General features: G+C 39.4%; 7 protein-coding genes and 3 non-coding genes across 10 annotated transcripts; 5 read left to right on the top strand and 5 right to left on the bottom strand.

Moving 5' to 3' along the window:
- Positions 1 to 13,934: 13,934 nt before the first annotated feature.
- Positions 13,935 to 28,898, bottom strand: nfkbiz (nuclear factor of kappa light polypeptide gene enhancer in B-cells inhibitor, zeta). Its single transcript, XM_063010904.1, has 12 exons — positions 28,660 to 28,898; positions 27,424 to 27,533; positions 27,152 to 27,185; positions 26,956 to 27,053; positions 25,539 to 25,918; positions 23,508 to 23,613; positions 23,129 to 23,275; positions 19,904 to 19,967; positions 18,318 to 18,487; positions 18,122 to 18,232; positions 16,471 to 16,638; positions 13,935 to 15,748 (listed from the first exon to the last, which is right to left on the bottom strand). Exons 1-12 carry the CDS (start codon positions 28,868 to 28,870, stop codon positions 15,692 to 15,694), a joined length of 1,656 nt encoding a protein of 551 aa, XP_062866974.1. The 5' UTR covers positions 28,871 to 28,898; the 3' UTR covers positions 13,935 to 15,691.
- A 3,022-nt stretch (positions 28,899 to 31,920) lies between these two features.
- On the bottom strand, positions 31,921 to 49,447 carry cep97 (centrosomal protein 97). The gene is made up of 11 exons (XM_063010901.1): positions 49,373 to 49,447; positions 48,001 to 48,146; positions 40,075 to 40,233; positions 39,887 to 39,988; positions 39,686 to 39,799; positions 39,432 to 39,598; positions 38,943 to 39,107; positions 38,702 to 38,853; positions 36,423 to 36,954; positions 36,237 to 36,312; positions 31,921 to 33,532 (listed from the first exon to the last, which is right to left on the bottom strand). Exons 1-11 carry the CDS (start codon positions 49,431 to 49,433, stop codon positions 33,062 to 33,064), a joined length of 2,145 nt encoding a protein of 714 aa, XP_062866971.1. The 5' UTR covers positions 49,434 to 49,447; the 3' UTR covers positions 31,921 to 33,061.
- Positions 49,448 to 50,834: 1,387 nt separating this feature from the next.
- On the top strand, positions 50,835 to 57,208 carry rpl24 (ribosomal protein L24). Its single transcript, XM_063010903.1, has 6 exons — positions 50,835 to 50,873; positions 51,000 to 51,075; positions 53,146 to 53,256; positions 53,909 to 54,045; positions 56,054 to 56,117; positions 57,087 to 57,208. Exons 1-6 carry the CDS (start codon positions 50,869 to 50,871, stop codon positions 57,165 to 57,167), a joined length of 474 nt encoding a protein of 157 aa, XP_062866973.1. The 5' UTR covers positions 50,835 to 50,868; the 3' UTR covers positions 57,168 to 57,208.
- On the top strand, positions 52,392 to 52,517 carry LOC134329728 (small nucleolar RNA SNORA17). Its single transcript, XR_010014949.1, has one exon. It is a non-coding gene; the product is annotated as a small nucleolar RNA SNORA17 (small nucleolar RNA).
- Positions 54,281 to 54,406, top strand: LOC134329729 (small nucleolar RNA SNORA17). Its single transcript, XR_010014950.1, has one exon. It is a non-coding gene; the product is annotated as a small nucleolar RNA SNORA17 (small nucleolar RNA).
- Positions 56,275 to 56,407, top strand: LOC134329727 (small nucleolar RNA SNORA17). The gene has a single exon (XR_010014948.1). It is a non-coding gene; the product is annotated as a small nucleolar RNA SNORA17 (small nucleolar RNA).
- Positions 57,209 to 57,322: 114 nt separating the features above from the next.
- On the bottom strand, positions 57,323 to 68,731 carry LOC134329406 (interferon-induced GTP-binding protein Mx3-like). The gene is made up of 12 exons (XM_063010661.1): positions 68,542 to 68,731; positions 64,790 to 64,927; positions 64,240 to 64,394; positions 64,018 to 64,156; positions 63,625 to 63,823; positions 63,457 to 63,535; positions 61,641 to 61,763; positions 61,423 to 61,555; positions 60,941 to 61,099; positions 60,250 to 60,326; positions 58,583 to 58,738; positions 57,323 to 57,732 (listed from the first exon to the last, which is right to left on the bottom strand). The coding sequence occupies exons 1-12, from the start codon at positions 68,729 to 68,731 to the stop codon at positions 57,487 to 57,489; spliced, it is 1,794 nt and encodes a 597-aa protein (XP_062866731.1). The 3' UTR covers positions 57,323 to 57,486.
- Positions 68,732 to 71,225: 2,494 nt separating this feature from the next.
- Positions 71,226 to 81,813, bottom strand: LOC134329546 (interferon-induced GTP-binding protein Mx-like). Its single transcript, XM_063010830.1, has 12 exons — positions 81,761 to 81,813; positions 81,466 to 81,662; positions 79,675 to 79,812; positions 78,634 to 78,788; positions 78,412 to 78,550; positions 77,151 to 77,349; positions 76,981 to 77,059; positions 76,807 to 76,894; positions 74,425 to 74,583; positions 73,493 to 73,569; positions 71,562 to 71,771; positions 71,226 to 71,450 (listed from the first exon to the last, which is right to left on the bottom strand). Exons 1-12 carry the CDS (start codon positions 81,811 to 81,813, stop codon positions 71,226 to 71,228), a joined length of 1,719 nt encoding a protein of 572 aa, XP_062866900.1.
- Positions 81,814 to 91,976: 10,163 nt separating this feature from the next.
- LOC134329208 (interferon-induced GTP-binding protein Mx-like) lies at positions 91,977 to 101,410 on the bottom strand. Its single transcript, XM_063010400.1, has 13 exons — positions 101,361 to 101,410; positions 100,895 to 101,109; positions 100,508 to 100,645; positions 99,201 to 99,355; positions 98,981 to 99,119; positions 97,821 to 98,019; positions 97,364 to 97,442; positions 97,154 to 97,276; positions 95,882 to 96,014; positions 95,512 to 95,667; positions 95,225 to 95,301; positions 93,868 to 94,125; positions 91,977 to 92,707 (listed from the first exon to the last, which is right to left on the bottom strand). The coding sequence occupies exons 1-13, from the start codon at positions 101,408 to 101,410 to the stop codon at positions 92,483 to 92,485; spliced, it is 1,947 nt and encodes a 648-aa protein (XP_062866470.1). The 3' UTR covers positions 91,977 to 92,482.
- Positions 101,411 to 103,612: 2,202 nt separating this feature from the next.
- fdx1 (ferredoxin 1) lies at positions 103,613 to 111,268 on the top strand. Its single transcript, XM_063010401.1, has 4 exons — positions 103,613 to 104,081; positions 106,793 to 106,917; positions 107,353 to 107,482; positions 110,445 to 111,268. Exons 1-4 carry the CDS (start codon positions 103,906 to 103,908, stop codon positions 110,548 to 110,550), a joined length of 537 nt encoding a protein of 178 aa, XP_062866471.1. The 5' UTR covers positions 103,613 to 103,905; the 3' UTR covers positions 110,551 to 111,268.
- Positions 111,269 to 115,075: the final 3,807 nt, after the last annotated feature.

Raw genomic sequence — 115,075 nt, forward strand, 5'->3', positions numbered from 1 at the left:
AACCAGTGATATTTTGATCAATAGGCCAGTTTGTTAGGAATTTATAGTTCTGTACATGCACATACTGTATGTATATCATGTTTCTGTGCTATGAAATATAAATTTAGGTCATGCAAGTTCAGTCGAACCAGTGAATCCAGGTTGGTACGTTACACAATCTCTCGGAGTGATCTCGGTTTGGTTTTTCATACAGGACTATAGAAAGCTTTCCCAGAGAACTGACAGCTATTATCACTTACACAATCAGGGATTCATTCTAGTTCACTTCTTCTTTTGTAAGATATCATTCAAATAAATCCAGCTGTGTAGAGTTTGTGGCATTTTTTAAAGTAGTAAAATCTGCTTAATGTACACTTTTTATTTCTTCTTTTGGTTTTGTTAGGTTCCTGTTGACAAGATTAGAGTAGATTTTTGTACAGTGACAAAAAGTATTTCCCCTCTCCTAAATTCTTAGTTTTTTGCATTTGCTACTCTTAATCATTTTAGATATTCAACAATTTATAAATTTATTATAAGACATTCAAACACTGCAGTTTTTAAATCAATTTATTTATCAATACCACAGTTTGATTTGGCACAGTTTTTACTCTGGATGCCTTTCCTGATGCAGTGCTCTTATTTATCCGGGCTTTGGACCGGCACTAAGGGTGCACTGATATGTGGTTACACAATGGCTAGGTTTACATAATGCTATGCCCTCTGTATTTGTGATCACAGCCCAGGATTCAAACCCCAGGAACTCAGGCATGACTGTTACCAACAGTTTGACTCTCCCCATTATCATTATAAACCAAATATAATAAAGTTTAATTAAATTATACCCTGTTGGGTGGCACTGTCGTTAAGTGGGTAGCACTGTTGCCTCACAGCAAGAAGGTCCTGGGTTCGATCCCCAGGTGGAGCGGTCCGGGTCCTTTCTGTGCAGAGTTTGCATGTTCTCCCCATGTCTGTGTGGGTTTGCTCCCGGTGCTCAGGTTTCCTCCCACAGTCCAAAAACATGCAGCTAGGCTAATTGGAGACATTGAATTGTCCTATTGTTACCGAGCCACTAGGATGCACAAACCAGTGCATTGTAGTGCCGGTCCCAAGCCCAAATAAATAGGGAGGGTCGTGTCAGAAAGGGCATCCGGCGTAAAAACTGTGTCAAATCAATAATGCAGATCATGATCCGCCCGGCGACCCCTATCGGGAGCAGCCGAGGAAATTGATTGACTTAAATTATTTACTTCCAGTATAGTAGGTTTAAAGGACTCAACAGCCAGCACACAATGCCAGAGTCAACACAAATTCTAAAAGAAATGAGAAATACATTAGTTATTGAAATATATTACACTGCGGCACGGTGAGTAGCGCTGTCACTTTAGGGCAAAAAGGGTCTGGGTTTGATTCTGCAGCCAGGGATCTCTCTTTGTGGTGTCTAAATGTGCCTGTCTGCATTGAGATTGACTGGCAACCTGTCTGTCTTTTGCCCAGTGAATCAGGCCCACTATGCAGCGATCATGTTTATGAGTTTAAGTGGTTAACAGCACCATTAAGTGATGCCAGTAACGGCTACGTATACTTCCTTTAACCATATTTGGGCATAAGGAACTGATCCAGTTAAACTGGTTTATACAAATCTCTTCTCATCTTTCGAAATGATGTCAAGTTTTCCACACAGGTCTCAACAACTCTACACCTCCAAGTTTTTAAATCTGGGATCTTGTTGAAATCCTGGTGAAAACTTAAAGCCGTTTTCTCGTTTATTCAACAACTTCCAGGACCAAGTTCATGAATACACATGCAACATGTGTGGGTGGTTAAGTGAGAATGAACCTAATTATATGTCTATCAAAGTACTAAACGTTTCTATTAAACATTGAGACACATTTTCCATTGATTTACACTTTTTGTGTAGTAATGTCACAATTATTATTATTATTGGGTGCCTCAAGAGACCATGTGGATGGTGTTTCTTCAGAACATTTTGTCCTCTGTTTGGGTCTCCAAGCTTCTTAATGGCTAGTTTATTGTTCCAGTAAATGTAACGATCCACCTTGTCCAGTTTTTTTGTGATCTTTTACTTTGTAAACTTTGACGAAGAAAAACCTTTGAACAATTTGCTGAATCACATATACAGTACTGGCAGTGTAAGAGGCCAAAGGTGTTTCAAAGGTGTTTTTTTTTTTTTTTTAATAAAATTCATATGAACAAAGTTTGATAAAGAGTTTTTTGTTTGTATTGGTATTTAAAATTTTTTTAGTATTTAAGTGTGAAAATGACCAGATGTTTTTATACAGATTGACTGAAGTGTTTCCTTAGTAAATATTCCCTACTGTAGTACAAATAGACAACAATCTAAGAACAAATCTACTGAAATAATGTTGAGAAAAAAAAATAAAAAATAAATAAATAAATATATATATCAGCCATAACATTAAAACCACCTCCTTGTTTCCACCTCCTTTGTTTCTGCTATTTTATCTGCTCCACTTACCATATAGAAGCACTTTGTAGTTCTACAATCACTGACTGTAGTCCATCTATTTCTCTGCATGCTTTGTTAGCCCCCTTTCATGCTGTTCTTCAATGGTCAGGACTCTCCCAGGACCCCCACAGATCAGGTATTATTTGGGTGGTGGATCATTCTCAGCACTGCAGTGACACTGACATGGTGATGGTGTGTTAGTGTGTGTTGTGCTGGTATGAGTGGATCAGACACAGCAATGCTGCTGGAGTTTTTAAACACCTCACTGTCACTGATGGACTGAGAATAGTCCACCAACCAAAAATATCCAGCCAACAGCGCCATGTGGGTAGCGTCCTGTGACCACTGATGAAGGTCTAGAAGATGACCGACTCAAACAGCAGCAATAGATGAGCGATTGTCTCTGACTTTACATCTACAAGGTGGACCAGCTAGGTAGGAGTGTCTAATAGAGTGGACAGTGAGTGGACACTGTATTTAAAAACTCCAACAGCACTGCTGTGTCTGATCCACTCATACCAGCACAACACACACTAACACACCACCACCATGTCAGTGTCACTGCAGTGCTGAGAATGATCCACCACCTAAATAATACCTGCTCTGTAGTGGTCCTGTGGGGGTCCTGACCATTGAAGAACAGGGTGAAAGCAGGTTTAAAAAGTATGTAAAGAAATAGATGGACTACAGTAAGTAATTGTAGAACTACAAAGTGCTTCTATATGGTAAGTGGAGATGATAAAATAGCAGAAAAGTGCTTCTATATGGTATATATTGAGACGCTAGTACAATTTCTATTCAAGAGAAAGTAAGTACTTAGTAAATATGTGGGTTTTTAGTTGTAATTTTTGAAGGGAAAGTTCATCCCACCACCTCTGTGCTGGTACAGAGAAGAACATTAATATTTCTCGATTTCTGCAAGATCAGCATAATAATCACTTCATTGGTATTTCACTGACAAAGTACATATAACCACAGGCAAACCCCAGTCACTTTCACAACTTTCAGTACTTGAGCAGTTGTGGAATTGAGCAATGCCCCTGTGCTGGAGTTTTCAAATCTATGAACAAATGTACGAGATCAACGTGCCACACTAAAACTCAAAACCACAGAATGGTTGACGTTGCACTGAGTATTTTCTTAATAGCAGAATGTGGAAACACTAATGAAACAGATGTCCGTCTGGTATCTTCCCTCTTTTTGAAATTAAAAGTGTTGACAGGACTAAAAATAGTCTGTAGTGAATTTACTATTGTGCAATGCTTGCAACACACGGTTGAAGTCGAAAGTTCACACCTCTTGTTAGGGGTGAACTGTATGTCATTATAGTTTTGGCATTTTATTGATAACGCAACTGTTTTCTGTTAGGTTTGTTTTTTCTAATCATGGGGGCATTGTCATGAGCCCTTATTGGGCCACAATCGCTGCAAAGACACTCAAAGACAAATATGATCTTCTTAAAATGTAATAGCAGTGCTATGTGATTAAAGACAAACCTAGGGCGCACCTACAGACACGCCTGCTGACATTGTTCTCAAACCAGTGGTATAAAAACGTAGCTAAAAATGAACTTTACAAAACTAAAATGAGATTGCAAACAGATTATCAAGTTGTGAGTAAAAAATGCAAAAAAATGTGTAGGATTTAAATAAAAATCTGAATCTGAACTCATTTAGCTGTTTAGTTGTTTATGTGTATGCTACATTTACCTTATACGCTTTGTGTATGTTATATTGACTTATGATTTGACTTGGACTCTAGCCTAAAGACTTGTGACTTGACTTGGACTCTATAGCCTAAAGACTTGTGACTTGACTTGGACTCTATAGCCTAAAGACTCGTGACTTGACTTGGACTCTATAGCCTAAAAACTCATGACTTGACTCAGACTCTATATTCTAAAAACTCATGACTTGGCTTGGACTTTATAGCCTAAAACCCCATGACTTGGCTTGGACTCTATAGCCTAAAGACTCGTGACTTGACTTGAACTCTATAGCCTAAAAACTCATGACTTGACTTGGACTCTATAGTCTAAAGACTTGTTACTTGACTTGGACTCTGTAGCCTAAAGACTCGTGACTTGACTTGGACTCTGTAGCCTAAAGGCTTGTGACTTGACTTGGACTCTATAGCCTAAAAACTCATGACTTGACTTGGACTCTATAGTCTAAAGGCTTGTGACTTGACTTGGACTCTGTAGCCTAAAGGCTTGTGACTTGACTTGGACTCTGTAGCCTAAAGACTCGTGACTTGACTTGGACTCTGTAGCCTAAAGACTTGTGACTTGATTTGAACTCTATAGCCCAAAGACTTCTGGCTTGACTTGGACTTGGTATTTTTGACTAGTTACTTGTGAGTTAAGGTACTTGAAATGAGATGGTTGCTATTTCAAGCCCCACTACTGCCCAGCAGCCACTGTTGGGCCCCTGAGCAAGACCCCTAACTGTCAATTGCTCAAATTGTATTCAGTCATAATTGTAAGACATTTGCTAAATGCAGGTAATGTAAAAGTAAATGTAAAGGTTGAGTAAATCAATAAAGCCCATAAATGAGATAAAAGTAAATATTTTTACACACCAGTTGCTGTCAAAAGTTCAAAACAAGCAGGAAAGACTGTTTATCGAAACCATTACACTTAAATGATGAAATGGCGAGGGTGCACTTTTCATTTCGTAGTGTATTATTGTTAAATTATGCTCATCTGTACAGCCTGTGCAGAAATAGTAACAGGACTAAATAAAGACTTCTCGGTGCATGTCGGGTCACTGCCAGGAACCTCCACAGGGACAGGAAGTACTCACGCAAGAAGAAGTGAGAAGAGTTCCCATGCAACGCAACATTAACTCTGACCCATGTCAGCCACAGAGACTAGATTCCTCTTACTCTCAGCCAAAAGTGGCTGAAAGTTAGCCTTTAATAAACGCATGATCTCAGCCGAGTATCATTTTAATGTGGGAATGGACAGTAATAAACAAACCTGAAACGTCATATACAGCGTAAAATATTCTCTGCTTTGCTTTAGTGTTTGTAATAAAGTCGACCTGATCTCAAAAATAGGATTCAATAGAACCTTTACTTTAATGGACTACATTAATTAATTGTCTGTTGTTATTAATTTTCTGCTTCTGCTGTACCACTGCTTTATCCTTGTAGTCTTGTGGTTAAGGTACTGGACTAGTAATCAAAAGGTTGATGGTTCAAGCCCCACCACTGCCAGGCTGCTGCTGTTGGGCCCTTGAGCAAGGCCCTTAACCCTCAATTGCTCAGATTGTTTACTGTCACAGTACTGTAAGTCACTTTGGATAAGGGCATCTGCTAAATGCTAAAAATGTAAAATGTAATCCTGGTCAGGGCATCACAGGGCACACACACACACACACACACTTTAGTTGCTGACCATTTAGTCTGACTGCACGTCTTTCAACTTGTGGAAAGAAACCAGAGCACCCAGAGAAAACCCACACAGACACAGGGAGAACATGCAAACTCCACACAGAAACGGCTCTGGCTGTGCAGTCGGGAAATCAAACCCAGGCCCTTCTTTACCATGCCTTTCTTGATCCCATCCTGATATGAACGTTACATATTTTATTTTGGCATTTAGCAGACGCTTTCATCCAAAGCGACTTACAGTATACAGTCTAAGCAACTGAGGGTTTAAAGACCTTGCTCAACCTGGCAGTGTTGGGATTTAAACTAGCAATCTTCTGCTTACTAGTCCAGTACCTTAACTGCTAGGCTACAACTGCCCATTATTAGGTAAAGGGGTTGCCAGTTTCTTGTTGTTTGTACTATTTTCGTAGGACTTAACAATAAAAGGGAATGTTTTACTTTAATCAGAATAAATTCATCTGATTGTTCAGTGATGCTTTATTGATGTAATATGTTCAAATAAGCTGGTGTATGTGTTGTAATGTGATGTAAAATGTATTTTATCATTCCATTTACTGCTATACACAACGATTCTTTCAGTTAAACATGCAGAATGACTCATTTTCTAGTTTCTCTAAGCATGATGTATAGTGTAATATACCATGACAGTATGGCTTACTGTAATCTCACTCATCTTTACTTCCTCCAGAAATAGCACCTCTTACCTAAAAATGCCAAACTGAAAGCAATTTTCTAGCAATTAGCAAGCTGACCTGGTAACTCGTTTTTTTCTTAAACTCCACTATACCGCACTGTATATATACTGTATTCATGTAATAGGTTAAAAGAAGCTGTAACTTACTGTAGCCAATAATTCACAGACTAAAACACATGCAAAGGGATTCATTCAATCATTTATATTTGGTGTAATACATCAGTTTATCTGAGTGTGATGAATAGAGAGCGTATACATCAGTTTCTCTGAGTGTGATGAATAGAGAGCGTATACATCAGTTTATCTGAGTGTGATGAATAGAGAGCGTATACATCAGTTTATCTGAGTGTGATGTATAGTGTCATACCATGACGTCTACCATGGTTCGATTTACTGTAATTTTACCCTCTCCTTTCAGAAACAGCACTTCTTCAGCACCACTAAAACTTACGTATCTAAAATGATGGCAAAATTAAACAATTCACTGTTCCCTGATCATTATTATTAGGTTGTATATAGTTTTGCTTGTATGAATGGTACAGCACAATAAATGCAGCTTTTAGGTCTTTACATTATAAAATAATAATAATAATAATAATATGACCCCAGGCTGCTATTAACTCAGCTGGTAAACGGTCGCAGCTGTGATACTTTATCATATTTCAGAGAGAGCTGTCTGAATAACTGTCTTTTTGTCTATCATATCATAAATGTTATATCCGCTTCCTCAATATTGCGTCCTGTTTTTTAAAAATCTTTTGTTTTCTCACACATTCTGTGTGTGCCAATATCTCTATTGTTTTTGTTTTGACTCCATGCCTTGCTTTTTGGTGCCAAACAAACCTCTGATCCATGCGGCTGAATGACTTTTGACTTGTCCCTCCATAGAACTATGTCCCAGAACTTGGCCGAACAAAAATGTGCTTTTTTTTCTCATGGTCAGAGAAACACAGCAAGTCTGGTAACTTCCAATACTTCCAATGGTCTTCTCTCTAGATTTAGTGAGCAGCTCATTAGTTTTTATCATGGTTGTAACATACCTTAAACTCCTGAATCTCTGCTTGGTGTTTATATAACACACTACAGCTGAAGCAAATAAATACGGGAGTCCAATGGTTTAATCATGTTGTAACCCAACTTTAGGTCCTACAGACTAGAAGTACAGTAAGTTTTAAGATCAGCGATATTAAGTAAATTGCAATTGATTCTGACTGTAAATGTAGAGAGTAAATGTAGAAGTTAGACCTGGAAGCCTGCAACACACTCAAAAAAAAAACTTGGGACAGAGGAACGTTTACCACTGTGCTACCTTTCATATTAATTACACTCAACTAATTTTACTCAGTAGTCCATTTTTACCTCAAGTCCATTTGACCTCTCTTTTTAAAGTGGCCAGGCCACTAAAACTCTTAGTGGAAAAACGTATGCAGGAGATCACAAAATACCTCATTTATTACCTATTGATATTGAGGTAAGCTATTGAAAGTTACCAGAAAAATATGAAACATATAACAAATTACAGACCATTTTTCCAGTACAACATTGTTTAATGATTTTATAAAATTTTCAGTGTTTCTATAGTTACACAATTTCAACACCAAAAACCTGTTTGTGAGTTTTTTATAGTAGTTTCTTCAGTTTCGTCCCTGTCCCTTGCGTCCTCTAGTTTCGGTTATGCTAGGCTTAACCTAAAATGACGGAGCTTCCTTCTGCTTGTGTCACGATTCCAAACAAATGATGTTATTCAATCCGAACCATTCTGTTGATCATTTGTCCATTTAGTTATTTAGTTATTTTTGTTGTATATAATATGCATTAAGCTCAAGGTAATGGACTGCTACCCTGCCATTCTTCTGAAACATTTCCAAATAAAAATGTATTGCCTTCTCAGTAAATGCTGGTGAAATGAGTCATGGGGCAGCGAAGCTCTAAACTATGTGCTTCCTTCACCATGTACCACTGGCACGAAGTTTTAGTGTTTGTGTGCAAAGTTATTCCAGTACAAAAGTCTTCATGTTAAGCTGATTTCAGTCTGAATAGTAGTTTCACGAATTGAATCTTTGATGTTATGATGATCCCCTGCGCTCTCAGTTTTGGCTAAGCTAAAAATTCCTCTTGTGCCACTAGTACACAGTGAAACAGAGATAATGCACTCATCAAGCGGAGAATTCTCTGGTGGGTCACAGGAGTTCATAGTTTTGTTTTTCTTTGTCTATGCAAATTTCACAGTCAAAAGTTGTCATTTTGTTTGAGTTAAGGAACAGGGAAACACAACACTCCAAAAAAAGACCCTTCAACATTCAGCCCGGTTCATTTACATACAGCGGTGCAGTCAAATTATTCTATTATGTGTGAACGTGTGTTTTGTGTGTTTCAGATTTTAGTGATGGGTACAAAAACACTGAAGATCTTCACTGTTCTGTAAGTAGAAATTTGAATGAAGTTTAACCATAATTTAAAATACCACCATGCCATTTGTATACATTTTACTCATTCTATGGAGAAGACAATAAACACATTAACACATAAAAAAACTGTTTGGGTCACATGAAAACTTGTTGGAATTACTGGATTTCTACATTAAACATAAAATTTGGCCTTTAATTAATTTAAGACTATAAAATTTTTCTTTACCTTATTCATCACTGCACATTGTGCTTTACTTCCTTGCATGAGAGAACACTATTAACTGTATTATACCTATCAACTTAACATATTGGCTGAAAAATATCCATAATATTTGGGTAATAAAAAATACACCGATCAAGCATAACATTATGACCTAATATTCCTAATATTGTGTCGGTCCCCCTTTTGCTGCCCCATACACAACAAACTGTGATGCTCTGTGTATTCTGACACCTTTCTATCAGAACCAGCAACTTCTTCAGCAGTTTGAGCTACAGTAGCTCATCTGTTGGATCGGACCACACGGGTCAGCCTTCGCTCCACACGTGCATCAGTGAGCCTTGGCCGCCCATGACCCTGTCATCGGTTTACCACTGTTCCTTCCTTGGACCACTTTTTATAGATACTCACCACTGCAGTACTGACCACTGACCACCCCACAAGAGCTGCAGTTTTGGAGATGCTCTGACCCGGTCGTCTAGCCATCACAATTTGGCCCTCGTCAAACCCGCTTAAATCCTCACGCTCGTCCATTTTTCCTGCTTCTAACACATCAAGTTTAAGGATAAAATGTTCACTTGCTGCCCAATATATCCCACCTACTAACAGGTGCCGTGATGAAGAGATAATCAGTGTTATTCACTTTACCTGTCAGTGCTCATAATGTTTTGCCTGGTTGGTGTATATTTTTGTGAGCACCCACTCTGCTTATGAAATATGTACTTCATTTTTTTGTTCAGTCCCTAAGGTGGGTTTGTATCATGAGAACTTGTCCAGGCATGTTCAGTAACATACTGTATACAGCATAATGCAAACAAATGTCATGGACAATTTTGTATTTCCAATTCACCTCACTTGCACGTCTTTGGACTGTGGGAGGAAACCTATGCAGACATGAGGAGAACATGCAAAGTCCACATAGAAGGGACCCAGACCTGGAAATTGAACCCAGGACCTACCGAGCCACTGTGCCATCCGACAATGATGTTTAATTAAGTTACCAGAATCTGAATGTTATTCTTCATTTAATTAAATATTTGAATTAGTCAGGACAGTGTGTTGAATTTGTGTGTCATCAAAATGACATATATATTTAAGTATTGGCTAAATGTCTCCTAAATGAGTATAATAATACATTTATGAGAAAATGACAAAAGCTGAATTACAAATGTCCTGTGATGGATTGGCGACCTGACTGAGGTGTTTCCTTTCTTTCGCTCAATGACCCACCGCGCCCCTGACCAGGATTAAGTGGTGGTACAACAGACGATGAATAAATAAATAAATTACAGAAGCTGACAAAAAGATTACTCTTACTTTGTGTAAATAGATTGAAATAAATAGTTCTGTTCCTGTCGGCTTTTGTTGTTTTATCTACTGATGTGTGATGAACCATCCAAAGTGTGACACAATATTGAATCAGTTGCAGTTTTTGTTATGCCACAATGTACCTTACATAAGGAAGTAAGTCTAAATTATCCTCTGCACTTCGAAGTGTCATACGGATGCCTCATCATCTTTCAGTGTAACAGCAGTCAACAAAAGCACAAGGGCCCTTGGGTCATAATCAGTTATCAGATATCATAATTGAGATGCTGTGATGTGGCTGAGCTGATGTATTAGCTTAGTGTCGAGACTGAATGTTTTCTTAGGAAAAATATTTCCTTGTGTTAATTTTTTTCCCTAACACCAAAAAAGAAAAGAAATGAAATGACTTCCTTGAACTTATTTTTACTTTCTGTGTTGCTTATTCTTTGTCACGATTTGAGCCTCTGTGCTCCTGAGGAACTGTGTATATGTGCCATGCCCACCTCTCCAAGAACACACTCCTGAGCCAACGTTCCCCTGCTAAATAGGGCCAGCTGCACCTCATCTGAGAGCAGTTAAGAGGGGGAGTTTGAGAAGCAGTCTTAGGAGACTATTTTGATTTGTATTTTGCATTAAACTCTGTTTGGATTCTGATCTGATCTGCTTGTACCTTTGCATTTGGGGTGGGGGGTGGAGTTGGAGCCTATCCCAGCTTTTCAATGGGCGCAAGGCACACGGTAACACCCTGGATGGGGCACCAGTCCATTGCAGGGCAGACACACACACACACACACACACACTCACCTATAGGGCAGTTCAGTGTCTCCAATTAACCTGACTGCATGTCTTTGGACTGTGGGAGGAAACCCACGCAGACACAGGGAGAATATGCAAACTCCACACAGACAGGACCTGAACCCAGGACCTTGTTGTTGTGAGGCCACAGTGCTATCCACTGAGCCACCGTGCTGCCCTTCAGTGAAAACACTGGAATTTTTTTCTTTGTACTTTTGTCCAATAAATAAAGATGCAAGATAGATTAAGAAATCACAGATTCTTGTTCTTATTGCATTTTACAACATTTTCCATTTTAGATGGAAAAACGTTTTGTACATTGTACATTCACACCACAGTAAAGTAAAGCCAAGGGATCTAAATACTTTCTGAATCCACTCTGCATAAAGGTGTTCCATTCCTACAACATGATTCAGTTTTATGACATAAAAAATATGGTAATAAATGCCATTATTACCAGTCCCTTAAAATAATTGGTTACGCCAATGTGAAAAAGCCAAAGCTTTATTATATCGAGTCAGACCAAATCTCCGTCATATTTAACAGTACGTCAGTAAAAGTGATTCATAAGTATTGTGTAGACATTGTGTAGACTGGATGATACATCATCTCTGTGTGCTGGTTATTATTTTACTTCATGCTCGTTATTAAATCACCATTATTATCAGTCAGTCATTCAATGATTAATCATTAACCAATTCAACCTTATTATAGTGGATAGTGCGGCACAGGGTGGCACAAGCAGTAGATTAATACCTGAGTATACAGTAGTATGTTGGGGGCGGCACGGTGGCTTAGTGGGTAGCACTGTCGCCTCACAGCAAGAAGGTCCTGGGTTCGAACCCCAGGTGGGGCGGTCCGGGTCCTTTCTGTGTGGAGTTTGCATGTTCTCCCCGTGTCTGCGTGGGTTTACTCCGGGTGCTCCGGTTTCCTCCCACAGTCCAAAGACATGCAAGTAAGGTGAATTGAAGATACTAAAATTGTCCATGACTGTGTTTGATATAACCTTGTGAATCGAATAAACTTGTGTAATGAATAACTACCGTTCCTGTCATGAATGTAACCAATGTGTAAAAACATGACGTTAAAATCCTAATAAATAAACAATAAACAGTAGTATGTTTCACCATACTGAGTCTACACAGATCAGCTTTGTTTAAGGGGTGACCGAAAAACCCTGAAAATGCAAATGGTTTGGCATTTTGGTTTGGTATTCCTGCCTCGCGCTCTGCCTCTAACTGATTAGTAATACACTAGAAGAAATGTACCTTTGTTTACATGAAATGAAACATGTAAAACATCAAAAAACCCAAAACATGATGCTGTATTGAGACAGTTTAACACCAACTGATTAGCACCTGTTTTGTAAAGAAGAGTGAGCAAAATAATTTAGTGTCATAATAATGCAAGAAATAAGGTCACTACAAAGGGTCACAACTTTTTAAAATCCTTTTTTCCCCGATTTTTAGTGCTTCTAATTTTTACCCAATTACGTTATGCTTCCTCTCTACTGGAGCTAACCCCCACCCTGCTTGAGGAGAGCGAACTGACACGCCCCCTCCGACACTTGTGCAGTAGCCGACTGCATCTTTTCACCTGCACGAGGCGAGTTCATATGCAGATCAGCTTTGTGTACGGAGAGCCACACCCTGATCAGCATTATTCCTCAACAATCAGCCAGCAGAGGTTGTAATTGTATGTATTGTAAAGTTATGAGGTCCTGTCCGACTTTTCCCTCCCTGTGTGAACAACAAGCCAATCGTTGTTCATGTAACACCCCCCCCCCCCCCCCCAAACTCCCTACAAATGACCAGTACAGAAGTTATACACAGTAAACACCCTGTTTAAGGGTACTTACATTTCCATACTACATAACTAACAAGGCAATAATGGGATTAGCAGGATGACAGCAAGGAAGAAAACTTGCTGCTTACCTGAGGAAACATTAGTTCCCATGTGACATTTGCAAAAAAAAGGTTAGGGTCTGTTTGTTGTTTGTTTATTATGATTTTAACGTCATGTTTTACACTCCTTGGCCACATCCATAACAGGAAACGATAGTTACTCATCACACAAGGTTCATCAGTTATATATCAGGTTATATTGAACACAGTCATGGACAATTTAGTGTCTCCAACTCACCTCACTTGCATGTCTTTGGACTGTGGGAGGAAACCGAAGCATCTGGACTCCACACAGAAAGGACCTGGACCACCCCACCTGGGGATCGAACCCAGGACCTTCTTGCTGTGAGGCGACAGGCCACCGTGCAACCCTTAAGGGTCTGTTAAATGAAACACCAGTTGATTAACACTAGTTTTTCAAAGAAGCGTGAGCATACGTTGTTATAAATATGCAACGGTTACGACTTTATTGGGACCACCTGTATTACTTCTGCTTATTGATGTATGTAGTCGACCAGTAGCAGCCCAATGTGGTTGAAGAGCTTTGGTTTATTCATAATATCTACTTCGACATCAACTCTAAACTCCCTATAAATGATCAGTACAGGAGAGTTTTAACAGTTTTTAACAATCACATTTTTTGCTGGTAATGCTGAATAATAATTAACTTAATTTTTATCTTTAATACAAAGCATGCAAAACACACAAATGTTTAATTTTAATTCATTTATTAAAGATTCCCTTCACCAACATGTCTTACACACAGAGAAAACCAGCAAGAAAAATTTAGGCATTTTAATTATTGTCTATGAGACATACTGTACTTTGTAGCTCCACCATCATTATAATCCTTATGTCGAGGTTATATGTAGTACTTAGACCTGTATAATTCACAGATACTAATAATTAACTGTATTTACGTGATCAAAAACACGTTCACATTTATAACAAAGGTCACATGATATGATTAGCTTATCTACATGACGTGTTTTGACAGATCTTAATTGTTGGAGCGTAGAGTTCAACACCATAAAATAAAAGTGGGAAAAGTTCAACAACTGCAAACCTGCTTCCATTTAGAACTGCTGATAAAGCTTTTATATCAACACGTGAACGTTGTTTGTCTAGCTCCAGTGGCCTTGATTTTTATATCAATCAGAAAAGGGAAGCTGGCACAGAGCAGAAGTCTGATGACTGACACAGTTCCAGGTGTAATATACATGTGATAACTCTGATAATCAACTTGTTTTTGTGTAGTACTTTCTAATTGATTTATTAGAAATACAATAAAACAGATGAACTCAAAAACAACCCATATAATACATATACAACCCATAATTATATAGAACAATTACATCGACAATTCAAAACATCCTTTACTGACCAGAGCCCAGAGATTTCAATTCTGTTAAGACAGATGGTTCATTATCTGAGAGCAGCAAACAAGACAAACGGATGTTAGACTATTGTTTTATTAATCTTTGTTACTACCAACTACCAGCAACGTGAAACTACCTGACCCTAACCCAGTGAATGTCCAGAAATGTAGTAAAATTTACCAGAAAACAAATTTAGTGTGTGAACTTTTACATAGCTAATTACAGTACTAGCAACATAGGTAGTAACATGTTTAGTCAAAATATTACTTTAAAAAGCAAAGGAGAGCTCAAAGATTGCTGCCTTTTACATGATGATGACAGTGCAGGACGTTCCGAATGAACGGATTTAATGTGATTAGTGTATAAAGAATACAAGGGCACTGATTAGGAACCCTGTACTGTCTACTTATCATCTAAATTATGCACAGAAACAGAGGTCATACAGGGAACATCCATCTCTGTCTGGAGCGGAAGACCATGTGGAAACCTTTCATATATAAACCTTTATAAATAAAATAACATATTGTGATTATGTTTGCAGAAACCTTCTATCTTGATGGATTAAATAAAAACTTAATTGTGTGCATTTGTCTTTAATTTTATTTTAGACTAAAGCTGAGCACTGAATTTCCGACTTCTGACTAGGAAAAAACAATGGGCGCCCCCACACTGGTAATTCCTCACTAGGAAGAAACCTAATTCAATCTAAACTGGTCGAAAAGAATTATCTGTGGTTTAACTAGTCACACATTTGAAAAGAAGCAGTGAAGTAAATGAGCATTTTATTTTAATTTAATGCTGCTATAAAAACAAAAGCTTAAGAGTCTTAATTTAGCTAATATGAATCCAATGCATCCCAAGCATTAATGATTAAAACATCTGATAATAATGAATCTACTACATGAATAAAATAATAAGTCTTTCTCTTTTTTTGTTGTTGTTAGTTTAAAATGCTCTGGGCTCGACCTTCCCTGGACTTTTACTACACAGTAGTGAACAGTGGTAAAACTGTTTCATAGAAACAACTGACATCTGCCTAATACCGGCAAATGATACTGTACACAGATCGGACTGCCTGACTGACAGTGATTCTGACGGAGGGGGATCGGCGACATCGCTCTTAGGGCAGCACGTAGGAGCGAGCCTGCGGGCCGCGACCTTTCAGGATCCGACGCACCTGAGAAAACAAGAAAAGAACATTTAAACATTTAAACGTGAATGAATCCAGAGAGCGCTTACACCTGAAAGTCTGCCTGCTTGACTTTTTATCTACTCTACATGAGCAAAAGTGTGTGGATGTCCCTTCTGATTTGAGCCACACCCAAAATCCATCATACAGTCATGAAGTTTCCATACACCAATGCTGCCTGTAAATGGGATGGACTAAAGAGCTCAAGGTCTTTTGGAAACTTAGAAACATGAATCTTGGTTCGGTGTATACAATAGGAGCGCTCAAATTTGGGGAACGCCCAAATGCATTGTGCTACCTGTACTTCAGTCAAGGAAGAATAAAGGTGTACGGCTGCTTTGATGGTTCAGGCAACACCCTTGGTTGCAATAATAGAAAAGAAACGTATCTTTGTGGCATTTTTGTCATGGCAGAACAAGGTCTAAAATAAAAGGTTTAGTGAGTTACGTGTTGAGGAACTTGACTGACTCACACAAAGCCAAAACTCTGACTGTGAGCTAGAAGTTGAAATCTCTGTGCCATGACGCAACTCTATATTAACACACACTGTATTAAATGTGTGTTATATTTAGGTGTCCACATACTTTTGGTCATGAAGTGCGCTGTCTGCTGTGTACGCTTGGCTGCAGTGACAGATTAATTTCTATAAATACAATAAAAATCGACAACCCGAGCCCACTAGCTATTCCTTGTTTGTTCCTGATGCTCACCTGATCCCCCACAGGTCCTTCAGGCACCAGCTGAATGGGTTGCTCGTTCTCCAGGTTCCTGGCGCTGGGATCGGCTCCTCTCCTCATCAACAGCTGCACAGCGTGAGCCTGAGACTGACGGCCGTTCTGGGCGGCAGCCATGTGCAGGGCTGTGTTCCCGTTATACGCCTGAGAGGGAGAAATTCAGCGGGTTGTTATTATATAGTACATATGTTTATGTTCTGGGATAGGTTTCACTGGAAGACCAAGCATGGTTATCTGATTAATAACTAGGAATTGATATTTGCCATATGAGCAGTATTCATGAATTTATTGTAACCACAATATTTCATGAGGAAAATAATGTCCGACAAGACATGGCAATCTACAGAATGTTATTTATAATAAATAAATAAAGATATTTATTTCAAAATGCAACAATTTTGGTAATTAGGCATACAAAAAAACAACAACATGCATAACATACTGTCTACATATTTAAGCATTTCGAATGCCCTTTGTATTTATATCCGGGCTATTTCTATCCTATTGGCTAGGCTCATTCAACCCACCCACGGACATTAGACGATCATGTTTATGCAGACGTCTGACTGGCTGATGGCACTGCTGAGATTTGAACCCTGGATCTCAGCATTAGTGGGCTAGTGTATTTTACATTTACATTTTCTGCATTTAGCAGACGCCTTTATCCAAAGCGACTTACATTACAGTTACAGTATACATTCTGAGCAATTGAGGGTTGCTCAGGGGCCCAACAGCAGCAACCTGGCAGTGGTTGGGCTTGAACCAGTGACCTTCTGATTACTAGTCCAGTACCTTAACCACTAGGCTATGGCTTATTTTAACGCTGGTCACACAAGTGCCCCAGTTTTACAGCAGGCACCTGTGAAGTACAGCAGAATTTCTGTAGCTATAAAGCTCTCCAGCACAGGGCTTTAATTCTGTCATGCTGTGTATGTGTTATTGTTGGCAATAAACATAAAAAACTAAGAATCTTTTAATTATAGATGTGACAGGAACCTGACGTGTTTGCACCAAAAATGTCCAGAACTTACATCGGACTTTATCACAGACTGGACTGAGCAATGAAGAACTCCAATTATTATTATTTTTTGGCTAGTTATAACTCTCAGTTCAATTTAATTTTGTGTTTATGTTTTATTTGAAGTTTCCTCCAGGCCACCCAAAGAGGATGGAGGTCCCTGTTGAGTCTGGTTCCTCTCAAAGTTTCTTTCTGTATTTTTAAGGGAGTTTTTCCTTGCCACTGTTGCCCTCGGTTTGCTTAATAGGGTTTTTTTGTCTGTTGGTCCTGGATTCTGTAAAGTTGCTTTGAGACAATGTTCATTGTAAAAAGAGCTATATAAATAAATCTGACTTGACTATTTCGGTAAACAAACAGGCTAAACAATAAATATCATGGCCAAAAGTATGTGGACACCCATTTTTTATCAGTCCTTTGTCAGGGAACCAATCCACCACAGGGCATCACACAATCACACATATTCACTGACTCACACACTGACACATCCACACAGGGGTGGTTTACAGTGGCCAGTCCTCTTACTGGCATGCTACTGTAAATTAGTAAGGGGATATAAAATCTCAGAACACTGGTGATGTTAAAAAACATCTGTACACAGTGGTGACTCACTTTGGCATTGATCACGCAGAAGGAGTCCTGCTGGTCCAGGAACAGACGCAGGAGCTCGACGTTTGCCTCCTCTGCAGCCATGTGCAGGGTTGTGTATCCACTCTTACGATCCTGCGGGCATCAAAATCACCATGAGTAAAAGGCAGCTACAATCATGCCAACATGAGGGTGTTTTTTATTTAATTGCAGGATTTACCTTGGTGCCATAAGAGGCGCCCATTTGCAGGAGAGTATTTGTACATTCTCCGAGCAGCTTCCTCCTCTGCATCAGAACTGAGGTCTGAGGAGACTGCGGTGCTGCCAGGCGACTCAGGTCCTGCACCACTGCATTGTGGGACATGACGGCGATGTGCAGAGGGGTAAGCCCTATGATGAGAGAAAATGTAGGACAATAATTACTAGTAAGTCTTTAATGTGGACGTATGTGAACACTACAACAAGTTACCAACATTATATTATCTTGAAGCTAAATATCTAAAGTTGGAAGAAAAAATTGTGAACCCTTAGGCATTTGTTTGGATTTCTGGATTAATCACTCATTAAATGTGGTCTGGATTTGAAAGGTTTAATTTTTTCTGTAGCTGCTACATGATTAGAATTCACCCTGACTACTTGTACTTATATGTATGCTGATATGTATGCATTTGCATATAACATTAGTTGATTCAACAGGCTTTATTGTCATTTTAGATCTGTACAAGTACATACTGAAACGAAACAGCATTCCTCCAGGAAAAGGGTGCAGCACAGAACACAAGGCCAATCAACACTGTACACTACAATACTATACAGTACACACAGTGCAGATAAAACCCAAAACCTAAAAAAAATGAATGGACAGGACCAAGACACTATGGAACCAAAAGACAAGCGTGGCATTGGTCGGTTCACAGTACTAAGTAAATGTACAGTGTGTAGCTTAAGTATAAGTAGCGTTTAGATTTGCTATTGTGATTAAAAGTATGTGGACATCAGAATATGAGCTTTTTGGACGTCCAATTTCGAAACAAAGGGCAGTAAAAGTACAGTGTGGAAAAGAATACACCACAAAGCTGATATATAAAGTAGCTTAAGTATAAGTAGCTTGTAGATTCACTATTATGACTAAAAGTATGTGGACATGGATGGCACGGTGGCTCGGTGGGTAGCACTGTCGCCTTACAGCAAGAAGGTCCTGGGTTCGATTCCCAAGTGGGGCGGTCCACGTCCTTTCTGTGTGGAGTTTGCATGTTCTCCCCGTGTCTCTGGGTTCCTCCCACAGTCCAAAGACACTGAATTGCCCTATAGGTAAATGAGTGTGTGTATGTATGTGTCTGCTTGTATTGGACTGCAATGGACTGGCGCCCCGTCCAGGGTGTTACTCTGTGCCTTGCGCCCATTGAAAAGCTGAGATGGGCTCCAACCCACCTCCAAAACCCTTATTGGATAAGCGGTTAAGAGTGTTAGTGAGTGAGTGAGTATGTGGACATCAGAATATGAGCTTTTTGGACGTCCCATTCCAAAACATAAGGGCATTAATACAGACTCCCTTGTGCCCTTTGTAGCTATAACAGCCTACACAAGACAGTCTGACATTGGCATGTTGTTTAATGATGTCTTTATGAACCTTGCTTGGTGCACTGGATCAAAGTCATTTGGTTTGTTTTAATATTTTATATAATTCTGTTTATACACCTGTTGGGTTGCAGTAGGTGTGGCTAAAACACCTGAACTTAACACAGTTAAAACATACACCATGTCCCCTCCTTATTAGTTTGATGTTTTGTGTAGAGAATTACTCACCATCATAGTTAACAGCCTCGATATTCACCTTCTGCCCATTGCTCTGCACCGACCTTTGAATCGCCTGTATGGAGATAAAATCATGAGTAATTTTACATTTTAGTTTGTCAGTATTCATATTCATATTTCTTCAACTGAAGAAAAACTTTGCATGTTTGTTATTGGTAGAAAACCAAGCACTTTGATATGAACGGTATAAAGTTTGCACAGTGAAATCTCCTCTGCTGTGTCTTTTGCAAACAAACAAGGCGTTAATAGTCGTGCCCATGTTTGCATGCCAGTCTGTTAATGGTTGACAGCATTGTTGCCTCTGAGCTTTATAAAGTGAGCGCTCTGGAACCAGTTTTGCAGGGTAAGGGGATTTTTTGCTTTTGTTTTAAGGAAATAAACACTCGTCAGTATGAGGAAGTTAAATAGCTAAGCTGATAAACTGAAGGGCAGAAAAAAAAGACCAAGGCAGATCAAAACACGTTTTATATTTACATTGTAATGTAGAAGTAATCACGTGTGATAAAAAAAAATTGCTTTACCAACTTCAATAACCTTTTTCTGGCTTAATTTAAGATTACAGAAGTTCAATCAATCAAGAGTTTCACTGTGGAAACATACCAGTTTACGACTGTAGATAATAAATGTATGACTTGAAAGGAAGCCAAAGTAACTTCAGAGGGAAAAAAGAGAACAATTAACAAAATTAGCAAATTATTACTTTCACATCATATAGTGATTGCTAGCAAGTGCTGTGACAAAATGTGGACGAGAATCTGACCACTTTTGTTTTTGTATATTTTTTCACTACATTGTACTGTATATGTATACACTATATAAAAATTACATGTTTTGTTTTTGTATATTTTTTAACTACATTATACTGTATACACTATATAAAAATTACATGTTTTGATTTTCGAAAGCTCCCGTATTAAGGGGTCGTAACGGCGGATCTGGCCTGCATACCAGACTTCGCAGATTTTACGCTGTACGCTTTTCCTGACTCAACACTCCTGTGCACTCCACCATGCAGATGCCTGACTGGCTGATAGCACCGCTGATATAAACATTTTTAATAATGGGTGAAAAGGATTCAGATACCACAAGAAGACATTGTAGGGGATCACATTGTCAAGATGTCTACGCTAAGAAATAAAGAACTTTTTGGCAGCATTGTGGTTTTATTTTGACCAGATCCTTTTGGGCAAATCATTTTCCGTTTACATTTCTCAACATCACAAAGGTTCCTATAATTAATTGGAGTTGGAAGACTAGCTAGGCCCTGCCTTTTATTTTTATTTTATGTACCTGTCTGGTTGTGGTTTCATAAACTTTCCACTTGTAGATTACTGAGGCGACTGTACTGACAAACAACAAGTGATGTTTAGCATATTTAATACGACCTTCACCATGTTTGCTACTTTTTTCAATGCTTAAATGTCTGTCCGTATTGCTTGTGTTTTATCTTTCTGATTATAAATACACTCCTTTTTAGTTCTCATATTTATAAGAAGAGACACAAAATACATTGTATGTAAATGTAAAGTGAACATGTGCACTGTAAGTGTAAATAACACAAACAATAGTGAAATGCTTGTTTCCCCTCATTGTGTGTTAGAACAAGTTGCATAGCTGGTAGAGCTGGTGCGACACAACAACAGATCCTGAGAACCTGGGATTGATTCTGACCTTTAGACACTACCTGTAAGAGCTTTAAATGTGTTTCCCATGTCTGTGTATGTTCCCATCATGTACTTTAGTTCTCCCTTGCTTCCCTTACCAAAAGCTGAACTGGCTGCTTTGAGTAAGTGGATTTGTAAGTGGAGTGTTTTGCCCTGCCGGGAATGTTCCTGCCTTATGTCAAGTGTTTTTCCAGCGCAGCCCTTGCCACACTGTTAGTGATAATAAATAAATAAATAAATAGTTTTAACTAGTTCAGCGAATCCAGAATCAAACTGTTTTTGATCTAGTTTGATTTATAGTTTGATGGTTTAGACAGGCAGGGCTTATCTGTTTGAAATAAAAAAACTAATTTGTATCATTTATCTTTCTCTGATATGCACAGAGGGATTGTGTATGCACGCACGGCACATTACAAAATTAGGCACAGTACACAGAAAGGGCTACATTCCAAAATGCATTTTGGAATATTTTAATGTATTTTAACATAAATGTAAAGTACTTGAAAGTTTATGCAAGACTCAGCAGTTCCCACACATCTGTAGTATAAAATACGTCCTCTTCATCCTGAACATGTCCGATTTTTGGTAAATGCGTCCTGCCAAGATGTCTGAACTGCCTAGATTGTCTGGAATTTGGGTTTGCCAACATGTTGACTAACTTGATCCTTTCCTGTAGGTCCCTCCTTTTTACATGCCACAATTGGTCGATTATGTACACACCCTACATGCAATCATTGCTCAAACGTCTTCTTAATCCTTCTCCTCACCGTGTGTAAGAACTGCATCATCACAGCACGTCAGACACAGAGCACAAGTGTGCTTATCGACAGTGCTGTATGGTGCCTGAACATGGCCAAATGCAGGTTTTCAAACCACTGATTTTTATTCAGAATTTATCCTTTGCAGCTTTAACAGCCTTCAAAGTTCTAGCAGATGCTGCTACAAGATTTCTGAGCATGTCTGTGGGATTTGGTGCCCATTCAGTCAAGAGCATTTGTAAGATCAGACACTGATGTCGAATAAAAATAACTAATTTATCTCACATGTACAATGGGGTTGAGATCAGAGCTCTTTGCAGGTCACTACACAACAAACTCTTAAAATTAGAGTCCTTATGGACCCCACTTGGCATGGTGTTGTGTAGAATCAAAAGATGTGACAAATATATATATACAGTTTTTAATAAGAATGTATTTATGCGTATGTGCCAATAGCTAATGTTAGTCCCTGTTTTGAATTAAACAAACCAACACCCACTTTCCAAATATGTTTCATAGATGAAATACTTACGAATGTTTGTTTTGGAACAGTTGTGCAAAAGCTGGGTGGTGTCAAAAAAACTAAATAAATACATAAAAATGTCAGTTTGCCTTAAACAGGATGGAAACTATATTTTGGGACACCAAAGACCAAATCTGACACCAAGACAAGTCAAAGTAAAACTGCTAATCAGAACCAGAACAAGTCCTCCGCCCTAGTTCTGACAGAATATACAACATCTTTACGTGCAGGGATCTTATTTAACACATGACTGGGGTGGACAGGATCTCACCTGTAGGATAAGAGTGTGTCCCTTCTCTGCACACACGTGGAGGGGTGTCCGACCCCAGCAATCTGTGGTGTTCACCTGGGCTCCCAGTGACAGAAGATCCTGAGCAATCAGGTGCTGGTTCGCTGCCACACTCACTTGGAATGCACTCTGTATAGAGAAAACAAGGTTCAATGCAAGCCCTGTTTCCTCTGTCATCAGCTCGTGAGTCATTAAATACAAGGTGTGGACTTTTCTCAGTAAACCTGATTATAAATTTAGTTCCAGTAAAACAATCATGACATCAGTCCTGTGCCTTTACCACCGTGCCTGCCGGTAATACAGACACCACTGATATAGTTACAGGGAGCGATTATTTCACTCTATAGAACTAAATTCTTACCTGTCCGTTGTGCTCCTTTACGTCGAGCATGCCAATGTTGGCCATTTTTCTGGCGAGTACGTAGGCCAGTGCTCTGCGGCCCTGAGCCACAGCAATGTGAAGGAACCTGCAAATCACAGACAATGAGATATTTGTAAGGTTCTCACGTCATATTGTGCTGCTTAAGACTTGTTTTTCCTTTTGTATAAACGGAAGCATAAGTTATTGTAGATTTAACATAAACATCAATTTAAATTGAACATTATGTTGTATTTAGCGCTTATCAGTGTTTTGCTTGCTTCCAATGATGCTTCCATAATTAATTATTTATTTATTAGGATTTTAACGTCATGTTTTACACTTTGGTTACATACATGACAGAAATGGTAGTTATTCATTACACAAGATCCATCAGTTCACAAGTTTGTAATATCAAACACAGTCATGGACAATTTTAGTATCTCTAGTTAACCTGACAATGTATTTGGACTGTGGGAGGAAACCGGAGCACCCGGAGGAAACCCTCACAGACACAGGGAGAACATGCAAACTTCACACAGAAAGGACCGGGACCGCCCCACCTGGGGATCGAACGCAGGACCTTCTTGCTGTGAGGCCGCCGTGCCGCCCAGTCATAATTTATGTTTGCATTCTTTTTTTTATTATTTAATCACTTAAAACTAAATACAATGTAAGATGGAAAACTCAGCATAAACCAGCATTATAGTTTTTGTTATTTGAATATTTTCAGTCTGATCTGCATCTCAGTTTAGTTTCTGTTTTTGGTTTTAGGTAGTTTTGCTAATAGCTGTTCTATGTATATTTTAGTTTCTGTTTTGTGACAGTAATTAAATGTTGAACAAATTCTGAATCTGCTGCATACAAAGAAACAAAAACTTAAATGCTTGTTTCTGTCATGGTCATTTCTATTTTATTTTGCCATTTTTTGTATTTAATTTAATTATCTTTTAATTTGTTTTTATATTTACATTTACATTTTCAGCATTTAGCGGACGCTTTTATCCAAAAACCGGCAATCTTCTGATTACTGGACCAGCACTGGACCTTAACCACTAGGCACATTGACCACTCCCCATGTCCGTGTGGGATTCCTCCGGGTGCTCCGGTTTCCTCCCACAGTCCAAAGATATTTAAGTGAGGTGAATTGGAGACACTAAATTGTTCATGACTGTGTTTGATATAACCTTGTGAACTGATGAATCTTGTGTAATGAGTAACTACCGTTCCTGTCATGAATGTAACCAAAGTGTAAAACATGACGTTAAAAAATCCTAATAAACCTAATAAACAAACAATTAATTTGATTAAATGTTTTTAGCTTTTAATCAAATTTCAGTGAGTTCCTTTGTGTTTAGTGTACTTATTTGTATTAATGCTTATTTGGTAGATATTTTACATTTAGTTGGAAACAGTAAGACAAATACAGAGAGTAGACTGTATAAAATTGGAAGGGGTAATCCCTTACAGTCCTCCTTACATTACAGGAACTACACCCCACTGCTTCCTGCATTATTCCAGTCTACCGCCCTCCTAATAAACCATTTCAGCACTGCATCAATTCGTGAAAGTTCAGCCATTCAGCTGCTTTCTACATAAAGCTTATTCCTTGTAGTATTATATTTCATTTTCATAAAAAAAAACAACCTTATACTTATATATAAAGAAGTTCTTACATTTTGGGTCATTTACAAAAACCTAAATCTTGTTTAAGTACTACAGTACTAGAGCTTGTTTACTTATTTTCTGTTTTGAAATACCTTACGCATTAAGTGTACTTCATATTTCATTTTTAATTTTTTTATGTTCTGGTCAGGGCTGCAGTGGCTCCGGGTTCACGAGAATCACTGGGTGTAATGCAGTAGCACACCCTGCACAGGACGCCTATCTATTGCAAGCCCTCCGTGAGCCTTTTCCCCTCAGCCAATCACGCCTGTATGTAAACACCCGACCAGCCTGTATTCACTTGATGTGTAATTCAGAATTTTAGTCTCGGTTTTTGACAACAAACAAGAGCTTTAGCCTTAAACTCACGTGTCTCCATCGCTGTCCCTAGAAGTGAGATCAAGAGGGCTTAAACCGGCCAATTTCTCCTCCTCTTGCTGGATCTGCCACTGGAAGAAGGAAACCGGAGCAGATGGAGTCACGCCCGGCCCAAAACTATTCTGTGGGCTCTGGAATGGAGGTGTGTACGGGCCCTCAGGAACCTGAGAAAGCTGGCAGGGGGAATAAACTGGAGAAGGTGTAGTGTAAAGGGTGGGCTGCAGTTCCTCTTGAGGTGGACTGGAGACCGGCATTAGACATTCCTGGATCTTAAAAGACTTTATGGGCAGTGCAGAGTTGTTAAAGACGTCTTCAAGTCCGTTACAGATGGTCTGCTCAATAAGGATGGTCTCAGAAAAAAGGCATGGAGACTAGAAGAAAAAATAAAACTACATGTCATGAACTAACTAATTTAATCTACTGCTTAACCAAAACAAGATGTTTAATGTTTTACCTTATTAACATTTTTGTCAACATATGTTCATTCTAAAATTAATTTGAGCAACACATTCCAAAAAGATAAAGGATAAAAGCAATATAGGATTGGGAACATTGTTAAATGCCATTTAAACAACAGTGTAGGAACAACGTTCCTCAATAAGACTTTCTGGCATTTTACCCTTTACAGTATATAAAATTATGAATGAAGATTTAGGGAATCTTCACTAGAATATCAGCGCCGACATCTTAAACTTGCAAGTTTAAATCTTAGATCTGCTACTGGCATGCCGGGCATTCATATGAACAATGATTGACTCATCTGCCAGCTAAGGATTCCTCATAAGTGCTGCAATTACGGGGGATCATGGAGATCAGTGTTTGATTCTCGGTACGTGATGCTGATCCCCATATGAACCTGCCACTTGCAGAGTGCTATTTCGTAAAGTACTTGCAGGTGCTAGACTGGCCGGTCTGTGGTCTCCAATAGTGGTGCACAGTCATGCTGGAACCAAAAAAGGGTCTTCCCTAAACTGTGGGAAGCATATCACTTCCTTTAAACAGTTTATTTTTTACACATTTACATTTACATTTTCGGCATTTAGCTTTTATCCAAAGCGACTTACAGTACTGTGACAGTATATTATCTAAGCAATTGAGGGTTAAGAACCTTGCTCAAGGGCCCAACAGTGGCAACCTGGCAGTGGTGGGTCTTGCACCAGTGACCTTTAGATTACTAGTCCAGTACCTTAACCGCTAGGCTACAACTGCCCTGTAAGCACCTGTTAGCAATTGTTGTGGCTGAAACACAAAAATTAAAAGGGGTGTCCCAATACATTTGTCCATATGGTGCATATATAGAAAATAAATCATGACAACTCATGAAAGCTAGTACTGGTATTAAGAAGCTTTCTAATAGTTGGTTAAAATATTGTGGTTGTGATCTCATTTGCAGATTATTGGCAGTTACCAGGACGTTGTTGTGCTCTGTTGCAGGTCTTTTAGGGACGGAATGAGGTGAGATATTTTCAGCTGCCCGTTTTCCACTCTGCAGCAAATTAGTTAGAGCTAAAAAAATAAAAACAAAATCAGAACATTAGACTTTAAACATAATTACCATGCATTATGAAATGACAAAATACAGTCATGCTTGTAGTTACAATTACCTGGAAATTCAATTTCATCTATGTGTGGCTGAGGCTGTAAAGCAGAAAGCACAAATACTGATTATATGTTTTTGTAAAAGCAGAAGACCTGTGGAAGAATGTATGGGGGTGTTTAGGACATAATCAGACACCTAAACTGATTTGTTTAGACAACACACAGTTAGCGGAGAACATGTTCAACAGTAAAGAAGTCTCTGCATGCCAGTGCATGACTAAAAACAGAAAGTGTTTCACATCAGTAGATAAATCAGCGCCTGTCGTCACATTCCTACCTGCACTTCACTGTTCCGTCTCTGCATAATCAGCTCTTTCACTGTGTTTTTGACACGTACGCCCTGGTACCGCAGACTCTGCTGCTTAAAACTGTCCTGAGAACAGTCAGCTGGGGAGAAAAACATGTAACATCATCATAAATCACTTCAGAAGTAGCTAAAACATCAGTTTTTTCTTAATAGTTGTGATTATAATTATTCATAATAATAAAAATAATAATGATATAATCAATGGATTTGCTTATGTTGTGCTTATTAATTACTAAACTAAACCATTTAAAACAACAATGGTAATAAAGATGCAAAACAACACAAATAAAGAAACTGAAATAATAATAATAATTATTAATATTATTATTATTAGATTTATTCAAATTCTGCATATTATTATTGTGCTTATTGGTGCAAAACTTAATTAAAACTTATATTATTAAAAAAATAATATAAAGAACAATATGGTACAATAATAATAATAATAATAATAATAATATGCAATCATAAAATAAACTACATGCACTATAATAATCAAAATAATCTAGAAAACAATCATATATAATAAAAGCACAATAATAATAATAATAATAGAAACGTTTTAAATAATAATATATTATAAAAGCACAATAATAATGAAAACATGTATATTTATACTATAATATACTTTAATAATAAAAAAACAATAAAATAAACTACAATCACAATAATGTTTAAAAATCTAGACAACAATAATATATAATAATAATAATAGAAACGTTTATATAATAATAATAATATAATAATAAAAGCACAATGATAATAGAAACGTTTTAAATAACAATAATAATAATAATAACATATAATAAAAGCACAATAATAATAGAATCGTTTTAAATAATAAAAATAATAATATAATATATAATAAAAGCACAATAATAATGAAAACATGTATATTTATACTATATTAAACTTTAATCATTGAAAAACAACAATTTTAAAATAAACTAATCACAATAATGTCTAAAACAATCAAAACAATCTAGATAACAATAATATATAATAAAAGCACAATAATAATAGAAACGTTGTATATTAATAATAATAATAATAATAATAATAACTGATGTGGCTCCTCAGTACTCTTACAGTGCACTAGCTAGAGCTGAGAGCAGCATTACTTGACAGCAAAATACAGAAACATTTAAAACTGATCATTATATCATATTATATTATAGTTTATTATATTACATATTAATACGGTACCGTTGATGCAGGTGAAGCCCGGGTCCGGGTACTGAGGGCTCCCCGCGGTACTCCCACTCTCCCCGGTCGGTGTCCACGGGCTCTGCTTACCCGAGTCCTCTCTGGGGGAGGAACAGTCGTAAAACGACAAGAAGTTTACCGGACTGGACATGACATCCGCCTCCCTGTCCACAAGTCCAGAACAGTCGTAGGAAAGTCGGTCAATGATCATGGTGGAGACGTTTCTCCTCTCTGCAGTGTGAAGCGGCACCGGAACCCACAGTTACGTTACGAAATCCCGTAATGTACCACAGACACAGATTTTCTCCGTATCACAGGTAACGAAACCCCGCCTCCACAACCAGAGCCAATCACAGCGGAGAAAGGGCTGGATCAGGGCTGTGTTTCAAACCACACTATTAAACTAGATAGTGAAGACTACCCTAAGTCATGTAAAGTGCTTGTGCACTATTTAAACACACTACCTAGTACACTAGTATGAAGTTTTGAACACAACCCACGGAATTTTCTGGCTTTCTGGTTACTTAAGTGCAGTCATTCAGCAGAAAGTCTCCAGTATGGCTATTGCGACACACAGTTGTGACAGTACAAACTGATCATAGTTTTTATTTATTAGGATTTTTACACTTTGGTTACATTCATGACAGAAACGGTAGTTACTCATTACACAAGATTTATCAGTCCACAACTTTAATGTCAAACACAGTCATGGACAATTTTGTATCTCCAATTGACCTCACTTGCACGTGTTTGGACTGTGGGAGGAAACCGGAGCTCCCGGAGGAAACCCACACAAACACGAGGAGAACATGCACTCCACACAGAAAGGACCCGGACCGCCCCACCTGGGGATCGAACTCAGGACCTTCTTGCTGTGAGGCGACAGTGCTACCCACTGCCGTTCATTCATTCATTGTCACTCATTCGTTCATTCATTCATTGTCTGTTTTACAACAACCTCCTTATCCTGGTCAGAGCCGGGGTGGGCGAAAGGGACCCTAGACAGGTCGCCAGTCCATCACAGGGCAAACACACCCATAAATCAAATAAACACACACTTTGGTGACTTTTGGTACCACATATTGGCCTGACTGCATGACTTTGGACAGAGCAGATACAGGGAGAACATGCAAACTCCACACAGAAATAAATCAAACCCAGGCCCTTCTTGGTGCCACTGTGCCACCAGCACATTATGATTTAAGGAGCTTAATTATTATTGCTTGTAATAGTGATACGTTACCTGTGTTTTTCTAAATTTAAAGTTACTTATTAACTTTGCAAAACTGCTGAGGGTACAATTCTGTACCACACTCAGAATGACCAGAATTCACCAGTATTCATGACTGGACTAAAATTGCCTGCTAATCCCATAGATAAAGAAGTAAAAGCAAACAAATTTCCTTTCAGCATTAGGTGACAGTTTAGGTTTCATTCCCAGCTTTGGCAAAGAGGCCAGTGTTCCATGTACTTGGTTAGAATGGCAGTCAAACTAGTTCTGTTTATATCTAGTTCTGTTTATATATTACTGAGGAATGAGGAAGATATAAAACAGTGCAGAACTTTTCACATCTTACTGTAGGTTTATTTTCCATACAGAATTCAAATTCAATTTGGAAAAATGAATGTTTCATTTATTCATATTTAAGAAAATAAACAACATACATAGTTAATATAATACACTATGTGTGTCCAGTTTCACCAGAATCACTGGGCACAATGCAATTTATCGCGGGGCCTTAGTCAGACCTACACGGCCAATTTGAGACTAACAGCCAATAGCACAGATTGGAATTTGAACCCTGGCAGGTCCAGTGGTAGTGGACTAGGATAATTGCCACAGTGCCACCCAAGTGCTACACTGCCCATGTTATACTACTTATAACCATGTTTACAATTGATCACTTGTTTTTACTCTGGTGTTTTACTAATTAACACAGGATTTTATTTATAGAGTCCTTAACACAAAACTAGATTTATTAACACTGAGAAGAAATTTATAATAAAAAACAATTATAACTAGGTCTAATTAAGTACGTTGTGAAAGAAAATGAAAACCTTGTCTGGATGAAGCCTACCTGAACACTCTTGGTTTCATCTTGGTATATTGCTGACATTTCCAAACTCTCTAAGCTGTATTTAACTGAAATGTGGGAAGCACTGAGCTGAAGTGACATAATGATGATCGAACACAGTGTAACACGGCAGTTCCTTACAGTGGAAATTTCCTGTAAAGAAATGAGAATCCAAAGTGAAATCGCTGTGTAGACAAAACCATGAGTTATAATAAATATAATACTCAGAACCATGAAGGACATCATACTGTGCTTCAAAGTAAAGCCATGAACCTTTATCTTTTTCTGCAAATAGCCGTTTTCATTAGTCAGAGAGGCAGTATTATTTTGCATTATATTTTTTACTGTGTCCAAAATCTGGCCTTACTGTCTAAAATAACAATAAGAACACACACACACTGGTATTCAGACCCCATGACTTTTTGCACACTTTGTGTCATGCATTTGACTATGAATGAATAAACTTTAATCAAAAACTCACTCTCCTAGCTTTTCAATGGGCACAAGGCACACAGTAACACCCTGGACAGGGTGCCAGTCCTTAATCAAAAACTGAGAACTTAAAAAAAAAAAAAACATCCTTAACATCCTTTATTTAACCTTTGTAGAAGCCTCTTTGGCTGCAAGTACAGATGCGGGTCTTCTTGAATACGTCTGTACAAGCTTTGCACAGCTGGAATTTTGCATTTTATCCCATTCATAGCAGGTCCTCTCAAGCTTTATCAGATTGAATGATGAGCATATGTAGCCTACCAGAGAAGTTCAATAACATTAAAGTCTGGGCTTTGGCTGGGCTGGCCCACTCAAATAGATTCAGAGACTTGCCTCAAAGCCACTACAGGGCTGTTTTGGCTGTATGCTTTGGGTCATTGTTGAAAAGTAAACTGTCACACAGTCTAAGTCCTCTTTAAAAACGCTCCCGTATTTGGCTGAATTTAACTGCCCTTTAATTCTTAGCAGTCTCTCTGTCCCTGCTGCTAAGAAGCACCTTGAGTACATGATGCTACCACCACCATGTTTTTATTACAGGAATAGTATTAGTCCGGCTGTTCTGTTTTGAGTTGAATTTTCAGCACAACAGATTAGGGAATGGTTATTCCTTTCCTTCTCATGCAAACTCCAAGCAAGCTCTCATATGACGAAAGGAATCATTCATTCATTCACTCATATATTACACACATGCACATAAGGCATAACATTTTATTTTTTAAAAAAAAGTGCATTTATAAAACACAGATACAAAAATAACTGTTGTGGAAACAATACAAGCTGATTTACATGCTACACATGTGATTAAATCTACATAAAGAAATATTTACAGTTTCACTGCTTCAGTGCATTCGATCCACAAACATTCTGAATGTCACGATAAGTTTGTAAAATTCAGGATTAAAAATTGCAGTTTTGTAAATAAATAAATAATAAATGCATAAATAATAAATGTGGTAATTTAATGACACTCTGTTGTGTCTAGTCTTAAGTTGTTATGGATCCCAGTAGTGGTATTTATTTATAATTTTCCTGCAAAAGTAATTTATTTACTAAGCTGGATCGCAAAACTGACCCACACCCTTAAAAACTCAAATAGTGAAAGACAAAACCAGCCTGGATTTTATGTCTCGACTTTCAAGTCAGTCAGATCCATTTTTAAAAACACATAATGCAAAACTGTGGACGCCTTAACGCCATGGTCCTTAATTCCAGTCCTCCTTATACACATTCTGTACATTTGCACAGTTTTGTACTTCCCCTGACCTATCTCCCCTACCAAACCATCAGATTATTTATAATCAAGCCGTATATCGGCCAAATCAAAGAGAAACCAAGAAAGCAAAACAATTTACCCAGCATGTGAGCGTCATCAGCAGAGTGTTTTGGGATGTAACCAGGACATCACGTGTGTACAACACACAGACAATGTCATAATCTGTCACAGTCTGGTATAATCATAAATGGAATAGTCGGTTAAGTGTGAGATTGCATCTCGCAAGTAAAAGGATCAACGTTACAAAAATAAATATGAACTTTTCTGAGGCATCGACTGTTTAGTTGAAGCAGACAACACTAGCGTTAGAATATGTTCTAACAATGTTCTATAACAAACACCAACATGCTATTGTAGGATCTAATCCAATCTCGTATATACAGGCTCTGATGTTTCCAGTGCTGAGGAACACCTCAGAAAACCCAAATCTGCTAACAGGACCAATAATAAGCAAAAGTGAGTAAATGTCTTTGATAAATTCAACTGGTCTTCAGTTTCCTGATTCACCCTGTTAGCATCATTAAGGTGAAATCTCTCTATTGTGCAAACAGTACCATTTTATTTACATCTCTGCGTTTAACAGGGTGCGTCCTTGTCTATTCATCTCAACATCTGGAGAGGCACCTCGCTCCGGTCTATGAGGTGAAGAGAGGACTGAAATGCACCCTTCCTCACCCTCCTCTTCCTCCTCTTCTTCCTGTTCTTGTCGCTGCACGGAGGAAAGATACTGCTCGAGCAAGCTGCAGTCCTGGCTGCTCCCATCTGCCCCTCTCTCAGGTGAAAGTGTTGCTTGTGGAGTCCTCACTGTTTTTGGAGAGCCAGCCGTGGCCACGCTGCCCATGCTGTCCTCCAGCGCCCCCTGCTGACCACCCGGAGAATGGAAGCCTGATTCTGGGATTGAGACTTCACTCTGCATGGGTGGACCTTTGTCTTTAGAGCAGGCGGGCACAGGGCCCACAGCGTGGCTCTGAGAGGTGGACACACGAGTCAGCTGCTCCTGCAGTGAGCACTGCACCTCCAGCATGGACTGAATCTATCGAAAAAGAGAGAAAATAGTTGTGTGTCTGGTGTACACAGTAAATTCATTGTAATCTAACATGGTTTTGTTATCTAGCTATTATATTTTCTTCAACCTTTATTTAACTAACACAAGTACAAAGAAAACATTGGACCAACTTCAGTGTATTTTGTAAATACAGCATAAACATATTTAAAATTTCATGCCTGCAACACACTCAAAAAAGTTGGGACATAGGCATGTTTACCACTGCGTTCCATCACCTTTCCAATTTATTACACTTATTATATGCATTTCTTAGTTTTCCTCCTAGTCTAGTTGTATCCAATTTTCAGATTGCATTTGGCTTCCTCCACTCCTGACCAAGGAGTCGCTGTGATAGCTGTGACACACGCCCCCTCCGACACGTGTGCAGTAGCTGATCACTTCATTTTACCTGCACAGGGCAGGTTTATATAAGGATCCGTATCGAAGACGGAGACTGTCGCACACTGATTTCTATTATCCCCGTCTCTGTGCAGGTGCCATAGGTCAGCCAGCATTTTACAAAATGTCCCAACTTCTCTGGAAATGGGGGTTGAACATGCTTTGTGTTAATACACCGATCAGCCATAACATTAAAACCACCTCCTGGTTTCTACACTCACTGTACATTTTATCAGCTCCACCATATAGAAGCACTTTGTAGTTCTACAATTACTGACTGTAGTCCATCTGTTTCTCTACATACCTTTTAGCCTGCTTTCACCCTGTTCTTCAATGGTCAGGACCCCCACAGGACCACCACAGAGCAGGTATTATTTAGGTGGTGGATCATTCTCAGCACTGCAGTGACACTGACATGGTGCTGGTATGAGTGGATCAGACACAGCAGCACTGCTGGAGTTTTTAAATACCGTGTCCACTCACTGTCCACTCTATTAGACACTCCTACCTAGTTGGTCCACCTTGTAGATGTAAAGTCAGAGACGATCGCTCATCTATTGCTGCTGTTTGAGTCGGTCATCTGCTAGACCTTCATTAGTGGTCACAGGACGCTGCCCACGGGGCGCTGTTGGCTGGATATTTTTGATTGGTGGACTATTCTCAGTCCAGCAGTGACAGTGAGGTGTTTAAAAACTCCAGCAGCGCTGCTGTGTCTGATCCACTCATACCAGCACAACACACACTAACACACCACCACCATGTCAGTGTCACTGCAGTGCTGAGAATGATCCACCACCTAAATAATACCTGCTCTGTGGTGGTCCTGGGAGAGTCCTGACCATTGAAGAACAGCATGAAAGGGGGCTAACAAAGCATGCAGAGAAACAGATGGACTAGTCAGTAATGGTAGAACTACAAAGTGCTTCTATATGGTAAGTGGAGCTGATAAAATGGACAGTGAGTGTAGAAACAAGGAGGTGGTTTTAATGTTATGGTTGATCGGTGTATTTATGAGTACAAAGTCAAAAGACACTGTGTGTGTAAAGTTTACTAAATAACAAAAACCACGTTGGTTTCCCATGACTGTACATTAAATATAGACTAGAGTATACTGCTGATTAGCTTTCAAGAGTTCAAGAAAAGGCTTTTTTGTCATTTCAGCTCTATACAAGTACACACTGAAACGAAACAACGTTCCTCCAGGACCAGGGTGCAACATAGAACAAAAAGTGCAAGACAATACAATGTACACAGTGTAGTAAACGCCAGTACATAGTACTGAATGAATGATAGGTAATAGAGATGGACCGATCGGGGTTTTTGGCACCGATTCCGATCTCCGATCTCCTTTCAGGGACATCGGCCGATAGACGATTCCGATCGGGCGGGGGGGGTTAGCAGTAAATAAACTTAAAAAGAGCCTCACAGTAAATATAAACCGGAGCAGCGTGTGTGTGTGTGTGTGCGCCTTTAGAAGAGACGCTTTGTTCACAGTATCGCTATAAGTGATTCATTGATTCATGAGTCGATTCGTTTTTATGTGAAGCGTAAGTTTCTCTTCTCGGTTATCTCTCCGTGTTTACTGTTATTAATTAAATGTCGTGGTTTTAAATAAACACCAGCTACTACAGAACATTCTGTGTGACTCTCTTACATTAAAAAGCTTCATTAAAAAGCTTAATTAAACTGCTATTACCACAGATCTGTAACCGACCGTCAGACTCGTTCCGTCTAAGGAGCTAAAAGTTTTCTGATGATCCTAAAAGTTCAGCAGATGATCCTGAACTAACGAATTTGCTAATGAATAAACTTTTGCCTCCGATTGGCTCTGTAACGTTTTCTGTTCTCATCTACATCACAAGTAAGAACCGCTTCCGATTTACCAAAGTGAACCAGGAGTTTATATAACGTGCTGATAGAATCGACTCAGATGTGACCGGGTTGAATTATCTTTTTAAAGTAAATATTACAATCAGCAAAATTACATCGTAAGAGCTTTCACGATGGTTTCTGTACGATGGTTGATGAATGGTGATGTGATGGTTGGTGCTTCGTAGCTCAAAGTCTGGATCAATCCACTGAGCTGTTAACTTAACATGATCTTTATATATCACACGATCGGATCGGCTACATCTAGGAAATATCGGCCGATCGCCGATAGCATATTTTGATTAAAAATCGGCCGATACAGATTCGTAGCCGATCGATCGTCCCATCTCTAATAGGTAAGGTAAAAAACTACGCTCTGCCACTTTTCGTTTCATTGTGTTAACAGGTAAAACCTAATGCTGACCTGTTTCCAAAGAAATTTCACCGCTTCTTCCTGGACCATCCTCTGCAACTTCTCCTCCTCCTGCTGCTTTCTCACCCTGTGTAAAAACACCCAAGCACACAGACCAGAGAGAATCGTGTTTAATAATGAAACACACTGTGCAGGATTTGCTTATCAAGCAATGTCGAGCTTAAGCGAGATCTTCACCTCTGAAGCTCTGCGGTAAGATAAACAATGTGATCCTGTAGCCGGCGGAGGCGAATCTCGTTGCGCACTTCTCTGGCCTCTGGGTGTCGCCGTCGAGTCCAGTGTCCCCTCCACCATGCCTGAATCTTCACAGCTGCCTCAGCAGGACTGCGCTCTGCCACTTTAGGTCGCTCAGTGCACACTTCTGAAGCATCTGTTTGAGCGTGATTTTCAGTTACTTGACCATCAAAGGAAGTTTCGGTCTCTGTCGTCGAGGGCTGGGTGCGGTCTGGGTTCGGAGGAGCCAGCGAATCGGGCTCATAGAGCTCGCTCTCCTCGCTGTCAACGGGTGACGGTGAGCGCACCACTGAGTTCACAGGCAGGAAGGCGGATTCTGAGGACAGCAGGCTGCCGTTAAGCTTCTCCTCATCAGTCTGCATGTCTTCTAAAATCAGACTGTCCTCGTCACAGTGAGAGGGCTGAATGCTGGGAAGAATTACCGAGGGTGGATTGGCCGTCCACGTATTCACCTGGACTATCGGCTTAGGACCATCTGTCAGCAGGGGACAAAAAACAGGGAAAAAGTGAAGAGGAATAATGGTTATAATAATAATAATAATAAAAATACATTTTATTTATAACACACTTTACATTTGAAACAAATCTCAAAGTGCTACAGGGAAAGAGTAATATAAAACATCATGAAATATAAAACATATGTAAACATCATAGCATCATGAGACATAATACATCATAGAATCAGGGGTTATTTAACCTCTTGAGACCCTGCGGTCACATATGAGGACATTACATTTTGGCTTTGTTATGCCTTATTCTTTGACCTGCTAAACTTAGACCGATTGTCCCCATTAGTGGACACTTTTGTCTGCCATCTAGTGGTAGCAAAAGTACTAGAAAACTAATAAAGTTTGTTTGTTTGTTTCTTTATTAAGATTTTAACATTATGTTTTACACTTTGGTTACATTCATGACAGAAACGGTAGTTACTCATTACACAAGATTCAGGTTGTATCAAACACAGTCATGGAGCCAGAGCACCCGGGGGAAACCCACACGACAACATGCAAACTCCACAGAGAAAGGACCCGGACCGCCCCATCTGGGTATCGAACCCAGGACCTTCTTGCTGTGACAGTGTGCGACAGCGCTACCCACTGAGCCACCGTGCCACCCAACTAATAAGGTTAAAAACAAAAGGAATAGGAAAAAATGCATTGAAAAAAATCAAAGCTCGGGTCTCAGGAGGTTAAGAGTCATAAAATCTGGCAAAAAGAAACGTTTTTAGACCCTTTTTAAAATTCTCAATCGTCTGTGGTGCCCTCAGATGGTCGCGGAAGGGCATTCCATAGACGAGGAGCAGCATGGTAACATGAAAAGTCATTGAAACCAGTACTGGAGCCAATGCTTGTTCTTGGAATCAATAAAGCTTGTAAGGTTAAACTGGGTATATGGGACAGCAGTAGCCTAGTGGGTAGAGCCATGGGTTATAAATCGGAAGGTCCTTGACCCTCTAGTCTTCGGGTGCGCTGTACAAAGTCTGACCCTGATATCTGACCCCGGTTACTGAACAAGCTGAGATGTGTGCATTGTACTGTACACATGTGTATGTATACATCACAAATACTGGCATTCCATCTGCCCTAAAATGCTTTGAATGTTTACATGTTTGTTTTTTAATTGCTGAGGAGTTCCAAGCTGGTGGATAGTGAGTAGTGCTCAACCTCCAGTGTATTTTTCTTTCTAAACCACTAGTCCCCTTAATAATTTGACAGTTTCCCCCCCTTTTTTATTTTTAGATTTTGTTTTTTAATTGCTTTAAAATTGTGGTGGACTCAGGATAATGTACTTCACATTAACTTATGAAGAAGAATTTTGTAAACTTCCACTATGATGCAAATGCACATGTCAAGCAAGGACTTAACCCTTCTGTTTGAGAATATAATCAGATACAGATGTTTATATGGCTATTATTCTTATATTTAACAAATTATTTAAATTACCCACCTCGTTCAATCGAATAAAAATGGTATCGGAATGGCTCTAATTAGACTAGTCTATACCGACTAAGGTGTATAGATGCATGTGTTCTATTCCGATTAAGCTATTAGTCGCATTATCAATAGATTATTAGGCTACATGTAAACATGGCTATTGAATACTAATATTATTATTATTAACCAACTAATTATTATTATTAACTTTACTGCAGGAGGTCGTAACACATATTTAAAAACATAAACCAGCAGTGAATTATGCAAAACACGGGTTTTCCAGCACACCTGGCTGACTGATGACCGTGGAACTCTTGCTTGTGGTCGCTTCAGTTTTGACTGCGTCTGTCCAATGCTGATTATCCACGTCCAGCTGAGTCGGACGAGGGGGGCTTGGAGAATTACAGTGACTTTCCTGGAGCAGCTGTCTCTGATGCTGCCTGTAAGATAAAATTGGCACAATGGTACTGAAAACTGTGAAAAGCACTTTAATCTGGCGTGAGAGGCAGTCGGCTCAATCTGGTTTTACCTCTGTTTGCGAAGGATTCTCTCCAACTTGGTGTCCTCTGCAGACTGCAGCGAAGATGAAAAGGTCAGTGGGCAGGTGGAGGCCAGGTACTGAACTAGCTGTAGGTGTTGCCCGGGACGGTATGTGCGGCTTTTGCCCTGACTGTACAACCATTCTGCTTTAAGCCTGGAGTTAAAAACAATAAAGACTCATTGTTTGCTAGAACCTGATAACAGGTAGTATTAAGAGAATTACTTTATTTGTCATATACTCATACATAGACATACAGTATAACGAAGACATTCTTTCTTCGCGTATCCCAGCCTGTTTGGGGTCAGAGCGCAGGGTCAGCCATTGTGCGGCGCCCCCTGGAGCAGACAGGGTTAAGGACCTTGCTCAAGGGCCCAACAGTGGCTGCATGGCATGGCAGAGCTGGGATTCAAACTCTCAACCTTTCAGTTGACAGCCCAAAGCTCTACCCACTGTCCCTCCATATGAAATAGCACTTACCCCTCTTTCTGTGAGACCACGTATCCATCGAGCACCTTCAGACTAAGGCACCAGCTCACAACATACGGCCGATAGTCACACCCGGGCAAAGAGGGGGCAGCCGTTACACATGGGTTGCTCATTATCGACAGCTGTTCGAGGTTGTGGAGAGGTGCTAGGTAGGACACCTGGAACAGAGAGATTCTCAGCGAACCTTAATAGACGAAAAATGGAACTAAAGCTCATTAGTAAAAAAGTTGATAAGCTGTAAGTACCTCATTCACATCTCGAATCTCATTCTCAGCCAACGACAGGACGGTGAGTTGTGGAGGGAAATGAGCAGGGACAGTGCGCAGACTAGTGATCATGTTACCATGGAGGAGGAGTGTCTGTTAGAAATATAATAATAAAGTGCTGTGAGCATATAATATGACCTCAAATTATTGTTCTCATACGACAGACAATCTGCCACTCACCTTTAATGCATGAAGCTTTGACAGGTCACCTGTGTGAGAAATGTTGTTGTCAGACAGATCCAGATGTTGTAAAGCCATACAGCTGTTCAGTTGCTCTATGACCTGAAAAAAAACCCATCAAACAACGTGAGGCAAAGCACAGCTGACGTAATTTTTATCATTTATTCCACAAACTGCTGTTACTGTACTTTTATGTTGTTTCCTGCCAGGTTTAACCACTCGAGGTGCACCAGGTCCTTCAGTCCCTCGATGTAGCCAATGCTGTTGTTGGGAAGGTTCAGGACTCTTAGCTGGGTGAGCTTCGACACACCCATCATGCGAACCAGACGATTACAGGCAACAGACAGCTGTTCAGAAAAAGAAAATCACATCCCAATGACCCACCTACGTTTTTTATGTTTATTATAAAAGATTTTCTTTGGTCGTGAGTAAGGGTCGGTGGTTTTGGAACGCACAGTGTGAGATGCTCACAGACAGCTGATTGAGTTCCATATGTACTAAGGCAGCGGTGCCCAACCTTTCTTGCACCATGGACCGGTTTCATATAAGATATAATTTCACGGACCGACAGGGACGGTAGGATTTAAGAATACTAGTGGACACAGATGATTGAAAATGAGCTTTTTTCGCTGCAACGAGACACTGCTCCCACCTAGGGGTGATACGAAACCATAACACCCAAAATATTTTGAAAATGGAAGAAGTAAAAAGCTGCTTTTCAAGCGATCTCTGATTATTTATTCTTTCTGTGCGGCCCGGTAATAAATGACCCACGGACCGGTACCAGTCCACGGCCCGGTGGTTGGGGACCACTGTACTAAGGTGCAAGTGCACAGGTACACAGCTGATTGACTTCTGATGTGACCAAAGACAGCTGATGGAAAAAAGTCAGAATCAAAATCTCACAGTGTGGTTGCTGCTACAATGGAGGACAGAAGAGAATGATGCAAACTATAGCGATAAATCTCCTACTCCTACTCTTCTACTCTTAACTATAGCGATAAATCTCCTACTCCTACTCTTCTACTCTTAACTATAGCGATAAATCTCCTACTCCTACTCTTCTACTCTTAACTATAGCGATAAATCTCCTACTCCTACTCTTCTACTCTTAACTATAGCGATAAATCTCCTACTCCTACTCTTCTACTCTTAACTATAGTGATAAATCTCCTACTCCTACTCTTCTACTCTTAACTATAGCGATAAATCTCCTACTCCTACTCTTCTACTCTTAACTATAGCGATAAATCTCCTACTCCTACTCTTCTACTCTTAACTATAGCGATAAATCTCCTACTCCTACTCTTCTACTCTTAACTATAGTGATAAATCTCCTACTCCTACTCTTCTACTCTTAACTATAGCGATAAATCTCCTACTCCTACTCTTCTACTCTTAACTATAGTGATAAATCTCCTACTCTTCTACTCTTAACTATAGCGATAAATCTCCTACTCCTACTCTTCTACTCTTAACTATAGTGATAAATCTCCTACTCCTACTCTTCTACTCTTAACTATAGCGATAAATCTCCTACTCCTACTCTTCTACTCTTAACTATAGTGATAAATCTCCTACTCCTACTCTTCTACTCTTAACTATAGTGATAAATCTCCTACTCCTACTCTTCTACTCTTAACTATAGTGATAAATCTCCTACTCCTACTCTTCTACTCTTAACTATAGCGATAAATCTCCTACTCCTACTCTTCTACTCTTCTACTCTTAACTATAGTGATAAATCTCCTACTCCTACTCTTCTACTCTTAACTATAGCGATAAATCTCCTACTCCTACTCTTCTACTCTTAACTATAGCGATAAATCTCCTACTCCTACTCTTCTACTCTTAACTATAGCGATAAATCTCCTACTCCTACTCTTCTACTCTTAACTATAGCGATAAATCTCCTACTCCTACTCTTACTCTTCTACTCTTAACTATAGCGATAAATCTCCTACTCCTACTCTTCTACTCTTAACTATAGCGATAAATCTCCTACTCCTACTCTTCTACTCTTAACTATAGCGATAAATCTCCTACTCCTACTCTTCTACTCTTAACTATAGCGATAAATCTCCTACTCCTACTCTTCTACTCTTAACTATAGTGATAAATCTCCTACTCCTACTCTTCTACTCTTAACTATAGTGATAAATCTCCTACTCCTACTCTTCTACTCTTAACTATAGCGATAAATCTCCTACTCCTACTCTTCTACTCTTAACTATAGTGATAAATCTCCTACTCCTACTCTTCTACTCTTAACTATAGCGATAAATCTCCTACTCCTACTCTTCTACTCTTAACTATAGCGATAAATCTCCTACTCCTACTCTTCTACTCTTAACTATAGCGATAAATCTCCTACTCCTACTCTTCTACTCTTAACTATAGCGATAAATCTCCTACTCCTACTCTTACTCTTCTACTCTTAACTATAGCGATAAATCTCCTACTCCTACTCTTCTACTCTTAACTATAGCGATAAATCTCCTACTCCTACTCTTCTACTCTTAACTATAGCGATAAATCTCCTACTCCTACTCTTCTACTCTTAACTATAGCGATAAATCTCCTACTCCTACTCTTCTACTCTTAACTATAGCGATAAATCTCCTACTCCTACTCTTCTACTCTTAACTATAGCGATAAATCTCCTACTCTTCTACTCTTAACTATAGCGATAAATCTCCTACTCCTACTCTTCTACTCTTAACTATAGCGATAAATCTCCTACTCCTACTCTTCTACTCTTAACTATAGCGATAAATCTCCTACTTCTACTCTTCTACTCTTAACTATAGCGATAAATCTCCTACTCCTACTCTTCTACTCTTAACTATAGCGATAAATCTCCTACTCCTACTCTTCTACTCTTAACTATAGTGATAAATCTCCTACTCCTACTCTTCTACTCTTAACTATAGTGATAAATCTCCTACTCCTACTCTTCTACTCTTAACTATAGTGATAAATCTCCTACTCCTACTCTTCTACTCTTAACTATAGTGATAAATCTCCTACTCCTACTCTTCTACTCTTAACTATAGTGATAAATCTCCTACTCCTACTCTTCTACTCTTAACTATAGCGATAAATCTCCTACTCCTACTCTTCTACTCTTAACTATAGTGATAAATCTCCTACTCCTACTCTTCTACTCTTAACTATAGTGATAAATCTCCTACTCCTACTCTTCTACTCTTAACTATAGCGATAAATCTCCTACTCCTACTCTTCTACTCTTAACTATAGCGATAAATCTCCTACTCCTACTCTTCTACTCTTAACTATAGTGATAAATCTCCTACTCCTACTCTTCTACTCTTAACTATAGCGATAAATCTCCTACTCCTACTCTTCTACTCTTAACTATAGCGATAAATCTCCTACTCCTACTCTTCTACTCTTAACTATAGTGATAAATCTCCTACTCCTACTCTTCTACTCTTAACTATAGCGATAAATCTCCTACTCCTACTCTTCTACTCTTAACTATAGTGATAAATCTCCTACTCCTACTCTTCTACTCTTAACTATAGCGATAAATCTCCTACTCCTACTCTTCTACTCTTAACTATAGTGATAAATCTCCTACTCCTACTCTTCTACTCTTAACTATAGCGATAAATCTCCTACTCCTACTCTTCTACTCTTAACTATAGTGATAAATCTCCTACTCCTACTCTTCTACTCTTAACTATAGTGATAAATCTCCTACTCCTACTCTTCTACTCTTAACTATAGTGATAAATCTCCTACTCCTACTCTTCTACTCTTAACTATAGCGATAAATCTCCTACTCCTACTCTTCTACTCTTAACTATAGTGATAAATCTCCTACTCCTACTCTTCTACTCTTAACTATAGCGATAAATCTCCTACTCCTACTCTTCTACTCTTAACTATAGTGATAAATCTCCTACTCCTACTCTTCTACTCTTAACTATAGCGATAAATCTCCTACTCCTACTCTTCTACTCTTAACTATAGCGATAAATCTCCTACTCCTACTCTTCTACTCTTAACTATAGTGATAAATCTCCTACTCCTACTCTTCTACTCTTAACTATAGTGATAAATCTCCTACTCCTACTCTTCTACTCTTAACTATAGCGATAAATCTCCTACTCCTACTCTTCTACTCTTAACTATAGTGATAAATCTCCTACTCCTACTCTTCTACTCTTAACTATAGTGATAAATCTCCTACTCCTACTCTTCTACTCTTAACTATAGCGATAAATCTCCTACTCCTACTCTTCTACTCTTAACTATAGTGATAAATCTCCTACTCCTACTCTTCTACTCTTAACTATAGTGATAAATCTCCTACTCCTACTCTTCTACTCTTAACTATAGCGATAAATCTCCTACTCCTACTCTTCTACTCTTAACTATAGCGATAAATCTCCTACTCCTACTCTTCTACTCTTAACTATAGCGATAAATCTCCTACTCCTACTCTTCTACTCTTAACTATAGCGATAAATCTCCTACTCCTACTCTTCTACTCTTAACTATAGTGATAAATCTCCTACTCCTACTCTTCTACTCTTAACTATAGTGATAAATCTCCTACTCCTACTCTTCTACTCTTAACTATAGTGATAAATCTCCTACTCCTACTCTTCTACTCTTAACTATAGCGATAAATCTCCTACTCCTACTCTTCTACTCTTAACTATAGCGATAAATCTCCTACTCCTACTCTTCTACTCTTAACTATAGCGATAAATCTCCTACTCCTACTCTTCTACTCTTAACTATAGCGATAAATCTCCTACTCCTACTCTTCTACTCTTAACTATAGCGATAAATCTCCTACTCCTACTCTTCTACTCTTAACTATAGTGATAAATCTCCTACTCCTACTCTTCTACTCTTAACTATAGCGATAAATCTCCTACTCCTACTCTTCTACTCTTAACTATAGTGATAAATCTCCTACTCCTACTCTTCTACTCTTAACTATAGTGATAAATCTCCTACTCCTACTCTTCTACTCTTAACTATAGTGATAAATCTCCTACTCCTACTCTTCTACTCTTAACTATAGTGATAAATCTCCTACTCCTACTCTTCTACTCTTAACTATAGTGATAAATCTCCTACTCCTACTCTTCTACTCTTAACTATAGTGATAAATCTCCTACTCCTACTCTTCTACTCTTAACTATAGCGATAAATCTCCTACTCCTACTCTTCTACTCTTAACTATAGTGATAAATCTCCTACTCCTACTCTTCTACTCTTAACTATAGTGATAAATCTCCTACTCCTACTCTTCTACTCTTAACTATAGTGATAAATCTCCTACTCCTACTCTTCTACTCTTAACTATAGTGATAAATCTCCTACTCCTACTCTTCTACTCTTAACTATAGTGATAAATCTCCTACTCCTACTCTTCTACTCTTAACTATAGTGATAAATCTCCTACTCCTACTCTTCTACTCTTAACTATAGTGATAAATCTCCTACTCCTACTCTTCTACTCTTAACTATAGTGATAAATCTCCTACTCCTACTCTTCTACTCTTAACTATAGTGATAAATCTCCTACTCCTACTCTTCTACTCTTAACTATAGCGATAAATCTCCTACTCCTACTCTTCTACTCTTAACTATAGTGATAAATCTCCTACTCCTACTCTTCTACTCTTAACTATAGCGATAAATCTCCTACTCCTACTCTTCTACTCTTAACTATAGTGATAAATCTCCTACTCCTACTCTTCTACTCTTAACTATAGCGATAAATCTCCTACTCCTACTCTTCTACTCTTAACTATAGCGATAAATCTCCTACTCCTACTCTTCTACTCTTAACTATAGCGATAAATCTCCTACTCCTACTCTTCTACTCTTAACTATAGCGATAAATCTCCTACTCCTACTCTTCTACTCTTAACTATAGCGATAAATCTCCTACTCCTACTCTTCTACTCTTAACTATAGCGATAAATCTCCTACTCCTACTCTTCTACTCTTAACTATAGTGATAAATCTCCTACTCCTACTCTTCTACTCTTAACTATAGTGATAAATCTCCTACTCCTACTCTTCTACTCTTAACTATAGCGATAAATCTCCTACTCCTACTCTTCTACTCTTAACTATAGCGATAAATCTCCTACTCCTACTCTTCTACTCTTAACTATAGCGATAAATCTCCTACTCCTACTCTTCTACTCTTAACTATAGCGATAAATCTCCTACTCCTACTCTTCTACTCTTAACTATAGTGATAAATCTCCTACTCCTACTCTTCTACTCTTAACTATAGCGATAAATCTCCTACTCCTACTCTTCTACTCTTAACTATAGCGATAAATCTCCTACTCCTACTCTTCTACTCTTAACTATAGCGATAAATCTCCTACTCCTACTCTTCTACTCTTAACTATAGCGATAAATCTCCTACTCCTACTCTTCTACTCTTAACTATAGCGATAAATCTCCTACTCCTACTCTTCTACTCTTAACTATAGCGATAAATCTCCTACTCCTACTCTTCTACTCTTAACTATAGCGATAAATCTCCTACTCCTACTCTTCTACTCTTAACTATAGCGATAAATCTCCTACTCCTACTCTTCTACTCTTAACTATAGCGATAAATCTCCTACTCCTACTCTTCTACTCTTAACTATAGCGATAAATCTCCTACTCCTACTCTTCTACTCTTAACTATAGCGATAAATCTCCTACTCCTACTCTTCTACTCTTAACTATAGCGATAAATCTCCTACTCCTACTCTTCTACTCTTAACTATAGCGATAAATCTCCTACTCCTACTCTTCTACTCTTAACTATAGCGATAAATCTCCTACTCCTACTCTTCTACTCTTAACTATAGCGATAAATCTCCTACTCTTCTACTCTTAACTATAGTGATAAATCTCCTACTCCTACTCTTCTACTCTTAACTATAGTGATAAATCTCCTCTTTGCCTGACTGTTCTTACAAGAGCATAGCAGCTACAAAAGGCTTAAAATGTAAATATATCCATCCTATCTCATTAGTTCGACATTTCAAGTTCTCCTCTTGTTGAGCCAAAAAGCATTTCACACTTCAATCCTTTGAATTTAAACTAGGGGTTTATCTAGGAAAAACAATGCCACCATTATGCCAATGTCATTTTGTGATGGTTGACGTGTGACTGTGCATTTACAGGTCTGTGATTAAACAATCTTATAATATTTGTTTGTTTGTTTATAAGGATTTTAACGTCATGTTTTTAAAAAATAATTTTTACCCCTTTTTCTCCCCTTTTTAGCGCATCCAATTGTTCAATTAGCATCGTGCCGAACCCTGCCCTGACAGAGGAGATCGAAGCTAACCCGTATCCCCTCCGAAACACGAGCAGCAGCCAGATGCATCTTTGCCACCCACACATTGACGAGTTTGGCGCCACCTAGCGTTGCATGCGGAGAGACACACCCTAAGGGCACCCTCTCCCATCTCTGTGTAAGCGCCTACAATCAGCCGGCAGAGAACGCAATCGCATTCTGACAGAGAGAGACCCACATCCGGTTCTTTGTCCCACCCCCCGCATGAGCGACCGGCCAATCGTTGCTCATACAGCCGCCCAGCTTCGAACCGGTAAAGCAAGGCTGGATTCGATACCACGCTTCTCAGAATCCAGCCCTGGTTGCAGCGCGTCTCTTTTTACCGCTGCGCCACCTGAGCGGTAACGTCATGTTTTACACTTTGGTTACATTCATGACAGGAACGGTAGTTACTCATTACACACAAGATTCATCAGTTCACAAGGTTATATCGAACACAGTCTCGGACAATTTCGTATCTCCGGTTCACCTCACTTGCACGTCTTTGGACTGTGGGAGGAAACCGGAGCACCCGGAGTAAACCCACGCAGACAAGGGGAGAACATGCAAACTCTACACAGAAAGGACCCGGACCACCCCACCTGGGGATCGAACCCAGGCGACAGTGCTACCCACTTACCCACCGTGCCGCCCGAACCTCATAATATAAAACACTTACTACGCAATATTGCCCAGTGTGTCATATAAAATCATTTACTTTAACAAATAAGTGCCTTATAATCACATCAAGTAAAGAGGATTACACAGGTACCTGCTGAAGCCCAGAATTTCTCTCCAAATGCTCTAGTTTGATGATGTGGTTCTGGTCTAACACGAGAGTTTGAGTGTCCGGGGGACAGGAAAAATTCACTTCCATCTTGTGGAGACCCTGATTTGAAAGGTCAACCACACCAGGACCTGAACAACATAAGTCAAATTTGGTTACTCGGTTATGTCCTAGTACACATAATGTTATTTATTTATTAGGATTTTAACGTCATGTTTTACACACTTTGGCTACATATATGACAGGACAAATAGTTACTGGTTACACAAGACTCATCAGTTCACAAGGTTAATGTCAAACACAGTTATGGACTATATTGAATCTCCAATTCACCTCACTTGCACGTCTTTGGACTGTGGGAGGACCTGGAGGAAACCCACACAGACAGGGGTAAAACATGCACACCTCACACAGAAAGGACCCAGACCGCTCCACGTGGGGATCGAACCCAGGACCTTCTTGCTGTGAGGCGACAGTGCTACCCACTGAGCCACCATTCCACCCCTACACATAATGCAATACAAAGAATGTACGTCCTATCTGTGTGAAGTTGGCATGTTCTCCCTGGATCTGCATGGGTTTCATCTGGGTGCTCCAGTTTCCTACAACAAGTCCAAAGACATGCAGTCAGGTTAAGTGTAAGGTTGTGTAGGAATGTGTGGGTGTGATGGACTGGAGCACCCTGGACTGGAAACCGGAGCACCCAGAGGAAACCCACGGAGACAGGGGGAGAACATGCAAACTCCACACAGAAAGGACCCAGATCGCCTCACCAGGGGATCGAACCCAGGACCTTCTTGCTGTAAGGAGACAGCGCTACCCACTGAACCACCCCTACACATAATGCAATGCAGTGTACGTCCTATCTGTGTGAAGTTGGCATGTTCTCCCTGGATCTACATGGGTTTTCCTCTCACAAGTCCAAAGACATGTAGTCAGGTTAAGTGTAAGGTTGTGTAGGAATGTATGTGTGTGTGTGTGTGTGTGTGTGTGTGTGTGTGTGATGGACTGTACGGGGTGTTTCCTACCCTTCACCCAATGAATCAGACCCACTGCGACCATGACCATGGTAAAACAATGGATGTCCCAACTTAAAAAAAGTGAGATTTAAAGGTTTGTGCATATGTTAAAGACTTGTGAGAAGTGTGAGATGTAAAGCAGCAGTAATTAACACACATATATGAAATATTGTTGTTATTATCAGCTACCAAACAGTCGTTAGCAGGGAAGCTAACCAGCGCGCGCTGTCGTTATTTCAGCCGTTATTTTAGGCGGCATGTACACATTATAATTCTCTGACCCAACATTACCTAACAAATCTAGGAAATATGTCTTTTTACTGATAAAACAGTCATACCTTCGTAATTCGCCATCTGAGTGACAGGACCACAACCGTCACGTCTCTCCATCTCCGCCATACTTCCCGCTTCATTCACCGCCGCCACGGCAACCGTGTTCAGATGAGCCGTTCACAAACGAGTCGGTTCTTTGATTCGGTTCCTTTATGTGAGAGTTGGGAGCCGACTTTGTTTTTTATTAATTTTTTATTTAACCTTTATTTAACCCTCCTGTTATGTTCGTTTCTCGTCAATTTGACCCAGGGCATGTTTAATTATCCAAAAAAAATCCCAATAATCATTGTTTATATCTCATTATTAACTCCTTCTGCTAGGCTTAATAAGTTAAATCAATGAAGTTTCATACCAAAAAATACTTTTGACTATATCTTATTAGATTTTGAAACATTAAGACGGGTCAATTTGACCCGTAAACATAACAGGAGGGTTAACCATGCTAGTCATTAAGAACTGACTTAAGAAATGTTCACCTTAATTAATAAATACATCAGGTGGCTAAGTGGGTAGCACTGTCGCCTCACAGCAAGAAGGTCCTGGGTTCAATCCCCAGGTGGAGCGGTCTGGGTTCTTTCTGTGTGGAGTTTGCATGTTCTCCCTGTGTCTGCGTGGGTTTCCGCCAGGAGTTCCGGTTTCCTCCCACAGTCCAAAAACATGCAAGTGATGTGAACTGGAGATACAAAATTGTCCATGACTGTGTTCGATATAAACTTGTGAACTGATAAATCATGGGTAATGAGTAACTACTGTTCCTGTCATGAATGTAACTATCTCTATTTCCTCGGCCTCTTCCCGTTAGGAGTCGCCGGCGGATCGTGATCTGCATTATTGATTTGGGACAGTTTGAATGCCGGATGACCTTCCTGACACGACCCTCCCTATTTATCCGGGCTTGGGACCGGCACTACAATGCACTCTAGCGGCCGGGTACCTATGGGACAATTCAGTGTCTCCAATTAGCCTGACTGCACGTTTTTGGACTGTGGGAGGAAACCTGAGCACCCGGAGGAAACCCACGAGGACACGAGGAGAACATGCAAACTCCACACAGAAAGGAAGGAAAAAAGGACCCGGACCGCCCCACCTGGGGCTCGAACCCAGGACCTTCTTGCTGTGAGGCGGCACTGCTACCGCAGTAGTTGAACATATCGTACCATACTTTTGGGTACCATTCAATTTAAAAGTCCATTCTAATACAATACAATAGTCATGGGGTGAGTCTAAACACTGACCATGCTGTTGAACAAAAAGAATCGATTCAGTGATATGACTCGGAGTCAAATGATCTTCACCGATACCAATCACTAATAATATTGCCTGTATTAATATAAGCTAAAATAATTTTTTCAAACATTTTTGAAGGCGTTTACATAAAAAAGCGGATTGATAAAGCCCATCACTGTGAAAAAACATGTCGAATCCGCGAAACAAAACAAACCGATCTTTATAAGCCGAGTACCCACAATTCCACTTCCTCTTTCCTGTCCCTGCCGTCGCCATGAAGTAAGCGTAATCTGTTTTATCCGCATCAATCCACCCGAAAATCATTGAAATAAACTCATCGTGTATAAATGTAACTACATTTTAGGGCTAATATGTTAGTAATTAAATACTATTTCTAACTTGCAGGGTCGAGTTGTGCAGTTTCAGCGGATACAAAATATATCCCGGTCACGGCCGGCGATATGCCCGTATTGACGGGAAGGTAAAGCATCTTTATCGCCTCTGTTTTCCTTCTGAAACTCTGTTTGTCATTGTTTAATTAAACACACAGAATTAACGTCTTATTTCGGAAAAGCTAAACTCTGTACTTATTGTGGGTCCAGTACTCTTTATGGTATTAAACAGTGATGCTAGTTAGCTTAGCACCGGCCTGTCAGCTCCATGTAGTAAATGAACATGATGTAAGATAACTGTAGTGTAGGTTACTCTTACCCAGTGTTGGTCTCTTTTTACCAGAAGCCGGTCTATGCATTGTATTTACAGATCTCAATACACTTACTGTCCATTTTATAAGCTACAACAACCCTATAAATAGATATGACTTGGGTATACAATTACTAAATGTATGTAGCACACGTGTAGCCCTTTTCACTATGCTATCCCCTCTACCCACATCAATACATAGCGCCTGTCATGGTTGTTTTGATCTGTTATTAGTCTATCAGTTGCAGCAGTATCAGTCAGTACATGTATGTATTGGGGCCAGTGATAGCTCAGTGGTTAAGGTCCTGGACTAGTAAACAGAAGGTTGCCGGTTCAAGCCCCGCCACCACCAAGTTGCCACTGTTTGGTCCCTGAGCAAGGCCCTTAACCCTCAATTGCTCATTGTGTAAGTCGCTTTGGATAAAAGCGTCTGCTAAATGCTGAAAATGTAAATGTATTGTTGGGTCCTCTTCACACTTGGTTGAGTTGTTGGGTTTGATTGATTGTTAAATGTATGTTACGCTAATCCAGTGTTGTTCTCTTCACCAGAAGATCTTACTGTCCATTTTATAAGCTACAACACTCCTATAAATAGTTATGATTTGGGTATACAATTACTAGATGTATTAAGCACATGTATAACATGCACATTTCCAATGTGTTATTACGTCTAGCAATGCTTAGATCCTGACACAGCTGTGTTGATTTTGTTATGAACCTTTATCAGATATCAGGTGCAGCAGTGTCTGTCAGTACACGTATGTATAGCTGGGTATAGCTTGTTTTGGAATGGGCATCTTCTCTTCAGGATTGTGCTTGGAGACCAAGACTTTCTGTTCGATTATGCAACTGTAACATGTTAATTGCTGAGATTTATTTGCAGAATTTCATGCAATAGCTTGTTTTGGTGGGACTTTTAACCTGCAACCAAGTTAAGTTTTTAGAAGCGATATTTATGATCGAAGGGTTTCTGTGAATGCTACTGTTTATCCTTAATGTGTGATAGTTAAAATTCTATAGCTTTGCAAGCCAGATATGTGCTTTTATATGGAATGACAGACTGTCTAGTACAGTGTTATGAAAAATGTAGATTTTGTTGCCCCTTGAGGCGTTGCAGTACGACCTGTGTCGCTCCTGTGTCATAAGGTGGCATATAATAAAGGTCTGTGTTTACGCCTAGTTCCCTCCTGTGGGTTCTCAGTGTCTTTATAGTCCTACAAATCTTAAAACTGCTCTACTTCAGTCTTTGATAGAATTCCAGTTGTAATATAGTAATAAGCTTATTATTGGCAAAGTATTTGCATGAATGAGGGAGTGTGTTAAATGTACACTAAAAGTGATGAGTGGATGAGTTTAAATGTTTAATGTACAGAGTGGTGGAGAGGTGAAGACAGTGCGGGCAGGGTGGTGTAGAGTGGCATGAGTGATTTGTGATAGATGGGTATCCGCCAGAGTGAAAGCAGCAGTGTCTGTCAGTACGTGTTGTATGTATGTATGTATGTATGTATGTATAGTTGGCTCCTATGTCCACGTGGATGAGGTGTTTAAACAATTAATTTTGGGCTTGTTTTGGTATGGGTATTGTCTATTTGGGAAGAGGCTGTTAAAGCATCGTGCTTGTTTACCGTTCTTAATTTATTTTAAATGTTGCTTATGTTGAATATCGTCAAGATATATTTGGGTGTAAGCATCATGTAAGTGAACTTTAATCAGTAATTGTATAGAGGAGTATATCTATGATAGGTTCAGCTCAATAGCTAGTGAATATGTGTACAGCATGGAAGTGGGTTGTGGGATGATGTGCTGTACAGTTGGTGCATGTTGACCTATTTTTTTCCTACTTTGACAGGTGTTCCAGTTCCTGAACGCCAAGTGTGAATCTGCTTTCTTGACCAAGAGAAACCCCAGGCAGATTAACTGGACAGTCCTGTACAGGCGCAAACACAAGAAGGGCCAGTCTGTAAGTACACTTATACTGGTTATAAGGTTTGCTGTGTGAATCCCAGGATTGTGTGTTGGCTTGGACCATCTACACTTGTACTTTTATGCATAATATAATAATTGTAACTGATTTCAAATGCTTGGCTGGTTCCAAATCTGCTGCTACTGTACTTGATGGTATATAATCATGTACCCAATGTGGTAGTACTAATTTGCATAATCCCTTTACTTCACTTTTTATTTACTGTCCTAATTTGGGTCTCTAGTTGGTCATGCTGTTGCCTTGACCGGACAATACACGATACTATTGGAGATCCTCTTCCTAGGACTTGGCCAGCTGTGTTGAGCTCCTGGCCATACTGGTAGCACAGCCAGGAATTTTAGTGGTGGGCTTGTGTATTAGATGATAACACCAACTAGAAGCACCATAACTTGTATGTCTGGCAATGCTTCGGTTATGGCTACATTAATTTTCTAAGTACTGAATGAAATACTTGAAGTAGTCTTATAAAAATATTAGAGTGCACTACAAACTTTGTAGAATTAGTTTTTAAGCCTGAATAAATAAAGGTTTAGAACATGAGCCAAGTGCTAATGCCACAAACAACTTTGTCTAATAATTCTCAGCCATAATTTAATGTTTAACGTTCTGTCTTTTTCCGCCGCAATAGGAAGAGGTGACGAAAAAGCGCACCCGTCGTGCTGTCAAGTTCCAGAGGGCCATCACCGGGGCTTCTCTAGCTGAGATCCTGGCCAAGAGGAACCAGAAGCCTGAGGTGCGCAAAGCCCAGAGGGAGCAGGCTATCAGGTCAGTGCTTAAACAATCGCACCTTTTTGATTCGTGAGAATTTACATGTGAAGCGTTTCTGTGCGTGCTACTGTTTATTCTTAATGTGAAATTATACAATAATCTTAAAGGTTTGTGCCTGCAAACTGTGCTGTTGTGAACAGAGCTAAAATTCTACAGCCGTGCAAGCAAGATTATTGCTTTATATGATGAAATGACAGACAGGGTAGTACAGTGTAGTGAAAATGTAGATTTTGTTGCCCCTTGAGGCGTTGCAGTACGACCTGTGTCGCTCCTGTGTCATAAGGTGGCATATAATAAAGGTCTGTGTTTACGCCTAGTTCCCTCCTGTGGGTTCTCAGTGTCTTTATAGTCCTACAAATCTTAAAACGGCTCTACTTCATTCTTTGATGATTTGCAATTGTAATATAGTAATGCGCTTATTGTTGAATTGTGCGTGAATGAGAAGAAGGGTGTTAAATGTGCACTTCAGGTGAAGTGGATGTGTTTAAATACTTATTTACAAACTTATGGTAAGGTGGAGTTAAGACAGTAGTGAGGCCTGCAATGTTGTATGGCTTGGAGACAGTGGCACTGCCAAAAAGACAGCAGGGGGAGCTGGAGGAGGCAGAAATGCTGCGATTCTTTTTGGGAGTGACTAGGATGGACAACATTGGATTGGCTTGTTTTGGATAATGTTGGTAAAGTGAGGGAGAGCAGTGAGACGGTCTGGGCATGTGCAGAGGAGGGATGAGAGTTCAGTCAGGAAAGGGTGTTGAGCATGAAGACAAGTGTTTTTACATGGACATGGCTGTGCTAGCAACATGGACATGTAATTAAAAAGTTTATAAACACCTGAAATAAGTGTTGAATACCTCAGCAGCAGTAGTGGTTAGTCTATTAAATAGTACTCAAGTAGTGCAGAAATTTTGAAGCACATACAGAAATTCAGGAGCAAACTAAGTCTGTCATAGCAAAAATTGAACATGTTCTTCTGGCTGTTGCTTTCAGCTTCAAATTTAAAACATAAAATGCTTGCACTGTTCTAAAGTGAAATGCAGTTAGTCAGTATTTTAGTCAGCACAGTGTGGCTCATGCTTAATCATCCAGTAAACGGAATTGGAAATCAGTGACTTTCTTAAACAGGTTGTCTGGTCCACCTGCATCGATGGCATGCTCACCAGCCTTTGTTTATCTGGTCTAGGGGACATTTAATTTTGCATAGCATAGATAAAAACATACCCTACGATCAGGGATGTCCCGATCACGTTTTTTGGTTCCCGATCGTTAATTTTGATCCCGATCCGATAGTCTCAAACCGATACTTGTATTTTCGAGATTGTGTCTAGATAAGAACTAAATAATACTGTTCACACAGTGCACACTTCAAGCACATTAGTTATTCAAATTAATCCAATGTACATGTTTAACAATGGAATAGCTCTGCAAGTGCTGTAGGAAAAAAATTGCCTGCCTCCAAGCTATTGTTTTATTTTTACAAAATAAAAGTAAACAAACTTAGTGCAGCATTGTAGTAGTAAAACTAGAACACTCAAAATGAAGTGAAGGTTCTTTTTGAGGAAAATCAGCATCTCTGCCGTGTTGGCGGACAGCCGGTTCCTCTTATCACGTAATAATAAACTCACTGTATTCGGCTGGGTGTTTATTTTTTTAGGTGCCGTATCGAATTGATCGGGCTTAGTGAAGCCGATACCGATCAGTTTAAAAAAATGCCTTGATCGGCCCCGATTCCGATCTTTGAGATCGGATCGTGACATCCCTATCTGCAATCACTTGCAGACCTTTAGTCTCACCATAGAGGCCTGTACCTAATGCCTCCTCTGACGTGGGCAGTAGCTAACCGCTTCTTTTTACCCGCACAAGGCGGGTTCACACAGGAATCAGGATCGCATACTGGGGTCACACACTGCTATTGAAATTTGTATTTGGGAGTCTTAGGATTAAATATTTGCATGCATTTGTGGTCCTTTTATGTATGTTATTTATGAACCATTGTTTTTCTTCATAGGGCTGCCAAGGAGGCTAAGAAGGCAAAGCAGGCAACCAAGAAACCCACAACTCAGAGCACCAAGGTAGGAACTTAATGTAGAGATGTTTTAGTTTAGGGAATTGATTTGAAACTACAATAGAAGTAACACTGCTGCCTGTAGCTGTGTGTGCAGCAATAAGGCACAAGTGTGATTGTTTTATAACCAATTATATCGAGTTAATAATGATTAGGGCTGTTTTGTTGCCCCTTGAGGCGTTGCAGTGCGACTCGGTGTCTTTTCTGTGTCATAAGGTGGCATAGAACAAAGGGCTATGTTTACGCCTAGCACCCGTCTATTGCAGTGGGTTCTCGGTGTCTTTATAGTCCTACAATTACTTGTTCTTTTATAGATCTGATCAGCTGAGCTCGTGATCTGAATTTATGGCTAATATATGCAACTGGATTTTTTTAATGCCAGTATATGGACCAGCACTGCTTGCCTATGCAATTAAATGAGTGTAAATGTGTACTAATTAACGTTCTTCAAAAATAATTCATAAAACGTTCTCATTTTAATTAAAAGACCAGTAATTGAAGGCACGGTGGCTCAGTGGGTAGCACTGTCGCCTCACAGGAAGAAGGTCCTGAGATCCCCAGGTGGAGAGGTCCAGGTCTTTTCTGTGTTGAGTTTGCATGTTCTCCCCTGTCTGTGTGTTTCCTCTCACAGTACAATGACATGCAGTGAGGTGAATAGGAGATTCGAAATTGTACATGACTGTGTTTGACAACGAACTTAGACTGATGAATCTTGTATAATGAGTAACTACCGTTCCTGTCATGAATGTAACCAAAGTGAAAACATGACGTTAAAATCCTAATCAAATAAAAAAGACCAGTAATTCAACACGGTCATGTTGAAACCTCCAGTTTAAAGCATGTAGTGTTTATCCCTCACCCCTTCTCCTTTGTTAGACTTTCTAAAACAATTGGTGTCATCCTAGAAAAGGCTAGTGTAAGTAATGACCATTAGTAAGTCCTTCTGATGGTGCTAATTTGTTTTCTTTTTCCACAGGCCCCTACCAAGGCTGGACCCAAACAGAAGATCGCCAAGCCCATGAAGATCAGCGCTCCTCGTGTGGGTGGCAAGCGCTAAATTTGTTTGGTTTTGTGTAATAAAATTCTCACAATACCATCCTTCTGGCTGTGGATTCTTTTCTCCTCTCGTTTCTATGGAGTGTAAAGACAAGTTCGTGTCATTTATATAAATGGAGACGTTTATTTAAACATTCATACAGATCCATACAGATATTTGTTTACTCAGCCAGGTGTGTAAATATCAAGTGTTCACATTGGTCAATTCATATAGTTTTAACAATTGTCTTAATCAGTCAGCTGTCTTATTCCTTATAACTCAATCTTGCACCTGTGGTCACAAGCGGGTCTCGATCCAAATACAAGAAACTTGAAATCAATTAATTTTGCAGTAGATCCTTAGATCCAAATTGGTTCAGTTTCTCTTGGGCTACGGCGAGTCGTTCCACGCGGTTCTGGATGTCGGCGCGGCGTCTGCCGGCCTCGGACTCTTCGCGCAGGGCTTCGTTCACGTTGACGCCGTCCATTAAACCCAACATCTCGCTGCACAGCAGCTGAGCGGATTCCTTTAGCATGAAATAACGGATCAGCATGGGCACCTGGTCAGCCAGACGCTGCGAGACGATCTGTGAGAAAAGGTGAAAAAGCATCAGTCGCCACAATTCTCCGTGGGAAAAATGTTTGTTATAGCCACTGAATACACAGAAAAATAGTGCAATAATTATTTTCTAATTCGGCATTTAATAAACTAGATTTTTAATTTGTAGCATATATGCAACGCCATGCATTTGCAAAATATTCACATGTATGTACATCATGCATTCTGGCATTTTTCAGGAAATCATATGGAAATTCTGGGCCTGGCTGCTGCTTGCTGGAATGCTGGTGACTGATTTGATGTTGAAGGCCGGGAAAGGTCAATGTCTTGTCTTGAAACTGCTTGAGAGGTGGCAACAGAGTCATTATTGGCATCATCACTGAATCTTATGAATCACTGCTGGTTCTGTCAGGAGCCCACAGATCGTTCCCCTTTTTCGGCACGTTTCGAATCTGCTACAAAAAAATAACCGTAAGGACGCAGCGAACGATTATTGTGTACGGTTGTGCGACTGATAAGAACTACATACCTGTGGCTTTGCCTAGGATTTTTTCGGAAAGCTTATTTGCTAAATTTTTTACTCTATTTCATAGCCTAATTCACTGAACAGCGTGGACGCATCCATTAGCCAGGACGAAAGAACTATGGTACAGATACGTGAGTGAGACGTAAAGTTTAATTTTAGGGTTAAAAGTGTAACACATGGAGTGAAATAGTCGAAACAAGCAACAACTGCTTGGGAGCACCATTACTTAAAACAAAACTATGAACTCCCACCTAGCAGCTGTTACCACTGCTGTTTAAGTTACTAATGTTAATTGTACCTCATAATATGCTTTCAGCATTTTAGGATAATTGGTCCTGTTGTCAAACCCGGCAAAGTTGTCCTCTGTAGCTCCAGTGGTTTGAGTTTCATTCACGGTCCTGAAGTAGATGCCATCTTGGGTGTAGACCAGTTGCTCCATCTCAAACTGCTCCATGATCCTTTGCTCCACCTTGGCTTCCTGCTTCGATTGAATGTTGTCTATCTTGTTCTGTGGTGTAGATTGTTAGTATGGCAAAGATGAAGTATCAGTGTGTTTTTATACTCCCTTCATTTTAGATTTATTACATTTTCTGGTATTTTTTTCTGATAAACCTGTAATAGTTGTGCACGGTGTGTCATGGCAGTCTTAGAATTTTAATGGTTTGTAATTTTCTGATCTGTTTCTTTTTTCTGGGTCAGAAAGATGCATATAAAAAGGGCTAAAATGATTTTTGCACCATTTAAAGGTACACACAAGGTAAGAACACATTCATTTCAATCTCATGGAGGAAGATCACTGACCAAGTGCATGTGATGGCCAGAACAGAAGAGGAACTACTGAAACACAAGTCCTGCAAGGTATTTTATCTTTTGCATGTGATGATGCACCGACATGATAATGAGGACTTGTGAAAGGACTCTGGAGACAACGAAGACCAGGAAAAAGCTGGATTGACATCACATCACCAAGGGCTAGTGTGCTTCAAGCGAGACAAGAGGGCACTGAAGAAGGCTGACCAATCTGTGCAGACAGCCATCACAGCATAGTGACAAGACACAGTAAGGTAAAAATACCAGCCACCTTATCCGGGACAGCTGGGACAGTGGTAGCCTAGTGGGTAGAGCTTCAGACTATCAACTGAAAGGTTGAGAGTTCAAGTCCCAGCTCAGCCATGAGGCCACAGCATCATCAATAAGGTGACATTGGCATGAAACCGGCATTGATGGGTGCAATTAACCAAGCCATAATCATATACTGTAAGCACAAGCAATATAAAGCCATGGCAAATAATTTTGTGGGGTGGCACGGTGGCTATGTGGGTAGCACTGTCACCTCACAGCGAGAAGGTCCAGGGTTCGATACCCAGGTAGGGTGATCTGGGTCCTTTCTGTGTGGAGTTTGCATGTTCTCCCCATGCCTGCGTGGGTTTCCTGCTCCGGTTTCCTCCCACAGTCCAAAAACATGCAAGTGAGGTGAATTGGATACACTAAATTGTCCATGACAATTTACATGACATGTAAATTATTGTAAAAAACATATTGTAAAAAACATGACATGTGCAATTATTGTTTGTAATTATTTGTAAATATTTAGTTTTTTCAGAGTTTTTGACTTTTTATTATTATTATTGTTATACACTGTACTTTTTATTGTCTATTTTTTGTACTGAGTGCGTTACTGTCCCTTCGCTGCTGCAACACTGTGAATTTCCCCACTGTGGGACTAATAAAGGATTATCTTATCTTATCTTATCTTATGACTGTGTTCAATATAACCTTGTGAACTGAGTAATGAGTAACTACCGTTTCTGTCATGAATGTAACAAAGTGTAAAACGACGTTAAAATCCTAATAAACAAATAAACAAAATGTAGTGACTTAAGTTTCTGCACCACAGAGTTGGGTTGCAGTATGTGTATCCAGCATTGTTTTAGATTTAGCTATGTAAAAACAAGACTGCCATGACACACCGTTAACAGTTTATGTAAACCTTCGACCAAAAATGTGCATAATATTTACCGCTGCAATACTCTGGAGGTAAGGGTAGTTGGTGAAGCAGGCTTTAGACACGTCAGCAAACTGATTCTCAATTATCTCTGTAATACACGCATTCAATTACATTAATTAAGTTCATACATCAACAATTAACTGTGTATTATAGGGCTTCTCAACACATGCTAAACGATGGCTCTTTTTAAGGGTGTAAAATGCTTCTCAAACCCAACACAACCCCACTCTTCACACCATGGGCTGTACATTGTAAATAAGTACATATTTCTTAAAATATTAGTTATGTAAGCCATTTAAAGGTTAAAAGTGATAAGTAAGGATAAGTAAGGTTTTTGGAGGGGGGCGGTGCTTTGGTGGTGCAGTGAAAAAGTACGCTAGCTAATCACTGCTGACATCTGAGGGGATCCAGAGTTCGAATCTCGGCGTTGTTATCTGCCGGTCTGGCATCTTCATTGACATGATCAGCTAATGTCTGGATGAAAGATTACTGAACAGCCTAGAAGGTGGGAGGTGCTGGTCCCAAGCCCAGATATAAGTAGGTGGGTGGCATCAGAAAGCACATCCCACATAACTGTGTGAAGTCTGGTATTCAGACCAGATCTGCTGTTGCATCTAACAAAATGTCCCAACTTTTTGCAGAAATGTAAACAGTACAGGCTGTAATTGTAAACCCTATAAAGTGAAGGTGGTTGAAGCATACCTCGTATGATCCTTAGAGTGTCAGTAGCTGGTGCTGTTAGCTGGCTCACACATTTCTGCACCACCATCTCAAACACCTTGTAGTCACTGAAACCAGGCAGCTCTTTTCCTCTGTGCTTCAGGTCATACTCCTTCACCACATCCTGAACCGTTTGGTGGACTGTATATGGACAAATATCAGAAAACCCTGACTGACAATGCCAAATCCATCAGGATGTTAAAGAATATGTGAAAAAGAATGTGCCTTCCTGGTGTCATAGGCTTTTTAGTTTTCTAAAATTTATCATTTTAATAAATCAAAGAGGCAATTGTACCACAGACCAACAAAGTTCATATTGAAGTATTTAGATTTAGACCAATATTATTGTATAATAAGTTAATAAATGCCTCTTTTATATAGACTATTTTTGGAATATTCATTTAGACCCCTGAGAGATTAAAATCATGTTTGATATGACTCCTGCATATGAATTGTTCACTTACATGATTCCTTTGTGCCGTCAAGATGTTCCTTCCACTTTTTGAACTGAGTCCGAAGCAGCACAAACAAGTTCTCATTGTTGACCACTTCACCGGAGGACAAGCGGTTGATCTTATCATTGAAAGTGGTCAGGGTCTGTAAGAACAAGTGACTACAGTCTGTCAGTCATGAGAACCCAGCACAGGATTTGTAAGAAGAGAGAAAGGAAGTAGTCATGCACCTGAATAAAGAAGGTCTTCCTCTTCTGCGGGTCCAGTGGTGGACCAGCTTCACAATGACTCAGTCCTTTCCTCATGTCCCACAGCTGCTTCTTTATCTGCTCTGATAGCAAAGGTAGCGAGCTCTGAAAGAAAACAGTTCAGTTAAGTCGGCCGACGTGGTGTCTAAACAGACATGCTTGGCCTTGCTGTCTGGGAGAAGGGGTAAGAGGGGTAATGACAAAGTCCTGTAATGGATTGGCACCCTGTTCAGTGTATTCCTGCCTTTCATCCATTATTTCATGGTGGAACTGGACCGTTGGCATCATGTAACTTTGCCCCAATCTATGAGATGCCATAATAACTTTCTTGGACTTCATGGTTTGGTATTTGTTTGGATAAAGGGTCTAAAAACGTTTGTGGAGTCTGTTGTTAAACATGAATGAATGTAGGTTTTATATACAGTAGTAAATATGAATCTCTATCCATTATATTTTTCGTTTGTTGGTGTTATTGAGTGTATACAGAAGGAATTGTCTATAACAGAAGGTGTATTGTGCTTTATTGCCTAAAATTAGAATGTAATAGAATAACAGAAACAGGAGCTTTACCCCTTTAGACCCCATGATCTAAAAGCAGACAGTAGGCTATGCAGTAAGCTATTCATCCATTTGAATTGGAATAGCTTTTATGTGTTTGCAGGTGCTGACATTGTCAGTGCATGTGCCGATATAGTCCAGTAATGAAGAAGCATCTATACTAACTCTGTGCATACGTGTGTATTAATGGTGCAAGAGGTTAGCTGTTGTTAGTTGACGTTGTGCTAGTTCCTCTGTCTGGGTAGCAGTTAGTGTCTGGAAATTGCACCATTATACATCTGATACCGTCCTTACTGTAAGTTTTACTAATTTGTTAAGTGGAACGTAATTCAAAAACAGGAACAGAAAAACTTTGTCAGACTGGTCTTGTGGGGAGGGACTTTCTATCCACGCATTGACAAGGAAAATGCTAGGTAGGAATGTGCCCATTCGTTTATGTTGTCGATCCACCTCAAGGTTCAAAGTGTTCAATTTTCTTGTCAGCACAGATGTAACAACTTTATTTGAGATGCCGTAGCCTTCCTGTTAACTCTAACCAATTTGCCATTTCCCTCTGACCTTCCTGTCTAACAGGTCCTTGTGTTTGCAGAAACGGTTGACGTGTCAGTATGAATTTTTCAGCTGCACTGCTCTCACATATCACAACACAAACTTCCAAAACATATAGATTTTTAAATAGAGACTTCGTAATAAAAAAAGGATTTATATTAACGAAGAAATTCTGAACAATGCCAGAGCTTTGAAAGCAATTATTTATTTGTAGCCTGTGGTACTATACTATATCTGTAAGGAAGTGTGTAGAGGGCGGCAGCCATCCAACCCCCCCCCCCCCCCCCCCCCCCCCCTGGAGTTTTTCTTTTTATTTTATTGAATCAACTTAGGTATTTTATTGGTGTGACTTTCCTCTTTAATAAACATATTGAGACATCAGCTGTGTGTTCATTTATATCATGATTAACTGAACCCGTGGGGAAGAGTCCGTTTCTGCTACTGTTAAGTGGGGTCTCCCACCCTTCACAACCAGGGAATGGCATTGTCGGTTATTATTACTGTTACTTTAGGGTAATACGGGCCACATATTTTTAAGTAAGTAATATATTTTAGAAGCTGTTAGAAAATGTAAATTTTTCTTAAACACCCCAAATATTTATTTAATGGGCTTAATAACTGATCAAATATTCTGTTTATTATTCTTCAGAAGCATAGGCTTAGTAAAAAACATTTAAAAATAGCGTGATACCTTAATGTGATCGACCAGGTCTTGAGTTAGTTTGGAGGAGAGACACTGGACCGTTGCTTTCTCCTCATACAACAGGCAACTGGTAATGAATCAAAAAGAAATCTATATAGTATGTGCCAGTACTGTTTATCAGCTGCTATAAATGAAATATTTTCATATAAATTCTACCTGAAGATTTCATGAGATCTGAAGAAGTCTCTCTCCACTCGAGTTGCTTCAGTCAGAGAAAGCCCGTCATCAATCTGCTTTTGGCCACGACATTTAACGATGATGTATCCTTTGTTCAAGGGAATGACCTGATTTCGGACTATTTCCAAGATATTTTTCTCTGTTCCCATGTCCACAAGGTCTGGCTTGGTTAGGATAGCTGTGAGAGGAAAGAAAACATGATTGTTATTATCATTAGTAAGAGTGTGGGAGGAATGATGAGCATATTAGCTGGTAGTACTGCACTAGGAATATTGGTGGTAACAGTTGTAGCAGTCGCAGTAATAGTAGTTTCAAAGACTTATACGTACATCTATATAATAGTAGTAGTAGCAATACTGGGTGATACATTACCCAGAGTTCTTTTCCCTTCAGGATCCACTTCCTGTGCCATTTTCAGTGCTTCTGTTGTGGCTATGTCAACGTTACACGGCACCACAACCAAGTTGATCGTTTCATTTTTCTCGATGTATTTCAGGATGAGATTTTTAATCTAACAGAATGAAATAATTAGAAAGCGAAAGTAAAAGTGTAAATCTGAAAAGCACAACGTACCAATTTAGAGTTCCAACGTACCTGGTGTCCGATGTCCTCAGGTTGACCCTTTACAGGAACTCGGGCAATCCCGGGTAGATCGATCAGTGTGAGATCACACACGTCGGGAGCCATGATCTCCAGAGTAATGAGATCATCACAGATTCCAACTCCTTCTCCAGCCAACTCATTCTGGGCTGTTAGACAGACGTAGCAGCTCTGAGATTATGTGATTCTTTTGTAAACATAGATAATAATAGAAATGTGCAGATTTTGAAATTTAGAATATTTGAATATAAAATGCAAATTTTACATTTTTACAAAATGAGATTCATAAATCCAACAGTCATAAAATATGTATTTTTTTTGTTAAATTTACTGTATGCTCAATTACTGCAGTGGTGTTGATGTCATCAGTTTTCGCAGTGCAATATGAGATGCAGCCAAGTTGGTTCGGTATTAAAAAGCTTGAAATAAAAAACTTAAATCCCCAGAGCAGAACCTGACAACAATGTTCTTCTGTCAGTGCTGCAAAACAAGGAAGTAGTCTGTTTTAATTTGTTCTGCTTTTTCAGAACTTAGTTGTACAAACCTGTCTCAACGTAACCCTCAACCTCAGACGGATCAGAAAACTCAATAAACTCGTCTTTGTAAGAAATAACAGCTCTCCAGTTAACACCACCCCTAATCTTCCGCAGCTTTAGCTCCAGTGGACACCTGGTAACAATACCTAGAGTAGAGAAAAAACAGTAAAAATGATTTTATTTTCAGTCTAATTTTTTTATTTCTGTTTGTTTTAGAAAAGGTTTTAAACAGATGATTTAAAAGGAAGTACCCAGCTAACAATTTTTGGTTCCCAGAACGTTCCGGGAACGTTAGTTTTTGGTTCCCAGAACGTTCTGGGAACGGATCATTTTGGTTGCCCTTTGGTTCCCCAGGACATTTTTCTTTACGGAAATAGAACGTTCCCGTTTGGTTGTGCATTATAGTTGTGGGAACGTTTCCCTAACGTTCCCGTAACCTTAAAATTATTGAAATCTTAAGGGAACCTTGTACTAACCTTTAAATTATTGAAAACTTTCGACAACCTTGCAATAACACTCCGGTAACACCGGCAGCCCGTGTCGGCTCTGACTCTTTTTGAATGACTGCCCAGAATCGGGCCAAATACACTGGCCCAAATCCGGGTGCCAGATCTCCGCCGACTCTCCCATAACTGGGCCGGAATAGCCCCCGAAACACTGCGATACCATTTATTTACCGTTTTCTTCTCCTTTCACATCCTCATAGATAAAATAGTAGATTTATGCTACAGATTAACTACAGATGCTACAAATTAACTACAGATTGTGCAGTAGAAAGTATTTTATTAAGATAATTGCAGCAAGTAGTATAATAATAATAATCAGAATATTATAAATAAGACCAATTACAAAAGTGAACCAAAATGACAGCTATATGAATACTATACATAGAAAATAACATATAATTGCATATAAGAATAATAATTATAAAAGTAAATTATATATATATATATATATATATATATATATACAGTGTATCACAAAAGTGAGTACACCCCTCACATTTCTGCAAATATTTCATTATATCTTTTCATGGGACAACACTATAGACATGAAACTTGGATATAACTTAGAGTAGTCAGTGTACAGCTTGTATAGCAGTGTAGATTTACTGTCTTCTGAAAATAACTCAACACACAGCCATTAATGTCTAAATAGCTGGCAACATAAGTGAGTACACCCCACAGTGAACATGTCCAAATTGTGCCCAAATGTGTCGTTGTCCCTCCCTGGTGTCATGTGTCAAGGTCCCAGGTGTAAATGGGGAGCAGGGCTGTTAAATTTGGTGTTTTGGGTACAATTCTCTCATACTGGCCACTGGATATTCAACATGGCACCTCATGGCAAAGAACTCTCTGAGGATGTGAGAAATAGAATTGTTGCTCTCCACAAAGATGGCCTGGGCTATAAGAAGATTGCTAACACCCTGAAACTGAGCTACAGCATGGTGGCCAAGGTCATACAGCGGTTTTCCAGGACAGGTTCCACTCGGAACAGGCTTCGCCAGGGTCGACCAAAGAAGTTGAGTCCACGTGTTCGGCATCATATCCAGAGGTTGGCTTTAAAAAATAGACACATGAGTGCTGCCAGCATTGCTGCAGAGGTTGAAGGCGTGGGAGGTCAGCCTGTCAGTGCTCAGACCATACGCCGCACACTGCATCAACTCGGTCTGCATGGTCGTCATCCCAGAAGGAAGCTGACACACAAGAAAGCCCGCAAACAGTTTGCTGAAGACAAGCAGTCCAAGAACATGGATTACTGGAATGCCCTGTGGTCTGACGAGACTAAGATTAACTTGTTTGGCTCAGATGGTGTCCAGCATGTGTGGCGGCACCCTGGTGAGAAGTACCAAGACAACTGTATCTTGCCTACAGTCAAGCATGGTGGTGGTAGCATCATGGTCTTGGGCTGCATGAGTGTTGCTGGCACTGGGGAGCTGCAGTTCATTGAGGGAAACATGAATTCCAACATGTACTGTGACATTCTGAAACAGAGCATGATCCCCTCCCTTCGAAAACTGGGCCTCATGGCAGTTTTCCAACAGGATAACGACCCCAAACACAACCTCCAAGATGACAACTGCCTTGCTGAGGAAGCTGAAGGTAAAGGTGATGGACTAAACCCAATTGAGCACCTGTGGCGCATCCTCAAGTGGAAGGTGGAGGAGTTCAAGGTGTCTAACATCCACCAGCTCCGTGATGTCATCATGGAGAAGTGGAAAAGGATTCCAGTAGCAACCTGTGCAGCTCTGGTGAATTCCATGCCCAGGAGGGTTAAGGCAGTGCTGGATAATAATGGTGGTCACACAAAATATTGACACTTTGGGCACAATTTGGACATGTTCACTGTTGGGTGTACTCACTTATGTTGCCAGCCATTTAGACATTAATGGCTGTGTGTTGAGTTATTTTCAGAAGACAGTAAATCTACACTGCTATACAAGTTGTACACTGACTACTCTTAAGTTATATCCAAGTTTCATGTCTATAGTGTTGTCCCATGAAAAGATATAATGAAATATTTGCAGAAATGTGAGGGGTGTACTCACTTTTGTGATACACTGTATATATATATATATATACAATATAAAGAAGTACTGTTTGTTTGTTTATTAGGATTTTAACCTCATGTTTTACACTTTGGTTACATTCATGACAGGAACGGTAGTTACTCATAACACAAGATTCATCAGTTCTCAAGGTTATATCAAACACATGAACAATTTAGTGTCTCCAATTCACCTCACTTGCATGTCTTTGGACTGTGGGAGGAAACCGGAGCACCCGGATGAAACCTACGAGGACATGGGGAGAACATGCAAACAACACAGAAATGACCCAGACCGCCCCACCTGGGGATCGAACCCAGAACCTTCTTGCTGGATCTTGTGACCTTGGCTGATGATCTACACCGGCTGTTAGATGCTGCAGAGTAGTGTTCATAGTTTTTACTCATGTATGAGAGGTGAATAAGCAAATGTGGCTCAGTGATGGTAGTGGACACTTGAATATCTACAAAACGCTCGTTCTGCCGGCGCTGAATCAGAGACTGGACGCTGGGCCACAGCCGGACAACCAGGGTCGGCGCGCACGCGTTTCTACGAGCACCAGCCAAACCCAGCTGTGGTAACAACTGGGCCGGATCTGGCTACATTCATTCTGGCCGATTCTGACACTCGGCCGACTGTGCCGATAGAAAAGTGGGAACTGGGCCAGATGATTGTGCTAGCTGGGTTAACTTAGAAACCTTCCGGGAACGTTACTGGAACGATACTTTATACACATAAGGTACTTTATCCTACCAAAAAACTTTAAAGATCATAAGAAAACCTTCCGGGAACGTTACTGGAACGTTACTTTAAACACATAAGAAAGAAAATCTTAAGGCAACTTTTAGATAACGTTCTCTGTTAGTTTTCATAAAACCATGAGAGAACGTTAGGTTTCATAGTTCCCGGAACGTTCCGGGAACAGCGCTAATTTTTTTAACGAAAATAGAACGTTCCCATAACGTTATGGGATGGTTCCCTAAAAATAACCATAGGGGAACCAAAATCTAACGTTACGGGAACGTTCTGTGTTAGCTGGGTAAGAATATTGTGCTCTGAAAAATGTTTTTATTGTGCACTAAAATGTTTGCTGATCCTCAACTGCTTGTGTATATTTGGGTATTAATGACCTGATCAGACACCATTTGATGATACATTCATGTATAATATGTGATTTTAAAGGCTTTTCTGTAAATATAAAACACAACCCACCACTTCCTCTGGGCAACGCTACACCAGATAGAGCTTCCAACACTGAGCTTTTTCCAGAGCTCTGATCTCCAATCACAGCTATACGTGGTAAAGACATATCCTCTTCAATCCCAATCAGCCTCAGAGAGTCGATCAGATCGATGTAAGGTCGAACCTTCTCCTCTAAGTGGCTGTGAAACTCCCCCTCCATTGCTTTACTGTGAATAAGAAACGGGTGTTAGGATTCCTGGTGCTATGAAAAAGTTTTTGCCTCATTCCCATTTTTATTTTTTTTCATATTTATATTTAGTTTATATTTTTAAAAATTCAAATAGATTTTACATTTAATAGCAAAAAGTTGGGAAGCAGCAAAATAAAGGTAATATAATTATAACTGTTATAGAATATTCAAGTGTTACTGTTTTGAAACATTGAAACAACAACAAACAAGTGAATTTTTTACAGGCGAGAATTTCATGATTGTGTATAAAAATATATAAAGATATAACAATATGTAAATATATACATATCTACATTTAAATATAAATATCTATCTATCATCTATCTATCTATCTATCTATCTATCTATCTATCTATCTATCTATCTATCTATCTATCTATCTATCTATCTATCTATGTCTCTCTATATCTGTATCTGTCTGTCTGTCTACTATCTATCTATCTATCTATCTATCTGTCTGTCTGTCTGTCTGTCTGTCTGTCTGTCTGTCTGTCTGTCTGTCTGTCTGTCTGTCTTTCTATATAAATATATACACATCAATTATACTTTATAATACAATTTGTAAGAGTAGAACCAGTAGGTTTAGCCCTGTTCGGCTTGCTGATCTTACTTATCATAATTACTGCATCATATGACCATAAAATAAACATGAAATATATTAATTCATCTTATGAACTCAATATTTAGTAAAATATTTGAAAATGTATAAACTGAAATCATAGAATTCAATACAGAAATGCACATCATGACAATAAATCACATGTGAAATGACTAAAATAGTACAATAATAAATTACACCTTACAACAACAAAAAGTACTAAAAGATCACAGGACGGATGTTTTTACTTACCTGACTGATCTCAACAACTTAATTTCTAGACAGATGCAAATAACTAAAACTTGACTAGAACACAAACGTTCCAATGAGAAAGTGTAATATAACACTTGTGTTTGAATGTGAAACCAGCAACCAGGTAGAAGAGTATATAAACAGTCTGGGTTTCCCCTGGTAGTTCATTACTGGTTATAAAAAGCTTTCATCATTTATCATCATTAAAGTGAAATATTTTACTTAGTTTACTAAGGTAGTTTTACCTTTTACTCAAGAATACCTGATTATACATATGATCACTGACTCTTCTCTCTTCGGTCTGTTTTTCTGCTGGTGCATGAGACCAGCACCCTATTTTCTCTTTTTGGGAGCACAATGCTTGTGGTCTTTTTCATGCGTCACAAGGGAACCGCCCTGGACAAGCAAGATGCCCCAGAGGCAGTGTGACAACCCTGTTCTGGAGTAACCCCCACCTTTTTGTGGACCCATGCTGGGTGTGGTCTGCACCGTCTCCAGGCTTGTTCTTGGTTTCCTTTCTTTCCTTCATTTACAAGAAATGGGCTGTCACTGAGCAACTAGCCATATTGTGACAACCAGTTATTATACAGGGCAATTAAGCACTCAGATTGAGAAATGACCTTATCAATAAAAGTGACACTAACAAACCATAAAGGGATGTTTGCACGTAGTCTAAATATTTTACAGCTTACCTGTGGTTGGATTTTTCAACTTTCGTTTTCCATTTTAATTTAGACCTCTGCTAAGAATCAGTAAAAGCCAGAACTTAGTAACAATCCAAGAACCTTTTATTAAAACATAATACAGTAACACAAACAGCTGTAACATAAAGCATGTATGAGCAAGGAAATGCCAAATACCTGTTCATCCATAAAAAAAAACAACTAATACACAATTTTACTCAATGGTTTATTTAATTTGAGCTGTCAAGAGTCGAGCACTTCTCATTGTGCAGGTGCCTATCGACCACCTAGCAGAGGCTGTAATTATATGAGGAATCCCTCTGACCTCAGGTGAACCAATCATTGTCCATGAAAGCGCTAGGTGATTCTTTTACTATTTAAGAAATACTGAATATTTTTAAATGTATGTTGTGTTTGATTAGGTCTTTATTTTTATTAGGTGTTGTTTTATGAATCTAAAATTTTATGTGGGCACTTGGGTGGCACAGCAGTCTTATCATGCTAACACACCAGTGTTGAGATCCAGGTTTGAATATCAGCAATGCTATAGGCCAGCTGGGTGTCTACACAGACATGGTTATGTACAGCTGCGATGGATTGGTGACCTGTCCTGGGTATACCTGCATTGTGCTGGGTAGAGTTTCCAGATGGAACTTCACCCACCATGACCCTGACCAAGATAAAGCAGCTCATAAATATGAGGTATAAGAATTACAGTACATTATTGCAAACAACAATATAGTTGATTTGATAAAACATTAAATAATCATTGTTTAAACATTTTGTACCACTTTCTGTAGCCTTTCACATACTGTCCCAATGTTCCTGGAAATGTTAGCAATTAAAGTGAAGCAAACCCGATACAAGACATGAAATAACCAACTGATATGAGATCTTTAATCAATAATGTGTGAGACGTTCCTCAGAGTCTTCAGACAAAGTTGCTGAGTTTCTCCTGACCCATGGTGAGCCGGTCCACGCGGTTCTGCATGTCAACACGACGTCTGCTGACATCGGACTCTTCACGCAGGACTTCGTTCACATTGGCACCGTCCATTAAACCCAACATCTCGCTGCACAGCAGCTGAGCGGATTCCTTTAGCATGAAATAACGGATCAGCATGGGCACCTGGTCAGCCAGACGCTGCGAGACAATCTGTGAGAAAAGGTAAAATATCAATTGTCATAGGCAGGTAAGCTTGTTTACCACAGTTCCCCCACTTGATACCTTAAAATAAGATGAAATAAATAGAGTAATAAATTGTACCTCATAATACGCCTTCAGCATTTCTGGATACTTGGTCCTGTTGTCAAACCCGGCAAAGTTGTCCTCTGTAGCTCCAGTGGTTTGAGTTTCATTCAGGGTCTTGAAGTAGATGCCATCTTGGGTGTAGACCAGTTGCTCCATCTCAAACTGCTCCATGATCCTTTGCTCCACCTTGGCTTCCTGCTTCGATTGAATGTTGTCTATCTTGTTCTGTGGTGTAGATTGTTAGTATGAAGGGGGCATAAAATATTGCACACATTTAGGATCAACAGTTGAGATCAAAAGTTTACATACACTTGTGTGGGACTTGTGTGCAATTACAGACACTTCATTTTACACATATTGCACCTTTGTTCAAAAATATGTGGACAACTGAGTATGAGCTTGTTGGATTTCCCAATGCAAATCTATGTGCACTTATATGGATGTCTAAAAAGTTTTGACTCTTCTGTAAAGGATATGTAGAAGATTTTTGATGTGTGTCCTGTGGACTAATTGACCTCACAATTCATTTAAAGGGTGAAAAGGTGTTCAGTAGCGTGTCAGGTGAAGCCCACTAAAGCAGCGCTCCCCAACCTTGTTTGCACCACGGACCGGTTTCAAATAAGATAGAATTTCTTGACCCAGTGGAGGCGGGAGTATTTAACCTTACTGCTCACAAATGATTGAAAATGAGCTTTTTCACTGCAATGAGACTCTTCTCCCACCTATGGGTGATATGAGACAATAACACCTGAATAACACCCAAAATGGAAGCAGTGAAAACTGCTTTTCTATCGATCTCTAAATATTTATTCTTTCTGTGCAGCCCGGTAATAAACGACACACGGACTGGTACCGGTGGTTGGGGACCACTGCACTAGAGGATCTCCACACCAAACCATGTCTGCATGGACCTCACTTTTACCCCTTTTCCACCGACGCGGATCCGGCTCCGTACAGGTTTGCGAACTTGATTTTGGCACCACTAATCTGGCACCACAGAATACTTGGTTTTTTCAGCGTGAACCGTGATGTCATCTGTGGGTGTGTCACAGTGTAAAGGTTTGGGTGCTTTTACATAAGACATTAAAACATTATATAGAATTTAAACCTCTTTCATCTTTTAAAGTTCACCTGATTCAATTTTGATCCAGTTTGCCGCTGATATTCGGTGATATTTTCAAAGCGATGAACTGTGTGATATGAGGTGGTAAAAGTGACCCGGACAGAATGAACACTTAAATAAAGCGTAACATGGCTTGTTGTAATAAAACTTTGACCGATTAATTTGGGTAGTACAGAGCAATTACAACCAGTACAGAGCACTTATAACCAGTACAGAGCACTTATAACCAGTAATAAGAAGTTAAGTGTTTCTGTGTGGTACTTTTAGTACATTCAGCCACGTTACGCTTTATTTAGGTGAAGCTTTTTGCGGATTCAGAACCCGAGCTGCATAAACACCACACAAGTAAATCAAGTTAAAAACAGATACATGTGGAGCTTTTAGACTGGATTTGATGGTTGTTTCACACAGATGTTTGTTTGTGTCGTGGAACTTTAATGATGTTTTATCGCTCAAGTCGAGCGCAGAGCAAATCGGCTATTTGAGCCGAGGGTCGCAGTGAGAGTGAAGTGCAATACTCTTCTCACGTCAATGAACTAAAGAAAACAACAACTGTGATTTTTAAATTTAAATTATGTTTAAATATTAATGCAATACAATTAAGTTGATGAGTGAAAACATTAAAAAATCTTTTCTTTTTACTTTGTCAGTTCAATACAGGTCACAAGAACCACAAATCCTTGTTTTATTGCATTTCACAAAATGTCCTTCAGCCTTTGTAGGGTTTCCACATGATTTTGGCCATATAATGTGAATGTCCCTCATAAATAAATCTTTTAAGTGAATTTTACATGTCCACAACTGTACATAAAGTAATATTTACCGTGGCGACACACTGGAGGAAAGGGTAGTTGAGGAAGCAGGTATTGGACACTTCAGCAAATTGATTTTCAATCGTCTCTGAAATATAAAAATTCATATAAATTGATATAATGCGTACATCAAGATTTTTATCAGCTCCACTTACCATATAGAGGCACTTTGTAGTTCTACAATTACTGACTGTAGTCCATCTGTTTCTCTACATGCTTCTTTAGCCTGCTTTCACTTTGTTCTTCAATGGTCAGGACCACCACAGAGCAGGTATTATTTAGGTGGTGGATGATTCTCAGCGCTGCAGTGACACTGACATGGTGGTGGTGTGTTAGTGTGTGTTGTGCTGGTATGAGTGGATCAGACACAGCAGCGCTGCCTGAAACAGCACCTCACTGTCACTGCTGGACTGAGAATAGTCCACTAACCAAATATATCCAGCCACAATATTTAAAAACTCCAGCAGCGCTGCTGTGTCTGATCCACTCATACCAGCACAACACACACTAACACACCACCACCATGTCAGTGTCACTGCAGTGCTGAGAAGGATCCACCATCTAAATAATATCTGCTCTGTAGTGGTCCTGTGGGGGTCCTGACCACTGAAGAACATCATGAAAGGGGGGTAACAAAGCATGCAGAGAAACAGATGGACTACAGTCAGTAAGTGTAGAACTACAAAGTGCTTCTATATGGTAAGTGGAGCTGATAAAATGGACAGTGTGTGTAGAAACAAGGAGGTGGTTTTAATGTTATGGCTGATCGGTGTATGAATCACAGTGCACTTAATTGTGTTTTACCCGCTTCTTCACCTGTGTCTGTATGACATTATGCTCTGACCTCCACCACATGAATGACTACTAGGATGATAGCGTGAATGAGCAGTACAGTACAGGCTGTAATTGTAAACCCTGTAAAGTGAAGGTGGTTGAAGCATACCTCGGATGACTTTTAGAGTGTCAATAGCTGGTCCCTTTAGCTGGCTCACAAGTCTCTGCACCACCATCTCAAACACCTTGTAGTCACTGAAACCAGGCAGCTCTCTTCCTCTGTGCTTCAGGTCGTACTCCTTCACCACATCCTGAACCGTTTGGTGGACTGTATAGAAATAAATGTTGGAAAACATGACCTGATGACTTAAAATCCATATTTGTTTGATAATAACCGAACAATTTTGTACTACAACATGTTCAGCTCCTGAAGACGCTTGGCAGTGAGTTTAGTTGGAGTTGTGTTCTTCTGCATTGCCAATGTTGGCCGGCAGAGGAGGCATGGTGGTGCAGATCATTAATGTATCTGTTCCTTTTATTAGACAGTCTCCTCCACCTCATCAAGCATTAATTTGCCCCAGGTAGGAGTGTTTCTATACATTACAGTTTAGTTTCTCCCTCTAAGACTTGTCATCTAGTAGTGTAACCATGCTAGGTGCAGGTTATTTATTTTTTATAAGTGGCTTTTTAGCCACAGTAATATTCTAAATATGATTTTTGCTGGTGCTGGGCTTTATCTTGGGCTTCAGTAGCAAGTTATGTGCTTTCCTCTTACTGTACGAAGCAAATAGTTATCCCTGTGTCTGCATCATTGTAATTAAAGATGCGCCAAGGCTTTTCACCTTGCCAAACATCTTACCAAATAATGCACTGTTCTCAATAAACAAATACAGGCATTTTGGGTATTTCACCCTCTTCAGTGCATAATATTATCAAAAGATTTAAAGAAATCCAGGAAAAGACCCAAAACCACTAATAAATGGCAGTGACCTTGGAATCATCAGACAGAACAACATTAAAAAATAGCTTGCCTCAGTGATGGGTTTCAGTACATGGTTTAGAATATACTGGGGTAAATCGTTATTACTAAAGGCTTTGTTGTTGTGTTCACTGTACTGTACATACACTGCCTGGCAATAAACAAAGGTCACACACTCTAATATTTGGTTGGACCGCCTTTAGCTTTGATTACGGCATGCATTCCCTTTGGAATCGTTTCCACAAGCTTCTGCAATGTCACAACATTTATTTCTGTCCAGAGTTGCATTAATTTTTTTCTAAGATCTTGTATTGATGAGGAGATTTGGACCACTGCGCAAAGTCTTCTCCAGCACATCCCAAAGACTCTCAATGGGGTTCAGGTCTGGACTCTGTGGTGGCCAATCCATGTGTGAAAATGATGTCTCATGCTCCCTGAACCACTCTTTCACAATTTGAGCCCAATGAATCCTGGCATTGTCATCAGGGAAGAAAAAAAATCCATTGATGGAATAACCTGGTGGTTCAGTATATTCAGATAGTCAGCTGACCTCATTCTTTGGGCACATAACGTTGCTGAACCTAGACCTGACCAACTTCAGCAACCCCAGATCATAGCACTGCCCCCACAGGCCTGTACAGTAGGCACTAGGCATGATGGGTGCATCACTTCAGCCGCCTCTCTTCTTACCCTGATGCGCCCATCACTCTGGAACAGGGTGAATCTGGACTCATCAGACCACATGACCTTCTTCCATTGCTCCAGAGTCCAATCTTTATGCTTCCTAGCAAATTGAAGCCATTTTTGCCGGTTAGCCTCATTGACAAGTGGTTTTCTTAAGGCTACATAGCTGTTTAGTCCCAATCCCTTGAGTTCCCTTTGCATTGTGCATGTGGAAATGCTCTTACTGTCACTATTAAACATCCCTGAGTTCTACTGTAGTTTTTTTACCATTTGATTTCACCAAACGTTTAAGTGATCGCAGATCACGATCGTTCAAGATTATTTTCAGACCACGTTCCTTCATTAAAGATGATGTTTCCCCACTGTCCTTCCACTTTTTTATACTGTGTTGGACAGTTCTTAACCCGGTTTTAGTAGTTTCAGCTTCTCCTTAGATGTTTTCTCTGCTTGATGCCAATAATTTGACTCTTCTGAAACAGATTAACATATTTTCCACGACCACAGGATGTGTCTTTCCACATGGTTGTTTAACAAATGAGAAGCTACTCACTGCATCAGTTAGGGTTAAATAACTTGTTGCCAGCTGAAACATAATCACCCATGCAGTAATTATCCAATGGGAGGCTCTTACCTATTTGCTTAGTTAAATCCAGGTGGTGACCTTTTTTTGGGCCAGGCAGTGTAATAAGTGACTTTAGTCAGCAACCATATTTCAGCAACATCCAGAAATGCCACTAGCTTTCCTGACCTCACTTGAACTAGACTGATGGTCAGTGGAAACATGTATTGTGGTCTGAGGAGTTGACCTTGCAGATTATTTATGAGAATACTGAAATGCATAGCCTCCTTAACTAATCGCCTTAACTAGCATATGAAGTGTGTACTCACATGAACTTTTTGTGCTGTCAAGATGTTCCTTCCACTTTTCACTAGAGAGTTTGAAACTGCATCCAGAAGCAACATTCACATAAAAGCTCTGTGTCAGGATTCGGATTGAGTGACGAAATGTATCTCTACAACAAACTTGTGTCCAGATGAACTTATTCAACTTTGTGAACATACTTTGATGTGATCGACCAGGTCTTGAGTTAGTTTGGAGGCGAGACACTGGACCGTTGCTTTATCCTCATACAACAGGCCACTAAAATAAACAAAAATAAATCCTGTTTAATAGCTGCCAATACTGATGATCGACTTTCATAAATAATACACATTGTTTGTTTGAAGGTTACCTGAAATACTCATGACGTCTGAAGAAGTCTCTCTCCACTCGAGTTGCTTCAGTCAGAGAAAGCCTGTCATCAATCTGCTTTTGGCCACGGCATTTAACGATGATGTATCCTTTGCTTAGAGGAATGACCTGATTCCGGACAATATCCAAGATGTTTTTCTCTGTGCCTCTGTCCACAAGGTCTGGCTTGGTCAGGATAGCTAAAAAATATAATAATAGTAAGTAGAAGGAGCAGTATTCACAGTAACTGTTGAAGTTGCAGTGGTAGTATTAATAGTTATAGTACTAGCAGCAGCAATATTGGTAGTTATAACAGTAGTACAGCAGTAATACTGCAGTTAAAGTAGCAGTATTAGCACAACAAAATAGTACCAGCAGTAGCAGCAATATTAGTAAATAATAGTTAGTAGTAGTTAAACCGGTATAACAGTATAATTTAAAATAGCAGCTGTGTTAATTATCAAAATGGTAATAGTAGTAGAATCAGTGTTAGTAGCAGTAGCAGTAGTAGTAGTAGCAGTAGTAGTAGTCGTAATATTAGTAGCAGTAGCAGGAGCAGTAGTATTAGTAGTAGTAGCAGCAGCAGCAGCAGTAGTAGTATTAGTAGTAGTAGTAGCAGTTGTATTAGTAGAAGTAGTAGTAGCAGTAACAGTAGTAGTAGCAGTAATATTAGTAGTAGTAGCAGTAACAGTAGTAGTAGCAGTAATATTAGTAGTAGTAGCAGTAACAGTAGTAGTAGCAGTAACAGTAGTAGTAGCAGTAACGGTAGTAGTAGCAGTAATATTAGTAGTAGTAGCAGTAACAGTAGTAGTAGCAGTAATATTAGTAGTAGTAACAGTAGTGGTAGCAGTAGCAATAGCAGTAGTAGTAGCAGTAACAGTAGTAGTAGTAGTAGTAGTAGTAGTAATAGGGCCAGTGATAGCTCAGTGGTTAAGGTACTGGACTAGTAAACAGAAGGTTGCCGGTTCAAGCCCCGCCACCACCAAGTTGCCACTGTTGGGTCCCTGAGCAAGGCCCTTAACCCTCAATTGCTCATTGTGTTCCGCTCACTGTGTAAGTCGCTTTGGATAAAAGCGTCTGCTAAATGCTGAAAATGTAAATGTAGTAGTAGTAGCAGCAGCAGCAGTAGTACTAGTAGTAGTAGTAACAGTTGTATTAGTAGTAACAGTAGTAGTAGCAGTAATATTAGTAGTAGTAGCAGTAACGGTAGTAGTAGCTACCACTGCTTTTGAAAATCTCATTAACAGTTGAGGATACTCTACCCAGAGTTCTCTTCCCTTCAGGATCCACTTCCTGTGCCATTTTCAGTGCTTCTGTTGTGGCTATGTCAACATTACACGGCACCACAACCAAGTTGATCGTTTCATTTTTCTCGATGTATTTCAGGATGAGATTTTTAATCTAACAGAATAAAATAATTAGAAAACGAAAGTAAAAGTGTAAATCTGAAAAGCACAACGTACCAATTTAGAGTTTTAACTAACCTGGTGTCCGATGTCCTCAGGTTGACCCTTTACAGGAACTCGGGCAATCCCGGGTAGATCGATCAGTGTGAGATCACACACGTCGGGAGCCATGATCTCCAGAGTAATGAGATCATCACAGATTCCAACTCCTTCTCCAGCCAACTCATTCTGGGCTGTTAGACAGACGTAGCAGCTCTGAGATTATGTGATTCTTTTGCAATTATAGATAATAATTGTAGACAATTCAACAATATCTGGTATTAATGATAGTGTGCACTTAAAATGTAAAATATAAAATGCCCAGATACTAATAATAAGCCATTGCAACATGTTAAGAGGTCATCAGGTTAAAATGTTAACAACATTTAAGTCATTATAAACACAGTGAGTGTAATTATAAATACAACATTCATAAAAAAGTGTTACATAAACCCATTGGTTGTTTTATCTGTGATTACTTTCTCTTTGTTAAAATGTGTCTAAACTGTAATGGCATTAATTGCCTTATCCTGGTTAGGGTCACGACAAGTCCACAATAGGTTGTCCCATCTCTGCACAGGACCTTTGGGTCTATTTTAGAGTGACCGTAGGATTCTTGGACCTTCCTGACCAAGGCACCAAGGCCTGTTTAGCTGGAACAGGTTGTGTCAAGCTTCTTCCATTTCAAAGTTATAGCAAATAAGGACCCAGTTCCTGTGACCACAGATAAGGCCCCTCTGGTCCTGGGAACTCTTAAAGTCATAGATCATATTTTATATCCTTGCCATGATCTATGCTTTAGCACAATTTGAAGTCTGCCAAAAGTCAAGTGGTCCTTATACTTTCTAAATCCATGGTATATTTTTCTTTAAAATGCTCTTATGATCTTCTGCCATTCCATAAACGTGGGCCAGCTAGATAATGGCTAATGTTATATAAGTGCATGGACAATGGTGCCATTTGCAGATGCAGCTTAGATTAGTCATGACTGGACACATGCTTATGACTTGGTGTTCCCCTTTCAGTGCTGTAAACTGAGTCAGTTTTGATTTGTTGAGCATTATCAGCAGTTGTACCAACCTGTCTCAACGTAACCTTCGACCTTAGACGGATCATAAAACTCAATAAATTCATCCTTGTAAGAGATAACAGCTCGCCAGTTAACACCACCCCTAATCTTCCGCAGCTTCAGCTCCAGCGGACACCTGGTAACAATACCTAGAGTAGAAAAATAAAGAAATAAAACATTAAAACCAGAGTAAACCGAAGTAAGAACCAACACAGTTAAGTCTGAGTAATTCCTTGTTGCTTCTTAGTTCTTTACTCAGGGTTTCATTTATTTTTGTTAAAACAAGACGTGAAAACAAGTGTACATTTTAAACTAAGCACGAATCTTCAGACCCTGACAACTTAAATGCACAGTGTTAAATATTTAATGTATAAAAGGTATTTGCATGTTCTCAGTGATCATTAGCAAACCATATACTGTATATTTAGATGAACCAAATACACATATTTATTAAATACATCGATTGATCGTTTGAGCTACACTGCCTGTCAAATGTTTGAACATGCCTAGACAAAAAGGGTTTTCTTCATGTTCTTACTTTTAAAATTATTTTAGAGGTAATGAAGACGTCCATGTTAAGGTAATGATTAAGTTTAGGGTTAGGCCGCATTTTGCCTGAATAATGAATAAACAAATGGATTTTTCTCAACCAGCTTTGTTTAGGTAATAATTGATGTATTTTCCACTCTTTTCATTAAAAATCCCACATGTGCTAAGCAACTGTTACCTTATTTACCTTTACTTAATAAAAAGAAATTGTTGCTCAGCTGGCACAGCGGTAAAATACGCTAGCACACCAGAGCTGGGATTTCAAATACATCGTATTGAATCTCAGCCCTGCCATTCAGCTGGGCTGGGCGGCTATACGAACAACGATTGGCTTGTTGTTTATACAGGGAGGAAGGGACCACATAACTGATGCAATTACGACCTCTGCTGGCTGATTGATGTCGTCTGCAAAGAGTAGAGGAATAATGCGATCAGGGTGTGGCTCTCCTTGCACAAGGCTGATCCGCATATGAACTCGCCTCCTGCAGGTGACAAGATGCAGTCGGCTACTGCTCACATGTCGGAGGGTGTGTGTGTCAGTTCACTCTCCACAATCAGGGGCGGGGGTCAGCACCAGGAAGCATAATGCAATCGAGTAAAATTTGGACACACAAAAATCGGGAAAAAAAGGGAGAAAAAGAGATACATTTGTATGTGAATCCCCTGTGCTGATAGCTATTTCATAATGTCATTACAAATGTTTCTTGTAAGAAGACAAGATCATACAGAAACATGACATTCATACACATCTCAGATTTGCAAAAAAACCACATAAATGTTCAAAGCTGACAGAGCTTCTAGAGAACAATGATCTATGGTTGAATAAGACACAAGTATTTAGCAAATAAGCTAAAAAAAAAAAAAAAAAAAGCATGGTAAACAGAGCATTATGGTTTGGGTCTGTTTACTACCTGGAGCCTGGAAAGCTTTCATTTACTGATGAAAGAACAAAGCAACGATTCAAACACATGACCAAATTCGTGACAGCTCTGGTCAGATGTTCCTTTCTGTTCTTCAAGTCTGATCAACAGACACAGGAGACTTTTTAGTGCTAAAGAAGCTTCTATCTGTTCTTAAATACGAGGGGTTTCAAACTTTTTTAGCCTGGTCTGTATTTGATGTTTAATTTTGTGTTATTAGTTAAGGCAGAATGTGTTCGTCTAATATTATGGCTTTTATGTAATTATATAAACAATGCATATAAAAACCCATGTGATTTTAAAAGCTTTGTTTTAAATAATAAAACAACCCACCACTTCCTCTGGGCAACGCTACACCAGATAGAGCTTCCAACACTGAGCTTTTTCCAGAGCTCTGATCTCCAATCACAGCTATACGTGGTAAAGACATATCCTCTTCAATCCCAATCAGCCTCAGAGAGTCGATCAGATCGATGTAAGGTCGAACCTTCTCCTCTAAGTGACTGTGGAACACCCCCTCCATTGGTTTACTGTGAATAAGAAACAGGCACTGGGTTTAATATTACACATTTTTTACATTGTTATATAAAGTGATTTAGGGGGTTCATTAAATAAAATTTACACTAACCTGTTTTCATCAGAAGACAGAATGTCTTTATAAGTTTCTTTTTCGCCCTCCATCCTGCAAATAAAAAAAAAGATTATTGCCACCCCTGGGTTAATTGAGTGTATGAGGGGTGTAACATGGTGAATTAGTTTATATTTATATTTATTTACACACACACACACACACACACACACACACACACACACACACAGAGACACACATACTGTATATTTAAGCAATAGAACACGAGAGGGAGTGTGTTATCGTGAATAACATCACGGCTGTGATGATCTACGGCACTCGCCTTCGGCTCGTGCCTGCGAGTGCACTACATAGTGCACTAGACAATATATTAGACAACTGATTTATGTTCCCTACACAGTGCACTAGTGTAACACTTCGCCTCTGTGTGCTCTGGTGCTCCTGTGTGCCATGCCCCCCTCTTCTGAGCACACTCTGTCTCCTGCCACGCCCTAGATCATGATTGGTTTCCCAGGACTAATTGGCTTCAGCTGCCCTCTATTTAAGAGGTGCACTGGAGCACTAGAGTGGGAACTGTTTTGTTATCCTGTTGCTTTGTTGAACTACTATGGTGGCTTGTTTTGACTCTGTGTGGCTCTGGGCTCTCTCTTCAGTTAAGTCATGTTAAGTCATGCTAAGTCATGTTAAGTCAAGTTAAGTCAAGTTAAGTCATGTTAAGTCAAGTTAAGTCATGCTACGTTATGTTAAGTCATGCTAAGTCATGTTAAGTCAAGTTAAGTCATGCTACGTTATGTTAAGTCATGCTAAGTCATGTTAAGTCAAGTTAAGTCATGCTACGTCATGTTAAGTCATGCTAAGTCATGTTAAGTCATGTTAAGTCATGCTACGTTATGTTAAGTCATGTTAAGTCATGCTACGTTATGCTAAGTCAGGTTAAGTCATGTTAAGTCATGCTAAGTCATGCCAAGTTATGTTCGGTTATGTTACTAGCGCTTGTGATTAGTTTTGGTTATTAATAAAACCTTTGTTCAGTCATCATCTCTGCGTGTGTGTCCGCCCTTCTCTGTCTCGCTTTAGCCCCCGGTCGTGACATAACAGTTCTCCTACAAAGTACACAGCGAGATGTTTTTGTTGTATACGTTTCCGGAGTTTAACTCCATGAGGTTTCCTCAAACCTTACCGCTAAGTAGGCCAGCTCCGTATGATGGAAGCGACTCATTTGTCGACGGCTTCCTTCTGCAGAGCCAGCTCTACCTGCAGCACCTTTTGGAGCCCCAGCCAGCTGAAATCGACAAGGTACGATTCATGATGTCTAGACTGAGGGGTGCCGCTCGTGAGTGGACCAGGCAGCTATGGTCTGACAGGGAAGTTGAGCTGAACTCGGTTAAGGTATTCGAGGGCCTCATGAGAGCAACATTTTCAAGCAGCAAAGCGCCCACTGCAGCTTATACCCGGCATCCAGTGCCCACTGGGGATGTAAAATTTCCCCCAGTGCCCACTGCTGATGTGGTCCGGGTGCCAGCGCCCGCTACTAATGCTCGTAACCGTCCCACATCCATGTAAGGATCCAGTCAGGATCGTTTGTTTAGTGAAGCTCCTTGTAGTAACACCAAGGGCTCCAGGGGTCCTTTTGTTTGTTCACCGGCTCCAGTTTCAGGTACTCAAGTTCGGGTAAGTCCTCTGCCGGTTCCGTCTGTTTCAATGACTCCTAGTCAGTCTAAGTCTTTGTCTAGGAAAGTTTATGACTGTATCCTGCCCGTTCGGGTAGCTTCATGTTCGCCAGTGTCGAGTTCAGTCCAGTTCAGGTCATGTTCGCTAGTTCAAACTCGTCCAGCCACTGTGTCTAGTCCAGTTAATTCTATTAGTCCGTCGATCTTGCCTGTTTCTAGTCCGTCTGTCCAAGTCTGTCCTGTCTCCAAGTCAGGTTCCAGGAGTTCTAGTTTGTCTAGTGCTGTTCCGTGTTCGTCTGTCTCGCTCGGTCTTAGGAGTAAGTCAACGGGGTCAGGGTTTCCAAAACGGTCTGTTTGTACGTTCGGGCCGTCCTGCCACCCAGACAGAGTCGAACAGTTCCAAGTCCTCTCCAGTTTTGTTTCCTGTTAAAGTTCCAAGCTTTATGTTCCAGTCTGCAGAGTTCAAGACACAGTCTACTACAGACAATTTTCCTTCAGCTCTGCTGCTGCCGCCACCAGGTTCCAAGCAACTGATTCAAGACGAATCTTCAGGTTCCAAACAATTGATTCAAGACGAATCTTCAGGTTCCAAGCAACTGATTCAAGACGAATCTTCAAGTTCCAAGCAACTGATTCAAGATGAATCTTCAAGTTCCAAGCAACTGATTCAAGATGAATCTTCAAGTTCCAAGCAGCTGATTCAACATGAATCTTCAGGTTCCAAGCAACTGATTCAAGATGAATCTTCAAGTTCCAAGCAGCTGATTCAAGATGAATCTTCAGGTTCCAAGCAACTGATTCAAGACGAATCTTCAAGTTCCAAGCAGCTGATTCAACATGAATCTTCAGGTTCCAAGCAACTGATTCAAGATGAATCTTCAGGTTCCAAGCAGCTGATTCACGAAGCCTCTTCAGGTTCCAAGCAGCTGATCCAAGAAACCTCTTCAGGTTCCAAGCAGCTGATTCACAAAACCTCTTCAGGTTTCAAGCAGCTGATTCAAGACATCCCTCCAGGGTTCAAGCAGCTGATTCAAGACGTCCCTCCAGGGTTCAAGCAGCTGATTCAAGATGTCCCTCCAGGGTTCAAGCAGCTGATTCAAGATGTCCCTCCAGGGTTCAAGCAGCTGGTTGAAGATGTCCCTCCAGGGTTCAAGCAGCTGATTCAAGACGTCCCTCCAGGGTTCAAGCAGCTGATTCAAGACTTTTCTCCAGGGTCCTCGCAGCTGACTCCGGACGCCTCATCTCAAGGGTCCTCGCAGCTGACTCCGGACGCCTCTTCTCAAGGGTCCTCGCAGCTGACTCCGGACGCCTCTTCTCAAGGGTCCTTGCAGCTGACTCCCGAAGCCTCTTCGCCAGGCTCCACGCAGCTGACTCCCGAAGCCTCTTCGCCAGGCTCCACGCAGCTGACTCCCGAAGCCTATTCGCCAGGCTCCACGCATCTGACTCCCGAAGCCTCTTCGCCAGGCTTCACGCAGCTGACTCCCGAAGCCTCTTCGCCAGGCTCCACGCAGCTGGTTTTTGTTTCCGAGTTGGCGCCCCCCAATGGCGCTTCTGTTTCCATGTTGGCGCTCCCTGACAGCGCTTCTGTTCCTGAGTTGGCGCCCCCGATGGCGCTTCTGTTTCCATGTTGGCGCTCCCTGACGGCGCTTCTGATTTCGAGTTGGTGCCCCCCGATGGCGCTTCTGTTAAGTCAGCACCCCCAGAGGTTGCTTCTGAACTATTGTTGGCTGGTTTGCCGTCGGCAGCCTGCGTTACTGCACTTCTGTCATGCCTGCTTCAAGATGTACTTAATGACTTTAAATTTGCCCCGCAGGGCCCAAGACCTCCTCGTGTTTCGTGTTTTTAGACACTCCAGGAGGAGTGCCTTTAGGGGGGGGGGTTATGTAACACTTCGCCTCTGTGTGCTCTGGTGCTCCTGTGTGCCACGCCCCCCTCTCCTGAGCACACTCTGTCTCCTGCCACGCCCTAGCTCATGATTGGTTCCCCAGGACTAATTGGCCAGCTGCCCTCTATTTAAGAGGTGCACTAGAGTGGGAACTGTTTTTTTATCCTGTTGCTTTGTTGAACTGCTATGGTGGCTTGTTTTGACTCTGTGTTATGCTATACGTTATGCTAAGTCAGGTTAAGTCATGCTAAGTCATGCCAAGTTATGTTCGGTTATGTTACTAGCGCTTGTGATTAGTTTTGGTTTTTAATAAAACCTTTGTTCAGTCATCATCTCTGCGTGTGTGTCCACCCTTCTCTGTCTCGCTTTAGCCCCCGGTCGTGACAACTAGATTGTGTATCAGATTGCGGATTTATGTTCCCTACACAGTGCGCTAGATTGTATATCAGATAACGGATTTTAAACGTGATCGGGAATAAAGTCTGTGTCGCCTGCGTGCGCGTTTGTGTGCATGAAGCTTGTTGTTACTGGCAACGCGTCAGCGAAGTAATACCATTGTGGTGTGAAAAGACCGTGCTGTTATCACAAATATCAGCACAGTTAGAACGCTTCTCAACCAATCAGATTGTAAGGTCGGAACTATCTGTTGTATAAATGCCGTTAACGCAAATTCTATACAGGAAAAATTTACCTATACAGGCAGTGAGTGCCATGTAGAATAACATCACGAAGACCCGCATTGTTATGTTTTGTACTTAACCACGAAATACAAATGACACTAGTTATGTGGAGAACGTGTTGTCTTTATTGCTTAATCCACAACTTGGAGCATCACACTTAAACATAACACGCCGTTAAACGCTGGTCACCTGATACACATATCAGCTCAGTGACGTACAACACACAGTGGTAACGTGATACGCAGATCACGTAAATGATATATATCACACGCATGATAATAATAAGCTTTTTTCTCTCTTAATTTTCCCTGACAAGTGAAAAACCAAAATATAGCAACCTTAACATTATGAGGAAGAATTTCAAAGATATTGCTTTGCAATACTTTATCATTTCAAGAATATGATACAGACTGACCAACACTATTAAGCCAAATCAGCATTGAAAATTTTATACTTATTATTGAATACTTTTAATAGCCTTCTATAATGCTGGTGCTTCTTAAAACTGAATATTTTCTTTTAAACAGAAGTGTTATTTAAATGCTATTAAATTGTTTTCCAACAAAATCCGCCCAATTTGGCGGATAACCGCCCAATCTGGCAACACTGGAACGTGTTATTATTATCGCGTTAACTTCGAAAGCCCTAATAAAAACGTATTCTGATATTCAGTTAGCAGCGTAGGGTTTATATAGCAGCAGGTAGAATAAGGTGAGAATAAGGTGCAAAACAATGCAATATTGTGCAAAGATGCAAGTAATATAGTCACTAGTATGAGTTGTCAGAACCCAGGGAACAAGACTGTGTTGATTGTGAATTAGTTTTTGTGTATGTTAGTGTATGTACACCGATCAGCCATAACATTAAAACCACCTCCTTTAAAAAAAAAAAAAGGCGATTAATCGCGATTAACTATATGAAATTCTGAGATTAATCGCGATTAAAATTTTTAATCGTTTGACAGCTCTAATATATACAGTATATACTGTGTATATATATATATATATATATATATATACACATACATATATACAGTATATATGTGTGTCTGTGTGTGTCTGTGTAAATAAATATAAATATAAACTAATTCACCATGTCTCTCCACAAATGCTGATCCCTGCTCTGATTGAGGAGAACGACGTTAACCCATGCCCCCTCTGACACATGGGCAGCAGCCGTATGCATCTTATCACCTACACTTTGATGAGTGCAATGCGGATCAGCACTGTGTATGGAGAGACACACCCTGAGAGCACTCTTTTCTCATCTCTGTGCAGGCACCATCAATCAGCCAGCAGAGGTCGTAATTGCACCAGGCATGAGAGAGAGACCCCATCTGGCTTAGTCCCACCCCATATTTGAACAACAGGCCAATCATTGTTCATGTGGCCGCTCAGCCTTAGCCGGCAGGGCAGAGCTGAGATTCAATACAATGTATTCGAGATCCAGCTCTGGTTCCAGCGTGTGTTTTTATTTTTTTTCTATAATGTTCATGATTCATATTTGTGCTCTAGTCATTAATTAGCTTTTTTGCAGGAAAAACATTTATTATGTTAATTATTATATCAGTTTCTTCCATTTTCATTATCTAAGTCACTGTCAGGTAGTTTAACCACCTTAAATATATTATAAGTAAAGTATTACTATTGCTGACCAAAAATCTTTTATTTAAAATGATTAAATACTGTAAATGAAACAATTATTTGTACAATTTGTACATTACATGAGACATTGTAAAAAGGATTTTATAATATTTATAATATGTACATTCTTAATTTTAAAACCTTTTCCCATGCTGGGGTCAAACCTTCTGCACTTCACAGGATTGAAATGTAAAAATAAAACAACATAAATGCAGTAAGTCAAGAACTCACTACAGACTTTATTACTGACTGGATTAAAAATTAACTCTATTATTATTTATTTATCTATTTATTTAATGCTAGTTATAATTTTAGTTCATTTTAATTCTGTATTTGTATGATTTACAAAATGTGTAAATCCTATTTATTTAAAGTATCCTCCAGGCTACCCAAGAAGGATGGGGGTCCCTGCTGAGTCTGGTTCCTCTCAAGGTTTCTTCCTGTAATTTTAAAGGAGTTTTTTCTTGCCACTGTCGCCCTCGGCTTGCTCAACAGGGGTTTTTGTATATGCTGGTCCTGGATTTTGAGACAATGTCTATTGTAAAAAGCGCTATATAAATTAATTTGACTTGAGTAATTTTGGTGAATATCAGTAATTAATAATTAATCAATAATTAAAAATAAAATGAACTGAACTTGCACACACACTATAAAGCACATAAAAAACTACATATTAAATCATTTAAAATATTTTAATAATGTCTCAGAATAAAAAATAATAGTCTATGATCATAATATAATACAATCACATCTTCACTAAGATTTATTTGTTTGTAATGTACTAACAGATCACAGAAGAAAAGCTTTTTTCTTACCTGACTGTGTTGATTTCTCAACTGAACGTGAGCGGGTTGGACTATGTATGCAGAATCCTCCACAGAGGAAGTGCAGTAAAACACTTAACATAAACCACGACCACATAACTGAATGTGAAACAAAATCTGCATGCTTTGTACGTAGTCTGGAATTTCTCAACTGACCACAGTTTGGATTTTTCAGCTTTCGTTTTCTATTTTCACACCTCGTTTGCACCTCGTCTTAGAGGTTAAAAGAAGCCAGACCTTAGTAAATTCCAAAAACATTTTATTTCTAATGTAATGCACTAACATCAACAGCTGTAATATAGTTTATCTGTGAGCAAGGAAATGCCAAATAGCATTAATAAATAGAGCATTATTTTACGTAATTATAAAAGATTTAAGTCAAGTAAACCTGATTTTACACCATTTTTAATAAACAGGCCAGTTTACTCTATTTAATAGCCAGATCTAAGTACTATAGTCATTTGTCAGATAAATGCCAGTATTACTTTATTTATTTTTATTTGTTTACTGCATTTTGTCCCCATTTTCCCCATTTAGAGCACTCAATTTTGTCTTCCGCTGCTACCAGAGATACCAGATTGCATCTGAGGAGAGCACGTCGCTGTACACGCCTCTTCCGACACGTGTACAGCCCTCCTCTTCTCGCCCCTTTCTGCACAGGCGTCACTGCTCGCCCCATTCTGCACAGGCGTCACTGCTGCCAGTCAGGGTCCTTACACAGTGTATGAAGACCCACCCACATATAGTCCGGCCCCCACCCTGCAGATACGGTGGCCAATTGGTATCTGCTGCAGGCACTGCCAATTATGCTCGCTAGATGGCGCCCAGCCGACCGGTGACAACGCCGAGTTTCAAACCGAGGAATTCAGAAACTCGGTGCTGGTGCACTAGCAGAATATCCTGCAGTATTCTTTTATTGTTGAGGTTCTGCAATTGTTTTAACAGTAGTTGAAGTACTGCATGTAACAAAGCAGATATAATATGATTTCATCCCTATACTGCTGTGATTTACCCTAGTGGCAGCCTAGTGGGTAGAGCTAGTGGGTAGAGCTTTGGGCTATCAACCAGAAGACTGGCGGTATCAAATCCAGACTCTGCTATGCAGCCACTGTTGGGTCCTTGAGCAAGGCCCTTAACCCTGTTTGCTTCAGGGGCGCCATACGATGGCTGACCCTGCGCTCTGACCCCAGCTTCCAAACAAAGCTGGGATATGCAAAGAAAGAATTTCATTGTGCTGTACATCTATATATGTATATATGACAAATAAAGTATATCTTCTATATCTTCTAAATTATGATATTTTTAAAGGATTTGCTGTCATATGTTAACAACAAATGTTGCTACAAACTTCTAAGACTTAATAAATTGTATTGACTGGTCCCCTACATCCATCAAATACATGTCATTAATACAATCAGATATTATTCATGGGAGCACAACATTTTGTTAAAAAGCATCAGTTAGGCTTAGTCATACTCAGCACAGATGATTTGACTGATTATAATCATTTGAACCATTCATGAAGTTAAATGTTTCCTCTTTCTCACTTCCTCTTTATTAGAGTTTTTTTTTTTTTACATTTCGTGATAGATGAAGTCAAACTTTTACCACAAAGATTGTGGTAAAGACTATATGACCATTTATTTCTCCTGTTGTGGCCTCGGCAGCCTGCACACTTCTGGAAAGGCTTTTAAACTACAATTTGAAACACGACAGCGGGGTTTGTTTCATTTACATTTTTACATTTTCAGCATTTAGCAGACGCTTTTATCCAAAGCGACTTACAGTACTGTGACAGTATATTGTCTACGCAATTAAGGGTTAAGGGCCTTGCTCAAGGGCCCAACAGTGGCAACCTGGCAGTGGTGGGGCTTGAACCAGCGACCTTCTGATTACTAGTCCAGTACCTTAACCACTAGGCCACAACCTGGTTTCAATTTAGACTAATAACGTAAAATGACCACGTAGATGGCAGGGGGGTGGACACGCAGATTGACAGAAGGTGTGGTTTTCTTAGAACTGGGATGTGTAACTCTGTTGCAACACAGAGGACAGAGGAGAGGGACAAATGCCAAAAGTTTATGAACACCTTTAATTTCTATCTATCAAGTATACAGTCTGAACAATTGAGGGTTAAGGGCCTTACTCAAGGGCCTAACAGCAGCGACCTGGCATTGGTGAGGCTTGAACCCAAGACTCTCTGATTACTAGTTCAGTACCCTAACCGCTTGGCTTCCAACTGCCGTTGGACACCCTTCTAATGAACATTTATAGTAGAAGGTGTAATACTGAAGAGCATTCGTGTGTTTTGATCCTTTTACTAAGACTATAGCTGCATCCGGAATCGCATACTTCCATACTTAATAGTGCGCGAAATGAGGACGCGAGAGCGGTTAGTATGTCCGAATACATAGTATAAATAAAGAGGTACGCGATAAGTACCCGGATGACCTACTTATTGGGCAGCCATGTTTGAGTATGCAAGCGATGCACACTTGCGGTCCGTTAATGTATCCCATAATGCAACTGGAGCTGCGTAGGCGTTCGAAGCGTAATAAGAAACAAGAAAGATAGCGGTCCTCTGTTTACAAGTGTAAGTAAGATAAATAAAATAAAACATTTTAAAGACGAATAAATAACAAAAACACGATAAATATCCAAACGTTTGGCGAGTGGGGTTTGTAATGAGTCTGTAACCATGGTGATATTACGTCATCACGTTGGAAAGATGGCGGATGTAGTGCGTAGCGGTGTTGTGTGCATACTGCATACTTCTGTACTGGAAGTGTGCATACTTCCTCCAATCTAGTACGTACTCTCTAAGTATGCGATTCCGGACGCAGCTTACGAGTCCAGGCATAATCATGGATTCTTCTAGCATCTGCTAAACCCAGGTGTATTCATTTTATAGCTTAAATGTGAATTGTGATTACTACATAAGGCAGTGTTTCAGTGCTCAGAGGTCCAATGAAATCGTGTTCTACATCTTTACACACAGTTCTACAAATTCCACAAAAAATTGTGGAATTAATATTAGGCTTATGCAACTGTAAGCTTAAAAATCTAATCCATTAAGCTCCTACAGTTTTGATGGAATTTTCAGAAGCTGTTTGGAACTTGGCCTGAGCTTTTCAGTATGAGCTGTATGAACTGCCAGTTTATGACTGCCAGGTAATTCATACCTGCATGCTTAATTATGTTTAATGCTGACCTAGCTAAATACACTAGTTACAATCGGTGTATATAATTATGACTAAATGTGTAAGTTTGGATTTAGTCTAGGTATGTAAATGTGAACAATACATCTGCCAACTGTTGGTAGACGGTCTGTAAGGTGTGTGTAGAAGCACATAGAAACAAAGGTGTTTCATAACGCAACTGAAAATGAAACTTTAAACTGGCCAGGGGATTTTGGAAGGGAAATTTTGTGACCTGAAAAGCATTGTTTGTTGACAAAGAGGTATCAGAGACACAACAAAAAGAAAAAATGTGACTCTGTAGTAACTGCAACGTCCCAGGGCAGTTACGATCAAAGTAAAAGGTTTACAAACACTTTTATGTTCAAAGCCAAGTTTAAAAAAGAGTGGACAGTAAGTTAAATGTTATACATTGGAATATTCATAGAACCCTTGTCAGTAAACACAGTTTCCTGCATCCACTGCGGCTTCGAATTAGCAAAGCAGAAGCTATTAATAAACATCATCATCAACAACTGTTGGTGTTGTATGAACACTGTTACTGTCATTTGAGCTCTGCACTACTGCTGTCCTACAGTGTTAACAGCACTATATTAAAAGATCAGAAGCTATTTAGTGTGGTACATTTTACCTCCAGTGATTGTCCTTGAGAAATCTGTGGCTGTGTGCTTCTTTTAATGCATCTCGAGCACTGTGTGTGGCTGTCCAAGCTAAATATGCTGGTTAAAATGCTGTGTACATAATTGTGGCCAAATATTGTAGCTTTAGTTATTTACTTGTGGATATTACATGTTTACTATCATATTGAATTGCTTAAGTTTTGAGATTAAGAAATATTAAGAAATATATGTGCTCAAACATCTTATAGATTAATGGAAATCCTCTCGTGGGCCTGTCGTAGGCGCTCCATGCGCTGGTATAGCTCTGTCCTCTTTCTGCCCGCCTCACTGTCTTCGCTGAGAAGTTTGGACACGTCAGCTCCGTTGCGCAGGTCCATGGACTCTGTCCGCAACATGACTGCGGCTTCTTTCAGTATGAACAGCTGGATTACCATGGGGACTATGTCTGCTAGGCGTTGGTAGACGATCTGCAAAGGTGTGTGTAGAAACAGTGCTTAAAGTCCATGCCAATGTAAAGCTTGCTTTACTGTCAACCATGTTTTACAGCTTCTTAATTATTGTAAACACTTTTCCCTTTTTTGTTTGTGTTTTTTTAGCCACAGTATTGTTCTATCTTGGTTAAGCATGTAGGTGTGGGGCTACAGATGGCGCTTCAGTGGCAAGGCGTTACAATAGCTTTATATAATCACTATTTTTTAAATGCATTTTCTCCCCATTTTCCTCCTGATTTAGAGCACTCAATTTTGTCTTCCGCTGCTACCAGAGATACCAGATTGCATCCGAGGAGAGCACGTTGATGTACACGCCTCTTCCGACACGTGTACAGCCCTCCTCTTCTCGCCCCTGCACTCTGAACAAGCGTCTCTTCCACCAATCAGGGTCCTTACACAGCGTATGAAGACCCACCCACCCACACATAGTCCGGCCCCCACCCTGCAGATACAGTGGCCAATTAGTATCTGCTACAGGCACTGCCAATTATGCCTGCTAGATGGCGCACAGCCAACCGGAGGCAACACTGAGTTTCGAGGAGTTCAGAATCTCGGTGCTGGTGTGCAAGCGGAATATCCCGCTGTGCCACCTGGGTGCACTATATAATCACTATTAAATGTAGCCTTATGTAATAATTTTCATGTAAATTCTATTTTTATTTTTAAATAATGGGGCACTCATTTGGTGAAAGACCCTAGTATAAAGTATAAAGTTAAGCCCCCTAAATAACTTTGCTTTGTATTTTGTGGTACCTTAAAGCCAATGAATTGGATAAAAAATTTTTTTAATGCAAAAATCATTTTACTATGGGTGGCTCGTGGGTAGCACTATTACCTCACAGCAAGAAAGTCCTGGGTTTCATTCCCAAGTGGAGTGTTTGCATGTTCTTCTCGTGTCTGTGTGGGTTTCCTCCAGGAGCTCCGGTTTCCTCCCACAGTCCAAAGACAGGCAGTCAGGTTAATTGTAGATCCTAAATTGCCTTAGGTGTGTATGTTTGTGTGTGTGATGAACTAACAACCTGTTCAGAGTGTTTCCTAAATTTCACCCGGTGAATTGAACCCACCATGACCCTGAGTCAGATTAAGTGGTGGTAAAACAGAGAATGAATTAATCATTTTATTATGTTGTCACCCACCTCAAAGTAGATGATGAGTTTCTCGGGTGTTAGCTTTCTGGTGTCGAAGACAGCGCAGTTGTTAGGAGAAGTGGAGTTCTCTCCGGTATCTAAAGCCACAGACTCGTACTCCTGCCTCTGCTCCACAAACTTAAAGTTCACCATTTGTCTGGTGAAAATGGGGTCCTGGGTATAGATGAGTTTCTCCATGCTGATGTACTCCAGGATTCGCTTTTCCACTTTTGTCTCTTGCTTTAACTGAATTTCATCAATTTGGCCCTGAACACACGTATAGTGGCTTTTAAAATATAATGTAGTGAGATGACTCAGAGAAATCACGCTTTTTTGTCATAGTAAAGGACATGAGAAAAAGTATGTGGACATCACTATAAATGAGTGTGTTCTACTATTAAACCATGAGCATTTCTATTGATAAAAGGTGAATAATATCAAAGCTTTAGCCAGCCATGTATTATATGTTTTCAAAGTAAAAAGGACAGGCGGGCCGGTCCGGGTCCTTTCTGTGCAGAGTTTGCATGTTCTCCCCATGTCTGCATGGGTTTCCTCCGGGAGCTCCGGTTTCCTCCCACAGTCCAAAACATGCAGTCGGGTTGATTGAGGACACTGAATTGCCCTATAGGTGACTGGGTGTGTGTGTGTGTGTCTGCCTTGCAATGGACTGGCACCCCGCCCAGGGTGTTGCTGTGTGCCTTGTGCCCATTGGGAGGCTGTGACCTTAGGTGGATAAGTGGTGAAGAAAGTGAGTATCACAGTAAGCTCTTTCTCTGACAAATCAGTATGTTAAAAATCTGCCCTGCCTCTGCTTCACTTGGAACATTAGGAAACTGTAGTGGAGTGGAAAAGTCTACAAAGAAATGTAGGTAACAAAGTTGTAGGCCACAAGCCCACAGAACCAGACCTAATGCTTTCAATTAGCACCAGCATAAGCACAAAACCTGCTTAGGTGGTGTACAGTATCCTGCCATTGGACTCTAGAGCAATACATATATTAAACTTTGTGGCAACAATTTTGGGAAGGGGCATTTCTGTTTTAGTCTGACAACAGTTTGCTAAGTTTGCTGTTGATGCTGCTTTATTTACCGTGACCTTCAACTTATCAGACATGGAATGAAAAGCAGTGGTGATCGTGAGCAATCAACAGCAGCTGCTCCATATCTATCGCAGTGATTTTGGAATGAGTTGCTTAACGTGGCTGTGGTGTGGGTGTCCATGTACTTTTGGCTATGTTCTGTGTTTAAATGGAATCTTAAATATGATTTCTATCAAAGATATAAATATATGAATATATGTATACATAAAATATAGTGATCAACAGTAAAAATACAATAAAAGACAAGTCCAGGTCACTTGTACTTACTAGTATCATAAGTCTCAAGTGAGGGTAATTTAAAAAGCAGAGCTCACACAGAAGTTGGAACTCACTTTGCACAATTCCTAAAAATAGCAAAAGAAACAAATAAAAACATACAAATTATTTACAAGAACAGCCGATCTCCAGTTCTTTGTAATGTACATTCACATTTAGAATAATTGACACACAAGATTGAAATTTTTGACATACAGTACAAGTAAAAATGGATCATCAAATGTGTTATTTTTTAAATGTAAAACTCTTAAATATAAGAGTAATCTGTATGAACTCACCTCTTATTATCTTCAGGGTCTCCAGTGCTGGTGTTTTGAGGTTGTTTACGTGCTTCTGAATCAGCATTTCAAATACACAGTAATCACTGAATGTTATCAGTTCTCTCCCACGATGTGCTTCATAATCCTCTGTCATCTCCCGCACTGCATTAGTAACTGTGTTTAAATACAAAGAAATGATGGTAAATTTTACTTTCTCTCAAGTTCAATTAAGTAAAAAGAAACAAAACACTCAGGAGTCATTTGCAATGCCTGCTGGAAAGGTAGCTGAAAAGATTGTCCTACAAACTCATGGTCATATATTTATACAGATTCATACAGTATATAATAAATAAATATTATTTTATTTTGATTTGATGTATATAAGTACAGGATTCTTTGGAGTCTCTCATGTGCATTTCCCAGTTCTTGAAGACAGGTCGCATAAGAGAATAAACGTTTTTTTCTCCACATTCTCCAGTTCTACTGAGCTCACTGACATGATCACAAAACTCCTGGATTTTCTGCAACAGACAAAAAAACAAACATCTGAGACCCTGAGAGCCAACAGGGGGCGCAATGGTACAGTCAGCTCAGTGGTAATAAGTGTTCTTTCTCTACTACTTCTGCTACTACTACTACTACCAATAATACTTATAACAATAATAGCAATAATACTAATAATAATACTACTACTACCACTACTACTACCAATAATACTGTACTTATAATAATAATAACAATAATAACAATAATACTAATAATAATACTACTACTACCACCACTACCATTACTACTGCTACTACTACTACTTGTAATAATAACAATAATAACAATACTACTACTACTACTACTACTACTTATAATAATAATAATAACAATAATACTACTGCCACTACTACTAATACTACTACTGCTACTACTACTAATAATACTTGTACTACTACTACTACTACTACTACTACTAATGCTACTACTAATAATACTAGTACTACTACTACAACTACTACTAACAATACTACTACTTCTAATACTACTACTACTAATAATACTGCTACCACTACTACTAATAATAATAACAATACTGCTACTGCCACTACTACTAATACTACTACTGCTATTAATAATAATGCTAGTACTACTACTACTAATACTACTACTACTACTACTACTACTGATACTACTACTAATAATAAAATTATAACAACAATAATTATTGTTAGTATTAGTATTATTATTATTGTTCCCCTGCCCTATATGTTCTAAGCTATTATAGTTTGGGGTTTTTGGACAAAAGTGAGAATTCACCCATTTTTATAGCAAGTTCTTTTGTTACTGCATATTTTGATATTTATCCACCTAAATTATTTCAGATTAAAGAACATGAACTTACACAAAGTAGAAATACTAAAAACATTTTGTTAAACATGATTCCATTTATTTTAAACATTTAACAATCAAATAGTCCTTAAGTAAAAAAAGAGACATTTGGCTTTTGGTTGCTAAATTAACCAGTTTACAACCAGTTTCAATTTAACTGGTCACCTAATTTAGCAGTTTGAACACAGTCAGGCTTAATTTCCTCCAGAATATTCTTGATTTTACTGAAGCCATTTGTCTATGGGCTGAAGCTGAGGTTTCTAAAATAAAACAAAAACCTTACCTTACTGAGAAAAGGTCCCATTCTCTCTGGCTCTAACGGAGGACCATCAGAATACTTCCTCATCTCCATTCTTACAGAGGACAGGAGGATTTGAATTTGCTGTGTCAGGGTTGGGAGTGATGCCTGTGAATAAAAAGCAGCTGATAAGAAATGGGACACATTTTAATTTGTTTGTGTATAAAAGTGTGCCGTTGTGACAGTAAAACTTGCCCTGATGTGGCCAACCAGCTCTTTGGTGAGTCTGTTGGCCAGGCAGAGAGTTGTGACTTTCTCTTCATTCAGAAGATGGCTGAGGAACATATTAGATGACCTTAAAAAACTTAACTTACACTTCATTTAATAAATGAATAAAAAGAAAATTGAAGTACAGGTTTGGATACGCTAAACTCTAAGACTTATTAGGCAGGTCAAGGATTGTCACCAGCTAAGTAAATCTGGCAGATGAAGGCTAGTAAAAATATTCAATTTTCACTGTCATCTAAATAAAAAAATAATACGTTTAGAGGAACAGTAGAAGTCAAGATGTAGGGTAGTGTAGATCAAATAGAAGTGCTCATATACTGGTCAGAAAAACAAACATATGCCAGTATAGGTCATACGACAAAGGTTTAGCTGACACAAATAACCTTTCAGACTGTTATTAGTTGCAGTAATGTATTTATGCTACCTGAAGTGAATGTGGTTCCTGAAGAAATCTGCCTCCATCTTTGTGGCCTCGGCCAAGGAAATATTCTCGTTGATGTCACTCTGTCCTCTGCATCGTACAATAATGAACCCCTTCTTCAGATTAACGATTTTACCCTGAATTATCTGCAGGACATCAGCTTCTGCTCCTTTATCCACCAAATCTGGCTTTGTTAGAATAGCTAGGGAAGAAAATGGGGTCAAGAAGAGATTTACAAACTTAGAAAACTAAAACATGTGATGTTTTAATTCTTTATGATATCATATTTATAACACTGCTTGTTAAATAGATTTTTACGACCCTTTCCATGATGCTTGTTTATGCGTCTCTTTGCAATGAGAGTGGCTATAAATAATTGGAAGGTGTCAAGTCTTTGATTTACAGTCATTTATAACAACCACTGGCAGAAGAAGTGGCACAGAGGTAAAATCAGAGATAACATTCGATCTGAGATGTTTGATTCCAATTTGGGCTGCTACTTACAGGAGGGTGACAAATTAAAAGAAAAAACACCACTGGCGTCACCACTGGTCTCACTGTAGGGTTCAAGTGATCAGGCCTGTACTGTTCTCTTGGTTGTACAACAAATACGAACTCAACACTTTTTTAGAATACAATAATAAATAAAAAATCATTTATTTGTATGCAACTAGGGCAGTTGTAGCCTAGTGGTGAAGGTACTGGACTAGTAATTGAAAGTTTGCAGGTTCAAGCCTCACCACTGCCAGTTTGCCACTGTTAGGACCTTGAGCAAGGCCCTTAACCCTGAATTGCTTAGACTGTATACTGTCACAGTACTGTAAGTCGCTTTGAATAAAGTGTCTGCTAAATGCTGAAAATGTAAATGTAAAATGTATCACTTTGACTGGTGCATCTGGATGTAACTTAAAAAAACTAAAACCAAAATGATGGTCAATTAGATTTTCCATCAAATTGTTTACAATTTTTATCTTATTTGTACCAAAAAGCCTAAATGAAAATTCATCTGACATTTCAAACCCTTTTACTAAATGTTTACCATCATTTTTACTTAGCAGGATATAGTCTTAGACAGAGCTGCGTTGTCTATCGGTCAGTTCAGAAGTGTGACATTTTCAGACAGATAAACACCAGATCATTTAAATAGGAATAGGAATTTATACCTAAAGTTCTTGATCCATCAGGGTCCACACCCTGTGCCATCTGCAGAGCCTCCGTGGTCGCTATGTCCACGTTACAGGGTACGACGACCAAATTTATGGTCTCTTTCTTCTTAATAAACTTTAGTATAAGCCGTTTAATCTAAAATAAATGCATATGGTCAGTTATTTAGTAATGTAAAAGCTTACATGGATGCATGTTTTATGTAAATCATCTCTTTACCTGATCTCCAATATCTTCAGGTTGACCTTTCACGGGAACTCTGGTTATCCCGGGTAGATCGATCAGGGTGAGGTCACACACATCAGGGGACGTAATCTGTAAACTAATGAGGTCGTCACAGATCCCCACACCATCTCCAGCAAGCACATTCTGGGCTGTACATGCACAAACACTCAGTAAATGAAATCTCGCTCCATTTACAATACACTGTCCACTTTACAATATTATTATATTTACACTATTAGTGCCAGTATGTATGTAGAGTAACAGAGTGTCTGAGGTCGTTTACAAAATATTTGAATTGAGAAATGCTTTTGATCTTATTTTGTGAAATTATAATTGCAGTTATAAAATGAGATTAGTGTTTTACAAATGTGATACTCTGCAGTCAGTAGTACTGTAAAACCAGCTGTACACAGAAAGCAAAATGAAATCGAATGTACAGTATACACTGATCAGCCATAACATTAAAACCACCTCCTTGTTTCTACACTCACTGTCCATTTTATCAGCTCCACTTACCATATAGAAGAACTTTGTAGTTCTACAATTACTGACTGTAGTCCATCTGTTTCTCTACATACCTTTTTAACCTGCTTTCACCCTGTTCTTCAATGGTCAGGACCCCCACAGGACCACCACAGAGCAGGTATTATTTAGGTAGTGGATCATTCTCAGCACTGCAGTGACACTGACATGGTGGTGGTGTGTTAGTGTGTGTTGTGCTGGTATGAGGGGATCAGACACAGCAGCCCTGCTGGAGCTTTTAAATACTATGTCCACTCACTGTCCACTCTATTAGACACTCCTAGTTGGTCCACCTTGTAGATGTAAAGTCAGAGGCGATCGCTCATCTATTGCTGCTGTTTGAGTTGATCATCTTCTAGACCTTCATCAGTGGTCACAGGATGCTGTTGGCTGGATATATTTGGTTGGTGGACAGTTCTCAGTCCAGCAGTGACAGTGAGGTGTTTAAAAACACCATCAGTGCTGCTGTGTCTGATCCACTCATACCAGCACAACACACACTAACACACCACCACCATGTCAGTGTCACTGCAGTGCTGAGAATGATCCACCACCTAAATAATACCTGCTCTGTGCTGGTCCTGTGGGGGTCCTGACCATTAAAGAACAGGCTACAAAAAGTATGTAAAGAAACAGATGGACTACAGTCAGTAATTGTAGAACTACAAAGTGCTTTTATCGGTATCGGTTGAGTTAATTAATATCCAGACCTGGTAAATCAAATCAAGCAAATCACGAGGTAAAACCTGATTAGCATTACAACAGAAAGTCTATCCTACCTTTTCTGACGTAGCTCTCAACCTTTGAGGGATCAGTGAATGTTTCTTGCACATCTCCATAAGAGATAACAGCTGTCCAGCTTGCTCCAGCTTTCAGCTTTCGCAGTTTCAGCTCCAGTGGACAGCGGGTGACAATCCCTTAAAACAGAATTATTGGAATTTGTAACTATTAGTGGTGAAATCCTCACAACGTCACTTGTTAATCATGCAAAATCCTTTTTTTTGTTGCAGCTGATTTAAGCTAGGACAGAAGATTTGTCAGATTTATATATGAAATCTATGAATATCAGTTCAACTAAGCCGTTTCACCCCTTTATTTAGGAAGCTGAATGAGTCATGAAAACACTGTAGCACTGAACACTGATCATGTACAGACTGTTGTCTCACCACTGCCCCTGGGTAACGCCACACCAGACAGTGCTTCTAAAACAGAGCTTTTCCCAGAACTCTGATCTCCAACTACAGCGATGGATGGCAGGGCAAGTTCCTTTTCAATGCCAATCTGTCTCAGGTAGTCGATCATCTCTATATAGGGACGGACTTTGGATTCCCACTGCTTGAGGAACACTCCGATCTTCTCTTCAGGTGTCTCATTTTTACACCTTAAACAAAAGATTGTGAAAATAATATGATCACTTTCCCTTGTATAAATATATAGACAACTTATACAAGTTTTGCTCATTTCAAGGATGGTACACAGTTTGCATTATGCATTCAGTGGTTATAAAAAAAAAAGACGTCTTTAAAATTACACAACACTAAAACCTGATGAATATCTAACTGAATCTTGGTTGAAGAGAAAAAAATATGAATAATTTATATAATATAATACTATAATGACACAGGGTCTTACCCATTATCATCTGGAGAGTCATAATCCAATAATTCAGGTGAAGAATCCATGACTGTAAAAATAAATAAATCTTTATAAAAAAAGCTATGCATGCTTATTATAAAAAGGCATGAACAAATATCACTTCTTTTATCTCGTTTGCAGCCTAAAAATCAATTTTATAAAATAACAAGAAACCCAAATATTTATTCTAAAAGTAAAAAAAGCAACAGCAATAATACAGTAATACATAAATGTAAGTAAAAATAATGTTTTGATATATTATAAATATGTTTTATATAGTATTTCTGCATGCTTATATGTATTAAATATTAAGTGTTACCTTTGATGAATAAACCAACAGAATAGCGAACACTGTTTTAGTTCACCGCTCAACTGATTTCGTAACAGAGCTTATAAAATGTTCTGAAGCTTTAAATATTTGCATCTGTGGTACTAATAAAAGCTAGGGAATTTCCACATGGGATCATAATTTCATTTTATAAGCAAAAAAACTTTATAAAATGTAAAAAAGCATTACCCAAGGTCTTGATTTGAATAAAAATAAGGAAGTCTAGAATGAGAACACCGTGGTTTACAAGAAGCTGCTCGCATGGGAAGACAATTTGGGAAACAAAATGGTAGTTGTGCATCTGTATTGAGAGAAATATGTAAATCTACATTTTGTCTGTTCAACTTGTCTGTTCATTTCTTTTCACTCACATTAAAACACAACCACTGCAGATTTACATTAAACATTATGTTAACATACATAAACTTAAAAAAACATGTTTTGGTTTTGAGGTCATATTAGTCATTACAGCACAAATGTCACATTTTATTTCTTTACAAGTTTAAGCTAAACTCATAATCAGTATTTAAATTGTAAGTCCATTGAAATTAAGCTTTTTTACAGCCTTTATTTAGCTTATTTCCAAAGTACTCCCGAGCCCATGTGATTATGTCCATCAGGGTAGCACGACTCAAACAGTACTGCCTGAGGACGGTTTCCGTCCTTGGTCCTTGCACACCAAGAGTCCCTGAATCTTTTCATGATACTATTAACTGTAGATGGTGAAACACCTAAATTCTTTGCAATGAATTCTCTCATGAAGTTTGGCACACAGTGGTGAACCACGACCATTCTTGCTTGCAAAAACTAAGCCTTTGGTGGATGCTACTTTTGTAGCCTACTCAGTCTTGATGACCTTACCTGTTACCAGTTTAACTGCTAACTGTGGAACCTTTCAGAACAGTGTTACCTGTATAACCTTAGTTTTGTCTTTTGAGTGTATTGCAGTAATCACATTTTTATACTTACAGAATACAATCAGGTTTGGCAGTGAAACAATAAGTAAAATTAAAGTTAAATAGAAGTTCAGCTCATTAATTAAATTTTATCACAAAGTGTCCCAACTTTTGTGGAAATGGGGTTTGTATTTTTAATTATTTAAAATTAATATTCTTTTCATAGTAAATCAACAGCAATAATACAAGTAATATTAATAATTATATTCATTATAAAAAGTATTAATTATTATAATACAACAACACTAATAAAATAATAAAATTCACATTTTGTTGTTTTTATACTTACTGAATACAATAAAAAAAGTAAAATTAAAATCAAATAAAACTTCAACTCATTTATCAAATTATATCACAATGTGTTCCAACTTTTGTGGAAATAGGTTTTTTAATATTGATAATAATTATTACTTGTTTTATTGTTGTTCTTTTCATTGAGAATCAACAACTATAATACACGTAATATTAATTATATTATTATATATAATATATATAATAATTTGGTGAATGAGAGCTCTTTTCTTTTGACTTTGTGCTTATAAATGTAAACAGAATAGCATCGATTTTTTATTTGAAATCAACAAATGTAAATGTAAATGTAAACAAGGACACGTGTATTCGGTCACTAATAAAAGTTTACAAATGTATTCACCCAGCAAACACAACTATGTGGTATGAGTTAGCCGCTTGGTGGTGATAAGCCATGATGGTAACATTGTGAGAAAGTGCAGCACCAGAAACAAGAAATCGGATTTGATGATACATCTACCTTAATTATTAAAAAGTATCGGTATCGGATCGATATCGGCGATACTGGCCCTGTATTTACTTGGTATCACACGTTTAGTCCCGCCTTCAGCGTTCTCCACGTTGATTGGTTGCTCACTGCTGTCAATCAAAACTGAGGAACTAAATTTCTAGTAGTGTTTTATTATTGTATTGCAGGCTTATGTCACGTCCCGAATGTGTTTAATTTTACACATTTATTAAATCAGTCTCTGTACAGTCCACATATAAATGTAAAATATGATTAAAGATGAGATAACAGCGTGTTTTTGTGCGGTGTTATGTAAGAGACGTGGTGAGAGGGGAGGTTGGGTAACTCTCGCTGTTCTCTGCACTCTGAGCGGTTAGCATTGCTAACACAAAGTCCGGCCGTTGGTTGTTAACCAACCGGTTTAACTAAATCGACCACAATCTGCACTGGCAATCACAAACTCGGACAGCTCATTACAGCTTTAGAGTTCTGTTTTAAACAATGTATTTTTCAACAGCCACGATGAGATTACTCGCTCTTTCTCGTTGCTCCTGGATACTTTCAAGATGTCCCAATACTCCAAAAAGTGTATTATCGCCGATCAGAGTATCCGAACTACATAAATACAGCATTCAGAAGAGAAACATCACCTCCTGTAACGTCGTGCAACCTCTCAGGTCAGAAAACACGCTTTTTTTATACGTATACCTAAACAGCATGTTTGAAATAATGGGTTAAATACCGAATAGCTTCCTGTTGGAGATAAAGTGCACTAGATAGGGAGTAGAAGCCTGTGGTTTTAACGCTAGGGAGTGCACTTGTGTAGGGGGCTTGCGCGCTATTTGGATTACAACCTTTGACTTTGACAGCATGTCCATGGCTTCACATTTGTTCATTTATTTTTACTAGTTTCTGTACATTTATTAGCATTTGTAGGTACACATGAGGTTAGATGTGGAGCTTTCTTGTTAGTAACTGGTAATTTTAACTATAACGTGGCTGGAGAAATGTATCAGCCATCAGTCACAGATACAGAAACCATCAGAGAACCTGAATAACGTTTAAGTTGTAATGTAATGTTCTGTATTTATCTTGATCATGCTGTAATGCTCTGTATTTATCTTGATCATGTATCTGGATACACAGCTGGTTCATTTTTTACTCTTTGTAGTGGTCTACAGTGGTTGCACGTTTAGCAGGTACACCTATCTACCTACCCACCCACACCTACCCAACTACTCCAATACAGTTGCCTATTGTGCAAGCCTGGTTTTTACTAGGGATTAAAATGCAATCTCTTCCTTTAAATCATTTATAAAAGAAAGCTAGGACTAGACCAACACCATCTAGTGATGGGAATTATGGCTCTTTAAAGGGAGCAGGATCTTTTGTTAAATGTAGGCCTAATTCAAACAACACTTAATTTTTTTTCTTTTCAAAAGTATACAAATTGACAACAAATATATTTACATTACATTTACATTTTCAGCATTTAGCAGATGCTTTTTATCCAAAGTGACTTACAGTTGTGACAGTATACAATCTAAGCAATTGAGGGTTAAGGGTCTTGCTCAAGGGCCCGGCAGTGGCAACCTGACAGTGGTGGGGCTTGAACCGGCAACCTTCAGATTACTAGTCCAATACCTTGATAGGCAGTGATAGCTCAGTGGTTAAGGTACTGGACTAGTAAACAGAAGGTTGCCGGTTCAAGCCCCGTACCACCAAGTTGCCACTGTTGGGTACCTGAGCAAGGCCCTTAACCCGCAATTGCTCATCGTGTTCAGCTCATTGTGTAAGTCGCTTTGGATAAAAGCGTCTGATAAATTCTGAAAATGTAAAAAAAAGCTTTAAATAATTGCATACAAATAAAGTTTGTATCATCTGTTGTATAACTTGTAGCCAAACTGGGCTTACATTTCAAGCACAAAAAAAACCAATTAAAAACACAAAAACAATTTTAGTAAAATTTACCAAAGAAGTGCACAACTGCAGCATTTAGGGCAAGTTTGCATTCAAAAAAAGTTCTCTGACTTTTGAAGGTTTCACTTGATTTTTTTGGGGTGGGTAGCACTGTCGCCTCACAGCAAAAGGTCCTGGGTTCGATTCCCAGGTGGGGGCGGTCCGGGTCCTTTCTGTGTGGAGTTTGCATGTTCTCCCGGTGTCTGGGTGGGTTTACTCCGGGAGCTCCGGTTTCCTCCCACAGTCCAAAGACATGCAAGTGAGGTGAATTGGAGATACAAAGTTGTCCATGACTGTGTTTGATATAACCTTGTGACCTGATGAACCTTGTGTAATGAGTAACTACTGTTCCTGTCATGAATGTAACCAAAGTGTAAAACATGACGTTAAAATCCTAATAAACAAACAAACAATGAAGTGGCCACAATGAAGAGACATGCTGTGGTTGCATTGCATTAAGTTTTAGTAAAATACTCCTTTGTTCAGAGATGTGCCTATGTTTGTTTCTGCTTTAAAACATAAGCAACATAATTAAACAAGCTTGTTCCTTAATTATTTGCTTCCTTATATTACTAGCACTGCTCATTTTCTACATTCTCTCTCTGTAGCTCGGTTACGGCTCTCTCTCTTTCTCTCTGTGTGTGTGTGTGTGTGTGTGTGTTTGTTTGTTTGTTTGTTTATAGTCTGTACCTCGTAGTTTGTGTTAATGCCACATTCTTGGGAATTCTTGGGATTTTAAGTTTTCTTGCATAAAAGTCACACTGATGTTATTGGTCCATTTACTGCCATAAACAATAAATTTTTTTATAAAGCTCTGACATTACACACCCTTTTTTATCTCGCTACACATGGCATTTTTCCTTCAGGTACTGAGAATGGTTGAGTGAGTGGTATTATTAAAAAGTGGAAGCATTCAAGAACCACAGCAACTTGGTGCATTGTGCATAAAAGCCGCCAGTGCTCTGCTGACTTAATTAACTCCAAACCTCCTCTGCCATTAAAATCAGCACAAAAATGTGGGGTGGGAGCTTCATGGCGTGGGTTTTCATGCCCAAGCAGCTGTATGCAGTTTACATCTCCAAGCACAATGCCTAGCGGCGAACGGAGGGGTGTGAAGCATTCTGCCGCTGGACTCTGGAGCCCCAGTGCACAAAGCAAAGTCTATAAAGGCATGGTTAGGCAAAATCCCACAGTCACTCCAAAATGTTGTGGAAGCTGTTACACACACACACACACACACACACTATTTATTGTGTATTTATTTTTCTCTCTTTAAAAAAAACTATTTTACCATGTTGTGTGATTTCACCAGGAGTCGTTGTAGGCACAAGATGGCAGCATGCTTCAGTATTTGTGTTTGTTTGTTTTAATGTAGTTTTGGACTTTTAATGGATCATATAATCAAAGACTTTTCTCATTTTTGTGCTAGATCAGAAAACAAGGTGACTGTTAATTTCATCAATCGAGATGGAGAAAAGATCACAGTGAAGGCTTCTCCCGGAGATAGTCTGTTAGACGTGGTTGTCGACCAAGAGCTTGACATTGATGGGTTTGGTAAGTTTAAATCATTTCCTTTTTTCATCATTTTTATTAACATTCCTCCAGCAATACAAAGTAAACCTTTTATTAGCTTTTGCAATCAGCACTTATTATCTCTGTACTCGGCTAGAGCAGGGTTTCTCAACTCCAGCCATGGATGCTCATTGTACAGAACATTTTATTGGTTTTTAAACCCCAGCACGCCAGATTAAGCTAAAGAAGAGCACAATAATTAGCTGATCATCTGAATCAGATGTATTGGGGTTCAGGGAACCATCAAACTGGAGGTATTCATGACAGGAGTTGAGAAACCCTGTGCTAGGAGTTTGCGGGTTCTCATACAGACATAATAATGTCATTGTTTTGCTTTCTTATGCATCATGTGACTTGTTGTTTGGTTAATCCTGATATTGTATTAAAGATCCCATAATACTGATATTTTTTCCTCAGGAGCATGTGAGGGGACGTTAGCTTGTTCTACTTGTCATGTCATATTCGAAGAGGACACATATAAACAGCTCGGAGCCATCAGTGACGAGGAGATGGACATGCTGGATCTGGCTTATGGTCTTACAGATACGTAAGTTCCCTTTACTTGCTTGTATCTGTTGCTGCTGCTTCCTCGCTTGTATTAACTTGAACGGACAAATCCATGGCTGCAAATTCAGAAAGTACGAGTGCTAGACAGACCTGCCTGCAATCCAGACACCAACTTTGAGAGTGTGGTGCTTTATGAAGCACAAAATATGACAATAAAGCCACACGTGGTTACACAGCTAAAGACAACATTTGAGAAATTCAGAAATGTGCTATTTTTGCTGTAAAGAAAAAAGAGAAGTAATTAGAATCAGAATTGGATCCAAGCACTGATCTGAGACCTGTCAGTATTCAGAAAATCAGAAAAAACCCTAAATGTAATGTGGAAAACAATGCCTGCTGCTTTATTACATTAACCTATCATACTTCCTCATGAACGTTAAAACGAAGACAAGGCCACCGGTCAGAAGTTAAGAACTTTGCACTCATTAGCTCTCACCTGTTTGTCAGTAAGGGTGTATCTATTCTCGAGAAGAACTGACCCTGAACCTTGTCTCAGCTTTACTATCGACTGATAAATGAGCCTTCAGTTCCCAGTTGTGTCTTTTGTACGTTGTAACTGCACAGCTTGTTGACCTTTGTTAAGCTGTTAATTTGAACTCTTTTGAACGCCTTTATATTTTCTTAAGCACCAAAGCACTTAATACTTCGTTGGTCAAAGTCCTTTGCATTTAAACACTTTTACCTTGGATTACATCAGTTTAAAGAAATATTTAAAAAATGCTTTGCATTTGTGCTTTATTTTTATTATTTCCTGAAAGTGTTTGGTTTGTGCTGCTGGTGTCACAGGAGGAAATTGCGTCCATGCTTACAGTCGAATTATTTTAATCATCAATAATAAGACCGAAGTTTTGCCATTAGCGCAAAGTATCAGGTTCTTTTTTCAAATAATTTTTTTTACTGACGTGCTTTGTTGTTATACTCTATGCTGTGGGTCGAAAAGGACTTTTGTACCTTTGTCCCTAACTTCGGCAAATGTTGATCAACTCTTTCACTGTCAGACACAACAAGGTCATTTTACTTATGTAAAATATTGTTTACCAAGACAGTCATCTGTGTTTTCACTCAGCAGAAGCAGATGACAAAATAGCACAAGATAAAATTATTAGATTTTATAATTCTTTAAAATTAGTATCAGATTTGTATAATAATTTCCACATTGGATTGAAAACTCAAAAAGAAGACAAAAAGCAGGGTGCTCGGGTAGCTCAGAGGTCTAATGTGATGTTGAGCTCTCGAGATCGAATCTCAGCTGTGCTATCGGCCAGGCCAGGCAGCTACTCAGACACAATTGACTGTTTCCCAGAGATTTTTTTGAGGGGAAATAGAGAACATGCAAAGTAAACAAAAGGAGCTATGTTTAAAAATTTAAGCATTTTAGTATTTGTAGAGCTAATTAACTTGCAGTCACCTGCAAAACACCTGCAGTCTGATAAAACAATAGAGAGAAAATGCATGTCAAACTGTGTATAACCTGCCACATGGCAAAAGTGTGAATGGATTAAACCTGGAAGATTTTCCTGATAAGACTGCAGTTGTATATGATGTAACACAAAATTATAACCGGTAATTACTCTAATTACTTTGGCTGTGAGTGTGAAAGGGCCTTTCTGCTAGACCTGCTCTAATAGGTTATGACTGTTGTAAGCACAGATTAAGGTTGTCACATGCCCACAGAACTTTACACACCACGTGCCCAAATGCTTACAGATATTTAGTAAGAACAACACAAAGGAAACTGAGAGCTGGAATGAAACTCCAGCTTTAATAGTGGACGCAGGATGTGATATTATGGCCTTCACAGGTTATGATAGTGATAGAATAGGTGGACAAAAGCAAATCAGGAATTAAGGGGCAGTTGTAGCCTAGTGGTTAAGGTACCGGACTAGTAATCGAAGAGTCGTTGGTTCAAGCCCCATCTCTGCCAGACTGCCACTGTTGGGCCCTTGAGCAAGGCCCCTAACCCTCAATTGCTTAGACAATATACTCTCACAGAACTGTAAGTCGCTTTGGATAAAAGCGTCTGCTAAATGCCGAAAATGTAAATGGGTCTGCCTAAAAGCCTAGTGATCTCTCTACATAGACGCGTTTTACGTCATCCTACACTCTCCCGAGAAGAAGGCATGTCTAAATCCTTAGATACAGGAGATAAAATGCTCCTAGTGAGTTGCCTTATTAATTATGAGTGATAATCGGACTGAATAACGAGGGATCGTCCGATGCTTCCGTTGCAGAGCAACCAACAGAGTTCTTTTCAAATGTAAATAAATGTTCATGTGCACAAGTGTCACTTATTCGTACTTATTCGTAAATTCGGGCTCATCAGGGACAATTTAACCATTTTCGGTACCTGGAGAGAGATGTTGACATGCTAGCAGGTTGTGCCGCCTCAGCCTGTTGATTTGAATGACCTGAGGCTGACTGTGTTAGCTTAGTAAGCGAAAACTGCGATGATGTAATCGGTGTAATCTCTGTCTAAGTAGTGCATCTAAATAATCTGCCTTATGAGTCGATGTCTTATTAGAATCCTCTTTACTGAGGCAACTGCCCAGGTAGGCGGTAGGCAGTAGGCAGTAGGCAGCAAGGCGGCTCACTAGGTTTTCAATAGGGCAGTTGTAGTATAGCAGTTAAGGTACTGGACTAGTAATCAAAAGGTCGCTGGTTGTCACTGTTGGGCCCTTGAGCAAGGCCCTTAACCTTTAATTGCTTAGACAAAATACTGTCACAGTACTGTAAGTCACTTTGGATAAAAGCAACTGCTAAATGCTAAAAATGTAAATTAATAGAAGTAAAAAAAACACATCATGTCAGTAAAGCCGGTAAATAAAAAACAAACAAAAGTCTAGAATAAAAAGAAATTTAAAGACATAATGTAGATAAAAATGTTAGTACACAAAATGACATTTCGTTAAATGTTCTGTGTTTATTCTGCTTTCTTTCCACAGATCCCGTCTGGGCTGCCAGATCTGCCTGACAAAATCCCTTGATGGCATGACGGTCCGCGTGCCCGAGAGCATGGTGGACATCAGACAGTCGGATGGCTCTGCCTAGACCCTCAGTTTACCTCAGCCTTTAATTAGCCTTAACAAATGTAAACAGTTCATGACGGATTTAGAACTTGCATATGTATAGTGATTAACGTTAGAGAAATGTGCAGGATGGTTTGGTGTGAGGTGGGTTACATCTTGTGCTGCTGAGCGTCTTGGTTTTGTTCGGTACTTCTATGACCGCAGTGTTTGGAAAACTAGTGCAGTGGGTCATTAGGAGGGCTGCAGGCAGGTCGTGATGGATGATGGGAATTTGAAGTCTCTCTCGGACTATTTTTGGATCATAAAGTATATATATAAAATGTTTTATATATTGTTGGGGTGACATGTTCTGCCACATTGAATCCTCTATTAATATTATATCGAACATAATAGAAGAGAGGTGTTGTAATACTGTGCACAAGAAATGCCTCATTAATGTAATTAGTGAACCACTAATTAAGTAAAAAATGTTATAAATAAATGTTAAATAATTTAGTTGTTTTTTTAATCTATGTGATCATAACTGTACTAGTTATACTGTACTGTTATAATATTCTGTAGTAGCAGGAGAGTAAAAAAAGACAAACCATTTCACTCTGCTCTTTATTGCATGGATGACCAACTGCTTTTAGGCTGAGTTGATTCTAGTCCTATACATTTGACCAACAGTTGACCATGTCAGAAATTTGATTTTACACACCTTTAAAAGTGTTGCCCCTTAATAAAGAAGGAAAAAACAAGCTCTACTTGGCTAATGTTAATTCTGTTAAAGAGCTTAAAGTCAATTTTCACTTTCAAATTTGAGCAATTACAATTAAACTTCCTGATCTGTGACGCTGACTTCACATCTCCAGCTAGAACATGAAAGGTTCGAACTCTTGACTGGACCTTTATAGTCAGTGTGTTCATCCTGTCCCCCCAGAGTCTGTATAGGTCGTCCTCCACATGCTGAGACCCACATAAAAGAGCAAGTGTCCTGGTGTGAGGGAGAAATGCCAGCTTTGAAGCCCAGCTTAGTTTTTTATTAATCGGACAGGTGAACCCTGCGTGCTTACTTTTGAAAATAGACGGTTTGGAAAAGATTTTCTGATTAGGAAGAATTAAGTATCCATTTGTAGTTGGAAATATTCAACTACTCTCAGCTGAAAATCAACAACAAGAAGTTTCAGTAAACAGATAATAAATATTTATTGTTTCATACAAGCAATTTTATTAAGTCCACATAATTTTGATTACTTAAATGAACATTTAGTTCTCTTGATACATGTCCATGTGTACTATTATTTAACCCCCAGTCTCAGTACCTGATAGAAATTTTTTTTGTCTTGATTCCTGATGATGCCTCTAATGAACAATTTCGGTAAGTGCTAACGTGCCTCGGGCGCCTCTCTTGTGAAACCTTCACCCGTTCTTCTCCTGCAAAAGCTTCCAGCTCATTGAGGTTTGATGGCTTTGGTGCTGCAACTGCTTTCTTTAAATCTGAAGCCTGATGCTAGATGTGCACTGATCAGCCATAACATTAAAACCACCTCCTTGTTTCTACACTCACTGTCTATTTTATCAGCTCCACTTACCATATAGAAGCACTTAGTAGTTCTACAATTACTGACTGTAGTCCATCTGTTATTCTGCATGCTTTGTTAGCCCCCTTTCATGCTGTTCTTCAATGGTCAGGACCCCCACAGGACCACTACAGAGCAGGTATTATTTAGGTGGTGGATCATTCTCTGCACTGCAGTGACACTGACATGGTGGTGGTGTGTTAGTGTGTGTTGTGCTGGTATGAGTGGATCAGACACAGCAGTGCTGCGGGAGTTTTTAAACACCTCACTGTCACTGCTGAACTGAGAATAGTCCACCAGCCAAAAAAATATCCAGCCAACAGCTGACTTTACATCTACAAGGTGGACCAACTAGGTAGGAGTGTCTAATAGAGTGGACAGTGAGTGGACACGATATTTAAAAACTCCAGCAGCGCTGCTGTGTCTGATCCACTCATACCAGCACAACACACACTAACACACCACCACCATGTCAGTGTCACTGCAGTGCAGAGAATGATCCACCACCTAAATAATACCTGCTCTGTGGGGGTCCTGACCATTGAAGAACATGGTGAAAACAGGCTATAAAGTTATGTAGAGAAACAGATGGACTACAGTCAGTAATTGTAGAACTACAAAGTGCTTCTATATGGTAAGTGGAGCTGATAAAATGGACAGTGAGTGTAGAAACAAGGAGGTGGTTTTAATGTTATGGCTGATCAGTGTATATACATTATGTATTATTTATTTATTTTTGCCACCTGATACTTTAACTAAACCCAGTTTCGTCACAGCTTATGTCTTATTTTTGCTGATGTCTCTGGTGACTGGTGTGGAATATCTTCATCTCTTCTTATCTCTGAGATCAGAAAACTGACAGAAACTGACAGAAACCTGAACATTATTTTAGTTTTCAGTCCTCAGACAGCTGTGTTTATGTGATGTAAAAGTGTTTTCGTGGAAAAAGTTCATGTTTTGTCTGAGATAAAAACTACCTGAGCTGCATGGCTACAAGTATTCTGACGGAGTTTCATAGTGACTGTTTGTGTTTGTCTGGCTGGTTCAAACGTTCAGCAAGTGACTTAGGTTCGCTGGAATTTGGCAGACCTACAACTACTGTATTGAAGATGCGCTTCCTTTAAAGGACAATTCGATTTATCAAAAATAAAACCATCTTAATAAGGCTAACAAACTTGTCGCATGGACATAGTCGATCTACATCAGCAGCGTTTTGTTTTGAAGATTCAACACCATAGTAAAGCTCTTGATAATTAGAATTAGAGATCCATATTAATGTTACATCTAAAGGGGCGGCACGGTGGCTCAGTGGGTAGCACCGTCGCCTCACAGCAAGAAGGTCCCGGGTTCGATCCCCAGGTGGGGCGGTCCGGGTCCTTTATGTGTGGAATTTGCATGTTCTCCCCGTGTCTGTGTGGGTTTCCTCCGGTGCTCTGGTGTCCTCCCACAGTCCAAAAACATGCAGCCAGGCTAATTGGAGACACTGAATTGTCCTATAGGTACCTAGCCGCTAGGATGCATAAACCAGTGCATTGTAGCGCCAGTCCCAAGCCCGGATAAATAGGGAGGGTCGTGACACGAAGGGCATTCGGCGTAAACACTGTGCCAAATTAATAATGCGGATCACGATCCGCCAGTGACTCCTCACGGGAGCAGCCGAGGAAATAGATAGATTAATGTTACATGTAAAGATGGCATTTTAGTACCTTAAAAAGCATTCATTAAGAATTATTCATACTATTAACAGAACAGCTATTTTTACTTTACAAGCATAAATGTTTAAAACAAATTTATAATCTAGTTAAAGCTCAATTCAGTCATTGATAAGTTGCTGGTTTAAGCATCAGTGTTGCCACTGTTGAGCACTTCAGCAAGTCCCCTAAACCCTCAACTGTTAGAATTGTAATTCAGTCACAATTGTAAGTTGGTTTGGACAAAAGCGTTTGCTAAATGTCTTAAATGTGAACTGTAAAGCCACACTGCCTAGGTCAGGCTGCCTCTCTGAACATCATCAATGAACTGGAAGTGGCATCAACAGAGCAAAACCAACCTGAAAGATGATTTAAAATTTGGTTGTGGTGATCAGAAGGTAATTGGGTCAGAATGTATGGGAAAATGAATTGTGCACATTAAAGAAAGCTTTAATTGTGAAGAGTTAATGATGGTTTCAGTGGAAAACATGAAGTCCTTTGTTACCACTACCAAACATTTTGGCTAGACATAAAGTTTCTGTGCTCTATTGCTTCCCAAGCCACCAAGCAAAACTTTACAGTGGACAGTGGTAGCATAGTGGATAGAGCTTTGGGCTATCAACCGGAAGATTGGCGGTTCAAATACAGGCTCTGCTATGCAGCCACTGTTGGGTCCTTGAGCAAGGCCCTTAACCCTGTCTGCTACAGGGGCGCCGTACGATGGCTGACCCTGCGCTCTGACCCCAGCTTCCAAACAAGCTGGGCTATGCGAAGAAAGAATTTCATTGTACTGTACACCTGTATATGTATATATAACAAATAAAGTATATCTTCTCTATATCTAACCACACTACTGACAATAATAGCTGGCAAAGATGGCCTAACCAAGTATTAACTGCTGACATTTCACATGTAGATGAAAATATAAGTTTCTTCTTATTTATTCTATAAGTAAAGTTTAATCTGATACAAACACAATGTTGTGAATCCTTTCTGTAATAAAGATGATTTAAAATGTAATTATTTTTTCATGAGACTGTATATTATACCTCATACACTATGGAAATAATCTCATTAGGCATAATAACTGTGAAATTATATTATCAATGAAGCTCATTTTTTAAATCTGAGACGTACATGATAACAAATGTGACTGTGTCAATAAAAATATCAATAAAATACACACGATTTAATTAAGCAATATTGCACTAACAAACGCCTTACAGCAGCAGCAGCAGCACAGGCAAGTACAAAATACTTTACAGCCTTTAGTCACTATTTGAATTATATTAAC

The sequence above is a fragment of the Trichomycterus rosablanca genome, chromosome 15 (assembly GCF_030014385.1).
Source record: "Trichomycterus rosablanca isolate fTriRos1 chromosome 15, fTriRos1.hap1, whole genome shotgun sequence".
Lineage (NCBI taxonomy): Eukaryota > Metazoa > Chordata > Actinopteri > Siluriformes > Trichomycteridae > Trichomycterus > Trichomycterus rosablanca.

What these genes read in the sequence shown, in the direction of transcription:
- fdx1 (XM_063010401.1), top strand. Translation starts at nt 103,906, where the DNA reads ATGTATTTTTCAACAGCCACGATGAGATTACTCGCTCTTTCTCGTTGC. An exon ending in GCTTGACATTGATGGGTTTG is followed by an intron (nt 106,918 to 107,352) that starts GTAAGTTTAAAT and finishes TTTTTTCCTCAG; the next exon opens with GAGCATGTGAGGGGACGTTA. An exon ending in GCTTATGGTCTTACAGATAC is followed by an intron (nt 107,483 to 110,444) that starts GTAAGTTCCCTT and finishes TTCTTTCCACAG; the next exon opens with ATCCCGTCTGGGCTGCCAGA.
- LOC134329546 (XM_063010830.1), bottom strand. Translation starts at nt 81,813, where the DNA reads ATGGAGGGCGAAAAAGAAACTTATAAAGACATTCTGTCTTCTGATGAA. An exon ending in TGAAGGGAAGAGAACTCTGG is followed by an intron (nt 77,350 to 78,411) that starts GTAGAGTATCCT and finishes TATATTTTTTAG; the next exon opens with CTATCCTGACCAAGCCAGAC. An exon ending in TCCTCCAGTGTGTCGCCACG is followed by an intron (nt 71,772 to 73,492) that starts GTAAATATTACT and finishes TCTACACCACAG; the next exon opens with AACAAGATAGACAACATTCA.
- LOC134329406 (XM_063010661.1), bottom strand. Translation starts at nt 68,731, where the DNA reads ATGGAGGGGGAGTTTCACAGCCACTTAGAGGAGAAGGTTCGACCTTAC. An exon ending in AGCGTTGCCCAGAGGAAGTG is followed by an intron (nt 64,928 to 68,541) that starts GTGGGTTGTGTT and finishes TCTCTACTCTAG; the next exon opens with GTATTGTTACCAGGTGTCCA. An exon ending in ACCTGGTCGATCACATTAAG is followed by an intron (nt 61,764 to 63,456) that starts GTATCACGCTAT and finishes GTTTTCTTTCAG; the next exon opens with AGCTCGCTACCTTTGCTATC.
- LOC134329208 (XM_063010400.1), bottom strand. Translation starts at nt 101,410, where the DNA reads ATGGATTCTTCACCTGAATTATTGGATTATGACTCTCCAGATGATAAT. An exon ending in GACTCTCCAGATGATAATGG is followed by an intron (nt 101,110 to 101,360) that starts GTAAGACCCTGT and finishes CTTTTGTTTAAG; the next exon opens with GTGTAAAAATGAGACACCTG. An exon ending in AGCTGGTTGGCCACATCAGG is followed by an intron (nt 97,277 to 97,363) that starts GCAAGTTTTACT and finishes TTTTATTCACAG; the next exon opens with GCATCACTCCCAACCCTGAC.
- cep97 (XM_063010901.1), bottom strand. Translation starts at nt 49,433, where the DNA reads ATGGCGGAGATGGAGAGACGTGACGGTTGTGGTCCTGTCACTCAGATG. An exon ending in CAAAGCTTCATGCATTAAAG is followed by an intron (nt 39,800 to 39,886) that starts GTGAGTGGCAGA and finishes TATTTCTAACAG; the next exon opens with ACACTCCTCCTCCATGGTAA. An exon ending in CACGGTCATCAGTCAGCCAG is followed by an intron (nt 36,955 to 38,701) that starts GTGTGCTGGAAA and finishes CCCTGCTGACAG; the next exon opens with ATGGTCCTAAGCCGATAGTC.
- rpl24 (XM_063010903.1), top strand. An exon ending in AACACAAGAAGGGCCAGTCT is followed by an intron (nt 53,257 to 53,908) that starts GTAAGTACACTT and finishes CCGCCGCAATAG; the next exon opens with GAAGAGGTGACGAAAAAGCG. An exon ending in CCACAACTCAGAGCACCAAG is followed by an intron (nt 56,118 to 57,086) that starts GTAGGAACTTAA and finishes CTTTTTCCACAG; the next exon opens with GCCCCTACCAAGGCTGGACC.
- nfkbiz (XM_063010904.1), bottom strand. Translation starts at nt 28,870, where the DNA reads ATGATCATTGACCGACTTTCCTACGACTGTTCTGGACTTGTGGACAGG. An exon ending in GGGCTTCACCTGCATCAACG is followed by an intron (nt 27,534 to 28,659) that starts GTACCGTATTAA and finishes TTTTCTCCCCAG; the next exon opens with CTGACTGTTCTCAGGACAGT. An exon ending in TCTGCGTGATCAATGCCAAA is followed by an intron (nt 16,639 to 18,121) that starts GTGAGTCACCAC and finishes TCTCCCTCTCAG; the next exon opens with GCGTATAACGGGAACACAGC.